This window comes from Magnolia sinica, chromosome 19 (genome assembly GCF_029962835.1).
Source record: "Magnolia sinica isolate HGM2019 chromosome 19, MsV1, whole genome shotgun sequence".
In the NCBI taxonomy this organism is placed as follows: domain Eukaryota; kingdom Viridiplantae; phylum Streptophyta; class Magnoliopsida; order Magnoliales; family Magnoliaceae; genus Magnolia; species Magnolia sinica.
Genome location: NC_080591.1, coordinates 7,213,695 through 7,357,873, shown reverse-complemented (window position 1 = coordinate 7,357,873; position 144,179 = coordinate 7,213,695). Strand labels below are relative to the sequence as shown.

The window sequence follows — 144,179 nt, the reverse complement described above, 5'->3', positions numbered from 1 at the left end:
AGCTCGACTCGACTCGGATTAAATCCAACTCGAACTCAGCTTGACTCGGTGCAAGGGTATATACCCTTCAAAGAAAAAAAATAAAAATAAAAAAAATCCTACACCTTTTACCTTTACTCATTTTTCCTTATCCGCACGGTCGCATGAACCCTAACCTCTTTCCCTTACCCGGCGCCCCTAAACCCTAACCCGAGTTCAAGCTCCCCTCTTCCGGTCTTCCTCCCTTTGATATAAATGTTGCTCACCAAGTGTTTGATGAAATGACCCAACGAAGTGTGGCTGGTGGCAAGGAAGATATGTATATGAAACCAATACCCTTTTTTTTTCTTGATTTTTATGTTGCTTAGAAGGTGTTTGATAAAATACCTGTAAAACCATTGCTGCTGTCTTAAATACAGTGAGATTTTAAAGGTGCAGTTTGAGTGTTTGTGAAAATGTTGCATAGTCAGGCTCGAGGACCGAGCTGAGCTGAGTCGAGTTCAAGCTGAGGTCAGCTAGTGGCCGAGCCGAGTCGAGCTGAGGCCAGCTCAACTCGGTTCAACTCAATGTACAACCCTAATCCCAATATCTAAAGGGTCTCAAACCTATTGATTAGGGGTGATAATTGGGTCGGGTTCGGCCAGGTCGGTGTTAGCTCAAACCTGACCCATGACCCCTTACCTTCTGACTGAACCCTAACCCTTTGATGACTCATTAAGTAGTCCTAATTCATTGATAATCAATGTGGGGCGGACAAGGGCGATCCAGGTCAAGTAACTTTCAATTAACCCATCCGTTTACTTAAATGGGTCACATTTCTAGCCTGAACCAAGCTCGTTATGAATTTGGGTTGGCCCGAACCCACAACAAAGGCGGGTCAAGCCAGTGGACCCATGGACCGACCCATGGTTGGTGGTGAAAGAGGAAAATATATGTTTTGCATGAAAAATGGTGGTGACTCTTCAATATAGAGGTGTGAACATGACATGGTTGTACGGTAATTTAGATTGTCCAAATCTCTTAACTAGCTTTGGATGAGGCATCACAGATGTTACAATGAGAGTTTAGAATCAATCATCAGATTTCCCTTTAAAATTTGACCATTCACTCTTTTTACTCTTAACCATCCATTTGATAGTTGTTGATGTAGTTTTCTAGCAGATCCTCCCTGGCTAACTCGTTCAAACCTGCACAGAAAAGAACGAAAGATAAAGGAGACCCTGGTTTGTACAGGGGACCCTCCAATGCTTAAGTCAGGACTTTGAGTCTTTAGTAGGGTATGATCTCTCTTGGAAAAGAGTCATTAGTCGAATGTTAGAATATAAATGCGCGTACCTTACTTTGGTTGGGGATACTTCCATTTATAGGAGAGGGAAGACGTAGTCTTCGCTGGAGACAAAACCTATTTAGGAATCCATTCAGTATCGATATCAGATCCCGAAGTTCTCGGGGATTCGATCTAATCTTCCAAAGATTTTGGGAGAGATTTTCCGGTCGTTAGAGAGATCTTCGGACTGTTAATCTAAAGGATTGGTCGTTTACCGACCTTTTCCATGGAATAAGCATTTTCCTTCTCTCGAAGGGTATCTCGACCTATAGCTGAGCTTTGGTCAAGCTATGATCGAGCTTTGGTCGAGCTCCAATCGGTGTACAGCCGATCTATAGTCAAGTTATGGCCGAACTATGACCGAGCTATGAATTAGCCTGGCAATTGGCCATTTGAGTAGACTTACGATTGTCTCCTCTTTGAGTGTCCTTACAGTTGTACAATACCTCTGAGGGTCGGCTTGTTTTTGGACATAGACACCTGTAACAACCCATTTTTTTGTAGGAACTAACCTCACCGTCCGTTTGCATGTGGCCCACCTGAGTTTCAGATCAGCCTCATTTTTTGCCTTATATATTCTCTTGGCCAAGCCGAGATGATGGACGGAGTAGATTTAAATTATTGTTAGTGGGACCCACTATATCTTAAAAAATAAAAATAAAATAAAAAATGAAAGTTATATCTTCCACATGACTAAACCACTTTCTCCATTTTCCTTCCATTTTGTACGGTAATGGCCGCCGAACCTCCCACTAAATGAAACCGTTCCATAATTCCCACTCCTCCATTCCATTACGCATCTATTTAAAAAAAAAAAAAAGAGAGAGAAAGAATCGAAGGAATCAATCATAAAAAAAAAAAAAAAAAAAAATAGAGTGGGAGAGAGAGAGAGAGAGAGAGAGAGAGAGAGAGAGAGAGAGCGCTGTAAATCAAGAGAGAGAGATTAAAGCGGGACCGGATCGTCAGACTTTAAGGTAGGTGATCTTAATCTGAAATTTACCATTTTCAGTTATTATTATGTTTATTTAATCCAAATTTTCGTAGAAATATTATTGTCAGTTGAATATATTTTTTTTATGTAGGGAATCTACTCATTTAAGAATTTTTATTTTACTCTTTTTTTAAATATTTAATAATGAAATAAAATAAATTTACAAAATAAAATAAATAGTTTATTTAAAATTATTTTATTAATTCTTAAATTTTTATTAAAAATTTATTAAACTAAATCTCAAATAAATTATAATATCTTACAATATTTTACAGTACCAACAGAATATATAATTAATTATTTAAAGTATTGATGATTCATTATGCAGAATTATGAACATAAGTGATGTAAGATTGATAAGTATATATAAGCAAATATGATTATGAAAATAAAATAAAAATGTATAATAATAATAATAACAAATTATAAATTATATAATTACAATATATAATCAGTATTAATATGATATATAATAAAATAAAATAAAATTAAAAAAGTTTATAAGATCATTAAGGTATAGTAAAATATAAATATTATGTCTCATAATAATATAGTAGTAATACAATATAATTGTAGGTTATAAAAAAAATATTGATAAAATATATAACATAATTAAAGTAAACATGTGTAAGATAATATTATATTACATAATTAATACATAAGTATTTAATAGTATTTATATGATTATGCTATAAGTAACAAAATAGAAAAGTTTTATTTAATAATATATAAAAGTTGTAATAAAAAATAAAAAATAAAAATTATATAAATGATGATATTAACAATTTAACATAAAAGTAATATAATAATTATATTAAATGTATCAAAAAAAAGTAAATTTATTAATTTAGATAGTCAATTATAAAACAAGGTTAATCATACTGACATAATATTGTAACAAATAATTTATATAATAATAATAATATCCAAAGTCTAAATTAATATCTTCCTTAACCTAATTCAATTTAGATATAAAAATAAATAATAATAAAATTCTGAATTTAAATATAAATAGTTAGATAAGAATAATAATAATAATAATAATAAATTTTAAATTATCAAATAATAACTTAATTACATTATTAAAGTTTCAACAAAAATTTAAATCTAGAATTATTAATTAAAATTATATTATTGATATTTTGTTGTGAAATAATTATTAATCTTACATGTATGTCTACCATTCATTGAACATTAAATTTTACTATATTAGATGTAACGTAAGCAAGTAGGACCATCGTGTCCCTTGGGTGAAAAACTCTAAATTAGCAAGTAGGGCAATCGTGTTCCTTGGGTGAGAGACCCTAAAGTCAGTAAGTAGGGCAATCGTGTCCCTTGGGTGAGAGACCCTAGAACCCACTGGATCCTTTAGAGTCTCATTTGTGTACAGCGTATGAGTACAATTGTGTGCGTGGACATACGTCAGGAGTACAACTGGAGCAGTAGTCTGACCAACTAACGTATAAATGGGTCTCTCACCATGAGGTACCAGTGCGTGGGCGTTAATGCAACGTGACCATCCGCTTGGGTACGGTGTTGTAAGAAATAATATAAATATTATGAGTATTTATGAAAATATCACATGCATTGCATTTTCACAATTCTGTTGTTAAATTTCATCATCTGTTTTTTATTGCTTTATTTTTATAAAATTGATATTATTTGAACATGTTAAATTTTGGGTAAGAAATGACCTTACTGGGCTGTTTTGCTCATCCTACTAAAACAAATGCACAGGTGCAAAGCTGGAATACTACGAGCATGCGGGCCTCTACTATTAGCTTCTTCTTTTTTTATTATTATTTTTAATTAGGTTTAGTTTTAATTCAAATCATTTTGTTATTTAAGTTTAGTTTATGTTCAATTTTCGATGTAGAAAGGGAAAACTATGAAAAAGGTTTAATTAAATAAATATTTCAGTTGTATTTTCTTTTAGTTGATGTTGAGTGTTAATTGAATTTAATTAAATCAACTGAATTGTAATTAATGTCATTATATTATAACTCACACCTTGAGATTTGGGTCCCGAAGACCTTATTCGGGTACTCAAATTTCGGGGTGTAACACACCCCTCAAGGCTAGGATGCTAAAAAGGGCCCGTGTTGTTTAGTAGAGTTGGTTCATTCTATAAATTGACCTGTCAAACTTGACTATTTTTTCACCCAACAATAGCCATTAATTGAATAATTAGGATTGCTTTATGAAGATGAATCTCAAGACACGTTTCATCCAGAGTTGGACCCACTGTTGGGATGGTCTGGATATTTTTATATGATCACCACATGTGAGGATGATGAGTAACCACCATTTCAGAAATGTTGCTAAACTAACATGCGAGTCTACTCATGTTCCTAGAACAGATGCCATCGGACCGGTTCTGTCGGTTTTTGGGCAGCGGATTAGGTCCCTGGCCTGACCCAAACGGTGTGGCCCTTACCATGGGGCCCACCTTGATGTATGTAATGTATATCTACTCCGTCCATCCGTTTTCAAAGATCTGTTCAGGGCATGAATCCACAAATCAAGTAGATCCAAATGTCAAGTGGACAGTGGTGATTAACCAATTAAAAAAAAATTTGTGGGCCACATAAGTTTTGGATCAACCTGATATATCTTCTCCTTAATCCAGATATTCTTTTAAACCTCATCAACAGGTTGGATGTAAATTAAACATTAGGGAAACATTACAGTATACCCTAGGAAGTTTTTAATGGTGGTACATTCAATCACCACTGTTTCTTCTAGTACGGTCCACCTCATATTTTTATCCCTGCACTATGCAGTGGATCTTTTTAGAATGACAATGACGGAGTAGGACCTGTTTGGAATCTCTTTTCTAATTCAATAATGGCTTTTAGCGTGACTATGCTTGCTACGGCCACACGTGTTTACAATGAATCGTATGTACATGCCACATATGTGCCATCATGGCACAAAAATATTAGATCCGAACCATCCATCAGGGGGATCCCATCATGTAGTTTCCCTGGCCTAAGAATCAGATCGATTTACTAATCTGATACATCACAATTTACTAAACAAATCTACTGCTGAAGAAACTCAACTGAAGTTTTCTAACCTGTCCACATGTATCTAACATCACGGCACACCTGATAAGCAAACAAATCTGACTTTTTGTTGCTAAGTGCTAACATCTCCAAGCAAGCAAACATATTGCACGTGTCTGCCATGGTGGCACGTGTGGTGGCATGTACATGATATCCATTGCACAGGTGTGGGCTCATCAAAATAGTTTTGTTTTTTCTTCTTCTTCTTCATTTACCTAATTTTAGTTAAAGTCAATGGTTGAGATTCCGCACGTGCAATGTTATCTGAAATGGACACAGTTCATTTTCAATGTGCACCGTCAAAAAGAAAAAGCCAATTTGGAGCTGTCCAGAGCAGAAAAAGCGGTCGGCCTTTACTGTCTATTTCAAGGCATCGAACGGTTGCTTTCTAGAACCTTTTGAAATAAAATTGCAAATCTACCCTTCTGTCTTTTTTACATTATTGCAGACTTGCATTGCCGTGATGTCAATAGCCAATAATAGAAAAGTTGAATACTCGGGCAATATATGCCTCTTTTTGATCTCATTATCACCACCTTTGAGACATGTGGTGTGGCCTCTTTTAGATCTCATTATCACCTCTGATACATGTGGTGTGGCTTTCTTGAGTCGTATATGCTTCTTTTTGATCTCGAACTTAAAAATGTTCGATTAAAATGGACAGCCATCGTGGATAAAATACATATATTAGGAATCTTACTCACTTTGTATACCTCCTTAGGTGCGCAACACACATCATTGACACGAAATCTAAATGGTCCATATGACACATCACTCCTTAAAACCTGCTTACATCAGCCTAATTCAAAACTCTAGTTGGCCATAACAAAAATAGAAACGAATCAACGGATGAAATTGTTTTTGTTTTCCATGCCCAACATAGTTTTGAATGAGCCCCACAAAGACCTAATAAGGGTAAGACAATCTGCATTGATTTAAACCATTTTATAATGGACCACACACCTGGAACCAAGCCACACCAGAAAAAATAAATAAATAAAAAATAAAATAAAATTATTTAATGAAATTATATGAAAGTCTAAAAATAGGATTGGCGCTACCGAGGACAAGTGGAATATTAAAACTCTTACCTGAGATCAACTGGGCAATACTAAAGCAATGGGACAAGGTAGACCCATTAAATATATAAGCCGGTCGGCTTATATTTTAAGGGTCGGCCTTAATTTTAATACGTTTGGTTTTAAAATTCTGGCTCAAGTATTAAATTGGTGTGGACAACCGCAGCATAATCAGGACTACTTAGACTGGGCCTATTTTTGACTCTGACCTATTTGGAACCCTCCAATTTTATAAGAGGATTTTTTACTGTAAAAGAAAATAGGAGTGGGTGGATTTGTGCCCGTCAGATCTGTTTCACTGCAGATTAGAGGTGGGCCAAAAGGAAATCTAATTGGACAATCCTAGTAAGTTGATTATGTGAATACTTACTTGGTGAATGTGGACCGTTGTTTGATATATTCTTTTACAATTGATGGCAAGTCGTTTATTGGACGGTTGGATTGTTCAGTTGGTGAGACTTTTGTCTAGTCTATGGCTGGTCGAGCTAGAGGAACGGTCCAGATCACTAGCCAAAATCTCAAGAGGCACCCATTTTTCATTCCATTTCTTTTTGCTTTTTCTTAATTTTTCTTTCTTCTGAACCGTCCATCTCTGATGGGCACAAGTGGATGACTGGCGCAGATCTCTTGCATATGAGTTGTACGATAAGTTACGTGACTTCACTCCTGGTCCACTGAAATGAAAATGAGAAATAAAAAAGGATGTAGATTGCCTGCAACACACGTCACAGGGATATCCCTCTGGCAGGAAGTGGACCAAGCTCTATGGGGCCTACCATGATGTATTTGTTTTATCCACGCCGTCCATCGATTTTTCCAGATCATTTTAGTAGGTGATGAAAAAATTGAATCAGATAAAAAGATCAAGTGGACCACACCATAGAAAACAGTGGGGATTGAATGCCCACCGTTGAAAACTTGCTAGGGCCCACCTTGATGTTTTAATTTCCATCAAACCTGTTCATAATGTGGCACAGACATGGATGAAAGGAAAAAAAAAAAAATAGTATTGATTAAAAACTTCTGTGGCCCACGAGAAGTTTTCAACGGTAGGCATTAAGTCCCTCTCTTTTCTGCCGTGTGTTCCACTTGAGTTTTGGATCTTTATCATTTCTTGTCTCATGCCCTAAAATAAGATATTAAGACGGATGAACTGAGTAGATAAAATACATACATCACGGTGGGCCCCATATAGCTTGGACCACGCCGTGCCACTGGGATGTCCCTGTGCCGGTTGCGGCAGGCAATCCGCTTCGGTCAACCGGCGGCTCTCTCCAGCTAATTCAAATTCCTACTATTAATTGGATGGTGTTCACATACACCTCAATGGATAGAAAGTGATGAGAATCTACCTTGGCACAGAATCTGACTCTTCCAGAATGTGGACCCCACCATGAAGGTCATCTGCACAGAAAATCAAGCTGATCCACTCGTCAGGTTGGCCGACTGTGTTCATCCGTCCATCACTGGATCAGGATTTTTTTTACCCCAAGTGATATTCACAGTGGGCCTGGATTTTAGACGCTTCTGTGTGTTACACGCGTGACATTCCCACACACTTATTCAAGGTGGATTTACTAATGCAACACGCTCAATAAAAGCTTACAAAAAGACACTCTGATCCATAGCCCAAGTGGTAGATGCCTCGATTTCAACACTGAGGTGTGTGTGTATATATATATATATATATATATATATATATATATATATATATATACACACACACACACCCTCGCCTACCTTGACAAGTTATTATGAAAAGGACAAACATGGCGTTATCAATGGCAAGAAAGATTCCAGTCACTGCCATCCCAGACAGACAAAAACCTCATAGATATTGGGAACCTTTCCTATTATTTTATTTATTTTTTATTTTTTTATTTTTATTTTTTGCCACAACCCAACATACTCACAGATGGGCACTGGATCACAGTTCAGCGTACTTTATTTTAATGTTTATCATTAAAAATTGTTATACATACATCACCTCATTTGGGGATTTTTTTATTTTTTATTTTTTATTTATTTTTATTTTTTGGCAGGGTGGGGGGCTGCTCCATCCACCATACAAATCAATAGATCAATGGTTTGGATTACCTTGTCCATCCACCACTTGGCATGATTGGAAGTCACCTCGACTCATTGAGGAAGACCGGACCCAAGTTTTTTTTTTTTTTTTATTACACCCACACACACCACATGAGTATTTGAACGTATGACTTCAGCATTGAAATATTGCATGTGGCTATTACTGAGCCATGATTAGTGTCTTAATTCATTCGAGTGGTTGAGTGCTAGAATTATGGTAAAAATAGGTTAAACCATTAACTTAATAAATCTTTTCGATGAGCTAGCCTACTTTGGATCGCTTATGATTATGAAAGAATCATATCCGTTAAAAGATATTAAGCATGTCACAAAGTGGGTACATAAATAAGAGGGAAGACATCACCCTTTCTTTTTTAAAATAACCCTTAAATCTAAAAGGGAAGTAATTTCTGAAAATAAGAAATAAATTTTTTTTTTTTATTATTATTGACGAAAAGTGTTGATTACAACACATTTGGTTTGTTTATATAAGCCAAAGAAGCCTAAATTCCTAATTTGATTCCAAATATGATTATTTTTCAAAATTATAAAAATTTTAAAAAATATATATAGTAAAAAATATTTAATCTTATCAAAACTCATAAACAATCCTTAGATGACTAAAATAGAAACTTTATATTGAGCTCTCCAAACATTTTTTAAAAAATTGAAACTTGCTAAATAGTAAATTTTAACTTCAAATCCTAATTTCACACTTAAAATAATTGAATTGTCCATAAACATGTAGAAGCCATAAAGTATAGAGGTCACGAAAAACTTTTCCATGATATATTATATATAGAAAATGATTAACCAGTCACAAAGTTATAGCTATTAAAAGCCATAATAGGCATTTATAAATTTTTTACCCATTGGAGTCCCTTCCGCTTAAATTTATGCAATCCTTGCCCTCAATTATAATGTAGTTAGTGTGTGGATGGAAAGGAAGAAATCACTATCTTCTTCTCACAATAGCTCTTGAATCCTTAAAGATGGAAAATCTTTAAAATAAGTAAGAAAATTAATATTTTTGAATGAAAGGTTGATAACAGTGTTTTTAATGTGTGTACATAAATAAGAGGATTCCCAAATTCTTAGTTTGACTTGAAATACGACAACTTTTCAAAATAATAAAAATTATTAAAAATGGCAAAAAAGATGTCTAATGCTACTAAAACTGGTAAACAACCTTTATATAGCCGAAAAAGACGATGAATTAGAATCGGATTCTTAAAATATATATATTTATTAAAAAATAAAAAAAAAATAAAAAAAATAACTTACTCAAAATAGTAAATTTTAACAAGTCCTAATTTAACCTCTAGAATGATTGAACTTTATTAAGCCATTTGGAAGCCAATCTTTATTTATTGGCAAAGACATATTCAGCAAAGGTGTAGAGCTTGTCCATAGATTTCTAATATAATAGTACATACACAAAATGGATAAACAATCATGGAGTTATTGTCATCCAAAGCTGTAATGCACGTCTAGGCCTTTTTACTCTGGTTTGAGCTCTTATAAACTCAATTTCCTTCAATTCTAGCCATCCATTAAGTTATCTATCACTCGTACTACATCACATTGAGTTACCCTTTACCGATACTACATCACAATGGATTAATATAGCGAACATACAAAATTACAAATAGAGAATGAGATTTGATAAAGTTTTTGTGCAGTGGCCCCTAAAGCACTAGAAGGTAAGGATTTATCCATGTGGCTAACTATATGTCCAAATGCAATTTGAAATGATATAATGCAACCATACACAATGAAGTTGCATGTATTTTTAGGTTACCAAATTTTGGGAACTCTCTTTCTATCGAGCTTCGTGGACATGAGGCATATTAGCTTCCAAAGCTCCCTGATGGCTAATCACAATGTCTAGTGTGATGTTTATATGCCATCCAACCCGTCTATCAAGTGATTCCTATCATATGAATGGAAAACACAAATATTAGCCTAATATAAAACTTTTGTAGCCACAATAAGGTTTTAGTAGAGGCTTTTAATCCTCACAATTTCCTTTAACATAGCTGATTTGAGTTTGGCAATTATTCAAGTCTCTAAATTCACGCGGTTGCCCACGTGATGGTAGGGTCAACTTGGAGTACCCAACTTTAATGTTAGGGCTCACCATAATGTTTATATGCCATCCAGCCCATTCATAAGGTAATTCCCATTGGGATGAATGGAAAATGTTAATATTAGCCTGATCAAAAACTTTTATGGGCCCCCATAAGGTTGTAGTGGTAAGCATTCAATCTCTATTGTTTCCTTTAGTGTCGCTCACTTGGAGTCTTGGCAACTATTAAACCTCCAAGTTCATGTGGTGGCTCACATGATGGTAGGATCAGCTTAGGGTGTCCAATTTTCATGTTATGGAAGACTTGGCAAGTTGAATGCCATACAAGTACACCTCAATGTATCAATCGAGGTTGTCCATCCAATGGGCATTGTCATGGATGGGAAGGGGATTAGGTGTGGCCCTGGCCTCACCCAATATGGTGTAGCCCTTACCATGGGGCCCACCTTGATATATTTATTGTATATCCACGCCATCCATCAGCAGTGATTGACCATTAAAACCTTTTTTTATGGGCGACAAAAGTTTTGGATTAAGTTGATATTTGTTTTCTCCCTTCATCTAGGTTTGTGTGACCTTATCAACAAATGAGAAATAAACATTACAATGTGTCGTATGTAGTTTTTAATGGTGGAACATTCAACCACCACTGTTTCTTATAGGATGGTCCACTTGAGATTTGGATCCACTTTATTTTTAGGCTCATGCCTTAAATGATCTAGCAAAATAGATGGACCGCTTGAATATACAATAAATAAATCAAGGTGGGGCCCACAATAAGGGCACACCACCTTTCTTTTAATGCACACACCCTCACACCTATACACACACCACATCTGGTACTTGAACCCATGACCTCAGTGTTAAAACTCTCATAAGTCTACCACTTAAAGCCATGTGAGTAATGTTGCGCAGCACGTCAACAACGCAATGAGCCTAGATCCAATCTCAGGCCTCACCCATAAACGATAAACAAGAAGAAATATAAACTAAAAACAGATCAAAGCAATCCAAACAAACCACAAGACAAGATATACGTAGAAAAACTCCAAACTAGGGTAAAAAAACCACGGATGCAAACTTCCACTATGAAGACAAACGAAGATTACAAGGTTACTAACCTCTCCCTTGGAAGAACATATAAAATTTCTTGCCCACACCTTAGAAATATTTTTCAATATTCACCTTAACCCTAGAATAGCCCTAGGGACCCCAATTTATAGTTTTGGCAACTTCCCTTTCGCACCCTTGCGAAAGGCGACACAGAAATCTGCAGTCCGCATCAGATTCGGAAATGAATCTGCGTAACTACGATCGGTCGAGTAGACTACACAACCGGTCGAGTGGACCCCACGACCGGTCGAGCACCTAGGACCCAAAAAATTGATGCTCGCTGGAGTTCGAGGGGTGCCAGTCCATGACCGATCGAACAGGCTCCACGACCGGTCGAGTAGGGATCACGATCGATCGTGCGCGGCCCCAGATGTGACTCCACTTCTAAACACTCTCCCACTTAGAGACACATCGCCATAAACCTTTGTCTTCTTCATCCGGAGTGCACCACCTCCCCGTCTTCAAGCCTGAAGACCAATCAAAGTTGAACAAAGCTTCAGCTTGTCTTGTGTGACCGCCTTGGTCAACATGTCTGCAGGATTCTCACTTGTATGAATCTTCTCCAGAGCAATCGATCCATCTTCCAGTAACGAACGTATGAAGTGATATCTGATGGCAATATTCTTGGTCCTTGAATGAAAGGCTGAACTCTTAGCCAAGTGTATTGCACTCTGATTGTCACTGTACAGCTTGCAATCTGTTTCCTTTTTACCTAACTCTTCCATGAAACCTTGCATCCATACCATCTCCTTGTATGCTTCTATAGCCGCAACATATTCTGCTTCTGTCGTACTGATAGATACTATGTTCTGTAACTGAGAGACCCAACTAACTGCAGCACTACCCAGAGTGAAGATATAACCTATAGTGCTTCTTCTGTTGTCGATGTCTCCTACCAAATCCGAATCATTGTAGCCTTGTAGCTTGATTTTCGATCCACCATAGCACAGCCCTACATCCTTAGTACCTACCAGGTATCTAAGGATCCACTTCACAGCTTCCCAATGTTCCTTCCCGGGGTTGTTTATGAACCTGCTAACAACTCCCACTGCTTGAGCAATGTCTGGCCTCGTGCTCACCATAGCATACATGAGACTCCCAATAGCTGACGCGTATGAGACTTTAGCCATATAGTCTCATTCCTCCTGTGTCTTTGCTCCTTGCTCCTTAGATAGCTTGAAGTGATTGGCTAATGGAGTGTTAACCGACTTAGCACCTCCCATATTGAATCGATCAAGTACCTTGGCTATGTACTCTACCTATGACAGAACTAATTTCTTATTTTTCCTGTCACGCTTTATCCTCATGCCTAGGATTTGTTTTGCAGCTCCTAAATCCTTCATGGCAAATTCTCTAGACAGTTGTCTTTTGAGATCTGAGATGTCCTTCATGCTTGAACCGACCATAAGCACATCATCACTTAGAGACACATCATCAAACTTCTTCAAGTAACAATAGTGGTCTGTATGACATCTCTTGAAACCGTTTCTCGACATGAAACTATCGAACTTCTTGTACCACTGCCTTAGGGCCTGCTTCAGGCCATCTAAAATCTTCGTAGTCTGCATGTCACGCCCCAAACTCGAAAAACGGGCTCACAAAATTTTCGATCGCCGAATCCAATGCCGACAGCCTCCGTAGTACCCCATTCTCGGCTCCCAGCGCCCATATTGTCACGCCCCAAACTCCGAAACCGGGCTCACAAAATTTCCGATCGCCGAATCTGGCGCCGACAGCCTCCGTAGAACCCCATTCTCGGCTCCCAGCGCCCATTTGCCAGGTTCCGATCCTGGGATGCCACAAGGAGGATTTTGTACATCAGTTTGATTCGTAATAAGCATAGCCAAAGGCATAACCCATAAACAACAACCAAAAACTCCATCACATTTCCACTATAATCAAAAACTTTACAAGTACAATGAGCATAAGGGAAATACAATGAAGATAGACCAAAACTCCAAAAGAAGATCAGCCACGCGTCCAAGCCTCAGCGCTGCTGCGATCCAACGTCACCTGCACGCAACGGTCGTGCATAAGCTTATAGAAAGCTTAGAAGGTGGTGAAAGTGTATGCTCAAGGTGATAATGTAGCTATGCAGTATCAGAGTAATGTGGAACATGCTGATGAATGCTAAGAATCCCATTAACCGTGCCCAGGCCATGCGGTGCAAGGAATGATGTCGGCCATACCAAGGCCATGCAAGGCGAAATGCAAGTCAAGCATACAAATCCTCATCTAAGTCCACATGTCAATACGGCTCAAATCTGGAATATCACCGGGGTCTAGTACACTCCAAGCCAGATTGCCGCCCCATCGCGCGCAATAAGGTGAGTGGAAAAGACCTCACTATCCGCCTGCCAATATCGGGCTCGGCTCGTCAATAGCGGACCCATTCCTCGAGCTGGTCAGACTCAGCCTAGCATTGCCCCCTACCCTCGGGCGGGTAAGGCCACACCCCCTTCCAACGGACCACGACACAGTGGAAAGCGCAACCGTCTGGTAATCGGCACCCAGCGCTCATGCACCCACTCGGTCTAGACGTTGGAGCAACCTCCTGGTATCATAAGGGTTTAGGGACTTTCACCCAGGGATATCTATCGCACCCCATGTAGAACAAGATTTTCGGTATCCAATCTGTCAACCATGATATGCATGTGGAGGCTACGACCCTGATGTCGCTAGGGCATATAGTAACCATGTCACACAATGCAAAATGCATGAATCACACTATCCAGTCATGCAGCAATCCTGCACATATCGTGCGCTCATGTGGGGCATCACCCCTATCCGGGAGCCCTTAAACAATATGCCCGAAGGCATATGCTATGATCAATCATTTCTCATATCAAGCATACGTATGATGCATATGATCATGAATCATGGAATTAAATATGTTATATGGGGTGGATGATGTTCATAATGAAGATGGGCCTAGACGGCCTACACATAACACGCACGAGCCTAACAATGGGCCTTAGGGAATGTCATAATGCGGACATTTAACCACACTATACTTGCAATGTGGACGTCAAACCACCATTGCTCCCAAGGCATAGCCCTGACGTAAACATCATTACATAAATCATGTTGGGATCGTACATTGCAATGGACCTTAGGCACGTCCCATTGGGCCTTAAATACGTCAAATGGGCCATATCATATGGGCCTTGTATTCATCAAGTGGGCCACATCATTGGACCGCACCAATGGGCCTTATGTGCATTGCAATGGACTATAAACTGTGGGCTTTAGAATGTATCAAATGGGCCTAATCTTATGGGCCTTATGTGTATCAAATGGGCCACACCAATGGGCCCCAAATGCACATCAAATGGGCCTCAACTCATAGGCCCCAATATGTCTTAATGGGCCTTAAACCATGGGCCCATAATACATCAAATGGGCCTCGACCCATGGGCCTTGCATATACATCAAAGTGGGCCTCAATCATGGGCCATAAGTAATTGAAATGGGCCTCCCACCATCAATTGTATATATAATATAATATATATACATATATATATATATATATATGTAACATATAATATTATATATAATATAATATTGTATATATACATATAACATATAACATTATATATAATATAATATTATATATATATATATATACATACCAACACACACGCACCCACACACACGCACACGAGCACCCACCCACACAGTGGGCTCCACGTTCAGTGGGCTCCACATCCACTGTCCAGGGGACGGTGAAACACATACATCATTGTGGACTCTATGTGGGGCCCACCATAATGTTTATATTCCATCCAAACCACTGGTAAGGTCAAGCAGACTTAGATGAAGGGGGACAAAAATTTTCACCCTGATCCAAAACTTCTGTGGACCCAAAAAGGGTTTCAAAGGTAAATGTTCAATTCCACTGTTTCACACGATGTGGGCCACCTGAGTCTTGGAGCAGGCTGATTTTTGAGATGGGCCCACTTCAGAGAGTGGGCCACCTGATGAACGGATTAGATGACATATAAACATCAACGTGGGGCCCACGGCTGCAGCCGTGGGTGGCTGTACGCCCGCCCGGTGAGCGCAGGCAGCGCCTGCTGCGGCTCTGACACAGCAGCTGCTGCTGCTGTGTTCATTTTATTTTATTTTTTGATTTTTGAAAATCCACAGATTTTACAGGTGGGGTCCACATCCAGTGAATCCACACCGTCCAGTGTCCTTCTATGGCTCACTACGAGCAAAACAAGTCCAATATTGGACATATTCCAGTGTACAACCCATCAGGGGAGGTTTCAATGGTGAAAACCACCTTTTGGTATGGCATGGCCCGTCCGAAGGTCTGATTGATCACATCTTTTGGCTCAACGCCTAAAACAAACTTAGGAAAGGAATGGACGGCATGGATTTAATATATACATCAAAGTGGGACCCATATGAGTGGACCATTCCAAGCTTGGGAAAAAGCTCATTTGTGTTTCTTTTCCAGCAAACGTCCAGCGTCCCTGGACGCTGGACTTGGCACAAATGTTGGAGGTGGGCCCTGCTTAGGTGGGCCACCAAGTCATAGGTACTACACATATAAGATGGGCCCCACTTATAAATGGTTTGGATAGTATACCTACCTCATGGTGGGGTCCATTCAAGTGGGCCACACAAACTCATTATCATTACAAAAAAATAAATAAATAAAAGAAAATAAAATAAAAGAGAGAGGGATAGAGAGATAGAGGGTGAGATCCGCGTGATGGAGGGGCCCCGGCACTATGGGCCCTCCCTTGCACTAAATCATACATCAAGTGGGTCTCATTACATGTGGGCCCATTAAAGTTAGATCCAACGGTGGAAATCCCTTCTCCACTAAATTAGATGGTCTAGATGACCCTAAATATGCAAGAAAGTAAACATCATGATGGGGTCCATGGAGAATGGCCCCATCATGGAATGATCATGATGATCCAAGTGGGCCATCGGCCACATCTTAGGGTCCAAAGTGAGATCCAAACCATTGATCGGTTGGCCTCACTTGGTCCATCTTAAAAATATGAAAATCTACCCTATCAAGGCACCCACCACTTGATCTTCTTGCTCCCTTGGCTTCCTTAGCTCCTTGTGCTACTCTTTGATGGAGGAAGATGAAAAATGGATGGTTGAGATGAGAGATGAAGGGGTAGGAAAGGTGGGCCACACAAGTAGCTTGGGAGAAATGGGAGAGGGTCTCATACGTATGGGTTTGTTGCTTTGAAAAAAAAAATGAAGGAATGAAAAAAAAAATAAAGGAGAGAGGGAGAGATAAGAGAGAGGGAGAGTAGCTTAGGTAGGTAATAATGACTTGTAAAAGAGGGTGGCTAGCATTAAATGCTTGTAAGAAAGGATAGGGGTAGGTAGGGTGGCTATAGCTAGGGTAGGGTGGCTATAGCTAGGGTAGGGTGATGTCATCGTTCTCATAATTTCCTAGAGATTAGTGCCACATGGAATAGGTGGGCCCCGCAATACGCGGTCCACGGCCATTATAATGCATAGTCCCCAACTTATGATCTAAGCGTCGGTTTGACGCACAAGACGCGGCGTTGGAACCGCAACGACGGAGCGGTCGCTATGATACAACTTTCAGATCAAGCCATCATTGGTGCGCGGAACCTGGCCTAGGATCGTGTGCAAACACCCGATATGGTACGAAGGTTGACGAAATTTGACCGAAAGGACCGCGGAAGCCAACGGAACAGTAAGGATTAGGACACGGGTCTTACACATATGCCAGATTCCAATCCTAGGATCCTACAAGGAGGATGTTCAGTATGATTTTTTTTTGTAATGGAGCATAACCACAAGCATAACCAAGTCACGAAACAACATCATCATCACATATTTACTAATATAATCATTTGAATACAATGCTGAACGGAAAATACATATATCGAAATCAAAACTCCAGAGGACAGCTACATATTCCAAGCTCAATGTTGCTGCAACCTAACGCCACCTGCACGCATCTATCGTGCATAAGCTTACAAAAGCTTAGAGGGTGGTGAAAGTGTGTGCACAAGATAAGTGCCAAGTATACCATAAAGCCTATAAATCATACATCATCAGAATAAGCAGAAATACTGACAAGATCATGAATCATACAATATCAGAGTAATGTGGAAATATGTGGTAAGTCCATGATGCTATCAGTTGTACCAAAGCTATGTGATGCAAGGCATGAATACTATCGGCCATACCAAGGCCATGCAATGTGAAACATAAAAAGACAATAACAGATGTTGAGGATGCAATGCAATATGCAAGTCCTGACGAGCCATAAATACCATCAACCTCATCTAGGCTATCTAAGTGCAAAAACATAGTAACCAAAAATGTTAAGTACTGCAGATGTAATGTAATATGTAGTGCGAATGAAATGACCATGCTGGAATGTGAAGTCGGGATGATAGTACGTAGTATCGCTGGCTACGGGGTCCACCACAGGGGACTTCTATCCAAACCAATCTCATACCTAAATTTGGATAATCCGACTCAATGTGGTGATCTCAGGTTAGTCGCGCGCCCAACCGAAATCCTGGCCATGCGAAGGTGTACGTGACAAATAGTTACGCACCACCAACCTGAGTAGATAGTGAATGAATGAATGAATATGCAATTCCTGCTCAATAAGTCCACATATCAGTGCGGTTGCTCTCTGGAGAAATCACCAGGGTCTATTACACTCCACTCAGACAGCCTCCTCCCTAGTTGCACAGCCCACTGAGTGGAAGAGACCTGACTATTCGCCTGTCAATATCGGACCCGGCTCGTCGATAGTGGACCCATTTACGAGCTGATCATACTTAGCCTAGCTTATAGCCCCCTCACTCAGGCGGATAAGGCCACACCCTCTTCCAACCAACCACGACACAATGGGAGACACGACCTCATGGTATAGGCACCGGCGCTCATATTCCACTCGGTCTAGATGTTGGAGTATCTCCTGGTACTATGGAGGTTCTGGGATTTTCACCCAAGAACATCCTACGTGCCCACAATACTAGAACCAAGCATTTTCGGTGTCTCATCTGGCCATCCACGGTGTGTCCCTGATGTCGCTAGGGCGTACAATGATCAAGTCACATATACGTAAGATGCATGAGTCACACTATCCAGTCATGCAGTGATCCTGCGCATACGGCGCGATAATGTGGGCAGTCTCATAAGGAGTCCCGTAAATAGTCTGCCCAATGGCGTATGCTATGATAAAACATTCCTTATATCAAGCATACATATGATGCGTATGGGCATGAATCATGGAGTTATACTAAGCATTTCATATGGTGATGAACTATCCTCACAACGAAGATGGGCCTTGATGGCCTACACACAACAAGTATGGGCCAATTAATGGGCCCTAGGGAGAGTTATAATGCGGACATTTAACCAACATTATTCTTACAATGTGGACATCAAACTAATATTGCTCTCAAGGCATGGCCCGCCATAAATGTCATTGCATAACCCATGGTGGAATCACACATTGCAATGGACTTATATACATTTCTTGGGCCTCGACCCATGGGCCTTCAATACATCAATTGGGCCTCAACCCATGGGCCCTAAATACATCACAATGGGCCTCAACCCATGGGCCCTAATACATCACAATGGGCCTCATAACATGGGCCTTACATTCACATCGAGGTAGGCCTCATACACATCAGGTGGGCCTCAACAACGGGCCATAAATATGACAAGATGGGCCTCCGTAGATGGCCACAAATAAACCAAAATGGGCCTCATACATATACCAAGGTGGGCCTCACAGATGGGCCATAAACATATCAAGATGTATATATAACAGATATATTATGTATAAATGAATCATATCAAAAGATCCACTGGACCGCATTCCAAATAATGGTAGTGACAATGATTTCCACCGTTAAAAATCCTACAGGGGCCCATTGTTATGTATTTTTGGGATCCAACCTATTTATAAGTTAACATGGAGGTAGATGAAGTGAAGGCAACACATCATCTTGATCGGAACTGCCATGTCCCTTAGGAAGTTTTAAACAGTGAATGTCACTATTGATCAGGGTCAAATATTGCATATCAGACCCCAGTAATTGCCTAAATTGACGTACATAATGAGGCTTAATGGAGTGTTTTACTCGTGTTTTTATTACAGGATGAAATCAGGAGTGTGTATTGAAAATTGATGTTAAAGGCATGGATTTTATGATCCAAAGTCTCCAGAGCATGGGATGGACTCCAGAAAACCAATAGTGAAGATTTTATACGCCTGGGATCTGAGGAAAGCACGATAAAGAGGCTTGAAAAGGGTTCAGAATGCAAGATCACATGTTTCCCGCCATCCGATCAACTCGAAATTTCATACACGTGATAGGGACCATAAATTAACCGTACATATTAAATTTCAGCCATTGACGATCTCGGGAAGTGGTCTAACGGCCAGATCAGCCCCTTAATTCATTAAGTGGGGCCCGCTGGATATCTGGATATACATCAATTTTGGTCCTGATGGTGGAAATAATATGAGAAAAAGGATGGACGGTGCAGATTTCTCAAAAACATTACAGTGGGCCCTGTGTATGCAGAGTGTGCATCGTGCACACTTGCACCGGCTGCGCACCACACCGCTGGGATGGTCAGCGAGAGCGCTGACCCGTCTCTCTCTCTCGCCGCTGCAGCGTCCGGGGAACCCGACCCACAGTCGTCGGTTGTGGGGCCCACCTAGTGTCCAAATGGACAATCCAAACCGTCCATCCACTTCCTGGGGAGGCCATTAGTATTGCCTAGGTGGCGAAAACTTCAAATGATAGCATAGATCGGTTTTAACCGTACAAACGCAGGATGGACGGCAAGACAGAAAGCCACGTGGGCAGTACCGAATCCACCCCAAAACCAGTCAATTCCTACTGATTTTTCGAGCTGAAACCAATGGACGGCGTGGATTCCTGTGAAAAGTCCAATAATGGACCCAACCATCATCGCAGCGTCGGTTTGGCATCCGCGAAACGCACGGACGCTGCCAGTTTTTGCGGAAATTAGTGGGCCCCACTCGTCAACTTTCCGGAAGATCTGATCCGTCCATCGTGTAGAGGGCTTCGAGAGCTTCAAAACCATGTTGATATTCCTCGCCCATGCGTACACACGTGTGCGGTACAGAGGCCAAAAGTAGACTGCCCCGGGACGTTCAAAACTGAGTTTTTTTGAGATTTCTTCTGTGGGCCGCGCTAATGGACCTTCAAAACCACCCATTCTTGACTGAAATTTCGTTCTGAATCCAATGGACGGGGTGGATTTTCCAGAAAATACCTCTGTGGGGCCCACCGATCACGGTTGCGAAAATTTATACTCCGAGTCCTTCTATGACTCTGCCACCGACCCCAGCCATCCAACAGCTATAAAAGGGGAGTTTTGGACGTGGGAAAGGCATTCAGAACCAGGGGATTCCAGATCTGGAGCAAGGGAGAGAAGAAAGAGAAGAAAGAGAAGAAAGAAGAGAGAGAGAGATTGTTTGGTTTGACGTTTCTTTTATGAATTTTATTTAATATTTTTTATGGATTTTATGGGTCACTAATCTCTCAGCTAGGGCTGAGATGAAGCCCCTAATTTGATTAGCTCTTGTATTGGTTGATTTACTTTGAATTTCAATTAATTTGTTTCTTTCTTTAAGTGGGCTTTATAGGTTTAAATTCTATACTTCTCCATCTATGAACTTGATTAAAGTATATATATGGATGTTGTTTGGATGCTTATTATAGGTGCTTGTGTCTGATCAAGAACAAGTTTCCTATAGAGGAAGAAACAGGGTGCTTTAATGAATGTACATTCCATGTACCCGACCAAGGATATGGGATATGTCATTCATGGCATTGCTTAAAGGAATTAGACAGTTTGTATGCCCGATTAAGGACACAGATTGTGCTTTCTCTGTATAAGTGGTATCAATCTAGATCAAGGTGAATCAACAGACAAAACAAGGGTTAGGATAATTAATTGTTTTTCATAAAATTGTGCTTAGTAATTCATTCCATTATTTGTTGGATTAGTTAAGGAGAATCATAGATTTGAATTGTGACGACCAGTCCTCGTGGGAACGATCTCGTAATACGTACCGCATCTGCATCTGATTCGTATACTTGCGAGTTTAAAAATCATTTAAATCGTGTTGGTTTAAAGAAAACATCAAGTTTTTGGCGCCGTTGCCGGGGACTGTTTCGGTCCAATTGGATTTAAGATTCTCTCTTATCATAATTCAGGTTTTTTACTACCTTTAGGTTAAATTTTTTTAGAAACTAACCTATTTCCTGTTTTGTAGGGACCTGACATACACTACTAATTTGGTAATCTCTTTCCAAATTTTCTATTTTTTTTTCTTTCTAATTTCTATTTTTAGAATTAAGGTTTTATTTTTTAGAAGTTTCTATTTCTAGGCTATTTTATTTTATTTTTAGAAATTTCCTATTTTCTAATTCTAGATTCTGATTCTTCTTTCAAGTAACTTTCTATTTTCTAGTTTTAGAAATTTTTCCCTTTTTAGAAACTAACTTAGTTTTTTTTATTTCTAAAATTACAAACTTTCTTTTTTAGAAATTAACCGTTGCTTAGGATTTTTTTTCTAGCATTATTTTAGGAATTTAATTTATTTTTATTTTCTTTTTGTTTACAGGAATTGAGGAAGGAAGCTGCTAAATAACATTGTCTTCAAAAGGAGGAGCTCCCTATTCTTCATACATCAATCATCTCCTTTTCCGGGTTCTTTCTTCCCATTGTTATTTACATAGTTTTAACTTGTTTTAGAATCTCTTAGTTTCTAGGTCTAGTTTTATTTCTCTTAGGTTGCTTCTTAGTTTAGTTTTCTTTCTTACATTGCAATAACATAGTTTATGCTAGGACGTCTCTGAATATAGAACTAGCACCGTTTGATCCTGAGATTGAAAGAACAATTCGTGAAAGATTGAGAAATAATCCTGTTGAAATGGCGAATGAGACTGAAGTTAAAGCTCTCAAAGATTATTCAGCTCCTGTCCAATTTAATGCGCCTTCATGCATAGTGTTGCCAACCACTACGGCAGCACACTTTGAACTTAAACCTGGAGTCATACAATTGTTGCCATCCTTTTATGGATTGGACAAGGAGGACCCATATCATCATGTGAAAGAATTCTTAAACATTTGCTCCACCTTTAAGTTCCAAAACTTCTCAGACGATTCGATCCGCCTACGCCTGTTTCCTTTTTCTTTGAAGGATAAGGCGAAAGCATGGTTGAATTCTCTAGAAGTTGGATCTATCACTACATGGGACCAACTGTCTAAGAAGTTCTTAAATAAGTTCTTCCCCGTTCACAAAACCAATGCCCTCCGTAGAGAAATTACTAACTTCACACAAAAAGAGGGTGAGCACTTTCATGAATGTTGGGAAAGATGGAAGGACTTGCTTCTTAAATGTCCTCACCATGGTTTTGAGAAGTGGCAACAAGTTCAATACTTCTATGATGGTCTGACACCACAGAACCGTCGCATGGTTGATGCCACCAGTGGAGGGTCATTCATGACCAAAAGTGATGTCGAAGCGTGGAACTTCTTTGAAACCTTGTGCGAAAATTCCCAGCAATGGGATTATTCAAATAGAGGTGACAGAAGTCCCCAACCACAAAAGAGAGGTGGTATATATGAGATAGGAGTCATACCAGAGCTGAGCGCCAAGCTTGATAACCTGACGAAGAAAGTTGATGCTCTGGTATTAAATAATGGACCACCACAAACAGCTCAAGTCGAGGCATATGCCACATGTTCTAGTCCTGCCCATCCTATGCAGTCTTGTCCATCTGGTGCAGCATTCCCAGAACTTCTCTCTGAACAAGTTCATGCTATGAACACTTTTCAAAAATCTGGGAATGATCCTTACTCGAACACATACAACCCAGGGTGGGCTAGACATCCAAATTTCTCTTGGGCAAAAGGACCACAACAAGGAGGATCATCTGGAAATCCTCCCATGCAACCGCACCTCCAAGTTGGCAGTCAACAACCTCAACAGTTTCCACAATATCAACAACTGCCTACACAATCAAGGAAACCATCTCTTGAGGATACACTCCATCTTTTCATGCAGAGTTCTCTCCAATTCCAAAAAGACACCCAACAAACCTTACTGGCCAACCAGCAAAGCTTACATGCAAATGCACAATCCATTGCCAAGCTGGAAGTACAAATGGGTCAACTAGCTGCCTCATTGAGTGAGAGAGAGAAGGGCAAGTTCCCTAGCCAACCTGAGGCTAATCCAAAGGGACAGTATGAGATTGGCTCTAATTCCAACCAAGGGCAATATCATGAACAGGCCAAATCGATCACTACCCTTAGGTCAGGCAAGCAGATTGATAACAGAATAGAGATGCCTGGGGATGACTCAAATTCTAAAACAGAAGATCAAGATGAAGCAGAGAGTCATACGAATGCATCCAAAGTCCAAAAGCTCTCTGACTCTCCAAGAGCCACTAACGTGCCACCTTATGTGCCCAAAGCACCCTTTCCTCAACGTCTGGCACCAATAAAGAAAAGAAATAACTTTGATGAAATCTTGGATGTGTTTCAAAAAGTGCAAGTCAACATCCCGTTGCTTGACGCTATCAAGCAAGTCCCTGCTTACGCTAAGTTTCTTAAAAATTTATGCACTCAAAAGCGTAAGCAGAATGTTCATAAGAAAGTCTTCCTTGCAGAGCAGCTCAGCTCCATGATTCAACATAACACCCCTCCTAAATTTAGGGATCCAGGAGCTCCCACCATTTCTTGCGGCATAGGAGATCATAAGATCGGGAAGGCATTACTTGATTTAGGGGCGAGTGTCAATTTGTTACCATATTCGGTTTATGAGCAGCTAGGACTTGGTGAGTTGAAACCGACTAAGGTAACATTACAACTAGCTGATAGATCTGTCAAGGTGCCCCGGGGTGTTATTGAAGATGTGTTAATCCAGGTTGATAAATTTTATTTTTCAGTGGATTTCATAGTTATAGATACTCAGCCTGTCCAGAATCTTCATAGTCAGATCCCAGTCATTTTGGGTCGTCCATTTTTGGCCACATCTAATGCTATTATCAATTGCAGGAATGGAGTTATGAAATTGTCCTTTGGTAACATGAATATTAAACTCAATGTTTTTAATGAAGGACAACAACCTTCAGATTTGGATGACATATTTGAAGTGGACATGATCGAGAGCCTTGTGCAGGACTCCTTCCGTACATCTTTTGAAGATCCTCTGGAGACCTGCTTAGCACAATCGGGCATGGATTTTGACATTGATAGTCCCATCCATGAAGTCAATGCATTGCTCGACTCTACTCTTATATTGGAGACTGAAAAATGGAGAGCGAAAGTGGAACCTCTTCATCCCTCTGAGACTCTTCCTGACAGCACAGTTTGTAACTCTGAGAAGACAAAGGCGAGCAGGCTGCTTAATGTTCTTAGAGCATATAAGGCAGCAATTGAACGGAAGATAGAAAAAATCCAGGGAGTATGTCCCACTGTATGGATGGATCATGCTGTGGTAATATCGCATAACATGCAAAGGAAGCGTGATCCTAACATAGAAGAAGTCGTTCGAGCAGAAGTCCTTAAATTATTTGACGACAGTGTCAGTTGCCTTATTTCAGATAGCACAGTTCATGGGAACTCACATCACTTGTCTGGGATTGGTTAATGAAAGTGTTGAGGTAATTTCTTTGGCGGACCCTGGTTGTAAAGATTATTTCATTCATTGTCCGTTCTTGTCTGGCTGAAGACGTTAAACTTAGCGCTCATGGGAGGCAACCCAGCCTTTTACTTTATTGTATTGCTTTTTTATTTCATTCATTTTCATTTTTCTTAGTTAGTTACTTCAATGTTTGTGGGTAACATTACTGCAAACCCTCACGAGACTACAACTCGTCCACTAGGGGTAACCTAGGGGTTTAAAGGCTTGTTGCATGCGCTAAATGCAATCGAGAGCACCTGCGAAAGTGGTATAGGTAGGATCTTCTTTTGTTTTTCTTTTTGTTATTTTTGCTTATGTTGATTTCTCTCTTGTGCTAACTCGCTTTTACGTTGAAATTTTTCACAAATTTTGAGAAAGCTTCTTGATTCTCCATCCAAGTATTATCTTTTCATCACTCCTCTTTTATTCTCGTTGTCCCATGTGCATTGCTTGTTTATTTCTTTTACATTGAGGACAATGTAGATTTTAGGTTGGGGGTGGGCGATTAGGGTACCTAATCAGTATTTTCTTGGTCTTGAGCAAAAATTTGTGGAAATTTTAAAATTTTTTTTTGAAATTTCTATTGAATTCAAAGTGATTTTGAAGGATAGTGTGATTTTAACATTATAACATTTGTGATGTTGTTAACTTATGACTCTTGGATTCGGCCATCTGCATGATTTCACAGTCAATTTTGAATTGTTAACCCATGATTAGAAGTTGTAAAACATTGATTGAGCCATGATTTCACATATCACATCTCGCTTACACATTAGGTTTTGGTTCGATAACTGAATGATTAACTTGGTAAAAAGAAGAATTAAAAGGCTAACTCTTCACCATAGGTTTGCTCCCTATAGGTGTAGATTTGATTTTCCATAGTTGACATATAAATAAAAAAAAAATGAATGAAAAGTATGGCGATGAGTTTTCACCATAGGTTTGCTCCCTATAGATGAGGATTTGATTCCCTTCCTTGGCGTACTGTTCATAAAGAAAATCAAAAATATGAAGGCTGAAAGGTTAAGCTACAATGCTAGTGTTGGTTGTCAGGAATTCTATTGTTAATTACCAATTTTAGCATTGGAACTCTTAATGATTGTAAGCTGAGATTATACTATACACCTGTGGAACTCAATGTTTAGGAATGTTCTAATTAATGGATTAATATGTTGAACTTGATTATGAAGTTTACTGTGAGCTTGATTTCAGGAGAAAATTCTACTTACCATTCATGAATCTTAGAATTTTCACATCTCAGCTATCTGTTCACAAGTCACTTGAGTTTACAGGAATCGTCTTTTATTTCTAAAATTATTTTTCGCATGTTTTGCTCGGGACTAGCAAAATGCTGGTTGGGGGTTGTGATCAGGGTCAAATATTGCATATCAGACCCCAGTAATTGCCTAAATTGACGTACATGATGAGGCTTAATGGAGTGTTTTACTCGTGTTTTTATTACAGGATGAAATCAGGAGTGTGCATTGAAAATTGATGTTAAAGGCATGGATTTTATGATCCAAAGTCTCCAGAGCATGGGATGGACTCCAGAAAACCAATAGTGAAGATTTTATACGCCTGGGATCTGAGGAAAGCACGATAAAGAGGCTTGAAAAGGGTTCAGAATGCAAGATCACATGTTTCCCACCATCCGATCAACTCGAAATTTCATACACGTGATAGGGACCATAAATTAACTGTACATATTAAATTTCAGTCATTGACGATCTCGGGAAGTGGTCTAACGGCCAGATCAGCCCCTTAATTCATTAAGTGGGGCCCGCTGGATATCTGGATATACATCAATTTTGGTCCTGACGGTGGAAATAATATGAGAAAAAGGATGGACGGTGCAAATTTCTCAAAAACATTACAGTGGGCCCTGTGTATGCAGAGTGTGCATGTGCACACTTGCACCGGCTGCGCACCGCACCGCTGGGACGGTCAACGAGAGCGCTGACCCGTCTCTCTCTCTCGCCGCTGCAGCGTCCGCGGAACCCGACCCACAGTCGTCGGTTGTCGGGCCCACCTAGTGTCCAAATGGACAATCCAAATCGTCCATCCACTTCCTGGGGCGGCCATTAGCATTGCCTAGGTGGCGAAAACTTCAAATGATAGCATAGATCGGTTTTAACCGTACAAACGCAGGATGGACGGCAAGACAGAAAGCCACGTGGGCAGCACCGAATCCACCCCAAAACCAGTCAATTCCTACTGATTTTTCGAGCTGAAACCAATGGACGGCGTGGATTCCTATGAAAAGTCCAATAATGGACCCAACCATCATCGCAGCGTCGGTTTGGCATCCGCGAAACGCACGAACGCTGCCAGTTTTTGCGAAAATTAGTGGGCCCCACTCGTCAACTTTCCGGAAGATCTGATCCGTCCATCGTGTAGAGGGCTTCGAGAGCTTCAAAACCATGTTGATATTCCTCGCCCATGCGTACACACGTGTGCGGTACAGAGGCCAAAAGTAGACTGCCCCGGGACGTTCAAAACTGAGTTTTTTTGAGATTTCTTCTGTGGGCCGCGCTAATGGACCTTCAAAACCACCCATTCTTGACTGAAATTTCGTTCTGAATCCAATGGACGGGGTGAATTTTCCAGAAAATACCTCTGTGGGGCCCACCGATCACGGTTGTGAAAATTTGTACTCCGAGTCCTTCTACGACTCTGCCACCGCCATCCAGCAGGTATAAAAGGGGAGTTTTGGACGTGGGAAAGGCATTCGAGAACGGGGATTCCAGGATCTGGAGCAATGGAGAGAAGAAAGAGAAGAAATAGAATAAAGAAGAGTGAGAGATATTGTTTGTTTTGTCTTTTCTTTTATGAATTTTATTTAATATTTTTTATGGATTTTATGGGTCACTAATCTCTCAGCTAGGGCTGAGATGAAGCCCCTAATTTGATTAGCTCTTGTATTGGTTGATTTACTTTGAATTTCAATTAATTTGTTTCTTTCTTTAAGTGGGCTTTATGGGTTTAAATTCTATACTTCTCCATCTATGAACTTGATTAAAGTATATATATGGATGTTGTTTGGATGCTTATTATAGGTGCTTGTGTCTGATCAAGAACAAGTTTCCTATAGAGGAAGAAACAGGGTGCTTTAATGAATGTACATTCCATGTACCCGACCAAGGATATGGGATATGTCATTCATGGCATTGCTTAAAGGAATTAGACAGTTTGTATGCCCGATTAAGGACACAAATTGTGCTTTCTCTGTATAAGTGGTATCAATCTAGATCAAGGTGAATCAACAGACAAAACAAGGGTTAGGATAATTAGGGGTGGATTCGAAAGTCCTAGTGCTCTCTCTCTGATTGAATTTTCTTCCCTGTTCTTAATTAATTGTTTTTCATAAAATTGTGCTTAGTAATTCAATCCATTATTTGTTGGATTAGTTAAGGAGAATCATAGATTTGAATTGTGACGACCAGTCCTCGTGGGAACGATCTCGTAATACGTACCGCATCTGCATCTGATTCGTATACTTGCGAGTTTAAAAATCATTTAAATCATGTTGGTTTAAATAAAACATCAACTATCCCCACTATTTTAAATGGTGGGGTCCACTTGAACTTATGGATCTGGCTCATTCTTTAGCTCATGCCATAAATGAGCTTTCAAAGGGGTTGGATGGTTTGGATGCATCACATGCATCATGGTGGGGTCTACAGGCAAGCTTGCCAAATGGTTGGACGGTTAGAATGCAACACATGCATCATGGTGGGGCCCACAAACATGGCCCACCAATTAAATTGACGGTGTGGATGTAACACAGACACCAAATGTGGGGCCTATTGGCCGTCCAGCAAGTGCCTGGACGGCATTGATAAAACACATACGGTGGGTTGTCGTGGACGGTGTGAGCAAAACACATACATCATTGTGGGTCCCACGTGGGGCCCACCATAATGCTTATTTGCCGTCCAACCTGTTGATAAGGTCACGCTGACCTGGATGAAAGGAAAAAAACAAATTTCATATTAATCTAAGACTTCTGTGACACACAAAAAGGTTTCAATGACAGCCGTTCAATCTCACTGTTTCCTATGATGTGGGCCACCTGAGCCATATATAAGGCTAAATTTTGGAGGGGGGCCCACTGCCCTAAGGGGCTATCAAGTGCATGGTGTGGATGTTCAAGACACATCACGGTGGGGCCCACACATGGGACCTTGTCCCGCCTCCAGCGTCCCAGTGCAGCAGGACGCTACTACATGTCAGCAGCGCCTGCTGCCTATATATATATATATCTTGAAAAATTATTTTCCTGTGATTTTTCACAAGTGGGGCCCACATCAATGGAATCCGACCTAGCGGTTAGATTCCAAGGCTCAAGACGGACCAAACAAGTCTAATATACAATGTGTTTTGGCGGGTAAAAAAAATCAAGGTGGATGTCAACGGTAACGACCACTGATTTCAACGCTATGGCCCGCCAGAAAATCAAATTGGCTTCATTTTTCGGCTCAACGCCTAAAATGAAATGGGGAGCGGGATAGATGATGTGGATTAGAATCATACATCAAGGTGGGGCCTACACAAGCGGCCCTCCTCAAGGCTTGTTGAACCAACCTAATATTTGTGTTTTCCATTCAACGTCCAGCATCCCTAGACGCTGGACGGTTGTGCATTTCAAGTGGGCTGCCCACGTGGGCCACCAAATGATGGGTGGTGTAGATACAACACATATATGAAGTAGGCCCTACCTTCAAATGGCTTGGCTAAAATACATGCTTCATGGTGGGGTCCATTCGGGTGGGCCACACGGCCACATCATCACACACAAAAACATAAATAAATAAAAAGAGAGGGAGAGAGAGAGAAAGATAGAGGGACACGCGTGATGGAGGGACCCCGGCACTATGGGCCCTCCGTTTCAAGCATCCAATTATACATCAAGTGGGTCTCATTGCATGTGGGCCCATCAAATCAAAGATTAATGGTGGAGATCCCTTCTCTACCAAGATGTAAGGTCTAGATGATCCCTTTTTAAGCTAGAAAGTAAACATCATGATGGGGTCTATGGAGAATGGCCCCATCATGGAATGATAAAAAAATCAAGGTGGGCCATCGGCCACATCTAGGGTCCCAAGTGAGATCCATACCATCAATCAGTATGCCTCACTTGGTCCATCATCAAAACATGAAAACCTAGCCTAATAAGCACCCACCATTCGATCTTCTTGGTCCGTTGAAAAGCCGGTCTCCTTGTGCTCCACCTTAATGGAGGGTGATGAGAGATGGATGGCTAGGATGAAGGTTCTTTGGGATGGGAAGGTGGGCCACCAAAATCACTTTTTTTTCTCACTTGGGATGGCTTGGACGTCTACCTTTTTCTCTCTTTGGTTGCTTGAAAATTGTGTAGAGAAAGAGAGAGAGAGAGAGAGAGAGGATGTAAGGAGAGAGAGTGATGGGTGATGGAGTGATGGATGTGAGGTGAGTGATGGGTTGACTTTGGTGGTTGCTTAACTTGTGGAGAAGAAAGCATGGGTGCTCTTGTACTTGACATGAGGTGATGGATTGATTGATTGATTGATGGGACATGTTGTAGAGATTCTTTTGAGATTGCAACGCGCGGTGTTTTCTTCAAAATAAACGCTGGCCCACATCTTCCGGCCAGGGTATCGCATCGGTGCGTGAGTCGCGGCGTTGGAACCGCGGCGACGGTGCGGTCGCAATGTTACAAGTCTCGGATTAAGCCGACTCAATTCTATAGGATACGACTTAGGGTCACGTGTAAACGTTGATTATAAGTCGCAGGTTGCCGGAATTCGTCGGGAAGGATCGTGGGAGTCGACGGAACAGTACGGACTAGGATACGGGTCTTACACTGTACACCTTGTTCTCCTTTCTTGGTACCGCGTATCCTGTCAACTGATGCATCTATATCTCTTCTTCAAGGTCTCCATGAAGAAAGGCTGTCTTAACATCTAGCTGCTCTAGATATAAGTCCTCTGTAGCCACTATACTCAAGACCATGCGAATCGTAAACATTTTCAATACAGGTGAAAATATTTCAGTAAAATCGATACCTACCTTTTGTTAAAACCCTTTCACAACCAATCTGGCCTTATACCGTTTTGAACCATCGTGCTCCTCCTTCAGTCTGTAAATCCATTTGTTATGAAGAGCTTTCTTACCCTTGGGTAGAGTGACTAGCTCCTATGTACGATTAGACTCAAGAGAGTACATCTCCTCATTCATGGTCTGCTCCCACTTAACCCGTGGATCCGACTGTAATATCTCTTTAAAACACTCTGGTTCACCATTATCTGTCAGTAGATAATGTAAGGAGGGTGAGTATTGGACCGTGGATCTCCTCTCCCAAGTAGACCTCATACCCGGTGTATGCGGCTCTGCCTTATAGTGCTCCGGTGCATGATCATCTTGTGGCGCTATAACACTCGTGTCTGGTAACTCTTCCAACTCTACGAATTCCTTTTCCTCGGCCTTATTTCCTTACACACTGTCTTTATACATTACTTTTTCATTGAAGATTACGTCCTTGCTTCTGATGATTTTTCTGTTTTCTGTATCCCAAAACCTGTAACCAAAATCATGCTGCCCGTAGCCTATAAACGTGCACCTCCTGGATTTCGCATCCAGCTTGTTTCTGTGCTCTACATCAATGTGAACATATGAAGTGCAACCGAACACTCTGAGATGTGCAAGGTTCACTTCTTTCTCAGTCCACGTTTCTTCTGGTAGCTCACCATCCAATGGTTCTTGTTGAGGGTCAAATATTACATATTAGACCCCAGTTATTGCTTGGATTTACGAACATGATACCGTTTAATGGCCGCTTTAATCATGTTTGTGATGCAGAGTGTATTTACGAACATGGACTGAAAAGGGAGCTTAAAGCATGGATTTAACGCTCTGATGACACTAAAGGCAAGGGACGGACTCCAGAGGACCAAGCTTGAAGAATTTACATGGCAGGGATCTGAGGAAATCAAGCCATTCACATTAAAGAGGCTCAAAATTGGTGAAGAATACAAGATCACATAGTTCCCGCCATCTGATTGGCTCAAAACTGCATGCATGGCTTGAGGGCCATAAATTAACCGTACATATCAAATTTCAGCCCTCAGGTCACTATAAAAGTGGCCCAACAGTTAGATCAGCCCATAGAACAGCGATTTGGGGCCCACCTGATATCTGGATATACTTCAATTTTGGTTTCAACCCCTTAAATGAGATAGAAAAATGGATGGATGGAGCGGATTTTGCATGAACATCATGATGGGCCCCACCTTAGGTTGCATGTGTACACAGTACATGGGAGTGTGATGTGCACCGAACCCATGAAATCGGTCAACAGCACGCTGATTGATCCCTTCTAAAAAAAGATTTCTCTCACCTGCGAACGCAAAACAGAGCTTGCGGACGTGTTTTTGTGGGCCACCATCATGATGCGACGGTCCGATCTGGACCGTCCATTGGAATTCCACGGGTCTACTGGCCAAAACCTAGGTGGCAGTTTTGCTCCAGGTAAACACCGTATGTACATGAAGACTCAAGCGCAAGATGGATGGTAGAAGCACAACTTTAGGTGGACCACACCAAATCCGAGACGAACCGCACCATTTCCGACTTTTTTCACGAGCTGAATCCAATGATCGGAATGGATTTCCTTTTCGGCGATGATCCTGAACCCCACCATTCATCAGCTCAATCAGAGGTTACGCAAACTCTGTTTTGCGTACAGATCTGACGCTCCAGGTGGGCCATCACGGTTGAATGTTGAGGAAATCTAAACCGTTCATATTCTCAGCCATCCATAACTTAACAAAGAGGAGTATATTTCGCATGGTGAGGATCATGGGTGCATGAGCAATCAAAACGGCAAACTTGTTGTTTTCTTTGGTTACGTAAAACATCTTCAACCGCGAAGAAGAGTCGGTTTTGGAAACCGACTTGCTTGTTAAGCACTCCACCGACCCAGCCACGGTCAGTATATGCTATAAGAGAGAAAAGAAAGAGGGAGAAAGGGGATCTCGATTTGGAGCTTCAACGTGGAACGTGAGAGAGAGAGAAAGATAGTAGTTTTTTTTTCTTTTCTTTTCTTTTTCTTTTTGTTTTGTTTTTGTTTTAAAGGATCCAGCCCATTCATGTTGGGCTGAACCTCTTAGCTAGGGCTAAGAGGTGAAGCCTGTAGCGAGATGGGAGATCCTACTTTGTGCCTTTAATTTAAAATTCATAAACTGAATTTGATTTAGTTGATTATTAAAGGAATATTTTTCTTAGTCTTTAATGGTCTGTTGTGACTAAAATTACAATGGGTTTGTAATGGCTTTGAGTATTTCTTTCCCTTTTTTATGTTTATGAAGTCAGGAAGCCCTGTTGTTCATCATTGTTCCATGGGCATGGTAGGATGACAGTACCCTTCCTGATCTTCATACATTGTTGGTTGGTTGGTAATTAGTTTAATTCTGTTGTTTACTTTGCCTCCTGGACATGGTTTGGTGATGGAATCCATTCTAATTCATATACCTTTCATCTCTTGAAAACTATATCAAAGGAAGTCTAGTTGATTTTCATGATTTTTAGAACAGGCATAAGATCTCCCTGATCTCTATAAGTGGATCCTCTGAATCCCTAGTTTTCTTCCTCTAAATTCCTTAAGTTTTAGATAATTATTCTACAATTATTCCTTAAATTCTATTTGGTTTAGATCACATCTTAGTCTAGTTTTAGTTATACTTAGTTTTAGATAACGTACAGGTTTCAGTCCCTGTGGATTCGACCTTGGTCTTACCGAGTTTATTACTACATCACAACCCTGCACTTGGGGTGTGAACAGTTCTGAGGGACTTCTATTAATGAGATATACGGCGGTATTCATAGTATCTGCCCAAAAAATCTTAGACAACCCTACATGTAACCTCATGCTCCTGGCACGCTCAAGGATGGTCCTGTTAATGCGCTCAGCCACACCGTTCTGTTGTGGTGTCCCTGAAATTATTTTCTGATGTTTGATTCCATTTGTCGTACAATACTCCTCAAACCTTTTATCACAGTACTCTCCCCTATTATCAATCTGAGACATTTTACTATTTTACCTGTCTCGTTTTCTACCATAACTTTCCTCTTCTTAAATACATCAAATACATCAGATTTATACTTTAAGAAATAGACCCACAATATTCTACTAGCATCATCAATAAAAGAAACAAAATAACGTTAGCCACCAAGAGATAACACCTGTGCTGGTCCCCACACATCAGTGTGTACAAGCTCCAACAGATGCGTCTTTGGAGCGCGTCCCGTCTTCTTGAAACTTACCATCTTTTACTTACCATACACACAGTCCTCGCAGAATTCCAAGTCAATAGACTTCAGCCCTGGTAGCTTCCTTTTTAACAATGGCACTTTCATCCCTTTCTCACTCATATGTCACAACCTTTGATGTCATAACTGCCCATTCACTCCAGTTGATGCAACTGCGAGTGAATTATACGATCCTAAAGTCATGTACAAAGTACCTTTCTTTTTGCCTCAAGATATCACCAAGGTACCTTTCATGATCTTCCAGGAATCACTGGTGAATGTTGTCACATAACCGGTATCGGCCAACTGCCCTACTGAGATTAGATTCCTTCTCAAACTCGGTACATGTCTAATATTCCGTCTTTCTGATTCATATGAACGTCTCCCTTTCCAACAATACTGCAAGGCTCATCATCACACAGGTAGACTCTCCCGAAGTCACCTGATATATAGTTACGCAGAACTTCCTTACACGAAGTGGCATGAAACGAAGCACCTGAGTCTATAACCCAAGACTCATTCCTCGCATCAAGAGACAAGATCAATGCCTCTGTGTCACTCTCCTCAGATAGATTTATTAAATCTTTCCCGCCTTGAAAGCTTCCTTCTTGTTTCTTGAGCGCCCTGCAATCACGCTTCATATGCCCCTTCTTGCCGCAATGCCAACACCCGTCTTTGTCTTTCGGTCACTTGGACTTCTTCCTCGACTTAGAACGCCCGTGATTATTGCCTCCTTTATTTAGCGATATTTCTCTTCCTTCAACGTTTAGAGCATTTCCTGAATCCCTTGAAACTCCTGATGCCTTTCTTCTAGATTTTTTGCTGAGAATTAAACTGGCCACATCATCAAATTTCAGCTTTGTCGACCCTGAAGAATTGCTTACAGCAATCATCAAACCATCCCAACTGTCTGGCAAATTGGATAAGATCAATAACGTCCTGACCTCATCCTCAAAAACAATGCCAACAGATTCCAACTGGCTCGTGACTATATTGAACTCGTTTAGATGTTCAGCTACGCTCCCACCATCTAACATCTTCATGTTGAATAGCTGTTTCATAAGATGAACCTTGTTGGACACAAAGGATTTTTCATACATGGTGGCTAGGGCTTCCATTAATTCTTTTGTAGTTTTCACCTTAAATATGTTGAAAACGACGACGCTCTTAGACAAAGAGAGTCGAATCGTTCCTAAAGCCTTCCTATCCAGTAAAAACCATTCATCATCTGTCATCTTTTCTGGTTTCTTTTCTTTTCCTCCTAGAGAAATATAGAGGTCCTTCTGATACAGATAATCATCCATCTGCATCTTCCAAAAAGCAAAGTTTGAACCATCAAACTTTTCAATTCTAGTTTTTCCTTCTTCTGTCATCGCTCCCAATAGAACTAAACTAATAGCTCTGATACCAGTTGTTGCGTGAGCCTAGATTCAATCTCAGGCCTCACCCAAAAATGATAAACAAGAAGAAATATAAACTAGAAACAGATCAAAACAATCCAAACAAACCATAAGATAAGATATACGTGAAAAAATTCCAAACCAGGGTAAAAAACCACGGATGCAAACTTCCACTATGAAGACAAACGAAGATTACAAGGCAATATACTAACCTCTCCCTTGGAAGAACATAGAAAATCCCTTACCCACACCATAGAAATATTTTTCAATATTCACCTTAACCCTAGAATAGCCCTAGGGACCCCAATTTATAGTTTTGGAAACTTCCCTTTTGCACCCTTACGAAAGGCGATACAGAAATCCGCAGTCCGCATCAGATTCGCATCAGATTCAGAAACGAATCTGCGTAACCACGACCGGTCGAGAAGACTGCATGACCGATCGTGCATGGCCCACGACCGGTTGAGTACCTTGGACCCAAAAAACTGATGCTCACTGGAGTTCGAGTCGTGCCAGTCCACGACTGATCACGACTGGTTGAGCGGGCTCCACGACCGGTCATGCGCGGCCTCAGATGTGGCTCCACTTCTCAACAAGTAAGGACCCTAAGGGCACCATCTAGGGTGAGCCCTGGCCTCACCTAATCCACTCCCATCATGACTTCTAAACCTATTGGACATTTCAAACCCATAATTTATTTCCAAAATTGCTCTAATGGTAACTATTTTCATATTTACTATTAATTTTAACTATGCTTAGGAATAACATGAATTGTCTATAATTGAACCATTTTCTATCCATAGTAAAGAAAACTTGATCGCTTACCCCAATTTATATTTCACCATGCCAAGCGTCATATGAAGAGAGAACTCTATTACATTTTAATTAAACCGGCCCTACCCTTATCCCGACCAGTCTCTCCCATTGTTTTAACGGCCAAGAATTATTTTATGGATTTTGTAGAAAGATTGAGAGGAATATTTAGGAATTAAAAATGTCAACAATGTTTTTAAAAGCTAGGAAGTTAATCAATCTTCAAATTTATTTAAATAGTTATATATAATTTTATATTTATAGGTAGGTAATCCAGATGACATGAGGCGGCCAATATTAAAAAATAATAACGAACTCTATATTATATTAGAGAGTCTCAAATTGATTTATGGTCCACCCAATAAGTATCTTAAAATAGCTTTTCATGTACAAGTGACATTCAATCTATATATATAAAAGTTGGTACACCATGAGATTGTCTCATGCAAGAATCAACTACATGAGACAAGAATCAACTACATCCATGTATTTTGCTATTTGTCAATGGTTGGACATTGTTTTCCACCGGATGGCCCACCTTACGTTGATGGGTTGATCATTGCAAAAGGTGCTCGTGTTGGGACCAACCTATTGGAAGGAGATGCGGTGGTCGGTGTGCTACGTAGGCTCCACCATGATGTATGTGTTTTATCCACGCCATTCATTCATTATTTAGATTATTTTATGGTATGAACAAAATAATAAGGTAGATTTAAATCTCAAGTGGACCACATCATAGAAAATAGTATTAATTGAATGCCCATCGTTAAAAACCTTTTGGGGCACAAAAGTTTTGGATTAAAGTTATATTTGTTTTTTTCCTTCATCCAGGTCTGTGTGACCTAATCGATAGGTTGGATGTTAAACAAACATTACACTGGGCCGTATGGGGTTTTAAATGATGGACATTTAATTAATGATGTTTTCCTATGGTGTGGTCCACCTGAGATTTAGATTTGCCTCATCTTTTTTGGATCAAGCCCTAAAATGACATGGACAAATGGATAAAAGGCATTGATAAAGCACATACATCACGGCGGGGGACCAAAGATCACCTCAGCATCAATAGCCAAACCGCTTCCTTGGAAGGGTTGGATGTCAGATTTACAATTTACGTAATAGGTCGTAACGGGAGGAGTGGATTAGGTGCAGCTGCCCCAGCCTCACCCAACACGCTGCCTTAACTGTGGGGGCCACATTGATCTATGAAATGTATATTGTATATCTATGCCGATCCATCCGTTTTGCTACCTCATTATTAGGCATGAGCACAAAAAATAATCAGATCCAAATATCGGTGGATCATATCATAAGAAATAGCAGTGATTGAATGCTTACCATTAAAAACTTTCTAAGGCCCACCACAATGCTTATTTGCCATCTAACCTGTTGATAAGGTAACACGGATGAAAGGAAAAAAAAAAAAAAAACAAATATCAGCTTGATCCAAAACTTCTGTAGTCCACAGTAAATTCTAATGGTCAATCATCAGTGTTTGCTGTGGTGTGATCTGCCAGAGATGTGGATGGCTTCATTCTTTGAGCTTGTTGTCTAAAATGATTAAGAAAATCTGATGAATGGTATAGCCTTTTTTCTTTATTATTATTATTATTTTCGGTGGTTAGCTGATTATAGTACATCCACTAGCAGTTCACACTTCACTGTTATCCACCCCTACTAGGGTATCGATACGATGTGATCTGGGCTACACCTAAGCTAGGTCATATTATTGAGTCCCGATATTATGCTTACCACAAACAGTAATGTACTATCATTTGCAATGTGAACGGGCAACATAATCACCAACTACATTTAATATTACATAAAATAACCAGAGGTGATGTGAAAATATTTGTCATAAATGGTGACAATGAAAGCAGTGGAGACATTAATGTCCACAGCTGAAACCTTCTTTGGGCTTACTACGATGATTATTTGACGTTCCAATTGTTTTTAATGTCATACAAACCTAAATGACGAGACTATATAAATATTAGATTAATAAAATTCTTTTGTGTCCTCAAGAAGTTGTCAATGGGGAGCGATCAATCTGCACTACTTTCTGTGGGGTGATTTATTTGAGCTCTTGATCAACTTATATTTTAGCCCAAACCCTAAAATGATCTCTAAAATTGGATGTATTAATGTGAATATAACACAAACATCATTGTTGGTGTTCTAATGGAAAATGTGGTTAGGGAAATTCTCACCGTCAAAAGTGATGTTTACATGCCATCCATGCCATTAATAACTTCATTCCTACTTGGATGAACTGGAATCACAAATATTAGAATGATTCAAAACTTCTATGGCCCATGAATATTCCAACTGTGGACGTACAATTATTATGTTTTTGGCTCACTTGAGCTTGGGACACGGTTCATTTTTGACATCATGTCCTAAAAGATTTCTCAAAAATATTATAGTGGGCCCCACCTGGGTTCCCATGCAGGAACATCCCCGAAAGTCTTTAGCAGGAAATACGGGTCCATGGAAACGTAACCTTTCTTCCTAGTCAAGCTGTATTTTGTCAACTATTTTTTATTTTATTAAGGAAAGAGTTGTACTGATATCAATACAAATGACGTGTACCAATTAAATTACAGGACACAGGGAGCGGGTGCGCTGGAAACGGAGGATCCCCACTCAAGAAAATAAAGGATGAAACCCGTATTTCACGGTGCGGTGTACAGAGACCTTGCCTTGTCACGCAATCCGCTTCCAGTACAAGAGGGACGCGGGATTGCGTGGTGAAACCAACACCATCTAGGGATCATGTGGGGCCCGCCATTATGTATTTATTTCATCCACTCTGTCCATCAGTGTTTTTAGATTATTTTAGATGATTGGATATAAATTGAAGCATATCCAAAGCTGAATGGACCACACCAAAGGAAACCGTGGGGATTGAATTCCAACCGTTGAAAACTTCTCAGGGTAACAGAAGTTTTTGATCAAGCTGGTGTGTGTGTGTTTTCCTTAATCCAGCAATTTGTGACCTTACCAACGGATTGGATGACAAATAAACATCATTGTGGCCCCTAGGAAATATTTGAACGGTTGAAGTCATTTTCCCCACTGTTTCCTGTGGAGTGATCCAATTGATCTTTGTATATACTTAAATTTTTGGCTCATGCCCTAAAATGGGCTGGAAAAACGGATTGACGGCGTGGATAAAACATACAAATCATGGTGGGCTCCACAAATTCCGATTTTGTTCAAGAGCTTTGTGTGGCCCACCATTTTTTTTATTTTTTATTTTTGCTCGACATCCACTTAGTCATCATATGCAGCCGCTTACGTTCATTCATACATCCAAAAAGTCAGACTGATATAAAACTTTGGTGGGCCATGATACGATGAACGATGTCAAGTGAAGAACATTTCAGTTCACGCGCCTCAGCCCATCTGTGTTCTTATATCAATCTGATTTGTTTGAACCTGATTAATAGGTTAGATGGAATATAAACATCACTGTTGGTCCACACACAATCCCATGGTTGTCGTCTCATTCCGATCGTTCACTGTTGTGTGGCCCACCTGAGTTTTCAATTTTTTAGATATTTTGTAACAAGGCTAAGCATCGAAGGGTTCACTTGATGGACGGAGTGGATGTTAGGGAGGGCGGATTAGGTGAGATCCCGGATCCACCAAAGTGGGTGGGACACCTGACTGTGGGGTTCACAGTGATGTATGTGCCTTAAATCCACACCGTCCAACCGTTTTGAAATCTTATTTTAGGGCATAATCCCAAAAAAGTGAAGCTGACTCAAATCTTAGGTGTACTACACCACATGAAACAGTCGTAAAATCGCAATCCAAGCCTTTGATTTGGAACTGCTTCAATTATCATGACATAAAAGTAGCTTTCAATACGGATGGACGGCTTGGATGTAGTCATATATATTACAATGGGCCCCTTAGTAACGGGTCCCACCCACCTTGGTGGATCCGGGTCCCACCTAAACCGCTCCCGATTTTAGGTACATGCACAAAATGGTGGGCCTACCTTGGATCACGTGATGCGTACGATAAGTACAATAGACGATTTTGGTACTCTGGCAGCGTGTGTTGCTTGATACACAGGCATTCAAGAACTGTAGACACGGTACATATTGACTCAATTTAAACCGACTAATTTGTGGATCCCACTGTGGTAAAATCGTAGTTGAAAGATAAGATCGATAGAGCCATCCAAACCTTAGATTGATTACAAGACAACTACTTACTCAAGTAGAGATGGTTATTTTCTATTTTTAACTGTCCAATAATTGTCCACCAATCCGATGGCAAGATAATAAAATAAAATAAAAGCAATTTCTGATTTATGGTAACTCTAAACTGGGACCCACATCTCTCTCCTCGCACCAGACTAGCACGTGAGATATCCCACATCTATAATTATGTAAGAGGGTCGCAGCGGTAGGTTGTTTCATCCAGACTTGTGATATCTGAGAGAGAGAGAGAGAGAGAGAGAGAGAGAGAGAGATGGAAGAAGGGCTGTTGTGTAAAGAGGATGAGAGAGGAGAGAAGAGGGAGGGTGGGGATTTAACATGGAGTGTGGTGAGGAAGGAGATGAAGAAGCTGGGGATGTTAGCTGGGCCCATGGTTACAGTTTCAGTATCCCAATATCTACAGCAGGTGATATCTTTGATGATGGTGGGCCACCTTGGTGCGCTCTCTCTCTCCAGCACTGCCATTGCTACTTCACTCTGTAGTGTCACTGGTTTCAGTCTTATAGTATGCTCTCTCTCTCTCTCTCTCTCTCTCTCTCTCTCTCTCTCTCTCTCTCTCTCTCTCTCTCTCTCTCTCTCTCATTTGGTGTCATTCATGGAAGATCTCTCGCATTTGGTGTCATTCATGGAAGATTTGTGCTTGCCTCACACGCGTCTCTCTCACACACACATACATGGTGTCATTCATGGAGGATTTTTGATTGTCTCACACGTGCCTCTCTCTCTCTCTCTAACACACACACTCACACACACATGGGTGTCGTTCATGGAAGATTTGTGCTTGCCTCACACGCGTCTCTCTCTCTCACATACACAAATGGTGTCATTCATGGAAGATTTTTGCTTGTCTCACACGTGGCTCTCTCTCTCACACACATGGGTGTCATTCATGGAAGATTTGTGCTTGCCTCACACGCGTCTCTCTCTCTCTCTCTCTCTCTCTCTCTCTCACACACACACACACACACACACAAATGGTGTTATTCATGGAAGATTTTTGCTTGTGTCACACGTGTCTCTCTCTCTCACACACATGGGTGTCATTCATGGAAGATTTGTGCTTGCCTCACACGGGCTAAACCCACAAGCGTGTGGGACAGCTGAATCGTGCAGGAGGTGGAACCGCCGCTGGAGGTGGTCGTACCCAAAAATCGGGCCGGACCACTCCTCTCATCAGGCGGGTCTACATGTCTAGATTGATTCAGGGCAGTTGGGTGGCCCACTTGCTTAACGGTCACTTCCACGGTGGGGATCCAACTGCTCCCTTCAAATGAACCTGTCACTGCCAAGTGGCATGCTTAGAGAGGATGCGTGTGGGGCCCACAGTGATATTCATTTGTCATCTCACCTGCTCATAAGGTCACAAAGTCATGGATGAAGTGAAAATACAAATATAAGCTTGATCCTAAACTTCTGTAGCTCCTTAAAGAAGTTTTCAACGGTAGACGTTCAATCCTCACTCTTTCCTGGTGTGGTCCACTAGAGCTTTTGATATGCTTCAGTTTTAAGCTCATGTCATGAACTGATCTGGCAAAACAGATGGACGGCGTGGATAAAACACATATATCTCGATGGGCCCCCAAAGAGTCCTGACATCATAGAGATCGGCGGTGGCAGGGTCACCACGTCCTTATTAGTATGCGGCGCGCGTGCTAAACTATCACACGCGTGGGATTTCGTGGTCATTCATTTGGACGTGGGCTTCAGGGATCATGTCCTGGGCCGGTCGACTCCTCAGGTTGGCCCCACGCATACTGCACAGATGGATGGTTCAGATAATATAAAAACAATCCATCTTACTAAGTATCAACTTGCCTTCAAATATATCAATTTCATCCTATTTAATTATTCAAAAATAAAAAGACAAGCTTAAAAAATAAAATTAAAAATTAAAAGTGACACATCTATGTCACATATGACCTTTGTCATGTGCAATTTTGTACTTTTTAATCAAATAGATGATCATTCGTAATGATAAAATTGCACTCATTTTTATTATATATATAAAAAAAGAGCAAATAAAGGTAAAAACTGAACTACAATTCTCTTATTCATGGACCACGGTTTGCGAAAAAGGGAACCGTGGTGCAGTTTCTAATTTCCTAGGGATGTATGTGGATTGGGTACACTGGTCCGAGTCCCTGCCTAGCAATGACATGAGCGCTTGAGGTGCCAACGTGATGCATGGATTTTATCCCCACCATCTATCCATTTTGCCCTATTCTTTTAAGGCTCTATTTAAAGTTGGGCCGAATTCGACTCGATCCGGTGAATCCGACTCGATCCAATGAATTCGACCTGATCTGAACCGAACCAAAAGCCTGGATCGGTGCAGATCAAGTAGGACCACCACTCAAATCCGATCGTATATCAGATCAAGTTCGGATCGTGGTCAATCCGGACCGATTCGATCCAGTCCTGTATATAAGTTTTTATATATATATTTTTATTTTTTACTACCCATCTCTTTACCTGTTCCGAACCGAACGAACTCTAACCTCTCTCTCTACCCAAAGGAGGCACCGCACCCACCCATCTGTCCTTATTTCTCTCTCAATTTCCCTCCTCTCCTTATTTCTCTCTCGGTTTCCCACATCTCCTTCTTTCTCTCCATATCTTAATTTAGCCCTGTCCAAATTGATTGGACTGACTCAACTCGATTCAACTCGATTTGGTTTCCTAGAACGAATTGGACTCAGTTTGGGTCAAGCCAGCAAGGATTAAGATCGGATTGAGTTAGCCCTACTGGATTTGATCCCGGATCGGATCAAGTTTGGGTCAAATGCATGAAAAATCGGATTGAGTCGAGTTGGACCCAATCCGGTTTGACTCAATTCAATGCCCACCTCTAGCTTTTTCCATTTTTCCTTTTTTTTTTTTAAGGGTTGACTCTAAAATTAGACAGGTCCAAGACACAAGTGTACCACACCATAGGAAGTAGCGGTGACAGGGACAGCTACCGTTGAAACTTTTCTAGGGCACATCTTGATGGTTAATAGCCATCAAACCTATTCATAAGGTCATATATACCATGATGGGAAAACATAAATATTAGCTTAATGTGCCCTTAAAAAGTTGTCAATTGTAAGTATTTAATCCCCGTTGTGTGGTCCATTTGAATCTTGGTGTTGCTTCACTTCTGGACTTATACCTTAAAATGATATGGAAAAATGGATGACCGGTGGGATAAAACCCATACATCATGGTGGCCCCCCATCCAATCCACAGAAGCATATTGTTCAGTGAATAAAGTCTGTGAGGCCCACCATGATGTACCTATCTTATCTACAGCATCCATCCATTTTACCAGCTCAATTATGGTGCCATCTCAAAATTGAAGCATATCTAAAGCTCAAGTGGACCATCCCATTGGGGATAACGACGTCCACCACCATTGAAACCTTCCTAGGGCCCACATTGATATTTATTTGTCATCCAACCTGTTCATAAGGTCAAATAGGCATGGATGACGGGAAAACACAAATATCAGCTTGAACCAAAACTTATGTGGTCCCAGGAAGTTTTCAACCGTAGGCATTGAATTCACTCTGTTTCCTGTTGTGTGGTCCACTTGAGCCATGGATATTCTTCAATTTTGGGCTCATGCCCTAAAATGAACTGTTAAAATGATTGCACGGCCTGGATAAGACACATACATTTAACGGTGGGCCTCTCGTAAAGTTTACTCCGTTGCTGTAGCCTACTTAATACGCAATCTGCCTTACCGCGCCCGGTCCTGGGTACTTCAGTCATTTGGGTCCAAGTGAGGAGCCTTTTCTTCTATCTCATCAGTAAAGGTTAGGTCGTTTACGACTTTCTCAACATCGTGGGGCCCGGCAGGGACAGTTGATCTGATGAGTCCACATCGAATGGAGCCATTTTCCACCACAAAACCGTGTGAAACACGGTATAAGCGTCATTCAGAAGACCAGAAGAACACTCCCGATCCCCAGATAGGATATTGCAACAGTTGTTAGTAGCGTTTCTAGAGGGGATTATTTCTGTCATTTGGAATGCAGACTGTCAAATTGATACTCTGTCAGAGTGGGGTAGATGATACACTGTCACATAGAAATTACTTGAAAGTTGCATGTGTAGACACTGTTTAAATCTCTAAGTTCACGTGGTGGAGGCCTTACTCTCTGCTCGGGTGGTAGACTCTTAAGGAGTTTCAACTCCCTATCAAGGGTTCGAGTACCCATAGGTGGTGAAATTCCACTAGCTTAGGTGTGTAGGGGTGTGTGTGTGCGTGTGTAAAAAGAAAAAATGTTCACGTGGTGGCTCACATGATGTACGATCAAAAACACCTCAATCCTCGATAAATCAATCAAGGTTGTCCATCCAATAAACAATATCATGAATGGCTTTTATGTTTTAAAAACTGAATTTGTTGAATATTTCAAACGCATCATCTATTTCTTGCAAGAATGCTCTAATTGTAACCGTTTTTCCTTTTATACCATTAATTTTAATGTTACTTACAGGATGACGAGAATCATCCATTTATATATTAAACCATTTTCTATCCATAGTAAGACAAACAGTATGCAGATTGTTTGCGTAAGGCTTTGATAGGAACTTATCGCAACGACAAGCTAGGTAGGCCCACCACGATGCTAAATCCACTCTGTCCATTCTTTTTGCTAAATCATGTTAGGAAAAAAACTGAGACATATCCAAAACTCATTTAAGCCGCATGACAGGAGCCAATGAAGATTGGATATACACTGTTGAAACATTCTTGAAACATTCTTGAGATGACAAAAGTTTTGAATCTAACTAATTTTTTTTATGCTTTCAGTCCATTCTAAGTAGGAATGAACTTTATGAATGATATTGATGACAAATAAACATTGCGGTGGACCTTAGGGAGGTTTCAACATAGGTATTTTCCTACCCATTTTTTTCCCATCGTGTAATCCAGTTAAATTTTGAATCTTCCTTGTTTTCATGCCCATGTCATAATTAGTTAAAAAGGTAAACCCTAGACTAATGACATGATAACTCCAATGATCTAATCGCTGAGTCAATTGAAACCTCCTTCTTCTATCAAGGAATATTTGACTCCATGGCAAGTCACTGTGGAGTATAAGTACTCACAACCCACTTCCTCTAAATTATTGAGATGATTTAAAAAATGATAGAGGGGGTGGATTTCTCACAAACATCATAGAGGGACCCACCTAGCTCCTAGTAAAAAGGCTTTGATAGTCACTTTGCCCAAGCTTTACTACGGTATGATTAAGCTAGCTTTGCCCCTACCCCAACCATAGCCTCTACTTTTTATTAGGATCTAAGAATTATGTTACCAATTATTAGCGGGGAAGGGAAGGGGCATTTAGTAATTAAAAATGTTAAAAACGTTTTTAAAAGCCAAAAAGTCAAAGTAATATTTTAAATTTTGTTTAGAGAGTAATATATGATTTTAAATCTATAATGGTGAATTAGGTGCGGCCGTTATTATAAGGCCCACCTTGATGTATATATTCTATATCAATGTTGTCCATCTATTTTTTCGAATTATTTCAGGGCATGCACCCAAAAATGAAATAGAGTAAAGTCTCACGTAGACATTGGTGATTGATCATTAAAAACTTCTCATGGGCCATGAAGGTCTTGGGTCAAGCTGATATTTGTTTTCTCCCTTCATCCAGGTTTTATGATCTTAACAATAGGTTGGATGAGAAATAAACATTATAGAAACATTAAAGTAGACCCCACAAAGTCTTTAATGGTGTGACATTTAATCACCACTTTTTTGTATTGTATGGTCCACCAGAGAATTAGATATGCTTAATTTTGGGCTTGTCTTAAAAGACCTGCCAAAACAGATGAAATGAGTATAGAATACATATATCAAGGTGGGCCCCACCGTTAGGGTCGCACCATTATGGGTGAGTAAAGGCCACACCTAATCCATCAGGAGGCCAATGTAAAAAATAAAAATAAAAATAAAAATGATATATTATATTAAAGAAGGTGTTAATTAAGTCCATTTACAGTCCACCCAATCCACCCAATTGATAATTTCCAACTTTTAATGTGCATGTGGTGTTTGACTATTCAATAGGTTGGCCTCACCATGAGGTTGCCTTGTGAAAAAATAGCCACATTCACCAATTTCGCTATTTATCAATGGCTAAATATTGTTTTCTATAAGATAGCCCACCTGATTAGTGGATGGGATCGGTGATCCTCAAGTTGGGACCAACTTATTGTGAGGTTAGATGTCACATTCATTTACTAGGTTGTGAGTTATCCACTGGTGGACCATAACTTGAGGTCCAACCGGTTGGACCCAAGGCCTTCTCAAAGGACATGGAGTGGATGGGATTGAAGAAAAAGAAAAAGTACATTGCGTGGGGTTGAAGAAGAAAAAAGATATATATATTTGTCATTTTGGGGAGAGACGTTAGGTTGAGATTTGCCTCTTTCCCAAAAAGAAGCAAGATCACGGTTGCGATCTTATTCATATTAAATGCCAAACATGACGCGGTTTAGCTAGTGACCCCGACATATCAAAGCTAGGTGGGCCTCACCATGATATATCTGTTTTATCCCCTCCGTCCAACTATTTTGCCAGCTCATTTTCTGGCATGAGACAAAAAAGAGTAAGATTCAAATCCCGTGAGCGTCGTACCTGGCCCACCTGAGCTCAAGACGGGTAGGAGTTCTAGGGGACCACCATGATGTATGGGTTATATCCTCACCGTTTATCGATTTTTCGGTATCAGATACGAGGCTCAAGAGGACTCATGATGTATGGGTTATGTCCTTTTCGGCATCAGATCGAGGCTCAAGTGGACTACACCAGTGGAAGCAGCAGTGATAGTGACACATACTATTGAAACTTCCCTGGGCCCACCATGATAGATATATGATATCTAACCTGTTCATAAGGTCACATGGACCTGGATGAAGGGTAGACACAAATATCAGCTTGATCCAAAACTTCTGGAGCTCTCCGGAAGTTTTCAACTATGGGAATTTAATCTTTCTGTGTGGTATACTTGGGCTTTGAATCTTCTTCATTTTTGGGCTCACATCCCAAACTGATGAGGAAAAACGTATGGACGGTGAGGATATAACCCAAATATCTTGGTGGCCCTCAGAGCTCTTGTCCGTTAGTAGCTCGAGGTGGGAGAGGTAGGATGCGGATTGCGTGGGATTGCGTGGTGAACCCAACGCTACGCAGCCACTTGGTGAGGTGTGAACACTCAGCGGGGCCTACTGTGATGTATCTGTTCTATACACGCCGTTCATCTAGTTTTTCAGATCATTTTAGGTGATGGGCTCAAAGTTTAAACATACTGAAAATACGTGAAAGATTCCTCGTTTCAACGCTGAGGTCTTGGTATCGATTCTCGGGATTGAATATCTACCGTTTAAAAATTCTCCAGGCTACAGAAGTTTTTAATGAAGATGGTATTTGTGTTTTCCCTTCATCCACTCTAATTTGACCTTATCAACAGGTTGGATGACAAATAACAGTGTCCGATGAATATTTCAACGGTGGAAGTCATTATCCTCACCTTTTCCTTTCGTATGGGCCACTTGAGCTTTTGGATATACTTCAATTACAGGATTGTGCCCTAAAAGGATGGACGGATTGGATAAAACACACATCATGTGGGTCCCACAAAAGCGTTACACCAATTAACCACGTGGGGTTAAGGTTCACCCCGCTATCCACGTCCGGTTGAAGGGCTTGATTTTGCACGAGTGGGTAGGACTGGGATTGCGTACTAACGCTGCCAGTATCTAGGGCCTGCTGGTTGCTGCTCTGTGGGCCTCACCATGATGCCTTTGTTTTATCCACACCGTTCATCCATTTCTCCGGATCATTTTATAGCATGAAACCAAAAATTAGTCAGATCCAAATGTAAGGTAGACCACTCCATTGTAAAAAAGGTCATTGAGCATGCACCATTAAAAACTTCTTTGGGGCCAGAAAAGTTTTGGAGCAGGCTTATGTTTGTGTTTTCCCTTCATCCACGTGAGTGTTATCTAATCAACAGGTTGGATGGCAAATAAACACTACAGTAGGCCTTAAGAAGATTTTAACGGTGGGCGTTCAATTACTACTGTTTTCCTGTGGCCTGGGTCGTCTGATATTTCGATGTGACTCATTTTTCGGGTCATAAAGTTAAATGATTTTGGAAAATGGATGGACGGCACACACATTATGGTGGGGCCCACAGAGCACGGACCACTAGTTCCCCCACCACTTCGTGGTAGGTGCGTGAGCTTTCTGTGGTCTATTTTTTAATACTCTTTTCTTGCTAGATGTCCACTTCGTCGACCATTATTAGAGGTGGGCATTTTTGAACCGATCCGATGGATCCGACCTGATCAGACCCGATCCGACCCGTTCCGAACAAAACCGACGGCCTGGATCGGGTAGGATCGGGTAAGATCATTTAGATCCGAGTAGTTTTCGGATCGAGATCGGATAGTGGTTAATCCGGACCGTTCCGATCCGAAAACCCGATCCGAATAGATCCGGACCGTTCCGATCCGGCCAGATCCGGAGTAAAAAATAATATTTTTACTTTTTCTTATGGTGTGGTCCACTTGAGCTTTGAATATTCGTCAATTTTGGATTCAACAGCTAAAATAATCTGAGAAAACAAATGGACGGCATGAATACACCACATGCATTCATGGTGGGCCCCAGCAGAGTTCACTCAGATATGAGAATGGGTTACTTGCACGGCACGTCAACAGCGGGCAACAGCTGTTTACTTGCTTTACAAGTTAATACGGTAGGTTGTGGGAGTATGTATTAAAGTGGCTTAACCAAGTTACTTGGGCCCCACCATGATGTATGTTATGTATCCAACCTTCCATCCATTTGGAGAGATCATTTCAGGGCAATATCCAAAGAATGAATGAAATCCAAAGCTCCAGCGGACCCCAATATAAAAAGTTTTATGGACAGTGATGCCCACCATTAAAAACTTTTAAAGGCTACAAAAGTTTTAGATTAACGTGGTATTTGTGTTTTCCCTTATTTCTTTATTTTTCAACTTTTGAATAGGTTGGATTTCAAATAAACATTACGGTGGGCCTTAGAATAGTTTCAACGGTGGAAATCATTCTCCCCACTTTTTTCTGTGATGTGGTCTACTACAGATTTTTATCTACATCATTATTTGGCTCATGCCCTAAAATGATATCTCAAAATTGATCGACGGTGTGGATGTAACACATACAGCATAGTGGGGCCCACAGAACTTGGTGACGTTACGTCAGTAGCCTTGAGAGTTGAGGCTGCCTGCCCGATGGGACAACACATGCAGCATGCATTTATAAAAAAATTTTATAGTCATGTGGGGCCCACCTTGATGTATATATGTTATCTAAGCCGTTCATCCATTTTGACATATCAATTTAGGCGTTGAACAAAAAATTATGATACATTGAAGATTAAAGTGGACCACACCATATGAAATGATCCGAATAGTGTCCAACCCGATCCGACTCAATTTCCTTCACCGAGTCAGACTCGGATCGGGTCAAATAAATCAAGTATCGGATCTGTCCGAGTCCAGTGACCTGGACTCGGTCTCGGATCGGATCGATTTCGGGTCCACCTGTTAAAATTTCGGATCTGATCGGGTTAGGCTAAATCCGGTCCGACCCGGACCGTTGCCTAGCTTTATCGACCATAGAGAAATTTACAACTGTGGACCCCACCTTTTATCCAGTGGATTTTATGAAGTAATACAAACTTAACATACGCACACAAACCTCCTCGTCCTCGTACTGAAACTGAATTTGAGCATGAAAATACCCCTGCCCTCCTCTGGCTGGTGTGCAGAGACGAGCGCTGACGGACGGCCCTGCGATGGAAACTCAGGTAGGGCTCACTGTGATGTTTGTGAGAAATCCTCCCCCTTTAAGTTCATTCATAGGGTCAATGACCCAGATGAAGAGGAAAAACAAATTTCATAATGATCCAAAACTTCTGTAACCCTTAAAAGGGTTTCAGTGGTAGACGGTCAATTCCCCACTGCATTTTCCAGTATGGTCCACTTGATAGTTAGATTTGTCTTATTTTTCGTCTCAAGCCTTAATATGAGCTCGCCAAATAGATGGACGGTTTGGATATAGCACAGACCTCATGATGGGACCCACAAAAGCAGCATAGACCGCGGCAGTCTGGCAAATTTTTTTATTTTTATTTTTTGTTACCAGGAGAACTTTTTTCCCCTTACATTTTTCTCTAATACATAATTATATAAATATGTATATATAAGTATATAAAAACATTTTTTTATCTTTTAATTCATTTCTTTGTTTATTTATTTAACAAGCATATCTCCTAAACTAGAATGATTTACTTAACGTACCACATATGATTTTGGGATAGGAGAAGCTAATTTAGCCAACCAACCTAGTTATTTTCCAATATTCCATAAGGTGGATGGTTGAAAATCCATTTCATTCACTTCGTGGTCAATTTCAATCACTTCGCAATTAAACTGGAAATTCAGTGGAGCAAACATGAAATTGAGCAGGGCCAACTAGAAATTGAGCAGGGCAAACATGAAATTTAGCGGGGCAAACATTAAATTGAGTGAGGTAAACTAGAAATTCAGCGGGGCAAACATGAAATTGAGTGGGGCAAACTAGAAATTTAGCTGGGCAAACATGATATTGAGCAGGGTAAATATGAAATTGAACGGGGCAAATTAGAAATTCAGCCGGGCAAACTAGAAATTGAGCAGGGTAAACTAGAAATTGAGCGGGGCAAACATGAAATTGAGCGAGGCAAACATGAATTTCAACGAGGTAAACATGAAATTAAGCAGCGCAAACATGAAATTGAGCGGGGCAAACTACAAATTCAGCGGGGCAAACATGAAATTGAGCGGAGCAAACTAAAAATTGAGCAGGGCAAACATAAGGTTTGTGTTAGGGACCGAATGCATTTTATATAGGAGAGTGACTATGGGAGAGAATTCACCCATTGTAGAAGTCTTTTACTTACCTATGTCTTCTTAATCTCTCACATACAAGGAGATAAGTCATTCTTCAATACAATTCTATCTTGAGTCGTCTATAGTACTTCATGCCTATAAAACCATATATACCCAATGTGATTAATTTAAACCAATCATTGCATTACCAGATGAAAACATGTCATATATGGCCAATGATTCCAACATTCTCTAACTTCGGATAATCATGATATTCTTCAATATGCAATATATTATATGGTAATTCATTAACGATCGAGATTTTATTAGATATTTTAATGGATCCTATAACAGTGATGTTAGTTTGTTATCAAACATGTTCATAAGATCATATAGACATGGATTAATAGAAAACACAATTATAAGCTTGATCCAAAACTTCTGTGGCCCCTAAGAAATGATCAATAGTAGAAGTTCAATTCAAAATTATCATGTGGTGTTGTCCATTTGAACATTGGATATGTTTAAATTATTATGTGGTGTTGTCCATCATGAAATTATCTGTTAAGTTTGCCCCGCTCAATTTCATGTTTACTCCGCTGATTTTCTATTTTGCCCTACTCAATTTCACGTTTGCCCTGTTGAAATTCATGTTTGCCCTACTCAATTTCATGTTTCCCCCGCTGAATTTCATGTTTCTCCCACTCAATTTCATGTTTCCCCTGCTGAAATTCATGTTTGCCCCGCTCAATTTCATGCTTCTCCCGCTTAAATAAAACACACATATTATAGTGAGCTTTATAAAAGCCCTTAGTAGGACTATTCGACTCTAACTAAGTTACTCAAATAGGGAGATTTGAAACTCAATTGAGCCATATGCAAACTAAATTCTCTAAAAGTTATGCAAGTTGCCTGTAACCTAGGGTTATATGAATTCCCTATAATCCAAAGGAATGTAGATTACCCACAACGACTTAGGGTAGAAACTCCTTACTATTGAAAGTTATGTGGGTCTCACGTTAACTCATGTGGTGTGATTCATTTGAACATTGGATACGTTTAGATTTTTAAGCTCAAGTAATGAAATTATCTGTTAAATTTGCCCTGCTGAATTTCATGTTTGTCCCGCTGAATTTTAAGTTTGCCCCGCTCAATTTCATGTTTGCCCCATTGATTGTCTAGTTTGCCTCGCTCAATTTCATGTTTGCCCTGTTGAAATTTAAGTTTGCCCCGCTAAATTTCAAGTTTGCCTCGCTAAATTTTATGTTTGCTCTGCTAAATTTCAAGTTTGCCCCACTCATTTTTCTAGTTTCCCCCCCTCAATTTTATGTTTGCCCCGCTGATTTTCTAGTTTGCCTCAATCAATTTCATGTTTGCCCCGCTCAATATTTAGTTTGCCCAGCTCAATTTCAAGTTTGCCCCGCTCAATTTCAAGTTTGCCTCGCTCAATTTTCATACTTCCCTTGCTTCATCTGTAGTTTGTCTCGTTCAATTTCTAGCGGGTCGATAGTCGAAAATCCATTTCATTCTCTTGTTTGCCCCGCTCAATTTCTAGTTTGCCTCACTCAATTTTCGGTTTGTCCCGCTCAATTTTTAGTTTGCCCCACTCAATTTCTAGTTTGACCACGCAGTGAATGAAATGAATTTTCAACCATCGACTTGATGGAATCTTGAAAATAACTAGGTTAGTTGGCTAAACTAGCTTCTCCTACCCCAAAATCATATGTGGTACGTTAAGTAAATCATTCTAGTTTAGGAGATATGCTTGTTAAATAAATAGACAAATAAATGAATTAAAAGATAGAAAAATATTTTTATATACTTATATATATATATATATATATATATATATATATATATATATATATATATATATATATATATATATATATATATAGATATATATATATATGCATTAGAGAAAAATGTAGGTTGAACACAGTTATCCATGTAAAAAAAAAAAAAAAAACATGCACAGGTGGATGTGGGGCCCACCAAAATCATGAACATTGAGTGTGTTTTATTTTTTATTTTTGACTGTGTTACTTTTTTGAGTCCCATTAGGAGGTCTGTGTTATATCCAAACCATCCATCTATTTGGCGAGCTCATATTAAGGCTTGAGACGAAAAATAAGACAGATCTAACTATCAAGTGGACCATACTGTAAAATGCAATGGGGAATTGAACGTCTACCATTGAAATCCTTTTAGGGGTTCCAGAAGTTTTGGATCATTATGAAATTTATTTTTCCTCTTCATCCAGGTCTTTGTGACCCCATGAATGAACTTAGACGGAGAAGATTTCTCACAAACATCACAGTGGGCTCTACCTGAGTTTCTAATGGTTAACGCTCATTCAACACTGTTTCCTGTAATGTGGTATACTTGAGATTTGGATATACCTCATTTTTGGTCTCATACCATAAAATGATTCCGAAAAATATACGGACAGCATGGATGAAAAGCATACATCATCGTGGGGCCAACAGATCACCGACGATCCGCCATATGCGGGTCGCAGGAGGAGTAGCCAATCCGTTTCCTTGCTAAGGAGGGGTATTTTCGTCCTGGAATTTGTCGTCCGTACAAGGAGGTCTAAGTTCGGAAGTCAGGTCTTAGTTCGGAAGTTAAGTTTGTATTGCTTCCAGTGTTTCTACGAGGCCAACCATCGATGGGCTCACTTGATAGACGGAGTGCATGTCAGGTATATGCAAAAATAAGGGCCCACCATGGATCGCATGTTGTGCGTGTATTCAGTAAGGTTGGGACGTGACCGAGTTCCGTCAGGTTCTGACCACGGGCCCCACCTCAATGTATGTGTTGTATGTCAAGGCCGTCCATCTGTTTTTCCAACTCATTGCGCGGGCATGGGTCCAAAAATGAAGCGGATACAAATCTCAGGTGGACCACACTACAAGAAATAGTGATCATTGAATGCCACCACACCTAAAATGAGATGAAAAACGGATGGATAACGAGGATGTACAACAGATGCATCGAGGTGGCCTCACGGTACTCGGTCAAGCCCCAAACTTCTCAATCCGCGGCCTCGCATGTCATTGGACGCGGATTTCGTGCAAAGGCCTGGGCCCTCGGTGATGTTTGTGAGAAATCCAAACCGTCCATCCATTATTCAGCTCAGTTCATTTTTGAGAATGAGACAGAAAATGATGTGGATCTAAAACTGAAGTGGGCCACACAAGAGGAAACAGTGGGGATTGAACAACTACCGTTCAAACATTCGTATGTCATAGAAGTCATGGTGGACCCAGATACACCTTGGATGCACCTCAGTTTTTGTCTCATGATGTAAAATGATCTGATTTTTCAAAAGCATCACGATGGACCCAGCTAGCTTCCCAGCGCAGGAACTTACTGCGAAAGGCTCTCGCAGGGAATCCGCTGTACTGTAGACGATTTTGATACTCTGGCAGCGTTTGATGCTTGATACATAGGCACTCAAGAATTCTAGACACGGTATGCATTGACTCAAATTAAACCGACGAATAAGATCGATCGAGTAATCCAAACCTCTGATTAAAAGAAAACTACTCACTCAAGCAGAGCTGGTTATTTTCTATTTTTAACCGTCCAATAAATGTCCACCAATACGAAAGTAGGAAATCAAATAAAAAGAGTGCAATTTCTGCTTTTGTGGTACACCGGTACCTAAACTGGAAGTCTGGAACCGATATGTTTCTCTCTCTACTCGTACGTGTGTTGCACGTGCCATAACCCATCCTTATAAATGATACGATGGAAATACTTTCCTCTCGTATCTCAGTGAGAGAGATGGAAGCAGGGCTGTTGGGGAAAGAGGAGAGAGAAGAGAGAAGGGAGGGTGGGGATTTAAGATGGGGTGTGGTGATAGAGGAGGTAAAGAAGCTGGGCCTCTTAGCTGGGCCCATGGTTGCAGTTTCTCTCTCCCAATATCTACAGCCGGTGATATCTTTGATGATGGTGGGCCACCTTGGTGAGCTCTCTCTCTCCAGCGCTGCCATAGCTACTTCACTCTGTAGTGTCACCGGTCTCAGCGTCATGGTATGTCCCCTCTCTCAATTTCTGCATGCCTCACACGTGGCTAACCCCACACCGGACGCGGATTGAGTCCTACCCCTAATCCGTCCGGGCAGGTCTCTGTGGGGCCCACCGTGATGTAAGTGTTTTATCCACGCCGTTAATCGCTTTTCTTAGATCATTTTAAGGTATAAGATTAAAACTGAAGCAGATATAGAGCTCCAGTAGACCACATCAAAGGAAGTTGCGGTGATAATGATACCCACCGTTGAAACGTTTCTAAGGGCCACCGTGATGATTTTTCTTTTTTTTAACCATCCAACCTATTAATAAGGTCATGAAGACATGGATGAAGTGAAAACACGAATGTCAGCTTGATCCGAAACTTCTCCAGCTCCCAACAAGTTTTTAATGGTGTACGTTCAATCCCCACTGTGGTCCACTTAAGACCTAGACCTGTATTATTTTTTGTAACAAACCTTAAAAGGATCTGAGAAAACCGATTAACGGCATGGATAAAACACTTACATCATGGTGGGCCCCACAATCCGCGTCCCCCCCACACCACCGAACTCCGTGATGGCAGGACTCTGTGGGGACCACTGTGATCCATGTGTTTTATCCACGCCGTCCATCCTTTTTCTTGATGATTTTAAGCCAAGGAGCCCAAGGTCATAGCACATGCAAAGCATAAGTGGACCACACTGCAGTAAACGGTGGATATAATGACATCCACCGTTGAAACCTTCCTTATGGCCCATAGTAATGTTTCTTTGTCATCCAATCTCTTCATAAGGTCACTCAGACCGGGATGAAGTTAAAAAACAAGTATCAGCTTGATCCAAGACTTTTGTGGCCCCCAAGAAGTTTTCAACGGTAGACTTCAATCTCCACTGTTTCCTCTGGTGTGGTCTGTTTGAGATTTGTATATGCTTCGATTTTTGGTTCATGGCCTAAAATGATATGTAAAAACAGATGGATGGTGTGGATATAGCACATACCTCACGGTGGCCCCACAGAGTGCTGCCATCACGGAGGTCGGTGGTGGCAGGGTCATCACGCAATCCGCTGGCTATCTTAGCTTTTCTCGCCAAGTCATTGAATGACGAAATCGGATGGATGACGGTTCTGGAACCACGCTGGTCGGCGCGTGTAAAGGGAACAGATTTCCTCGCGCGAGTCGCCTTCACGCTCCACCGCACTTCTGTCATTTGGGCCTAGGGGGGATGTTGGTCTTGTGGGCCCACATTGAAGGGAGCCGTTTTCCACCACATATCAAAAACGTGAGACATACGTTTTAGGAAGACCAAGACGGATGGATGGGCCGTCAAAAAGTCGTTAGCAGCGTTTCTCGAGGGTATTTCTGTAATTTCGAATGCAGATGGTTAAAATTGATACTCTGGCAGTGCGTGGTTGATGATATGCTGCCACTTAGGAATTAGTTGAGAATTGCATACGTGGCACATATGCAATTTAAATTGAACCATCGGATTGGTGGGCATGTTTCAGACGATTAAGCATGTATGATATCCAATAGTCTTCTTTCAACAATCAAGTGTCCCCCAATCAGAGGTTAGGATTATTCCACCTGTCTGGATTTTGCACCGTAAGTAAAAGATAGCGGCTTCCACTGTTTAGTCGGTTTAATTTTAGTTAATATATGCCACATTTATAATTTCGGAGAGCCTGCGTATCAGGCGTCATAGACTGCCAGAGTATTAAATAATCCCACGGGTTTTGAAAAGTCTACCGCGATTCGCGCCGCGATATTCGCGCGCGGTAATTCCTTTTCCTTTGGAAGTACGTGTGCAGCGATCTAAGACCAGCTACTCACACACGCAGCAGTGATGTGCAGCGATCTAGACTGTCCAAATTGTGGGTCCCATGTAGAAGGAGAACAATATGTAAAGTTAGAAATTATGGCCGTCCAATTAATGGGCTTAGATGGATGTTAAAAAGCAAAATAGTGAGTGGTCTAAATGCGTCATCGAGTGCATTCATGAGATGGGACCCACCGTGTATTTGTCATGTTGGGCTCCACCAGGAGGTAAAAATTGATGGTTATGAGAAAGGGTAGATGGAATACGGTGGAGCCCACTTTGCGTTTGTAGGTGTTTGTGCATGAGAACCCTTCCATCTAGGGGACCCTATCATGGATTGTTCACCATTCACAAAATGGGAGCGGAATTGGTGCGGAGATTACCGTGGGGCCCACCTTGATGTATATATTCCATATCCACGCTGTCCATTTGTTTTTTCAGATCATTTTAGGGCAAGTAGATCCAAATCTCAAGTAGACCATACTATAGGAAACAATGATGAATGACCATTAAAAACTTTTTGTGGGGCACAAAATTTTTAGATCAAGATGATTTCTTTTCCCTCCATCCAAGTTTGTATGACCTTATCATCAGGTTGTATGGCAAATAAACATTATGATTGGCCCTAGCAATTTTTTAATGGTGGAGCATTCTATCACCACTATTTCCTATAGTATGGTCCACCTGAGATTTGAATCTGGTCATTTTTCGGCTCAATCACAAATGACCTAGCGAAACGGATGGATGGTAGGGATGTAGAATACATACACCAAGGTGGGCCACGGTAAGGGCCTCACTGTCTTAGGTGAGGCCAGGGTGCACGTAATCGGCTCCCATTACAAAACGCTCTGACTATTCAATATAGCTACATCTACATGTTAAGGGCGAACAACTCAGATCCATCCCATGCATGCCCTTTGTGCGGCATTAGTACCATGTTAGATGTGTGATTGATGATATGCAAGCAGATTACTTGGAAATTGCATACACGCAAACGCAATACAAGTTATTCAAAGTGGCCTATCCAAAACTATGGGCAGTAGTTTAGATCTATCATCAGCCAAATATTACTCTGATTTCAATATCCGAGCACTAGATTGATGGCCATTTATTGGATGGCTAAAAATGAAAATAATCTTTGGTCGATGGGAATTCAATGTGGTCTGTCATCAACAGTGGTAATAAAAATAATCGTTGGGTTGATGAGAATTAAATGTAGACAGGACACGTATCATCAATAGAGAGCGAATTGCTTGTAGCTTTCATTACTCTATTTTTATTTTTATTTTTTAATAAATGGTGAGTTGTTTTTCACAGGCAAACGAAGAAGCACATAGAAATAGATCAAGCAAAGTACTACCAATCTACAACCAAGTCCAAACACAAACAATCCGAATTTTTTGTAGGAAAACTCTTTCGGAAAAAAAAAAAACCACAGCACAAAGCGACAATAATGCACTATGAAAGCAAATATTACAAGAGATAGAGATTACCAATTCGAACAAGCTTCGAATCTACACCACAAGCCTAAGTTATACCCTTGAAACCCTTGAGAACAAATTTAGAAAACCTAGAACACCTCTCTTGCATCCCAAATCCCGATTACACCCGATATGTATAACATCACATAGTATGACAATCGGAATAGGAAATAAATCCCGCACTTATGCAATTCTGCGCACGCTCTCGATGGGACTTCGATGGCATTGATGATCTGTCGATGGCATCGAACACCTTCGATGACATTGAGCAAAACCCCAAAACGTTCCAACAACAAAACATGGATTTTTCGGATTTTTCCGATGGCATTGAGTAAAATCCCAAAACATAGATTTTCTAGATTTTTCCGATGGCATCAACATATATATGCTCGATGGCATTGACATCTGCTTGATGGCATTGAGTGGTCTGTCAATGGCAGCGACAAACCCTGTTGTTTACATATTTAAGACATCAACAACATTATCAATGCCAATAATAAAAATTTCTAGTCTTTTGCAGTCCAATAATACAAAGTCAAGGAGTTATTTGATACTCTAATTGCGTATGACACCTGGTACACAGACACTTAAAATGGTACATGTGACAGAATATTGATTCAAATTCAACCAAATTGTGTAATTCACTGTAGCTAAGTTATGTTCTAAGAATTGGATAGGTTAAATAATCCTAACCTCCGATTCATGGACAAATGTGTTTTGAAATAACACCATTGAATATTTCTCATTTTTAACTGTCCAATATTTATTTATCAATCTAATAGTTGACTCACTAAACAAAAGTACTTCTTGGTTAACCATACAGCTAAACTGATACCTATATTCAAGAAGAGAAGACGCATCTTAAGAAGGCACATTAACATGGCTCAATCAAACAAGGTTGTTGTTTTAGAGTCCATTGAGTTTGAGATCCAAACACATTTAGATCCTTGTGTAGGTCCGTCTCCACTAGTAGTATACATAGGTTCTTGTGTAAGACTACCATCGGACATGGGTGCGTACGTGTTAGTCTCCATGGGAGCCTCCGATGGGAGTATGTGTAAGTTCTTGGATTAGGACCGTAGTGGTTCTTGGTTAGCTGATAGAAAACCAATTAAGTTTCTGTGGGAGCCACCAACATGGGTGCAAACATGTTCCACCAACACGGGTGAGTACGTGTAGGTTTTTGTATAAGACCGTCGCCGACACAGGTGTATATGTGTAGGTTTGCGGCGAACCTGTAAAACCATTGTAAATGTTAAAAGTGAACCTATTGCAAACCTCCACGACAGTGAAATCCAGTACACTTGAGGAGAGTGCGTCAGCCGGGAGTGGAGTAGACAATTAGCCGAACCATTTTATATCCTTGCGTTTGCGATTGTGATTTATGCATATTCTATTTATGCTTGTAAGTTAAATTGTTATATATGAATGCATGAATAGATTGTATACTTAGTGTTTAATTCAATTGCACACACTTGATATATCTATCTCACATAAACTAGTTGCTCATATAATTGTATTATTGTAGGTTATGTAATTGGACCCACTTCGCTTGGAAGCCTAAGTGTTAATTGCTTTTAACTGGCGCATATTTTCAAGTGCGCCCCGACTTAGTCACAAATGACCTAGCGAAACGGATGGATGGTGGGGATGTAGAATACATGCACCAAGGTGGGCCCACAGTAAGGGCCTCACTATCTTGGGTGAGGCCAGGGTGCACCTAATCGGCTCCCATTACAAACCGCTTTGACTATTCAATATAGCTACATGTCAAGGGCGAACAGCTCAGATCCATCCCATGCATGCCCTTTGTGCAGCATTAGTACCATGTTAGATGTGTGGGTAATTTTGCACTGACAAATATTCTAATACTCTGGCATAGTGTGATCGATGATATGCAGGCAGATTACTTGGAAATTGCATACACGCAAACGCAATACAAGTTATTCAAAGTAGCCCATCCATAACTATGGGCAGTAGTTTAGATCTATCATCAACCAAATATTACTCTGATTTCAATATCCGAGCACTAGATTGATGGCCATTTATTGGATGGCTAAAAGTGAAAATAATCTTTGGTCGATGGGAATTCAATGTGGTCTGTCATCAACAAAGGTAATAAAAATAATCGTTGGGTTGATGAGAATTAAATGTGGACAGGACACATGTCATCAATTGAGAGCGAATTGCTTGCAGCTTTCATTACTCTAATTTATTTATTTTTGAATGAATGGTGAGTTGTTTTTCACGGGCAAACGAAGAAGCACACAGAGATCAAGCAAAGTACTCCCAATCATACAACAAAGTCCAAACACAAACAATCCGAATTTTTTGTGAGAAAACTCTTTCGGAAAAAAAAAACTACAGCACAAAGCGACAATAATGCACTATGAAAGCAGATATTACAAGAGATAGAGATTACCAATTCGAACAAGCTTCGAATCTACACCACAAGTCTAAGTTATACCCTTGAAACCCTTGAGAACAAATTTAGAAAACCTAGAACACCTCTCTTGCATCCCAAATCCCGATTACACCCGATATATATAGCATCACATAGTATCACAATTGGAATAGGAAATAAATCCCGCACTTATGCAATTCTGCGCGCGCTCTCGATGAGCCTTCGATGGCATCGATGATCTGTCGATGGCATCGAACACCTTTGATGACATCGAGCAAAACCCCAAAATGTTCCAACAACAAAACATGGATTTTTCGGATTTTTCCGATGGCATCGAGTAAAATCCCAAAACATAGATTTTCCAAATTTTTCCATGGCATCAACATATATATGCTCGATGGCATTGACATCTGCTCAATGGCATCGACAGACCCTGTTGTTTACATATTTAAGACATCAACAACATTATCAATGCCAATAATAAAAATTTCTAGTCTTTTGCAGTCCAGTAATACAAAGTCAAGGAGTTATTTGATACTCTAGTTGCGTATGACGCCTGGTACACAGACACTTAAAATGGTACATGTGATAGAATATTGATTCAAATTCAACCAAATTGTGTAATTCACTGTAGCTAAGTTATGTTCTAAGAATTGGATAGGTTAAATAATCCTAACCTCCGATTCATGGACAAATGTGTTTTGAAATAACACCATTGGATATTTCTCATTTTTAACTGTCCAATATTTATTTATCAATCTAATAGTCGACTCACGAAACAAAAGTACTTCTTGGTTAACCATACAGCTACACTGGTACCTATATTCAAGAAGAAATGATGCATCTTAAGAAGGCACATTAACATGGCTTAATCAAACAAGGTTGTTGTTTTAGAGTCCATTGAGTTTGAGATCCAAACTCAGTTAGATCCTTGTGTATGACCGTCTCCAACGGTAGTATACATAGGTTCTTGTGTAGGACCACCACCGGACATGGGTGCGTACGTGTTAGTCTCCATGAGGGCTTCCGACGGGAGTATGTGTAAGTTCTTGGATTAAGACCGTAGTGGTTCTTGGTTAGCCGATAGAAAACCAATTAAGTCTCTGCGGGAGCCACCAACATGGGTGCAAACGTGTTCCACCAACACGGGTGAGTACGTGTAGGTTTTTGTATAAGACCGTCGCCGACATAGGTGTGTATGTGTAGGTTTGTGACGAACCTGTAAAACCATTGTAAATGTTAAAAGTGAACCTATTGGAAACCTCCACGATAGTGAAATCTAGTACACTCGAGGAGAGTGCGTCAGCCGAGAGTGGAGTAGGCAATTAGCTGAACCATTTTATATCCTTGCGTTTGCGATTGTGATTTATGCATATTCTATTTATGCTTGTGAGTTGAATTGTTCTATATGAATGCATGAATAGATTGTATACTTAGTGTTTAATTCAATTGCACTCACTTGATATATCTATCTCACATAAACTAGTTGCTCATATAATTGTATCATTGTAGGTTATGTACTTGGACCCACTTCGCTTGGAAGCCTAAGTGTTAATTGCCCCCACCCCACCCCGACTTAGCCATAATCGAACATCCATAAGCTTCCGCATAGAGTGGTGTTGTGTTAGACAACCGACGCAATTTCACCCTTGTCCATACACAGCCCATGAAGATGAACATGCACAAGAACCATGTCACTCTGTTCATTAGGTGGGACACATTGTACATTAGTCATGGACCATGCACACATTTTCTTGAAATTTCCATTCTTTCCATATCAGGGTGTTTCACCTGATGATAGACCAGAGGAAAGTCCCACCTTATGCATGGTTCAGATATCCCACATATATCGCATGTAACAGTTAATGTGGAGATAGTGCATATGGGCCTAGAAAACAAATAATCATCATGGTCATCATCTAAGTTTTGTCCTAACTAATTGAGGTCCGCCACGAGAATCCTATAACTCCATTCCTTTGTCAGGATTCATAAGAAGGGTCAGAAAACAAGTTCTAAAAAATATATTTGATCATCGAAATAAAATGCTTTTGTGATCACTGCCTGATTGATTGAAATTTGTACGTTGCGGCAGATGGGAATGGCAAGTGCATTGGAAACTCTATGCGGGCAAGCGTACGGAGCCCAGCAATATCAAAAGCTTGGAATTCACACTCAAAGAGCTGTATTCGCCCTCCTCTTGGTCGCTCTACCGCTCTCTCTCTTATGGGTTTTCATGGGAAAGATCCTAATTTTCATTGGCCAAGATCCTCTAATCTCATACGAAGCAGGGAAGTATGCAATGTGGATGATCCCCGCGCTATACGCTTACGCAGTTCTTCATTCGCTAATAAGATTCCTTCAATCTCAGAGCTTGATTCTTCCAATGCTCCTAACCACTTTGGCAATTCTGTGTTTTCATATTCCTCTATCCTGGGTCTTAGTATTTAAATCTGGGTTGGGAAGTGTCGGGGCTGCATTGGCGATCAGTATATCGTATTGGTTGAATGTGATCATCCTCGGATTGTATGTGAAGTACTCTCCGTCTTGTAAGAAGACCCGCGCCCCACTCTCGAAGGAATTGTTTCGAGGGCTTGATGAGTTCTTCCGACTCGCGATTCCGTCCGCAGTGATGATATGGTAATTTCGTCCGTCTTTCCTCTACCTTTATGGTTTTTGTGATTTGGAAACATTGTTTGTTTTTCGCCTCTTCTTATTGATGTTTTTCTCTGTCGATGATTTTAGTCTTGAATGGTGGTCATTTGAACTGCTTATCTTGTTGTCTGGGCTTCTACCCAATCCAGAGCTAGAAACTTCAGTTCTTTCAATATGGTATGGATATAGCTGCATTTCTATGTTCAATAGTTGGGATTTTTTATTTTATTTCATTTATTTATTTGAGCGTATTTGGTTGCTCCATATTCATGAAATTTCATGGTTAATGAATAACGAGTCTAATTTGGTGTGACCAAACATGCACTTAATAATAGAAAAATGATAAGCTAGTGTGTCAATTTTCCGCCATTTCTTATGTCTGTGGCATACATGTATGTCAGTCGAGATGACCATCCAAACCATGGCCGTCATTATCGATGGGCCTATCTTGAGATTACACTCATTTGATGATCCTAATCATCCAATTGGTGGCCATAAAATGGTCATTTGTCCAAGTTCAAAATAAATATATGAGATGGTTGAGATCATCTGATCAGATGAGTGGGGTATTCTCCACCCACAATGGGACTATGATTTGGACATTGTGGATTCACTTACCTGTATTGGATGGTCGCCTGTAGAATATCAGCCATCGAAAATTATAATGGGGCGGAATTTGATTGAGTCAGATAATGTTATCAAAGGACCTTATAGTCTAGTCTAATCTGTTTCATTCTTCATGAACAGCCTCACCACCATCTCATTGCTCTACACGATACCATACGGGTTCGGTGCTGCTGCCAGGTTTGCTCTAATTCTGAGCCTTTCATGCATCAATGTATGTCTTTTACTGTGCAAGTATTGCATGTGTGTTAATTTGGATCTGTTTGTTGTCTTACAGCACACGAGTTTCTAATGAATTAGGAGCTGGAAAACCGGAGGCAGCCCGCTTAGCCGTGTGTGTTGTGATGTGTGTGGCAGTCCTGGAGACAGCGATAGTCAGCACAACCCTTTTCTCCATCCGCTTCATTCTGGGTTATGCTTACAGCAACGAGAAGGAAGTCATAGATTATGTTAGGAGAATGGTGCCTCTGATCTGCCTGTCGGTCATCACTGATAGCCTACAAGGGGTCCTCTCAGGTTATCATCTCACCATCCATTTCTATTTGCTTTCTCTAATGGCATGTTTGGATGCTCAATCAAACTGAAATACAATTCATTATTCATTATAAGGTTGATCAAAGTATTGGGCTAGGGTGTGCACTTGTTAAATTCAAGGGTGGGTGGCTCCTCTCAGCTTTTTTCTTTTCCTGTGGCCCACTTAGTTTTAGATCAGTACTGAGTATTAGGCCTTGGGGGGTTCTTGAGGTGATGCATCTGATGAACCGAGTATTAGGCCTTGGGGGTTTCTTGAGGTGATGCATCTGATGGATTGGATGGTGTGAATGTAACACGTGGTCCCCATATCTGGCTGGTATCACCGTAAGGCTATGCTGGTACTGGTACCACTGGAGCACGCCCCATTGCAATACCACGCGTTTCAAGTTGGATCTGAAACAAGATTAATTACAATTTGGGAGCCAGTCTCTCATTATTTATGAGTTGGGCTAATTCCATTTACATCGTTTACTCTTCTTTTAAGAAAATTATTGCGATTCAATTCAATTGAACATCCAAACTCGCCTAAACAAGCTATAGGGAACTCAATGTTTCCTAGTGTCTTTCCTTGTTTTTGTCATCTTAGTTACTATTTCTCATCAGACGGTTCTCTTTTACATTTTTCAGGTGTTGCTAGAGGGTGCGGATGGCAGCATATAGGTGCCTACGTAAACCTCGGAGCATTCTATCTTGTTGGAATTCCAGTTGCTAGCATCTTGGGCTTTCTCTTTAATTTGAAAGGAAGGGGCCTTTGGATGGGGATAGTGGGCGGATCAGCTGTACAGTCGGTGCTTCTCTCTTTCATTACAGGCTTTACAAATTGGCAACAACAGGTTTGTGTTCATGCATTGTAGCTCATGTTTTCAGTTCAAGCATACACTACTCAAATTGCGTATCGTTACACAAGGATGAATTAAATAATGCTTGGCTTATCCAAACGGTGTATTATGTTTGGTGCGACTGTTCGGTCAGAGCCTACTTTTGGTGATTAACGTTACAAGTGCATGGATGAAGAGAAGAGATCACCTTGTTCATCTAAAAAATAGCCATGAATTTACAAGGAGAGAGAAATATCTAAAAACAGAATTATAAAAGATATTATTGAATAAAGTGCTGATTACAACATACTTGATGTGCTTATATAACCAAAATAAACCCTAGACCTTAATTTGATTTGAAATAGGATATTTTCCCAAAAATAGTAAAAAGATGCCTAATCCTACCAAAACTCATAAACAACCCTTAGATGACTAGAACGAAGACTCTGGATCACAATCGGACTCTTATATAGAATTCAAGATCAAAACCTGCTTTAAAATTCATTACTAAAATGCATAGACTTGCCGAATCGATTGAAACTCAACTGAGTCAACTTGACTCAGTGAGAATTCGAGCAACTCATCGAGTCCCCACTTGCAGACTCTGTTGAGTTGACATGACTTGTAATGACTCAAACCAACTTACGTGGATAAAAGTTTTTTTTTTGTCTTTTATTTTTTAAATGAAAAATGTGATGTGAAAGGGTGAGGGAGTCAAAACCCTAAACCCCCTCCAGATACCCAAGGCTTTTTTAACCAGTTTGAGTACACATATACAACTATTGTTTTATTTTGGCTTATTTTATTTTATTTATCAGGATTAGAAGCATTGAATATTATCACTATCATCTTCATTTAATTAACAATTATCCAGTTGAGACAAGTAAGACTCGATCGAGTCTTCGAGTCAACCCAGCCTGGCTGGACCTCGAGTTCCTTTGAGCTTTCGAGTTTTGAACTATGGTAAATTGAACTTGATGATTTTACTAGGTGATTTTGCTTTGTATGCATGTTGATTTTTTCGTTGGATATTGCAGGCGGACAAGGCAAGGGCACGAGTATTTGTGCAGAGATTGCAGATAGACAATGGAATACTAAAGTGAGCTTTCTCGGCTCCGAATCTTCGTAAGGAATTCGGTGTAATGGGAGTAGCTTATTTGTTTCAGCTAATATCTTGACACCAATTTTGAGTTTGCGGGTTGGCAATGCAGAAATATATAATGATGTTGTGTATCCGTCCCTGTGGCCGTGTATTCATGACAATGCAAGCCTATGTGCATGTGATATGAAGGGCCCGTTTGGATACCACCGAATAAGTTACTTTTTCTACTTACAGCAATACATAAGCAACTTAATTGAGATAAGTTTGGTTTAAGATCAATTATAAGTAACTTTTTTTTAAAGTTAATCACTTCAGCTTAATAAGTAGAAACCAAGATAAGCTACTTGAAGTATAAGTAGCCTATCTTAAGTAACTTACGATGCAAACGCCCCAAAAAATCAAACACCCTCTTAAGGAAATTTTGATGTATTGGGTAGATTTTTTACCAATAGACTTCTAAAACTTACAGATTCATTGATGAGATTTTCCTCTTTATAACTCTTTGAGCAATATGGGGCCATTTGGTAGCAACAAAGTTCAATCCTACACAGCCTATCTAAGCAAGCTTGTTTGTTTGACAAATGTTGTCCTAGTCTAATTGTTCTCGTGATGTTTGTAAAGCACTTGAAGTAAGGACTATCACATGTGGTACACTTACACATTGAAATTTTAGCAGGTGTGGTAAGTGTCATATGTTGCACATGATGACAGCTTACAGATCTATGATAGCACGTGGCTTACGTGGTGTTTGATGATATATGTTGGCACATGCTACACTTATTGCATGTACTATTTGGCAAATGCGAATTTGAAGGGTTCTCAGCTTACTGAGCCATAGGCAAAGAAAAGAGAATAACAAGAGGAGGAAGGAAAAAAAAAAAAAAAACCTAATAGAATTCAGAAAAACTGAACCACTGGAGAAAATTAGTGAAAAGAAACAAAATTACGCATACAACAACACAACCAACTACAAAGTTGAGGCTAAGACGCCAGAAAAAGATAACCTAAAATGAAGAAAAACCCTATTGAAGACTCCGGCCACCACCGATATGCCTTTGTTGTGGAAGCGTCCGCCGTTTCTTTCTCCCCAGGTAGCCCAAAGGGTGGCTAAGAAGAAATGCCCACATTTCTTCTTCCCAGTCTTCCTCCATCAGGCGCGTGCTGGGAATGGATGAGAACATTGATCGACCTAGGCATCACCCACTGAATATTAGCAAGAGTGAGATGCCACTCCAAACACTTGCTGAAAAGGGGCAATGCAAGAACAAGTGATCGATTGTTTTGGCACTTTGGAGATATAAAAAGCATGCTTTAAGAAGAATGAGGCCTCTCTTGCACAAGTTGCTGACTGTGAGGACTCAACCCCTACCAATGAGCCAAGAGAATGCAATTATTTTAGGGGGACCTTCCTAGAACCAAGCTTCACTTGTTCGAGCCTGTGACCCTCTGGCTCAGTGGTAGACTCACAGGAGTTTCAACATGAGATCATGGGTTCGAGTACCCATTGTGGTGTGAGTGGTAGACTCACAAGAGTTTCAACATGAGGTCATAGGTTCAAGCACCCATTGTGGTGTGAGTGCATTGACATGTGTGGGTGTGTGAATGCCTGTGAAAAAAAAACTTTATTTGTGGGACTATAATCTTCTAAGGCTGTCGATTGAACGAGAAAATTATAGGACTATAGTCTTCTAAGGCTGTCCATTGAATGAGAAAATTATAGGAGCGCACCAAAAAGGTCCCCGAAGCTTATAGTCTCCACGCAGGCGTATAGCCCTCATCAACTGAGGTCGAAATGCCTTGTAATCTAGCCAAAAGATCATTTAGGCTTTCAAGTTTCGACCTTGCTACCCCATAATATTCTCCTAAAATGAGGAGATCACAACTGAGATATCAATATCAATACTTATTGCTGTAAGATCTGGGTAGTCGTTAATAGGACGATTATTCCCAACCCAAGAATAAACCCAAAATCTAATTCTTTGACCATTGCTTAAAGAGAAACTAGATCTTTAAAAGAATGAGACTAATGTGGCACATTTACAATGCTTGAAGATGGACAGTGACACTTATAGTACATGCGTAGCTTGAAGGCATGTTTGGATTAGCTATTATAGCCGTAATGTGTTGTGAATGACTAATGATTATTATTACTACATAGTTGGGAGTAAAATGGGACTTTTGCCTTAGATATGCGTGAATGTAAATTCGTCAATGTGTTATATTGTCCATCCATCAGGTAAATCTAAAACTGAGTGTGATCCCTGACGACCCATTGCCCAAAATTCTTACAGTAATCTGAAATCTGCAGCAGTAGACAAATATGATGGATTATGGTCCAGTTTTTTGGATCATGGTCCACCAAGTGGGGTCCATGATTCAGTGATCGAGACCGTTAATCTAATTGGCCTCTCGACGCATGGATTGTGCCCAATCTGCTCAATGCTCTACGATTAGAGGGCTACAGAAAGGTTATTGGGGAAAAATGCAGCAATGGTCCACATTCAAGGGAAGAGGAGCCGGAGGTTGGATTGCTTGGAACTGCTAAGCCCAGTCCATTTGCCTCTTGGGCTCTGAAATGGGAACCTGCAAACCTAATGCCACAGACCTGATACGCAACCCAAGACCAGCCTCTGTGGGACCAAGGTCCATGACAGTCCTACCCTTAACTGAGGTTGCAAATGGGACAAGTGGTCGATGGCGGCCCACTCATTAGGCGTACTTGTGGTCCGTGTTGGGTGTTCGGTATGGGTCATGAACAATGTGGCAATATCCGGTACTTCAATGTACAAAACTCATTCGTCTATGAGTTAGGCTTGAGACCAGGCATCTAATGGGTCAGGTCTGGACTGAGTCTGGACTGAGTCGATGTCAGCCCAAGACTGACCCATCTATTAAATGGGCCAAAATTTCTTTCTCAAACCTGATCCATGACTCATTTCCTTCTGACCCAACTGACCCACTTAAATTCATCAAGCCTAACCAACCCAACCCAATCCAACTACACTGGCTTCAAATTCATCAAGCGTGATTGAACCTGACGTAACCCATTTAATTGTAAATGCATAAGGCTAGACTACTCCAACCCAACCGTCCATGACCTAACTTAGGTTTAAGAATGGACCATGATGCTAAAGCTATGCACAACCTGGTCCCCCTAAGTATGTGCATAAATAAATAAATAACGTCAGTACTTTTATTCTTGAGCTTCTCCAAGTATAAAGGCACGTAGGTGTGAGATCCAATCCATCCACAACTTGTCTTAACTTTTTGTATGTTTCTCCTAAATAAAATCTAATCCACTCAACACATGAGCCTTAATATAGTGTTAGATAGAAGAGAAATCACCATATTCTTCTTAAAGACCTTTGAATCCACGAGAATTGAAAAATATCTAAAACGAGAGAGAAATTTGATATTATTGGAAGAAGTGCTAAATATTACATATTTGATTTGTCTATATTAGAAAAAGAAGTTTATATTCCTAATTTAACTCGAAATATGACACTTTTTCAAATTAGTAAAAAAATTACTAAAAACAATAAAAAGACAACTGATCCTACTAATAGTCACAAACAACTCTTAGATGACTAAAACAAACACATAGGATTAATCAGATTCTTTAAACCTTAAAAATAAAAGTAATTGAAGTCGGGGGACACCTAGAAACAATCCCGAGTTATAATCAAATCAAGCAATAACGGAACACAAAATTTTATGTAAAAAAAAAAAAAAAAAAACCCTCATAGAAAAAAAACCATGGCATAAGGCGACAATGAGTCCACTATGAAATCAATATTACAAAAGATGAAAGATCTTACTGATCGAGAATATACCTCGAATATTACAAATATCCTAGTTTTGAACTCCATCTGCTCCTCGAAAGCCATAGGCACATTTCTTTCTCCTTAATCCATAATTACAAACCCTTTAATATGTTAAAAACTGACATAAGTAATAAAAACTCGCAATTCCGCAACACTACGCAAGTCGATCAATAGGAGCATCGATCATATCAAGTGCCATCGATGTCCCATCGATATGATCGAAACCACCTTCGATCATATTGATTTGTACCTAAAATTTGTCCAACGAGCAAAGGTAAAAAATCGAGATTTTCTCGAGGAGATTAAGCGAGCTGTTGATGAGATCGACAACTGCTCGATGAGATCAAGTAGTTTATTGATGTTTTCAATACACCAAATTATAGACATATTTAAGACATTAGACAACAATCGAAACTTACTAAAAGCAGAAAGTTTCCACTTAAAACCGCATGTTATAGTGTCCATTTAGGTCATTTTTACCTTAAGTTGAACTTTCCAACTCAAATTCTTTTTATCCTACCTATCCATAAAGTCATCCACCACCTGTATCAAGCCCCAACTATTGGAAACCGGTGAATGAGTCACGAAACTTCAGCCAAGTTTTTCAAAGCCATACATTTATTTGGAAAACGTGGCCCACCTGGGATCAACTTGATTCTTGAACTAGAGCATCAATATAGTGGTTTCTTTTGAATGGATTGATTAGATCTCAAACCCATTGGACCATGTTGGCACATGTGTAGCCTTTATATGAGCTTCGTTAACACATACGTGGATTGGGTACTACCTCCACCAGGACCTAGCTGGACGGTCCTGGCAAGTACTCTTCAGGGCCACTGTGATGATGTGTTTTATCCATGCTGTCCGTTGGTTTTGATAGATAATTTTAGGACATGGACCGAAAATGAACGCATATCGAAGACTCAAGTGGACCACACCATAGAAAGAAGTGGGGATGGAACACCTATCGTTGAAAACTCCCGGGGCCACAGAAGTTTTGGATCAAGCTAACATTTATGTTTTCCCTTCATCCAGGTCCATGTGACCTTATGAACAGGTTGGATGGCAAATATACATCACGGTGGGCCCTACGAAGGTTTTAACGGTAGGCATCATTGTCACCGTTGCTTCTTATGGTGTGGTCCACTTCAGTCTTAGATCAGCCTCCTTTTTAAGCTCATACCCAAAAATGATCTCTTAAAATGGATGGACGGTGTGGATAAAACACCTACCAGGTCGGGTCCTTTGGACCAGGTTGCGTTAGGTAAGGTTCAACCCAAGCCCAAACCATTTACTTAAACGGTTCACATCTCTGGCCGGGCCCGAATCGCTGTCAATTCGCATTGCTTGAACCCGCCTCAGAAGTATGCGGGCCAGTAGATCAGCGGGTCGACCCGATCCATTGCCCGACAGACTCGATGATCTCCATGCATGTTGTCACGTGATAAGTCACGTGATAAGAACCTCACAAAAACGAGCGGACAAAGGGTAGAAGCAGAGAGACAGAAGGACTGAGAAAATGCGAAAAGGCAGCAGAGACAGACCCACTGATTCTCTGAATTCTCACATCCAAATCATCCATGAAACCTTTCAGGTACTTGAAATTCTCTACTTTCCGTACCACCCAAATGCCAAAGTTTGAAAAAACAAATGGCGTGTTTATCAGAAAGTGAGGGTGTAAATATCAGTTTTTTTTTTCGTTTTTTTTTTGGGGGCCTTTGCTTTCTTTCATGGTTTTTGCTTTTGTTGTATAGATGTTGGATCAAAACACAGTTTCTTCTCTTCACAAAGTCGATTGGAGTCAAGTGACAAAATTGGGGGATGAAATATCAAAACAAGCAACCGTAGGTGAGCTGTTTGGGCTTTTTTTTTTCCTTCTTTTTCTTTTTCAATTTTAATGGGATTTTCTTTATTATTTGTATTGAATGTGATGGTGGGTGCTTTTGGTTTCTTGGGTTCGGCGGATTTTCGTTGGGTTTGGATTCTGTGATTGGGATTTGGGCAATTGGGTTGTGAGAAGTTTCTCTACAATTGTATCTGGTGACGGGAATTTTGGGTTTCTTGGGGTCTATGGAGTTGATTTGGATGTTTTGATGATTTGGGTTATAGGAGGGAATTCACTATGTTCAGCTTGAACTAGTGTTTGGCAATCCGGACTGTTCATCTGGCGGGCTTCAACACTGATGGGCGATGCTGTGAAATACATATCTTCTGGACTATCCTAGTCATCCAGCTGTTGGGTTGAAAATGGATGGATAAAAACATAGGGAAGTTATTTGATACTCTGCTGAGTATGATGCTTGATGTGCAGGTGCTTGGGAATTGTATATGTGGCATACTTTCTGAAGTTAAACTGACTAAATTGTACATGCAGCCACATCACAATCTCAAAATAAAATTGGTTGAGCAATCCTGACCTTCGATTTGTGAACACTTTTGTATTGAAATATGTCTGTTGGATATTTATCATCTTTAATGTCCTATAAATGTCTGCCACTCCTATAGTTGGATAATCAAATAAGTGTTATTTTTGGTTCCTGATACATTTGAACCAGGATCCATAATTTCTACAATTTAATTTGAATTACTTGAATTCGATATATGCAATTTGTAAGTAATTTCTAAGTGCCTGTGTATCATCCATCACACTGGCAGAGTATCAAAATGTTTCTCTAAAAAATAAAAAGAGAATAACTGCATGGTCCTATACGTAATGGGAAGAAGTCCATGGATCCAATGGCTGGGACTGTTTTCTGGAGGTGATTTTTGGTGCATCATCCGTCTATGGTGGGTCCACCAAATGAACAGTTTGGACTAGCTGAAAGGTGGGTGTTCCTGTATGGATTGCTGAGTCACTGACGTGAATGAAATGGTGGTTGTTCTGGCTGAATATTGCATAATAGCTCTTTGATTTTGTCTTGTTTTTGAAATTTTTTTTGCTTGATATAAGCATTATTCCACTTTCAGATGTTCCAAAAGAATTATCATTCAAACTATGATTTCTCCGTAGGAAGAGTTCGCAAAACTGGATTGATTTAGCTTCTATGGGATTGGGGTAGATCATTCCCTGCCATGTCATTGATCTATTTCTTTGTGAAGAGAGTAGGTCATTGATCTGTATTTTGGAAGCATGGTTTTAAACATCAGTATGGCCATGCCAATTTCTTATATGATACAGGCTGATATGGCCCCATAGTGGTCCTTATTGGTTCCATATTCCCCATCCCCCACCCACACACACGCGCACATCAGGGTGGGTCAGTACGGATATGATATGGCCAATGTGGCCATGTTGTGATGGATATTTAAAACCATGGTTCGAAGGAGAATGTCTTTTGATTTTCATGAGTGTGTGGTCATCCGTTTTTCCACTTTGGATAAACAGTTGCTGCTGCCACCATTGCAAATAAATTCATTTACCACCTACCTCGGAAACAGCTCTCTATGATTGTCTTTATTTTCCATATCTCATGTCGTTCTACTCACGTAAACACCCTAATATTCCAAATAAAACCAAGACACTGTTTTTGTCTCTTTGGTCACTTGGTGCAATCAGAATTTCTTAAGCTGAAAACTTTCTAACCATATGATGGGAATTGCATGAGCATGAGTAAAATCATAGATGTTGTTTTGAACATTAATTGATTATGCATTAGAAATGTGCTTGAAATGTACCTTGAACATGTAGTGAAAAGCTTCACACAATTTTCTAGAAGTTCCAACTGAAAGCAAGCGCATCGTAACCTCTCTGCTTTGTAACAAAGGCATGCCCCTTTTTTTTTTAAGGAAAAAAGTTGAGCCATGCTGATTTCTGTCTGTTTCTGCATGCCAGATGCCCTTTAAAAGATTTTAGTTAATTATTGTTGTTGTTGTTTTATTTGTTATTGTTGTTGTTGTTGGTGGTGGTGGTGGTGTTGTTTCTTTCTTCTTCTTGTATGTTTTGAAAGAATAGATTTACGTATAAAGAATTGATTTTTTAGGTCTTTTCTTCTTTCATATATAAATAATTACAAAATACTACTACTCAATATGATATATCAGCATCATCATTGCCTTTCTCCCAGCAATATGGGGTTAGCTTCTAAGTGGTAGACTGGCAAAAGGTCTTACAATTGGCCACCCACCATGCATTGATCTGCTTCTTTTATTCCAGCTCTTGGCACTGGCTGTGGCAAATGCTTCCATTGACACCATTCACGTGCAATGGGATCCAACAAAGTTTTGATCCCTAGCCCAACTATTACATGCACACCCCGAAGGGAGAAAAGTAGAATCATGGAGGAGAAATTGGCAAGCGAACCACCAAGAAAGAGTTAAATATAATATATTATTATTTAAAATATTTGTACTAATGCAATGTGTGAATGTTCAATTTACATAGCCTTGCTGAAATCTCTCATTTCTTTCTTTATTATTATTATTATTATTATTGTGTCAGGTTGATGTTATGAACTCGTATATGTTTTGATCCATTAATATGTATTGCTACAGGATTAATTAGGTCATTAACAACCTTGCATGATAATGGGGAATTCCAATTTCATAGAGTTGTTGTTTGAAGTTGTTTGTTGGGCTTTTTTCTTGGTGATGCAGCTGGAATGCTTTGGAGTGGAGAAGCGCCAAAGGCAAGAGAGCTGGATGAGAACATGACATTATACTTCAACCTGCTTCAGGGGCTCATTTTGCTTTGCCATGGGAGTATGGTGGGTGCAGGACCCACGCTTTGTGCCAGTATTCGAGCATCGGCGAAGCAAGTTGTCGATTGCAGCCTTTTGTTGTTCAAAGAGGCTGTCTCCTCCAAAGGTATGCTTGCTCTCTCAACATTGCATATAGCTTCATGCATTATACATATACGTCAGTATTTATGCAAATCTGTTCGTTGACATAAAGATAGGGTTCTTTAAGGTCATGTTTATTTATCTAGAAGTATAAGATGCCCGATCAAGATTTAACTTCTTCTTTTTTCCAATTTGTTCGTCTCAACAATGGCAACATTGGGCTCTGCCTTTTGGTAACCTATGGTGTTGATTTTGTGGACCCCATCATGGGATGAACCCCTGGTATGCGGACACTTCGTGATACCTCTAACAGAAGGTGGCTCCCAGATCTGTAATTAATTTCCTGAAGAGATTTTCTCCATTTTCAAATCTATTGCTTGGAAAAATGAAAATTTCCATGGAAATATTACTTGAAGATGGAGGGCAGCACATGGAGCTCTTGAAGATGGATTGTGGCACATGTCACACTGTCATATGAGGCACATTGTCACTTGTGGCACGTGGGTTTTTTTCAATAAACAGTAAAAAAATTGAAAGATGAAAATCAATTAATGTTTTCAACACTTTTTTGTATCTCGTTATTTTCACTACAAATTTGCAAACGTTTTCAATTATTTTAGTGAAATAACATCATCATCATCTAAGCTTTATCCTTATTATTGGGGGTTGAAAATTTCCATGGTAATATTACTTGAAGAAGGAGGGCAGCACATGGAGCTCTTGAAGATGGATTGTGGCACATGTCACACTGTCATATGAGGCACACTGTCACTTGTGGCACTTTTTAAAATAAACAGTAAAAAAATTTGAAAAATGAATATCAATTAATGTTTTCAACACTTTTTTGTATCTTGTTATTTTCACTAAAAATTTGCAAACGTTTTCAATGATTTTAGTGAAATAACATCATCATCATCTAAGCTTTATCCCTATTATTGGGGGTTGGCTACATGAATCCTGTTCTGTGGATATTAAATCAGTTCCATTAATATTTTTATCTTTATATTTATTCATTTTCCTATTTTTCCTATTATAATTTAAAATTCAGTAGTAGTACAGCTTATGCCTCGTGCTTCAGAGGGGTGAAATGCTAGGCTACACACTGTATTTAAAATACTCTGTGGCAGATTGGTACATGGGTTACTTGAAGATGAGCAGTGGCAAATGTTGCACACGGCTCATTGGCACATGCGAGGTCCTTGAAGACAAGTGGTGGCAAATGTTGCACGCGTGGCACATTGGCCCATGCGGGGTACTTGAAGATGAGCAATGGAAAATGTTGCACAAGCACATTGGCCTGTGGAACTTTGAGATGATTTAGTTTTTGAATTTCAATATAGAGGTGAACTGGAACTTCATGCGGGTGCGATGCCAACTAGGCCCAAGTCGATATCTTACCTTGAAACCATCTAACTCTTTCCCTTTCTATGGGTTCCACACAGAGTCTTGTGATGCAGATCGGAGGCTATCAATTCCACAGCTAGCAGGTTCTGTCTGGGAGGCGTGTTCCGCCCTCAAGAAAACCCCCACCACAAACTACACAGCCATTGGACGAGCAATAACACAGGTTGCAGTGTCTGTGAAGGATGTCCTGAGAGAGATGAATGAACTCAAACCGGGCATGGCCTCATCTACCTCTGACCCTGCCAACGGTACTCCTGATGAGGCTTCCAGTGAGGCACCTGGGCCCCATGATGCCAACGATGATGATGGTTCAACCGAGGATGATGACCTCGGTAATGACCTATCACCCGAAGAGATGGCAATTGCTCAATCAGTTGCTGCTGTAGTGTCAGACACGCTTGTAGCCATCAAGGAGCTTATCCGCTTTCTCACAGGTTTAGTTAAGCAGTCGAGTCACCCCAACAACAGTTTTGATTCTGTGGGGCCCTTGGAAAGATTGTTGGAGATTTGCCGAGAGATTGGAGATCAAGTTGATGAGCTTGGAGTGTGTGTTTACCCACCACAAGAGGTTTCGACAATGAAAGCGGCTGCAGGGAAAATATATGGTGGAGTCAACAGGTTGCAGGCCGAGGTTCAGATCATCGGAGGCTCGATGGAAGGTTTCTTTCATGCTTGTGAAGGTTTGGAAACTTCATTGAGGAAGCTTGAATCCGAAATGGGTTGCTCGGATACTGATCTGGTGCTGGAAATTCAAAGCCTTGCTGTAGGCATATAGGAATTACTTCATAATGCCAATAGCTCTGGACATTTTTGCTCTTGCAATTACTCTTCACAACATTAATTAAGAGGGTAAATTGTCATAAAAATGTAGTTTGGCAGGGAATGGTTGAAATTTTACCATACAAGGGATGGAATAGATTGCACCTGCTTCCTCTTCTTTGTGTCGCCTGTACGAGGAAGCATGGACTATATGACAAGGCTCAGTGGGACCCACCTTGATGGCCGTGCAACATTCAATCCATTCATCTGTTGGGTGGGCTGATTTCAGGATTTTAATAAAAAGTTAAGGTGATTGGGGACTCCAGTGGGCCACAACAAGGGAACTAATGAGGATGGGTAGCCTGTCTTTATAGAATGCACCTGCATGTAGCCTCCACCACTCCTTTTCTCTCTCCCTCTCTCCATGGCCCCTCACCCCACCCGCATCTTGAGTGCCATACTACCTAGTTAGAATTGTCCATTTCAACCAAACTAGACATTTCCTGAATGCAAACCCCCTTCCCTTGGACTTTGTTTGTGTGCATGTAGCTGAAAGTTGGTTGACTGTGTGAAAGGCCCAGCTCTCAAAACGATATGCAAGACCCAAGATACAGGTGAGAGATGTTTGGGGCCTTCTTGTATATACCTCACTTACAATTTGGGATGGATAAACATGAAAAAATGGAAGCCCACCCAATCCAGGTTCTGTTTCTCACACTGTCACAAGAATGGATAGCAGAACCCTGTTGGTTCATAAGGTCTTGTGAACTCCCCCATCCAAACACATCATGTGAATAGGCATGTTGCTCTACCAACCCTAGCCCGTTCAGCTGTTCCTGCAGTATAAAGATCCCTTTTGCAATTTGGGGCAGCGCAGGAAATGAAAACTGCATCAGGTGGAATTCTGTTTTCCAGCATTTTAAATCCCGAACACAATGGTGAGTCAGCTTCCAGGTCTGACCTGAAACAAACCAATAAACCTTCATGATCCACCAAAAGATCACAGGGCACCAAGTATTCAGTCTGTTTAAAATTATCTTGGCGAATGATCACCTACGTGAATATGTATTCCAGCTGTGTGAGGTCCACCGTGATGTCTGAGTGCTCCCCTAATGTTGGGCTTAGATCCCAAAATCCAGCTTGACCATAGCTCAGGTGGGTCACACCAAACAGAAAGCAGGGATTGGGCGTGGTACATCCACCATGAGACGTGTAATCCACCTGTTACGCATATGCCATCCAACCCTGATCAGGATGAAGGGACAGACCAAAAAGCCATTACAAAACTTAGGCAAGCAACAAGTGAATAAACAGGTCTTCGACAATCAGTAGGCGACAAGTGAATAAACATGCGTTCAGCGTGATTGTACATTGCTCCCGGTGCATGTCCCACCTGACTTTTGTAAAGGGATGATTATTGGGATTGCACCAGATTCCCAGTTTGGATTCCAAATACCACAGGTAGGCCCCACACAGCTCCAACCTATGATAATTACCATACATTCCTTCCAAGCCATCTTAGGAATCCGATCAAATAACAAAGATATTTTCCAAAACCTCCCACTTGAATGCAGCGCAATGCCCCAGTCAAGGTTTTATATAAACGCATTGGGTATCATATTGTTCATTACTGCCCATATGGCCCCGTATCATCCTGTATCACCCATGCATCAAGCTGTTTGGGACTGAGATTGGGCCAATACAGCTGTACCGTTCACGAGAATACCGATACATAGGGCAATATGTAAAGGATTTTGGACAATACTTCAAAGCATGGTGCTCCATTCCTTGCCTTAAAGGGCAACCCAATCACCTGTTCCAAGCACCTGGACCTCACCTAAAAAATGCAACTGATTCACCTGCCCAAACCACCTAGCTAATCCATATAATTACCAAATTATTACAAATTGGAGATACACCATTACATGAATTAACAATGATAATCATCATATCCAATCCAAATGTTCACTCTCTTTTATCAGCAGCATGAATCGATGCCCAGGAAGATAATCAAATGCAGTAGAGAGGGGGGTGGAATTCAGTACAAAAAGGATAACATTTCTTACATAAGATTTAAGGGGCGATTACTTCTTTCTTGATGAAAAAAAAAAAAGTATAACAATCTTCGACTCAGCTCTTTCTTGTGTATATGGTACATCATCATTGTATTTGTAACAGGCTGTGCAAAAAGACCATGCAATATGTGGTTGGTCAAGGACATTCATGGTATACAAAAAAAATGCATGATATTAACCACATAACTGGCCCATGAAATCCGACCATGCATGTTGTGCATTGCTCAACGGCCTAGTAGCTTCACCGTCCACGCCCCACCTAAGTACAGACCCAGCAGAGGCCCCGCCAACAGTACCTGGGTCAGAGGGTCAGTTGATGGTGTAAGGATCGCTGCTGCCACGACAGCACCAACCACGACATATCTCCAGATCGACAGCATTTGGTCTCCAGACACTAAACCGACTTGTCCCAATAGAAGTTGTATGACTGGAACCTGCAAAGAATAAAGATAATCCCTCACGAGTAAACGGAAGTAACAAGCCCGATACAGCAATTTCACCAATTTAACGAGATTTAATATAATCAACATTTTCTTTTTCCAATCTCATTCCGAGATGCAAAATTGTGTGATCCTCGGCTGAGGATATCTATCATATCCTGGGGCCCTGAGTAACTACAAAAAGGGCCCACTTTTCAGTGATCCAGATTCCAGACCACCAATCTTAGGGCCCGTTTGGTCCGTGGAATTAAATGGTATGGAATTGTATTAGATGGGATTAACACCATTATTGCACAATGGTTGCATGTCTGGAAATACTATGGTATTTGGGCCATCCAATCCCCATGTTGGGATAAAATTCTTGCTATGGGAAAAACACCGGATTAAGCAAAATCCGGTTTGATGGACCATGGAATTGTAATCAACGAACCAAATTCACAATGAATGTTGGTCACATGTACACGAATATAACTAGAATGTCACAGTGTAAAGGGTGTATATGGATGGACGGCATGGATAAAACACATGCATCAATGTGGGGCCCATGTGTGTAGTGGATTTCAAAATCCACCGGAAATCCCGCATGGGACCAAATGCAATTCTATCCCACCTAATCCCAACCCTTCCCGTACTCCCCAAATGCCGGATGGAATTTGCACGGGACCAAATGCAATTCCATCCCACCTAATCCCATCTAAGCCCATGCACCAAACAAGCCTTTATGGCACCCCACAGTGGATGGACTACGCCCCAAAGCTCTCCTAAGTTGGAAGATCCTGAGCATCCATTTTCATCAACATAGGTGCCATGATGAAAAGGTTCCAATCTTTGGCCTTCTCCCCATCATGGACTATCACTCATTTTTCTTCACCATCTATTTTCATGCCACCAATTGAAGGTTTAAGATTTCTTTGTTGGGGAGATTTTTGGGTTCACAGTCAATTGATGCAGGACCATCCAATCATCGAAATAGAGGCCATGCTTGACCCATTGCTGGTGACTAAAGTGAAGATACAATCTCTCCAAGCTATTTGAATATGGAAATTTATGAAAAGGTTTTTCCCATATAACATTCTTGGAATGGAATAGAGCTAGATTACTTTTTAGGTTGGATCCCCATCACCTCTCCAACATGGGCCTATCATATCTAATGTTTTAAATAATGAATAGCAAGTAGCATAGCATTCACCCCTCTGAAAAATGTGGCGTAAGCTATGTAGTGTGTAGTGTAATCTACATGATACTTCTAGCTTTTTAATTAAGGGTGCGCTTGGTTGCACCAAATATCATGAAATTTCATTAAATAATCAGAATAATAGGCCAATGATTGAGTATAAAGATAATGAAATAGCAATGGAACTGATTTAATATTGTTAGTTTTTTTTTTTTGGAAAGATAACAATTGTATTAAAGAGAAAAGGCCAGAAACATGTTCCATAGTTCCTCACTTTGGGAATTTTGAGTGGCACTAATGACATAGAGCACTATCATTATGGAATGATTAAAAAAAACTAAAAAACAGATGACATATACCATGTGAATAATCATTACCTGGAATGACAAGCCAGTGCTGAACATTAGCACAAGTACAAATTCAAAGTACTGATCAATTGACCATAACGATTCCACAGCCCCTTCTGCATAGCTAACAAAGAAACTCAAGGCCGCCGGAGTGAGAACTGAATACGAGAAGAAGATACCAGTATAAAAGAGCACTGAAGAGCCCAAGACGATTGGCCCTAGGAACCTTCTTTCATCTCTTGTTAGACCAGGGACAACAAAGGCTATGATCTCGTAAAGAATGACTGGGCTCCCCAGAAGAAGCCCACAGTATCCAGATACCTGCATCGCAGCAAAACATTGCTATAGTCACTCAAAGAATCTCTTTAAAACACATTCCCACACGTACGGAGACTGGATGTTTAAATAAGGAAACTGCTTCATTTCCACTATTACTAATAGGAAGAAAAAAAAAAAACCAACTATCACCATCCTAAATTAACATGTACCCTTGTGGCATATGTGCGTGAGATCTGTGCCTTTCATTAGTTGGGCCCTGCTATGTATGTATCATGGCCTGGAAACCCAGGGGAGGGTCCATATTTTTTCCACATGGGTCATCCACCTGATGACTGGAAAGGACTGGTTTTCAGGACATAGAACATACAGAGCAGGGCCCCACATGATAAACAGCCTCAACCTTTCACACGAGAGTAGGATTCAGAATCCTCCTGTTGCAAGTATAATGCAGGGGCATTTTCACACCAGGTTCAAGTGGGGTGGCTTGTGGGATGCACGGCACACTAGGGGTGGGCGGCCCGTGTGAGGCGGGTGACTCGTGTGAGGTGAGACCCATGTGCTATGGGGCCCACGAGGAGGATTCAGCCCACTACCTAACCCATGGGAAGTGGGGCCTAGGCTATAAGATAAAGGGAAAGATTTGTCACGCTCTATCAGTTCAAGCTTTTAGAGCAAGTGGTCAGCTGTCCTGCATCAATGTAAGCTTCAAAGTTTCTCATTTGAATCCCAGCCTCTTCCTCCCTCGCCAAAAACGTTTAGCAAGCTGGGGGGTCAGCAAACCAGAAATGGTAAAACAGTTTACAGTGCCAATCAGACTGCTGGACCTCCCACTTCCACTTGAACCATTTCGAACTAGCCAATCTGATCTAGCTTTTAAAACAATGGTACATATGAAGAGAATAATATGAAGCCATAAAGTACGATGAGGTAGTTGCGGTACAGAGATTTTCTACAAAAATACAAGACAGGCATTCCAGTATTTTTACCTTCAAAGTTGTAAAGAAGAACTCCCCAGGGGATAATTGTAGAAAGCGAACCCCCTGTGAGCTAACAGGAGCTTCGAGGAGAATAACCAATTCTTTAGAAAAAGCAAAGCAGCCCAACATGGTTGCTCCCACTGCCAAAACTGACACGAATAATCTCTGGCGCAGCTCCTCTAAATGATCAAATATGCTCATCTCCTTATCGTCCGGGAGAAGTTCTTTACTTGGATAAAGGAAATTATAGACAGGACTCTCTCCTAACTGTTCTTCACCATTCTGCAAAGCCACTTCTTGCAACTTATCTGCAACGCCTTCTTGTGAGTTATCTGCCGTGCCTAATAGTATTGACAAAAAAACGTATGGAGTTCTTTGGCAGTCAGTGAGGTCATAATAACAGAGGTAAGGAACTATGGAAATGAAATCTCATCAACTCGAGTTCTTTGGCAGTCAGTATGGTCGTAATAACAGAAGGTAAGGAACTACGGAAATGAAATCTACATCAACTCGAGTTCTTTGGCAGTCAGTATGGTCCTAAAAACATAGGTAGGGAAGCATGGAAATGAAATATCCCTTCCTCCCTCCCTCTACAAGTTGAAATCTTCGTCAAGTTAACTTTATAAGTTATGCATTCAGTTATGTGAGAAGGCGGCAAGTAGAGATTAAGCTCAGAAACATAGTTCCAAAATCCAAAAACTCAACTCCACTCAATGTCCAGCCGGTCAAGTTGACTCAAAGATTCAAATGGGTCATAAATTAACTTGGTATATTATACAAATGAAGAATATTCTAGAAGTGGAAGTAAATATTTACAATCATTAGAGAATTTAAATATGTAAAATATCAAAGTAGAAGCACAACTTCAGCTTGTGGAATGCTGGTAACAGGGTTGCCCTTTCGACAGCAGTGTTGTGGGTTTGAATCCCATGGGCTGCGTTTTACTTTTGTAACTAAAAGGTTGGCGACTGGGTGACTGACTCAGTTTGCATCACACCAAGCTGTACAGAGTCAGCTGAGTTGTCAAGTTTTGACCAAGTCAAGCTGGTGATCAAGTTTACTAGAGACAGCTCAAAATCTCGCCGAGTAAATTTGACTCTGCCCAGTTTCAAGTCGAGTAAGCGAGTTTTAGAACTATGTTCATAACTGCTATATGTCCAAGGTCCAGTACTGAAAACATTTCAAAAGATTTTCTTCTGTCGGTGTCAACCAACAATTCAAAAATCGAAATGGCTCGACATTTTCAGAACAACTACAAATTGAATGGTCTGATTCAAAGTAATTCTCTTGACATCATTTCAGAAACCTGAAGGATTCATTCTTATGGATATCATAAATATAGGATTTATTTATTTATTTATTTTTTTTGCCAGGAAGAGTATAGGAAGTTCAGCCCAGGCAGGAAGAGAAGTAGGCATTCCATTTAAAATGAGTACACAGGATACCTGATGCACCGGAATGTTCCTATCCTTAATCCACTTCAAGCCTAAATTTGAATGTCTTCAATTACATCTGAATCTGATTTAAAGAAGGGAAAAAAAAAAAAACACTAGTGAACAAGATATAGATCAAGATATAGATGGGTAGCATTGCTCTACCACTGCCATGGCATCACACCAATGGCCTTAAAAGTCACAACACTGGTTTGGGAATAGGCTTGAGGCTAAGGTTAGGGACTGTTTGTGTGCGCTGATTTGGACAAGTTATAGGTCTCGCAAGAGACTGAAAGGGAAATTTTATGGACTGGCATTAGACAGATTTGAACCTGTTTGTGAGTAGGTTTCATGGACAACTGTGGTTACACAGTGGACACATCTGGGTCTTAAGAATGGGCTAAATTTGGGGAAGTTTGAGGGACAGTTCTGCGGATGAATTAAGAATGAAGAAAAAGAAGTGAATTAAAACACCTCCAAATTGTGAAGGAACTTCCCAAAATCAATGCTGCCATATATATAGGATGCTAGATGCTGTTCACATGTGTATTCTTTTGAGATCTAGACCTCGTGATTGTCTTGGCTGTCTATGGCTATAAATCTTTCCAAAAATAACATCCAGGTCCTCAGGTCCAGCTGAGGTTTTCTGTTGGAAATAGAACATCTAATCTTGAAAATGGTTCTCAATTGTATCTGAGAAACTGACAGTCCGATCACCCAGCAATCTGGACCATCCAGACCACGGAGCCCAAAACAGTCTGGACCATTTGGGAACAATCTAGTAGCATGTGGTATCCACCCTTTGCACCCTTTAACACAGTGAAGAATTAAGATCGATATACTATCATCACATACAGCATTACACGTTACGGGCAAAATGACTCGTAACGACCCATTAAGTGGAAACCATTACACATTACGGGCAAAATGACTCGTAACGGCCCATTATGCCCCCCGTAAAGGCTGTAACGGCCCCATAAGTGTCCATTATGGGGCCGATACAGGTTTAGCCCATATCATAAAGGTAATGGTGGTGGCCATAAGGTAATGGCGGTGGCCATAAGCAATACCTTGCTCAAACTTATGGATGAAAAAGATAAAATAAGTGATTCTCTTTTAACCATTACAAAAGGAATATTGATTCTTGAACCTCTTTCACATTCATGAAAACCCGTAATGGACGAATGTCAAGCCACATCCTATGTATGAGAAAGCAAAGGACAGTAAGACTATCGCTTCCTATTGCTACCAAAAGAGGACCAAATTCCGGAGATCCGATGCCATAATTGCAGAAGACAGTGAATCCAAACTCTCATAGGCATCTGTAAGGACCTTCTAGAACTTAAGATTCATGTCGACAAAATGATTGGTACCACAAAAAGGAAACTGCCCCCATAGCAACAATAAAAAATAAAAAAAATAAAATAATTTGTTTTTTTTTTTAAAAGGCCAATCTAGTCTCTCTATCCATCTACATTCTATCTAGAAACCATGCCACACAAACACCGAGATGAAAGAATTTAACCATTCAATTGGGGATGTGTCACCGTCAGAACCTACCTCCACTTACCTTAGCTTCCAGCCATCAAATAGAAACCCATCTAAAGCTTCTATCTCAACTCAACATCAATATTTATTCATCGTCATCTTAGCCTTATACCAACAAGTGGGGTCAGCTTTTAAAAGGTGGATTGGCAAAAGTTCTATGATCAGCTGCCCACAGAACATCAATCTTCCTCTTTTACTGGGGCTCTTGGAAATCAGGGCTCTTGGAAATCAGCCATGTCAGACTCAAATTGACACAAGCGGCATACCAACATGGTCCCAAACCATGGGGCTCTTCAAAATCAGCCATGTGAGAGACTCAAATTGACACAATTTGCATGCCAGCATGATAAACAGTGGGGCTCTAGGAAATCAGCCAAGTTAGAGACTCAAATTGACACAATTTGCATGCCAACATGATCCCAAACAGTGGGGCTCTTGAAAATTAGCAGTGTTAGAGACTCAAACTGAGAAAATGTGAATGCCAACATGTTCCCAACCAGTACTAACACCAACCCACCTATTATACATGCTGCCAGAGGACAACCAAGCAAAGTTGGGCCATGGCAAGGCAGTTGCCCAGAAATAACATCGAGCACAAGTCACCCACATAAATGGGGGGCCAGTTCAAGTACATGTTAAAGTGGATGGTTGCACAAAACAGAAAGGAGTCCACCAACCCATGTTTACAAACACCGATTACACATCAACACACTCATGCTCCTACATGCATGCTAGCCCAACTAATATGTACTACCCACAAAGTGGAATTTTCAAACAATTAGAATCCTCACATGGAATCATCCTTTGCCCTAGAATGGTGTACTCTAATCCCTTCTGATTGTGCAATTCTTTGTGATTACTTTCATTTAATCTAGATCATTGAGTTCTTCACCCCTTCTTTTTTTTCTAAGAAACTTCCTCACCCCTTCAATCCTCCACCTTTTTAAAAAAAGAGGATAGGAAATGGGAAATTTAGAATATCGAAGCTTTGAATCACAAGATAACCTTGCACCCTCTACAGTCGAATCCGTAGATTACCAATGGGCCATAACAATTGTCTCCAGAATAAATTAAAGCTGCAATGCTGCACAATAACTCCATTATTAAAGACAAAACCTAACAGGTCGAAATAGGTGTGCCCAAATCTTAATGAATAAAAGCATGCAACTCATATGCATGGTAGTCTTGCTTGAGCATGCCACTCTAAAGTATTAACCTCACTTGATTGTATGAATGCTCTCTAGAGTCTTCGGAATTAAGGCTGGAGAAATGAATTTACAATAGAAATTTCCTCTCTATTTATAAGAGAGGAAGTGCCTTTTAGACATCCCTTTACACCTCATCAAGGCACCTTTTGGACATGAAGTGACACATCAAACCTTCTGTACTAAACATTATGTCTATTCATTTGAATTCAGAATTACTTCTTTTTTTTCTGTTGCTTTCATTTGAATTCAAATGAAAATCTTATAACATCTAATCACCTAGTGTCACATGGCATTCAATCATTTGTAGCTAAGTGTAGTAGCTGCCACTTGCACCAATTGTGAACGCCACATGGGCACACCAAACAGGACACACATAAGAGATGTACATGTGTCAAGACGAATGCCACATGGCACACACGTGCCATCCATATAAGTGTCAAGTAGCCCACAGCAAGGTGTAGAAGATGCATTTGTCAAGATTTTCTAACCCTAGTTCTATGCGAGAAAACCAAGCATGTTAACCACTAAACCAACCAACCCATTTATGATCAAAATCATACTATTTTTATAAAAGATCAGATAACATTTTGGAAATTATTTCGTTTTGAAAAATCCTTGTTAAAGTCCAACCCATTGCCACACTTCTATAGGTAAGCCTTCTCATAAAGCTATTCTCAATTCCTCACTTATTTTTCCTTAAAAAATTCATTAAGATTCGGCACATGAACTACTTACATTTAAGATGGATTTCAGAGCATAGATTTCTCCTCTTTGTACTATGTGCATGTTCACAATCACTGCACATGACTTGTTTTTACCACCTTGAACCTAAAATTCAAAGACTATGCAAATTTAGGTTCATTTCCTATCATGGGTGATCTTTTCAATAGGCTTTAACTGCATCCCTCTTGATGTTTTCCACACCATATCCATTGCAAGGTCTTTCGTCAAAGGATTGGCAACATTGACATAAATCAAAACTATTACACCGTTGGTAAGCAACTATCTTGCACGGCTATTTCTTATACTTGTATGCATGGATTTACCTACATATATTTTGTTGTATGCTCTTGATAGTGTTGCCTCACTATCACGATGAATGCGAGTAGCATGCATAGGTTGATCGCATAATGGAATTTCGATTAAAAGATCCATTACCCATTTTGCTCTGTTCCTGCATGTCGTTAAAGCTAGAGCTGTACACGAGTCAAGTTAGCTCGGTCAGCTCGCTCGACTCGACTCAGAAAAGCTTGACTCGCCTCGGCTCGAAATTGGATTCGGACCTAGTCGAGCTGGTTTTTGGAGCTCGAAAAAAATTTCGAGCCAAGTTCGAGCTTGCCCGAGCTCAACTCAACTCAGATCAAACCTCAACTTGAATTGACTCGGATCAAATCAGCTCGGTGACTTGGTTATTTTGATATTGATGCTGCGTGTAGAGTGTTTGATGAAATGACTCAACGAAGTGTTGCTTCGGGGTGCGTACATTCTCCGCGAGATCAATTAGTGGCGAGGAGGGAATGGATACAAAACAAATCACAACAAAAAAAAAAAAAAAAAACTTTACATTATAAAACCGTGCTCATATCTTGATTTTGATTTTGCTCGCCGAGTGTTTGATGAAATACCTGTAAAGAGTTATTACTGTTTTGCATTCTGTGTTTGAGAAAATGTCGCACAGGCTTGAACTCGACTCGAATTGGCCCGAGCTACTGACCGAACCGAGCCAAGCTGGCCAGGCAGGCTCAAGGACTGAGCCAAGCTGAGTTCGAGCTGAGGTTAGCTACTGGCCGAGCCAAGCTGAGCTATGCAAGTTCGACTCGATTCGACTCGTGTACAACTCTAGTTAAAGCCATAAACTTAGACTTAATGGTGGAATGTAAGATGCATTTCCGCTTCTTAGAAGCCCATGATAGTGCAACACCTCTAAGAGTGAAAATCCATCACTTATAGACATGGATCCATCATCCTCTATATTCCAGCCTACAACAATTTATCTTTCCAATACAACAGATTCCCTCACATAATGCAAAGAATAGTATAGCATCCTTTTTGGATACTCTATCCTTCCAATACAACAAATTCCCTCACATAATGCTAAAAATAGTCTAGAGTCCTCTGTAGATACCTAAAGGCTCTAGAACATTCCAGTGGTCTTGACTAGGGTTGCTAGTGTATCTACTTAATCTACTTGATGAATTTATCATATCTAGTAAAGTATAAAATATAGCACACATAAGTCTCCCTATATCAATGGCATACTCTAATTGGCTTGCGCACCTTCATACTTACCTAGTTTTACACTAGAATCATAACATAAAGTTAATGGTTTACCATTGTAGTGATTAAATTTTTTTTAAGACCTCTCCTAAAATTCCTCATTTCATAGAAATTTTCAATTCCAAGGGTTACAACTATGTTATCAATGTCTTTCATATAGAAGTTTGAGGATATGATGTTTTTAACTTCTCTAATAACATTTATGTATGTAGCCAATGTTTTCCGTATTGTTATCGCATAATGTATTGCACCCTTGAGATACGGATACATATCGGTTATCGCACGGGATATATCAGTTGTATCGGGTAATTTATCTCTGTTGTTGAGAAACATGGGGAAACATTGAGAAATTGGTCGAATTTTTCGATGAAACTTCAGGAGTTGTTAAAAAAGACACCAATACACAATTACAAATTTTTAAAAATCACAAAAAAAAAAAAAAAAAAAAAAAAAAAACTGTGTACATAATATAATAGGTTTCCTATGTATAGGGTCTTAATCTATGCGTTGTCTAACTGAACTCATGCAACTATATTTAAAGTAAATTCATAAAATTTATAAATGTAAGCAGACATGTATGGAAACACAAGCATTACATTCAAAAAAAAAAAAAAAAATAGAGAGTAGAAAACTAGAAATACACTTGTGGATTTAGAAAAAAAATTATTTTTTAACTTTTTAATAATTATTTAATTAAAAAATTAATATTTTCTGAAATTGCAAGAATGTATAGATCAGGTTATATACATGTTTGATTTTGTTTTGGGTCACTAAGATTGCAACCAATTTGGAAAAAAAAAATATCGAATTTTCAAAATTTCCCCAATTTTCTACAACTAGGCCCATCTCCCCCAAATCTCGAAATCAAAGCTCCAAATCCATAATTTTTCATACAAAACATAAAGAATCATGGATTACTTACCATTTGACACTATTTACAACATATAAAAACCAAGGGGGCGTTTGGCGCATGGTATTAGATGGGATTAGGTGGGATGGAATTGCATTTGGTCCCGTGCCAATTCCACTCCATGTTTGGGAAGAATGGAAAAGCTTGGAATTAGATTAGATGGAATTGCACTAGGTCTCGTGCCAATTCCACTCAATGTTAGCAAGTTGTGTAGGTCCCACCATGATGTATGGGCTATATCCACACCGTCCACCCATTTTTCGAGATCATTTTAGAGCATGGGCCAAAAAATCAGGTGAATCTAAAGCTCAAGTGGACCCCACCATAGAAAGCAGCAGGGATTGAATACCTACCATTGAAAACTTATTTGAGGCCACACAAGTTTTGGATATGCCTCATTTTTAGGCCCATGCCATAAAATGAGATTACAAAACAGATGAACGGTTTGGATATAACACGTGTTATTCTCAATAGTTTCAAACGATGGTGAGTATATCCATTCAATGTACCACCGTGTTACAAACATAGCATGGAATTAAGCTTATCCCATGGTACCAGGGGTCAACCCCTGCCATATGTAATAATTATGTTTTTTTTTTATCCCATCCCACCTAATCCTTCCCAATACCATGCGCCAAACACCCCCCAAAAGAAAAGAAAACAAATCCAAAAAAAAATAGAAAAAAATGCACCTTTTAGAATATGGCCCCAAGAAGCTTCTGATCGCAATTTCAAAGAAATTTCAAAGATTGTCTTCCAATAAACTAGATTGGACTAGTCAACATCACCTTAGAATGTGCTGGGAGGTTTTTTTTCAAAAACAAATTGGTTTTCGTGAAATTTTTAGGATTTTCCAAACAAAACAGCGTCGGTTTCCTTTTATCCATTTCGATATCACACTCGATATCGATGAAGGTGTTCCAAAACGGTAACGATGGCCATAACGGCCGCCACCATTACCGATATGATACGGGCCGTAACAGCCCCCATATCGGCCATTACGGCCATTTTTTATTTTTTGAAAAAAACTGTTACGAGGCTGTTACGGACCATTATGGGGCCATTACGGTCCATTTTGCTGTAACGGCCGTTTCGACCTCGTAACGTGTAACGGTTATGACCGTTACCGTTAAGTAATAGCCGTTACGTAACCGATTTTGAATACCTTGATATCGATATATACATTAAGAATTTATAAAGGGGGAGTGGATATATCACATATATAGTGATATCCGCGACATATCGTGATATCATGGGATATATTGCACTATATCATGAAAAATGAAGATTAAACATGGGTTTCATATCGCCCAGCTGAGATAACAGATATATCGTGGGATATATCAGTGATATCGCAAGATACTGGAAACATTGTCTGTAGCAGACATATGACTACACCTTTTTACCTATGAACTTATAATAGATGCATGTATATGATTCATTAACTTTAAACACATAAGATATATTACATCATTGACTTTTTCGTGTCATACCTTAGGAGCTTGTTTTAATCCATAAAATGACTTAATGAGTTTAAATACTTTTTGTTCTTACCCTAATAAGACAAAGCTCTTAGGTTGTTCCATGTAAATTTCCTCATCTAAGTTTTATTATTTAAAAAGGCAGTTTTTACATACATTTGGTGGCACTTCTATATCATAAATGGATGTTAAGGCTATTAACACTCTAACAGTAGAGATCCTAGTCCCAAGTGCACAAGTGTCAAAGAAATCTATCCATTCTTTCTGATTGACCCTTTAGGAACGAATTTTACCTTAAATGTATCTAACATCCCATATACTTTTAGCTTCCTTTTAAATATCCATTTACAATTAATTGGTCTATATTCTATTAGTAGATCAAGTAAGTTACATGTTGCTAGAAGATTAAATCCACTTCCTTATTAGCAATTTCCTTCTAAAATGCAACATCTCTTGAAGATATAGCTCCTTAAAACGAAATAGGATACCTTCTATATTCATTATTAACATGAGTTTATTGGCCAAGGCTTCTCTCATACCTTCCACTATGTAGAGATACATATAAGTTGTTGTTAGTTTCCTTTTTTCTTTTCCTTTCACTCCTTAGAATCTTCTATAGGTTATACATTAGTTCCTCCTACAAACCAAAAGTTTGAATGGTCAGGTCGATCTTCAAGAAGAACTCGAAGCTACGACAAGTTTTAAAGAGAAGGTATTCTCATAAAAGTCTGTATTCCTAAATTCTATAATGGTGTTTTTATCAACAATTTTCTTCTACGACTAGGAACCTATAGGCTTTACCATTTAAGGCATATCCTACAAAGACATATTCTATGGACGTATTTTCTATTTCAGGATCCTAGGGCCAAGAACCTTAACATAGGCTCTACAACCCTATACCTTAAAGTAGTTGATGTTAGGTTTCTTATTTCTCCATAATTCATAAGGACATTTATCTGATTTTATATGAGGTATTCTATTTAATATATAAAAATGCAATCATAAGGGCTTCGCCCCACTATGTAATTGTTTCCATCCAAATTAATTAATATGGCATCAACGGTTGTTAATAAGGCCCAAATATTCCTTTCAGCTACACCATTTTGTTTAGTATAGGTATTGGTGTTTGATGTATTATGCCTATGTTCTCACAAAATTTACTAAATTCATTTGGCAGATATTCTCCTCCTCTGACCTACGTATTTTTATTTTCTTATCATAGAATTTAAACTTTTCTAAGGCTTCATCCTTATGTCTTAGTAGATATACATAAGTATATCTAGAATAACCATATATAAAGCTAACAAAATAGCTTTTATCCCCTCTAGCAATTATACCGTATAACTTGCATATATCTTTCCTTTTTTGAAACGATGCGACTTGCATATATCACTATAAACTAGTCCTAAAGTCTCATCCTTCCTGTCATAGGAAGAGGCTCACAAGTTATTTTAGATTTGGAACATTCCATCATAGGCTTATAAATGCCTATGAATGCCCCTTTTTGGTTATTACAACTTTGTCAGATTTGAAGATGATCTTGAAGACCCGTTTGATGATTATTACAGGTGAAAGTAAGTTTTTTTTTAATGTTAGGGCATGGAGTACATCCATTAGGGTGAGGAATTTGTTGGATGTGAGTTTGAGACTCGCAGTCCCATTTCCTTCAACTTTAACAGAGAATGAATTAACCATAAAGAGTTCATGTCCACTCCCCCCCATTTTTGTATCTAGCGAATGTGCTTTGATCATGTGCAATGTGTTTAGTTCTACTCATTGTTGATCCACCCTTATTGTTCTTCGCCATGTGAACCTCCGAAACAACACCTACGAACTTCTCTTCGGCTATATTAACCAGTGCCCTTTTTTCCTTGTAGTGCGACATTCCTTTTTACAGTGGCCAGGAACCCCACAAAAGAAGCATATTCCTTTCTTTGGCTTGTTTTTCTCATCCTTCTTAATTTTATTCTTTAGTTTAAGTTGTCAACTCACCCTAGGCCAACTATGGTTATTGTGACACAATTAAACATTGTGGCCTTTTGAAACCATCTCCAATTGCTCCTTCTATCTCTAAAGTGAGATTAGTTTTTAATACGGAGGTTGGTTTTGAATTTCACTAAACCCATCTCATATTCCTTATGCTTTAGCTTTTTACGATACTCTTTCTTTGATGGTGGCAATTTTATGATTATTGCACCAACTTGGAAAGATTTGTCGATGTTAGCCCCTTCAACTATTAGGTTAGGTATAACTATTTATATGTAACACCCCGTGCTTTTCAATAGTGCCGGGTGTTACCATGTAACCTAACATAGTATAAATACTGACCTAGCTTTTGTGAACATTCACCCACATCTGTCCTAAGTCTAATAATGGTAAGTAATCTCCATCCATTGGTCAAGCCATCCACCCATTACTCTTCAAGATGAATTATCAATCCATCAGATCGACTGTTCATCGGGTTTACATCGGTCTATCCTTTGAAAACACACATCAGATTATTTGGCTTCATATTCAACTCACATATCTCACTTAAACATTCTTAAAATCCCTAGGATTATTGATAGCTAAATACAAGTCAATCCAACTGTTGGGTCATTTAAACGATTAAGAAGTCGAGATTGGTAATTAGACGTTCATGTGTTGTGGGCCACTAAACAGTTAAAATACTTTAAGAATTAAGCACACAACTCATAGGTGTTAATCTAATACAAGAATAGCTCTGTTTAAAAGTAAACTCAATAATTTTAAAACTTTAAATAATAATAATAATAATAATACTAATGATAATGAGATTGTAATAATGATAATTAATATAATGAACGCGTATTGAACCATCTAAACCCAAATCCAACAGTTGATTCCTAACTAAGTGGACCCTTGGACTTTTTAACCGTTGATATGAAAATTGAGAACGATCTGACCCTCAGAACTTCGAGAATCGTTAAATGGTGTCATTTAGGCACATAAATCAAGTATTATGGTCCACCTAATCACTTGATTGACCCCACTCTTCCTCTAGTACCCTAGCAAGACCCGACAAAACTTATGAATGGACTAGATCCCATTCATATACATCAGGGTGGGTCCCACTGTGTCTGCATGTGTACACGGTGCACATACGCATGCAGCGCACTGAAACTGTCAACACGGTCAAACCATGTTGACCGGAGAATTTCTGAATTATCTGCTTCAAATCCCGCACGTCTGTAATTTGAATGGGAAACTGTCGTTTGGGTTCGAGCGTGACCCACCATCACGGCTATTGTGCCGATCCGAACCGTTCATCACGTTCACGACTCAGATATAACCAAAATCCCATGCGTCCCACCCATGGTGGACCGCGTGTATACACACAAACACAAACGTAGGAAGAGCTACGCGTGCGAATATCCCGAAAACAGAAGTCGTTTTCTCTCGTTAGTTGGCATCGCACGTGCCTCCTCATCCTTAAATCCTACCCGCACACGTAAGTCAATCCTAGCCCTCCATTCACCCCGCATTCTAGGGCTCCCTTGGCAACTAAAGAGCCATCGCAACTAAAAACTAAAGAACCCACGAGTTTTCGTGGTTGTTCATCCAAATGGTGGGTCCCACAGCGTTTTGGGATAAAATCCACACCATCTATATGTATTAGATCAGGGTCATTTATACGTATTAGATCATAGTTCCCATCTAAAACATCTCAAGATTAATCAAATCCATGCCAGGGCAAAAGATTACCTGATGAGTTGAAGTGGAGTATTGATTCCGCACAGACCATGCCTTAGCTGAGTTGCAGGCGAGCCACTAACTTGGCTCCCCAATCTCCCTATCTTTTCTTTCTTTTCCATCTCTTCCTTTTTCCACTTCTTCCTTTCCTTTCTTCCAAGTTGATCAGGAAGCAACAGTAATTGGGCCATCCCAATCACCACTCGCTCAATAAGCAACAATTGCTCTACAATGACTCAGATTCAAGTTGGACCCGATGGACCCAACCGAGTCAACTCAGTGGGACTGAAACAGCCACCGCCTCCTTCTCTTTCTTCTTCTTCCCTCATCCTCTCTACTTCTCTTCTCTCCCTTTTCTCAACCTGAACAAGTCTGGGATCGGCCCAGACTTGGCCCGGATTCGGCCCAAACTCGGACCGTGACTCAACTGAGTCGAGGCAGCCTGACTCGGCATCAGCCCAACCCGACTCGACTTCCATTCTCTCTCCATTTCCTTCTCCTTCATTCTTCCTTCCCTTATTCGGCCTGACAAACCCGACCAATGCCAAAGCACAACGGGTCAACTCAGCTAGAGCAATGCCTCAACAGCGAGTCGCCCACAATAGCAACTTGACCCGCAGCGACTCAACCCGCCCCTACTTGACTCGATGCGGCAATGGAGAATGGCGCACGAGCCCTCTCTCTCTTTCTTCTCTTTCTTTTTTCTCTCTCTTTCTTCTTTCCTTTTCATTCTGCTTCTCTTTTGAAGGATAAGGACCGAGTTGGGACCCAGCCCAACTCGCTGTGGTACGGCGAGGAGGCAACAACACTCGCTCTCCCTCTCCCTATGATTTTTCCTGATTTTTTTTAACACGCCCATGACCTAACGAAAGAGAGCTTATATAGCTCCTTTAATCCTCATTTCTAGAACAATCCGTAACTAATCTCCGGATTAGTTACAGCCCAGACTCTAATCCGCACGTGAGCTCGATGCCTCCATTGTCATTAAACGCTAACCCCACTAAACTCTCGCATGGTCATGATCTAATGTTAAGATTGGACCTTTGACACGATGGCCCATCAAATGGACGATCTTGATTGTGAAATGGGATCCATTGTAAGATGGTGGGTATCCATGGTTAACGGGGAAGATGACCTCTTTGACAATGGCAGATTCTCTACGGTCGGTTGATCTGCTGATCTGATACGTATAGATGGTGTGGATTTTATCCCAAAACGCAAATGAACAGCCACGAAAACTCATGGGTTCTTTAGTTTTTAGTTGCGGCGGATCTTTGGTTGTTAAGGGAGCCCTAGAGTGCGGGGTGAATGAAGGGCTAAGATTGACTTACGTGTGCGGGTAGGATTTAAGGATGAGGAGGCACGTGCGATGCCAGCTAACGAGAGAAAATGGCTTCCATTTTCAGGATATTCACACGCACAGCTCTTCCTGCGTCCGTGTGTGTATGTATACACGCGGTCCACCACATGTGGGACGCATGAGATTTTGGTTATATTTGAGTCGTGAACGTGATGGACGGTTCGGATCGGCACAATAGCCGTGATAGTGGGCCACGCTCGAACCCAAACCGCAGTTTCCCATTCAAGTTATAGACGCGCCGGATTTGAAGCAGAGAATTCAAAAATTCTCGGGTCAACACGGTTTGACCGTGTTAACAGTTTTAGTGCACTGCATGCACATGTGCACCATGTACACACGCAGACACAGTGGGACCCACCTTGATGTATATGAATGGGATCTAGTCCATTTATCAGTTTTGTCGGGTCCTGCTAGGGTACTAGAAGAATAGTGGGGTCAATCAGGTGATTAGGTGGACCATAATGCTTGATTTATGTGCCTAAATGGCACCATTTGACGATTCTCGAAGTTCTGACGGTCAGATCGTTCTCAATTTTCATATCAATGGTTAAAAAGTTCAAGGGTCCACTTAGCTAGGAATCAACTGTTGGATTTGGGTTTAGATGACTCAATACGCGTTCATTATATTAATTATCATTATTACAATCTCATTGTCATTATCATTACCATTATTATTATTATTATTATTATTATTATTATTTAAAGTTTTAAAATTGTTGAATCTACTTTTAAACAGAGCTATTCTTGTAGTAGATTAACACCTATGAATTGTGTGCTTAATTCTTAAAATATTTTTTAACAGTTTGGTGGCCCACAACACATGAACATCTAATTACCAATCTCGACTTCTTAACCGTTCAAATGACCCAACGGTTGGATTGACCTATATTTAGCTATCAATAACCCTAGGGATTTTGAGAATGTTTAAGTGAGATATGTGAGTTGAATATGAAGCCAAATAATCTGATGTGTGTTTTCAAAGGATAGACTGATGTAAACCCGATGAAAAGTGGATCTGATGGATTGATAATTCATCTTGAAGAGTTATGGGTGGATAGTTTGACCAATGGATGGAGATTACTTACCATTATTAGACTTAGGACAGATGTGGGTGAACGTTCACAAAAGCTAGGTCAGTATCTATACTATGTTAAGTTACATGGTAACACCCGGCACTACTGAAAAGTAGTGGGTGTTACAATCTACCCCCCTTAAAGAAAATCTCGTCCTGAGATTTAGTACTTCAAATAGGATTAGGGACAATGACAACATACTTTGTGGTGATTCTAAGCATCCATGATTTTCTTATAAAGGTTGTTTATGTGTACAAACACATATCACTATCTATCAGAACTGGAGTCATTACATTATATTTCATGTACCTAATCTAATATTGCTTTGTCGTCCGTCGTCTTCAAATCAAAATACTCACAAGGCTTTTTTCTTTTCTTTTGCCCTCATCTTCTATTTTATACTTCTTTTCAAGCGCATCCCAAAGCTCCTTTGCAGTCTTTGTAATCTTTAAGCATGTACTGAAGAATTGTTTTGAAAGCATGTGGAAGATGTTACAAGTAGGATGATGGATCCAAGTCCATGAGCATATAGGTTTTCACTCTTTGAGGAGTTGTGGTATCATGGGCTTTTAAGAAGTGGAATCTCACATTCTACAATGGAATCTGAGTTTGTGGTTTTTATCACAAATAAGTTGGTTTAATGATTAACAAGCCTAACTACTCTTATAAAACTAGGATCACATTCTACAATGGAATCTCCATATATGTTTTTCTTTTTCGTTTTCTTTTTTTTTGCAACTTGCCCATGAGCCACTTGGCGCTTGTATGGGTGACACATGTGCATGCATGCATTTTTTACACATGCCTTAAGCCACTTGGCACTTGTATTGATTGCATGCATGTCACAAATGGCATTCACCTTGACACATCACATGCGCACGTCGCTTATACATGACCCATAGCATGCCATGTGATGCAAGTTGCAGTACACTTGGCTACAAAGTAATTGAATGCCATGTGACACTTTTTTATTGGATTTCATGAGATTTTGCATGCTAATTCAAACAGAAGCAATGAAAAGCAACAAAAAGATGATTTTAAATTCAAAATGACTAAACATAAAAGTTGGGAAATTTCTGGCCAAAGCTCTTACCCAACGTTTTTGAAGTGTCCTTTCAAGCATAATCTCCAAAAATCAAGGCGCTTTTGTTCAAGGCAAACGGATTCTCAATAGTGCTCTCATTGCTCATGAGTGTATCAACTCAAAACAAAAAGGCGGCAAGGGAAGCATAGTATGCAAGTTGGATATGGAGAAGGCCACGATCATGTGGATTGGGCTTTTCTCAATTACATGTTGGAAAGATTTGGTTGTGGCCAGAAATGGAGGGGTTGGATGCAAGTGTGCGCTGGTTCAGTGGCTTTCTCTGTTTTGGTTAATGGATCTCCTAAAGGATTCTTCAAATCTTCCAGGGGCTTGAGACAAGGAGATCCCCTTTTTCCTTATCTTTTCGTGATGGTAGCCAAGGCTCTTAGCAAGATGTTAATAAAAGGAGAGGAGTTAGGTCTAATATCTAGATTTGCAGTCAAACAAGCTAGAGTGAAGATCGGCCATTTGCAATATGTGGACGGCACTTTACTTTTTTACGATGTGGTGGAAGAAGAGGTCAATAATCTTTATAAGATAATTTCTTGCTTTGAGTTGGTGTCCAGCATGAAGATCAACCTTGAAAAAAGCAAAATCCTCGATGTCAGGTTATGTAATCAGGGGGTGGGGGATTTGGCTCGTGTGTTTGGTTGCAAAGTGGAATTGTTCCCTCCCAAGTATATGGGGCTTCCTTTGTGCATTAGGAAACCGCCAAAGCATCTTTGGGATAAGGTAGTGGAGAGAATTGAAAGAATGTTGTCAAGTTGGAGGAACTGGCATATGTCCTTAGGAGGTCGGATACTCGGATCACGCTCATTAAAACAGCCTTCTCCAACATGCCACTTTATTTCTTGTCTCTCTTCAAATGTTTGAAGTCGGTTTTGGAAAAGCTAGAAAGATTAAGAAGGGATTTTCTTTGGAGGGGAGCTGAGAATAAGCACAAGTTTCATCTTCTCAAGTGGTTTGACATCTGAAAGCCGGTAAACAATGGCAGAGTGGGAATTAGGGCTTTGGAGTTAATGAATTTGGCTTTTTTGGGGAAATGGCTATGGTGGTTTGCCACAGAAGAAGGAAGGTTATGGAGAGAGCTGATCGCAAGCAAATATGGCACTGATTTAGGGGGATGGAAGATTAAGAGGTCGTCGATTTATCATACTTCTTCGATTTGGAAAGCGGTGGAATCCGTTGCTAACTCCTTTTTTTAGGAGGTTTCTTTTGCTCTAGGAGATGGGTCTCATATTCTCTTTTGGAAAGATATTTGGTGGGGGAAATGCTCTTATCACCACTTTCTCAAGGGTGGCCCATGTAGCTATAGATAGGGATATCACGGTGGATAGGTGTTATTCTTCCTCCGGCTCTTCCGGTGTGTGGCTTCCTCCTTGTAGAAGGGATCTCTCGGATGAGGAAATTGGGGAGTTAAGAGGAGTTGTTGCATAGCCTTCGGCTTTTTTCCCCGTCCACTGGGGAAAGTGATTCCATAGTGGGACATGTGCACAAGTCAGGTCGCTTCTCGGTGAAATCCTTTTATTCCTTGCTATATGAATCGGTCTCTATTTGCATCAAGTGTATGGCAGATGCGGAATTTGTCAATCACCTCTTTGTTCATTGCTCTTTTGATGGAAAGGTATGGGACTTCTTTCTAAAGATTTTTGGTATGGCTTGGGTCATGCCTCTTTCGATGGAAAGGTTGATTTGGGCTTGGCATGGAGGGGCTCCTCCTAAAGATGTCAAAGTGTTGTGGCATTTAGTGTCAATTCTGATTCTTTGGGGCATTTGAGGCGAAAGGAATGACTGTTGCTTTCTCAATAGACGCAAGTCTAAGGTCATTGTGATTAGGAGAATATCCATGATAGTTCGGGATTGGGTTTGTAATGTTCCGGAGGCGAGATTTGCCCCCCTTTTTGCTTGTTTGGCCTAGCAATGGGCGTCGTGTATTCTTTTTGTTGCCTAGTTGTTTAGATGGCGGCTTTTAATAAAAATTCTTGTTACCACTCAAAAAAAAAAAAAAAAAGGAGTTTGGAAAAAAAAGAAGGTATAATGATGTGTCACTCATGCCCAAAAGATGCATTAATGAGATGTAAAGGAATATTAAAAGGGCACTTTCTCACTTAAAAATGTAGAGAGCGCTCATACTCTAAATTCAATTCTCCAGCATTCATTCTGGAGAGGCTAGAGAGCATTCCATACTCACACAGATTCTAGAGAGCATTCAGATACCCACGTAAGAGGACTTTAGAGTATCATTCTCAAGTGAGAATATTAATCATCAATGTTGCATACTTCCATTCATTCATTTTTAACACACATGTTTCTGTGTTCGGCCGAAGTTATTATGCAACATTATGACATTAATTTATCCTACAGGTAGAATTGTTGCAACCCATTTGCAATTAACAGACTAGACGGTAGATTGTACAATTACTGTCTTAAAGATAGCAACTCTCATGTGACTTAAAGCCCATATGACCTAAATTCTCTCCCATTTCCCATCCCCTTTTCCAACAATTTTAATATAGAAATTGCAATTGTGCAACCATCAGTGACGATCATGAATCAAGACCTTGCCCACCTTGACCAGTTTGGTGGAAACAACTATACTAAATGGCAATAGAGGAAATGGACAAAACAACATCCTCTTTTTCTAATATCACCTCTATCCCTTGGCACTTTTTATCTTGATACACCGCATGCGCATCCACATTCGTCATGTTCTACATTGCTCACCATGCAACAAAACCCTCACATGTTGATACTTCAACCCCTTTCTCATGTGTCTATGTGTGTCATCATCATCATATTGTTGTCCCAACCATTTGGGGTCAACATTAAGAATTTTTCTTCACCAATCATTCTAATTCTCTATCCACATCAAATGAAAAGGCCTTCATATCCCTTCTCATCACCTCAATTCTAGTCCTTTCAGGGCTTTTTCCGATTCACTTTTCTGGCCTTCAACCATAATCAATATTCGTACATAAGAGACACCACCAACCTTCATTGCACACAATCAAACAATCTCAACCTTCCTCTCAATCATTTTGTCTCTTATTGGTAATTCTCTACATTCAAGCATCACAAAATCCATGGAATCATCATCCAAAACAAACGAATAAACAAATGCAAGAAATCATTGAAAACAAAAAGAATAGAGTTCTACAGCAATCAAACAACAACGCAACCAATAACAAAATCTCCAAAACAGAAAATTATGTATCAAAAGCTCCTAAACAAGCAAAACCCACTTCACAGAATAACCCAAAAACATCAATAACAAAAAATCCCAAAAAAAAGGTAAGTAGAATTTTGACAGAAACCCTAACCAGGCGGCCTCTCTTCAACAGCTGATGCAACAGCGCCCAAAATCTGCTGCTGCTGATTCTGCTCTTTTTCACCCTCGACAGCTGCAAAGCACACGATACTCTTCTTCTTCCTCCTCCTCGTCTTCGTCTCTAGTTCCGAAACCCGAAAAACCGGTCTGTTACCGAAATTTAGAGAGTTCCGGATTCGGCTTTGGGAATGGAGAGGACGAAAGCAGCAGCAGTTGAGCTGCAGATGGTGATGGGACGCGAGAGCCGCTGATGTTCCGGCCATCTCCCAAGATCTCTGCTCTCCTCCGTTGGATGAATCTTGGTCGTGATGATGATGATGATGATGATTGGGAGAGTTTTGTTTACTAGAAGATATGGGAAGGGAAGCTCGTGGCGCACGTTATTACTAGTGACCAGTGAGGGAGATACGGTGCATTTTAGCACATAGCGGGTCGAGATTTTTGTGGAAGTAAGTGTACGGCGATTCCCTGGACGGACGCGGATTGGGTACTAACCCCACCTGTCCCGATTTCGGCACACGCAGGGGCTCTGAGGGGGCCACTGTGATGTATGGGTTTTATCCAAACCATCCATAAAATTTTCCATATCATTTTAGGATATAATCTCGAAAATGTGGCAGATACAAGCTCGAGTGAACCACACTATGTACAGGTACACGAAGGCCTAGGGAAGACTAACCACATTTTTGCATCAACACTGACTATATAATATACACTAGTATTTCTAATGACATCCTCTAATGACATCCCCACCTTTATACGATGCTTTTTAAATGTCACACAGGGCGACCATTTCTCAATCCAAACCATTCATTCATTCGTACAACTAGCCAAGCAGGTTTAAAATTCATGCAAATTTGGTGATTTTAGACTTTCAATCCATGTCATAAAAACGGATAATGAAAATTGACTAGAAAAAAACAAAATAAGACTAATCAGCATCTTGAAACATCTATGGGATAGATTTCACTTTATATTTCTTATTATTCTAAGGTAATACTTTAACTGGATGATTCTAAGAATGTGATTTATTGCTTGTAAACATTGAACTGCTATAATAAATTAGCCCCATTCATTCAAAGGTTAAGATCATTTGATTGGTATGATTCTTGGATTGTAACTTAGACATAATTGTATGAATGAATTGCTTAAATCTATGGTGACTCACCCCGTGTGCTATTGAAAAGGTTTGGGGGTATTATAACATTCCCATGAAAGTGAGAATGTTAACAAAACCATACAAAGAGTTTTAAAAAAATTTAAATTTAGTTATGATAGTGTGGACACTGAGATCCTTGGCCAAAATTGACTTGAGACGACTTTTCCACGGGTTGCCTCTTTTGAGGGCTTTGAGTTGTGATTGATTATGTTTTACTAGAATCACCACTAATCAATTTCTTTGCCTCTATAGTTGGCTTGACCCTATAAAAACGTTAGAATAGAAAATTCGAACATTTTCTACCCTAAAATAACTCTTTGGTTTTGTGATAAGAGATTCTAAATAATGACATGTGGTTACAGAGAAGTAATGTGTTAGGCACCCATTATGCTCACACAAATATATGGTCTCTACTTCACAGGATATTACTTTTCTCAAGGGTTGGATTTAGTTATCAAAAATGAAATAGATAAGGAATAAAGTATATGCAATGCTCATGACAAAAGGTGAAGTAATTGGTAGGTTTTCTGTTGGGCAGGATCTGATCAAATCAGCAAGTCTTAGAGCATATTTTCGAGCCAATTTGATACAAAGTGTGTTGAATGATGAAATAAATGTTACGCTATCCAAATGTTATGGCTAAATGAAACTTGATGGAAAACAGTTGGGTAAATGATAATGTCACAATGATCGTATCAAGTAACTTGGATTGAACTTGGGTCGACTCAAGAGGCTAGTGTTAGGGTTGGATATAGGGTAAGCTCTCTTCCTCATTCTCACTTTCCTTGGGTGGGGTGGATGGGTAAGGGGGTTTAGAATGCATGAAAGAAGCTTATGGATGTGAGGGATGGTTGACGAAGGATAATAAATGGGAAGGGATGCTTGAAATGTGAATGGGATGGGGGATAAAACAATCGAGCACCTAATGATATTGGCAGTCGATACAGAGTAGCGATAAATCAATAATATTATTGCTCATACTAAGAAATGTTGCAGCTTTAGGGATTTCTACGTCATTGAGTTGGTGATGTTGTTAATATGGCTAGCATTCAGAACACCGACAGCAATAAAAGTATACCTTACACAAAATGCTGATGCCAATGATGTCAATAATGCGGATGCAATGAGAGGCAGCTTTTTATGTGTGAATGCTGTCCCCACACAAGCGCGGTTGATGCCCTTACTTCCTTTGCTTTTTTTGCTTTTCGTTTTGCTCAAGTTTTAGTTTAATTTGAATGTAGAGTTAACTCAGATGTAAAAATACATTTAATTTGGAGTTGCTATTAGCTAAATGAAGCTTTTAGAATTTATAACCAGTTAAAAGATGTAAAATCGCTTCAAGGTCAAGAAATCGTAAGATTCCTCAACTTAAGTGACTCTTACGGTTACTCTACGACCATAAATTCTGAGTAAGGGCCTCAATTATGAAAAATAAAGGGTTTAGGCATACTTTTCCGCCCACATGATGTGGTCTCTACTTTATGAGATTTTACGATTTTTATGGAGATTTAAAAGAATTTCAACATCGGTACATTTAATCATGCTTCGTAGAGTTAGAGACTCTAATCAGCAAAAATTAAAGAGGGGAAAAAAAAAAAACAACACCTAGCCTCATTGCATAGGGTTTAAGATCCCGGGTAGGCAAAGTAAAGTAAAAAATGAAAATTGATAAAAGAGAGAGTTGCTAAAGAAAAAATCAAAGAAAGTGAGTGTGTATTTTTTATGTATTTAAGATGTGTGAACTGGAATACAAGTTGATTTGAAATATGAGAAGGAAAATGGGAGATCCAATACTCCTTTATGTAAAATGGATGGTTGGATATCCCCGATTCTAACCCTACTCTTTGAATTCAATAGCTTCTTTTGTAGACTGTTTTTTCCCCGAAGTTGGTCTCCTTAATCAAGCAGGACCTCAACCTCAGTCAGGAAATATTTGAAGTCTTCGGATGACTTAGCTCTCTCTCTCTCTCTCTCTCTCAGCCTCTCTCTATCTCTCTCTATCTTGGTGTTACCTATTGGAATTTGGTCTGCGGAATCACACAGATATAGATCTAGGATAGCAATCCAATGACACCAAGCACACACAAGAGAACATAAAGATTTAACGTGGAAAACCCTTTTGAAAAAAAAAACCACGGCACAAAGCGACAGAAATCCATTATGAAAGCATAAATTACAAAGAGAGATGACTTACCTAATTCGAACAATCTCAAATCTCACTCTTGCTACACCCTTTAATAACCCTAGAACTCTTTAGAATACCTTTAAGAAGCCATAGAATACCTTAGAATAGTCCTACGGACCCCTATTTATAGTTTAGGAAACTCCACTTACGCACCTCCTTTGGAAAAGTCTTGAAACCGCCTCAAATTTACGTAGTCTACGCAAGATCTGCATAACCTTGACTAGTCGAAGGAGGGCCTCGACTGGTCAAGCAACCCGCTCGATCGATCGAGTCATCCCCTCGATTGGTCGAGCAGCCCGAACACCAAAAAACATAGGTCGCTGGACTTTGAGTCAAATAGGCCTCGACTAGTCGAGCGGCCCGCTCGACCGGTCGAGTAGCGCAGTGAAGAGAAAAAAGAATCAGAAGATTTAAGACTTCTGACAACAATCTCCACCATGTCTTCAATCTTCAATCTTGTAGCTTCTTGACCTCTTCTCTTATCTCTGCATCGCATCATAACTTCAATCAACGCTTCTCGTGTACACTCCATCCTTCTTTTACGCCATCGCCAGGCCCAGAGAAGTTGCACAGAACTTGAACTTCTCTGTAGGAACGACCTTGGTGAGCAGTCTGCAGGATTCATACTGGTGTAAATCTTTTTCAATGTTACGCCTCCTTCCTCAAGCACCTATCGGATAAAGTAGTAATGAACATCAATGTGTTTAGTACGTGAGTGATAAATAGAATTTTTAATCAAATTGATAGCACTCTCGCTATCACAGTTAACCGACATGGCCTCCTACTGAAGTCTCAACTAATTTATCATGCCCTTGAGGCAGACACCTTCTTTAAACACTTCTGTCACTACCATATATTTTGTCTCGGTCATGGAAAGAGCCACCACGGACTAAAGCTTTGACATTCAACCGATTGCTCCACCTGGTAAACTTTCTGGAATCCACAGTCTGCGTAGTTTGAATCCACATACCCTACCAACTTTGTCCCTGTCTTCACAAAAGTTAAGACGTAGTCTTTCGTACCTCGAATGTATCGAAGTAGTCATTTCACCGCTTCCCAATGTTGCTTGCCGGGGTTTGACATGTATCTGCTCACAACACCGACTGCCTGTGAAATATCTGGTCTCGTACAAACTATGAAATACATTAAATTGTCAATTGCATTCAAATAAGGCACATGAGACATAACCTACTTTTTCTCATTGAATTTAGGATATTGTTCTGAGGAAAGCTTGAAGTGAGTTGCATGGGGAACGCTCACCGGCTTTGCCTGATCCATCCCATACTTAATCAATACTTTTTCAAAGTATTCTGCCTGTAATAACCAAAACCCGCTCCTCTTCCTGTCTTTATGAATATCTATGCCGAGAACCCTCTTTGCAGCCCCCAGATCTTTCATCTCGAATGTCCCTGATAACCGATTCTTCAGTGTGTTGATTTCAGACATATTATGACAGGCGATCAACATATCATGAACATACAGTACTAGGATGATGAATCTGCCATCACTCAGTGTTTTATAATAAACACAGTAATCGTATTCACTCTGAGTAAATTTCTAACTCACCATGAAAGAATCAAATTTCTTATACCATCCCCTAGGCGACTATTTCAGGCCGTACAATGACCTCATTAACCTATAAACTTTTTTCTTTGCCCCTTTAACTTTGTAGCCCTCTAGTTGCTTCATGTAGATCTATTCTTCCAACTCCCCATGCAGGAATGCAGTCTTGACATCTATTTGTTCCAGCTCGAGATCGTATTGAGCAACCAGTGCCAACACGAATCTGATAGACACCTGCTTAACCACCGATGCAAATATCTCTGTCAAGTCGATTCCTTCTCTCTGAGCGTAACCTTTTGCTACCAATCTAACTTTGTATCTATCATGTTTCCTTTTAAATAACCACTTGCATCCGAAAGTTTTTCTACCTATAAGAAGCTCCACCAGTTCCCATGCGTGATTTTTGTGTAACGAGTCCATCTATCGTCCATAGCCGCCTTCCACTTTTCTGCATCAGACTCATCAAAAGCCTCCTGAATAGTAGACATGTCCCTCTCATCTGTAATGAGGGCATATACAATATTAGAGTCATCCATGTATCTTGCCGGTAACCTGCGATCACGCGGTGGATTCCTTCTCAAGTGTGGCTGCTCCACCTGATCATGTACCTCTGTCTTCACATCTGTCTCTACCTGAGTATCATCTGTGTTAATCTGGACGTCTACGATCACCCTTTCTGGTTCCTCTTACTCCTCTTGATTATTCTTGCGAAATAGAGAGATTTTATCGAATCTGACGTCACGGCTAGTGATGACCTTGCGTGTGACCATGTCGAATAACCTGTAACCTTTCACACCAATGTCATAGACAACAAAGATGTAATTTTTGGCTTTAAGGTCTAGTTTATCTCTCTCAATTGATGGTACTTGAGAGTAAGCCTCACAACCAAATATGTGTAGATCTGAGTAGTCGATTTTCTGACCACTCCATACTTCCTCCGGAATTTTACATTCAATTGTCGTTGAAGGAGATCGGTTCACCAAATAACAAGTCATGTTAATGGCATCTGTCCATAGGTCCTTGCACAATACAGCATAACTTAACATTCATCTGGCCCTCTCCAGGAAAGTTCGATTCATTCGCTCAGCCACACCGTTTTGCTCGGGCGTGTGACGCACTGTGTTATGTCTGATGATTCCTTTATCCTTACAATAATCATTAAACTCCGTAGAAGTAAATTATCCACCATTGTCAGTTATTAAAACCTTTATTTTTCACTTTAACTATTTTTCCATCATTGTCTTCCATTGCTTGAATATGGTGCATACTTCGTATTTACATTTCATGAAGTAAGCCCAAACTTTCTTGGAGTAGTCGTTAATGAATGAAACAAACCATGACGACCCCCCAATGGAAACTTCTGGTGATGGCCCCCATACGTCAGAGTGCACATAATCAAGCACTCCCTTATAAACATGTTTTTCAGATTTAAAAGATAATATAGATTGTTTACCATATATACAATGCTCGCATATATATAAATTAGAATTTTTAAAAGCTGGAATCAAACATCGATCAGAAAGTATCTTCATGCCCCGCTCGCTCATATGGCCTAGACGAGCATGCCACATTCGTAGAGACGTGGAGTCTACAATAACTGTTGTCGCTCCACCTACTAAAGTGCGTCCAATCAATCTGTAAAGGTTTCCATACCTTTGCGCTCTCATAACCATGAGTACCCCTTTTGAAACTTTAAGGACACCATCAATACCGGTGAACTTGCACCTTATAACCTCGAGTGCACCAAGAGAAATCAAAATTTTCTTCATATCAGGAACATGCCTGATGTTAGTCAAGGTACGCTCCATCCCATCAAACATCTTGATGCTCACCGTACCAATAGTCACAACATTACAAGCATTATCATTGCTCATAAAAACATGTCCACCATCGCATTCCTTATAACTGGCGAACCAACTCCGATGAGAAGTCATGTAATAAGATGTTCTTTTCTCAAGTATCTACTCGTCTTTATGATTGTCGTGTAAGTGACCAATCATGGAAACAGATAGAACATTACCACTACTTAATTCTTCATCAGATGTGACCACATTGGCCTCTTTGGAAGAAACCGCTGAATTTTCTTTTTTCACTTTAGGATTGGTACAATCCTTCTTCATGTGTCTAGACATCCCACAGTTCCAGCACTTTAGTTTTCCTTTGCCCTTGCCCTTGGATTTGAATCTAGGTCTTAAGGATCCTGTATCTCACTCAGAATTCTTTCCTCTCGTAATTAGTGCAACAGAAGATGTCTTTGTGTCACCGTTAACCTTTCTCATGGCTTTTTCTTAAAGGGCTGAGATAACGGTGTCGACACTAAGGGTTTTATTTGTTGAGCACATTGTGTCTTTAAATGACTTATTTAATGTCAGAAGAGAATTCGGTAACATACATGCTTGTTCCTCATCTTTCATCACCTCCTCCATATTTAGCAATTTGCAAATCAATTTATTAAAGTTACTGATGTGGGCGTCTAGATCTCCACCCTCTGCCATTTTAAAGTTATACCACTGTCGCTTCAAGTGTAGGCGATTTTCTGAGGATTTTTTTGCATAGATATCCTCCAACTTCGCCCATAAACTAGCCATAGTTTTCTCCCTCAAAACATTATAGAGAACCTCATCCGTAAGACATAAGCGGATTGAGGATAAGGCCTTGTTATCAAGAGTAGTATTCCATTCATCATCAGTCATACTAGACTTTCTTGCCTCAAGAGCATCATCATCGCCTTGCTTGGTTAAGGAACTGATCATCTTGATCTTCAATAACTCAAAATTATTTTCCCCTGAGTATTTCTTAATATCATACCTAGTACTTCCCACTATTACTAGTCCTGTAGGTTCGGATCTGTGCCCTAACGATTGCTCTGATACCACTTATTGGGATTTGGTTTGCGGAATCACACAGATCTAAATCTAAGATAGCAATCCAATGGCACTAAGCACACACAAGAGAACACAAAGATTTAACGTGGAAAACCCTTTCGAGAAAAAACCACGACACAAAGCGACAGAAATCCACTATGAAAGCATAAATTACAAAGAGAGAGGACTTACCCGATTCGAACAATCTCAAATATCACCCTTTCTACACCCTTTGATAACCCTAGAACCCTTTAGAATACCTTTAGGAAGCCTTAGAATACCTTAGAATAGCCCTAGGGACCCCTATTTATAGTTTAGAAAACTCCACTTACGCACCTCCTTTGGAAAAGTCTGGAAACCGCCTCAAATTTATGTAGTCCGCGCAGGATCTACGTAACATCGACTAGTCGAAGGAGGGCCTCGACTGGTTGAGCAACCCGTTCGACCGGTTAAGTCATCCCCTCGACTGGTCGAGCAGCCTGGACACTAAAAAAATAGGCTGCTGGATTTTGAGTCAAGCAGGCCTCGACTAGTCGAGCGGCTCACTTGACTGGTTGAGCAGCCCCAGAATGTTGAAGGTTTAAACATCTGACAACATTACCGTCCTTGGAATAGCAGCACGATTCTAATTTTATAGATTGAGACCGTTAGCTCATGAGCCAACAGTACACATTGTCCCTTTCTTGCGAACTTAGTGTCTGGGAGAGGGGATCAAGATCTTTGGTAGGTAAAAAGGGTGCAAGGTGGTCATCAGCTTGTGGCAAACCGACAGTCCACATGCATCATTTTTTTTATTAAAATAAGTTCTTTAACACCTATTGGCTCGAAAAACGAAAGCAAGGATGATAATGCCGCCATCGGCTCGCCGCGAGTCTGGAGTTTTATTTTATCAATCTAGCTGATTAGTTGTATCTGAGAGGTGTTGGGAACCTTTAACATGCGAACCATTTAGATTTGTGATGTTTTGCGGTTCGAATAGAGATGATTTTAGGATGCTAATTAGGGTTTTTAAAGCATTTGGATGATTGACCAAGATTTGATTTGTCAAGTTCTAGATTTGCCAATCAGGTTCATTGGTTGTTCCTGCAAAGTGACGAGAGTCGTGCCAACTTGAATGGTCATTGAATTGTGATGATTTTATCGGGTCATTGAATTGTGATGATTTTATCGAAGCTCAACCAAAGTCAAAAGAGTAGTTTAGTATTATTTTGGGTGGAGTGTCTACAATGTGCATGATAGCTTTTAAAGATTGTTGATGTCCTCTGTGTCATTTTCACCGGTAATATATCCCATGAGACCATTGAAACGGATGAAAGTCACATTTGTATGTTGCTTAGTTTAAAAGGTGATTATAGTTACTTGTTGTCAAAAATTATGTTCTTATTGTGGGAGTGTGCAATGGATCATGTGACACCAGCAACACCCTACGTCGCGATAAGCTTTGCTAATAGGGTTTGATTTTTTATTGTTTATGATGACGGGTGTCCCCACCCCATTTTAAGGCAAGTCCCTATGTATACGGGAAAGGGGAATCAAACTCTTAAGTTTACGGGGAGCAAACCCACAACGCTAGTCATTTGCCCAAACTCCTTATAAGTTACAGGGTTTGATTTGGTGGAATAATGCTCAAAATACTAAATTATTTTGTCTTCCTTCACGTGCACTTCATTACAATACCTCCTACGTATCCTTTTTAGACTTCTGGATGGACCTTAGATGCGGCCTAAGAGGGTAAATAGCTCTTTCTTTCTTTTATTTTTTCTTTTTATTTTTATTTTTTCTGCTGGAACTGCTTTAATATGTCACTGAAGATTTAACCTTTATCAGGATTCTATAAGCCTTGTGCAATGACAATCGTTGGATTGCACATCACCATGTTTTGATCAATATTGATAGAATACGAGCACTTCATGCATACTAGAAATCTTCAAAGCTTGGCTGTTCTGGCACAAATACTTTCAAATAAGCGAAAGATGATGAGGACACTAGGAAAGGTCCTACTCATGGGCCAGGAATATTCTACATGCAGACAACCTTCGGGCTAAAAGAAAAGAATGACTTATTGTCTATATTCGACGTGCATGATTTGACCAACTTGAGGAGTGGACTTTCAAATTGATTTAGATTAGGCCAGCAAATGAGAACCTCTCATTGGTGCTTCCCCAAAACATCACGTGAACGTGATATTCATGCACCAAAATGACATGCTATGCGGATTGCGTCGTGAGTCAACTGTGGGGCCCACCTTGATGTATGTCTTATCCAAGCTGTCCATCCGTCTTACCATCTCATTTTAGAGCGTGAGCCGAAAATTGAGCATAACAAAGTTTCAAGTGGACCACACCACAGTAACCAGTGGGGATAATGATGTCCACCGTTGAAACCTTCCCAGAGTGCACCGTGATGTTTACGTGTCATCCAACCTGTTCGTAAGATCATATAGACATGGATAAAGGGAAAATACAAATACCAGCTTGATACAAAACTTCTGTGGCCCCCAAGAAGTTTTCAACAGTAGACATTCAATTCCCACTGTTTTCTGTGGTGTGGTCCACTTGATCTTTAGATATGCTTCAATTTTGGATTCATGCCCTAAAATGAGCTGGAAAAACAGATGGGCGGTATGGATAAGACACATACATCATGATGGGCCCCACAGAGTTTATTCAGTACGTTATCCACTCCAATGACATCAAGAATAAGATGAGAAGTGATTCACGGTGCATATGCCTACACGGCAAGGTTGTGCGAGTTATGGGCCATTCATGGGGTGAGCACCACGAAAATGCCTATCCCCGAAAAATCAGGCCAATTCACTTATCAGGTGTTGCCACGTGTGACAGCTGGCACAATGATTCAGCTACCTATGTTGCTCATCTGATTGGTGGACTTTGATTATTGTCCCCACCACATGATGCTGGTGGGCTCCACCCGACAAACGGCCGTATTCTGCAGCTGTCATCCTGCCGGGATTATTTGCTCTCCTATAATTCGACTTTTTGAAGAGTGAAAATGACCAAAGCATGGTGAGGCCCATGCCGTGTGCATATGAACCCAACCCATCTATCAGGTGCACCCAAAAATACCCAATTATCAAATGAGTGAGTGGTGGACCACACATATTTCAGTGGGTGTTGGGTGGCTTACATTGTTTTCTATAGTGCGGTCCCTGATGAGTGGACCATTCTGATTTTCGAGCCATCATCCAATCCTCATCTTAGTCCACCTGTTCAGATTAGAATTCAACACACACACCGCATTGAATTTTGGTCATTTAAGACTTTATAGCTTCTTCTTTGTTTGGATAAAAAATCTGAAAACCATAGATAATCACACATCCTCATTTATTTTCATCTGCCAGGACTAAAAAGTTGATTCACTGCCTCTCATGCATTAGAATGCATGCCACGTTTGTGAGATCTGAACCGTTTATCAAAGTCTATATCACAACAAAAGTGCCTCTCCCACTTTTAAGGCCATTGGATTACCTTGTGGACAGCAACCTCGTGTACACTTCCAACAGGCACTTTATCAGAAGGGGAAAAATGCATTTGAGTGGCACCCAAACATGCCTTAAGAATTGATATAATCTGTTGCACGCAAATTGATGAATAAAATCAAGAAATGATACTCAAACAAGAACTAATCGACATGCAACAATCCTGAAATTCTTCTGATGATGAAAACTTGCTACCCTGATCTAGCATTCACAGAATTCCAATGATTTTTGCCAAACACTACTTATCGCAGATTCGATTCTCAGTCACCGTCATATAAAGGCAAACTCAAAATTTTCAATTTGGGGTTTGATCTGCTCTCAGCCAGTCGTGTACAAAACATCATCCAGTCGATGGGCCACATCACAGAATCCATACTGAACAAGTGATCATGTCCATCCACCAATGGATTTCTCATGGACCATCACCTGTAACTGTTGCAATGGATCAGACAGACCGGAACCATGTCCCATATGTAAAGTGATCCATCAATCGGTAGGGTTTGGTGGCATGATTACGAATGGGAAGGAAGATGGTTTCTCAACAACAATGATGACCACTTGCAAAAATGTACAAAAACCATTAGAAAGGTACACACCATTAAAATGGGGGGAAAAAGATACAGAGATTATCATTACCTAGAAAAAATGCATGTGAAATCAAAATACATCCATATCTACTCACATTCCAAAATCCTTCTATGTTGAATCCCACTCTAAACTCTCACACAGGAAACCATAAGCAGGCATCGCAAGCTCAGTGGAAAATTCCAGCTACATGTATTCTAGAATGGGCCCAGGATCATCCAAACAAGGGAAGATTTACACAAATTCGAAGAGCAGTCATAGCTCTCACTTCAAGGTGACACTGATGATTCCTATGGGGGACTTTGGGCGGTAGTGTTCATCGGTATCAACCTCTTCAATTTCCTGAAAAATAATGGAGGCAATATGGGTTCAAGGCGGCAAAAACCATGGTTTGAGAAAATTGAAACTCCAGTAGACTCGATCAGATTTCAAATTGAGTCAACCAAAAGCTCTGTTTCCAGTCGCACCGGTTTCCTTTTTGTAGAAAATCATTGTGGTTGTCATCATCTTTTTCTGAAATGCACCATCATTATCAAAGGTTTTGCCATGTCCAAAGTTACAAAAGGGGGTTTCTTGTGGGGGGGGAAAAAAAAAAAAAACTTTACCAATAATGGTTTCCTATTTTTTCATGATTTTGACTAATTATTCTAATTTTTACATTTTCATTAGGCAAATGATCACATACAATCCATGCATGTGAACTTCACATACAGCCCGGTCATAAGTGCCAACATGTCATGAGTGAACCAAAAACATCAGAGCCATGCAAAAGGTGCTTCCCACCACAAAGAACACCCGGTGCAAAAATCAGGCCATCCCATCCATGGCATTCATGGATTTATGTAGCGACCATGGAGTTCAACTCACCTGGGGACTGAAACCAGTACAACTCTTCCGACTCAAGTCCCACATCAATGAGGTCACTCGTTTCATTTTGGACCGAAACCGATACAACTCAGAAAATAACGACTTGTATTGCATGCCTTTTTTTTCAAACCATGTTGGCAGTGAATAGCAACTGATCACTATTGATAGGTACGATTCGCTGTCCATTATTTTCATGCAGGGTGGCCTGTAAATGAGGGGATTGAGCAGATTTTTATCCGGGTGATCTTCATGGCGAGATCCACCTCTTGCATGATGTCTGACACACATGACAGGTTGACACGTGTGACGAGGCTGGATGTGAAGTTTGCATGTGTGGGTTGTATGCGATCATTTCTCCTTTTATTGGTCACTATAGAGAACATTTCTCCTTTTATTGGTCACTATAGAGAAAGCCCCATCACACCAATGCACACAATAATATGTATTTGGGGCTTTTGCAGATTCCCACGTCTATAATAACATATTTGCAAATACCCACAAAAACACACATGGTTTGCGAATAACCACATTGTTGATTCACGATTACTGCAAATAACCACATTCCGTTAGTCTTCGTAACTTCCATCAGCAACAATTAGAAAATGGCAAAATTGCCCATGGGAAAAAAATTCCTTCAATTTTCCTCCGTACGGAACAAACCACGGAATAATTTTAACTGGCGGCTTTTTGAGTTGTAGAGAGAGGTTTTAGGGTAGGGGCAGTTTCATCATTTTTTTAAAAAATATGCTCAAAAAGCTAACATCCGTTAGAAAAAACTAAAGGAAAGTGAGAATTTGCAAAAACCATGAATTAATGATGTGGTTATTTGCAAACGTATTATTTTTATGTAGGCACTTGCAAACATCCTAATTATTTAGGCAGTTATTTGCAAAAAAAAAAAAACCACATGCATTCACCATTTTCTTATTACCTGAACAACATCCTCCCCCTTGATGACCCGCCCAAACACAGTAATCTTATCGTTCAAATCTGGAATCGGTGCAGTTGTAATGAAGATGTCGAATGCTTTGCCATCCCCCCTAGCCTTTGAAGTTCCAAGCATAAATGCCTCATGTTTTGGGCTGGATATATAATAAAGAAGAGTAAAGATATCAGCAAACAAGTACAACCAAATATCAACCATTTAGAATTGTTGGCATTGCACAGGTGCCATGAAATGAGCACCAAAATACCTCCACTGTAATGTGGAGCTTGTGTATGGTGGTTAGGAATGTTGATTTCCATTTGTGCCATCATCTGGATGGACAATAACCCAAAATTTCATCAAGGCTATCTGATTATGGCAGAAGTCTGATAAGGTTAACATCAATGGGAAAAAAAAAACCCCGCATTCAAATAAATCTCAGAAAAATCATATTTTTGGGATTGTCAAATCACTGAATATATATTTTTTTATGTGATGTCACATCCACGTGGTGGCCCACCAGAGCTACCAGATCAACCATCCCCATCACCAAACACATTCCCACTTGTATTGTGTGGATCACTTTTCATAGTAGTTTTGACTGTACTACAAGTGAACGTGGAAATCAAAAAATAATATGAAAAGACAAGCAAGCAACCTTATCGCCAGTTCACTGTGGGGTTTTCCTTTCAATATCCAGTCTTCTGCAGATCCAAGCCCATGAAGATCGCCTCCTTGAATTACATAGTTCTTTATCACAAAATGAAATGGCATCCCCTTGAAGTATCCCTTTTGACTGCGAAAACAGTGTGCTGTCAGTTGGGTTCTTCAAGAAAATTGAAGATTACAGCCATGTAGAGGAAAAGGGAACCGCATTGATATCTACACCCACCCTGATTGATTTGCATGCACCCTTGGGTTGGGCACAGGCCCGGCCCGACCCGACCCGGCCTGAAAATTGATAAAATCCCTATTACCCACTTGAATGTTCCTAATCTATCCATCGATCAAGTGGGCCACAAATGCACGAAGAAATAGACATTTTAGAGAATGAAACCAACAGTCAACATTCAAGATGTATGGATTGCCTAACCGGGGTTTGGAATGGCATACATGAGGGATATAACAAAATGTATAAAGTTGGGTTGGGTTGGGATGGGTCAGGCTAAAATGACTTGAGATCAAGCCCGACCCAAAATTTGATCAGGCCATGCATGTGAGGCCCAAGCCCAGCTGGCCAAGCTAAATGGTCCAAGCCAGCCTAAAGCCAGGTTGGGTGGGCTGCCCGGCCCCATTGTCACCCTTACTTTCATTGTATATTCATGGAGGAACGTAGCTATGCACCCATCCCACCACCTTTACGCACCACCATGTACAATACGGCATGTGTGGGACTCGAGCTTTCTCATCAGGTGGGCCCCATATTGTTGATGCCTGTGCCCAAAACCAGGCTGGTAAACTCGTCAGGCAGGCCAACTTTTTTTCTTTCTTTTTTTCAGTTAGCTTGTTAGTACACACCCATTGTCAGCACACACTCCACTGGCAGGCCACAACTTTTAATAGCTGTGGATATTTTTTTCATACACTGGTCCACCTGATGAGTGGACCGGCCAGGGCATCTACATGGTAGGCCCCCAGGATCGACAGTCAGATGTTCAACATAAGTGGCAATATGTAGAGGGGCTGAGATCTACATGCATGTTGATCAACAAACTTCTATTTCAAACTTACACAGAAAACTGTTGAGATGTAAGTTCAATATTTCTATGATTTTTCTTACTTTAATGTTTCATTACAGAGTAGAAATCTTCCTAGCAACACAATTATAGATCACAACATAAATCAACATTCAGAACACCTGCGTGTGAATGCATGACGCGCATGCATGCATGCACACACAACACACAGGTGCACATAGGCAAACACACTACCACATACAGCCAAGAAAGACATCAACAAAGTTTGGACACTTGGATGCTGGCAAAATCATGTGTTCAAATCATAGTTGTCATTCCATTTATATGGGCATTTTCTATTTTCTTTTCTTTCTTTCTTTTGGTCATTATGGACCGACATTCAGTTTCAGAAAACGCAGGTTAAAAAATATATTAAAAACAGAAAAAATAGGACAACCCATTTCCCTAAAGAGAGGGCTCTGGCATATTTTAATGCTCCCATTTGAGTGGATGAATTTCATGACTAAAATGCCAAGAGAGGCATTAAAAAGTACCTGACAAAATATCTGGAAAAAAAAAAATGTTAAAATAAAAGGTTGGTGAGAATAATCTAGCCAAAACAGATAAGACATGGCCAACATGGACAGAAACAAGCTAGAATAGAGACCAGTACACTCCAGTACCCATACCAGCAAAAAAAAAAAGAAAAAAGAAGAAGAACAAGAAGAAAGAATTGATCAGGTGCTGTTGTGCCGTTTCAGACTGTTGTGCCGTTTCGGAAGGGAAAAAGACAAGAGGTTGACAACATTTTGGTAGCCTTATTTGATCAACAGAATCTTGTTTTCAGCTAATTACCAAAAAAAAAAAAAAAGTTGTTTTGAGGACACAAAAGCTAGAGAAGTCAATGGGCTGGTCACAGTAAATGGTCTGCTCAAGCCCCAACTGTTTATTCTTTGGGACTGACAATCAGATCCTAGCCCAGGCCGCGAGCCTACCCAAAGCCTGGCCAATGAAAGCCCAAGCACAAAATCCCAACAAGCCAGACTGACCTGCTGAAACAAAACATGCGGAGAATAGTAAGCAATGCAAAAAGACTAGTTTGACAAGTGGCAATATGTTTTAACTAATAAAAAGATCCCATGATTATAAGTTTTTCCATGTGCACAAGGGGAATCTACTTTAAGAAAAGGATGTGAGGGAATTGAAAGCTACAAATATCAAGTGGCATTCGTAAGTTAAATACTCACCACAAGTCAATGAATTTATCCACAATCTCAGGAGACGCTTCCTTATTAAGTTCCACAGTTATCATGCCTTTGGCAGTATTTAAAATCTAGTATGACATTAAGACATAGAAGTTAAAAACACCAAGGATAAAGCTGCAAAGAGATGAAATATATAAACAGAAAAACATCCAACAAAATAAGCTAAAAATGAAGAAACCTTCAATTTTATCATGCCCTCAGAAACCAGCATTTGCATGTCCAAGAAAATAAGCATAGATTAAAAAATTTAAATTTTTTTTTTTTTTTTTTAAAGCATGTGTCACTTGCTAAATTTAATTTCATAAACTGCAAAATCACAATGTAATGTTTGCGATTTAAAAATAAAATAAAATAAAATAAAATTTTATCAGTATAAGAACTTAAAGTTTAGAAACAAAAGTAGATGATAGCTGAATAATATCAAAGCAAAATTTCATCATTCATCACTTGTATTAACATCTCATCTCACAAAGATTGAGAATCAGCATCCCAAGATATCCACTCTCCACCTGATTCAAATGGATTAGTAATGGTTTTAAGAGTTCAACATTTCAAAGGGAGGATTATGATGATCTGTTTCAACGAAGCATTAAAGACCTACCAACCAAATGATATGAGAGGTGTGCTCCAGTGCTACCACTAGGCACTAACACCATAAACTTACAGTTAGGGGTGTAAATGGGCCGGGCCAAGCTCTGTCCACACCCCGCCCACATTATTTAGCCTAAGCCCAAATCCGACCCAGGTCTGTGATGGGCCCAAATAGTCCAGCCCGGAATCCTCATATAGGGCCCGAGCCCGAGGAATGCTCGAAAAATGGGATGCAGATTGACTATTGACGCTACCAGTAGCATGGTGGCTACTGGACGGCGCTTTGTGGGCCCCACCATGATGTATTTGTTTTGTCTATGCTGTCCATCTATTTTTTCATATTATTTTAGGGTGAACCCTAAAATGAGGCAGATCCAAATTGCAAGTGGACCACACCACAAGAAAACAATGGTGACTCAATGCCTACCATTAAAAACTTCCTAAGGCCCACTATAATGTTTATTTGCCATCAAACCTGTTGATTAGGTGACACATACCTGGTTGAAGGGAAAACACAAATATTAGCTTCATCCGAAACTTTTGTCACCCCCAAGAAGTTTTTAATGGTGGGCGCTCAATCACCACTGTTTCCTGTGGTGTGGCCCACATGCAAGGTGTACCAAATCAGTTACATATCGACCATAATACCTAATACGTAACAGTAACGGCCAAGTCCATTATGCGATACAGGGGTCGAAACGGTGACCCCCCAGTTTTTGGCTCAAATCAACCGTCACAGGAGCCGTAATGGCCGTTACGCCCCATAACGGCCATTACTGCCCCATGCAAATCAAGGGTGGACATCCCCTCTCAACTTGTTCCCTGTGTTGCAGCCCACTTGAGTTTCCGTGTGGGCTGATTTTTGGGCCCCGGGGGTACCCAGCGGTGACAGCTCCGATGGACAGGTTGGATGTCGTGAATACATCATGTAGGACCCACTTCTGCCCAGTGTCACTGTAGCTTACGGTGGTACCAGTACTACAGGAGCACACCCCATAATTCTGACTTATTGTACCTTACAGTGGTACCAGTACTACAGGAGCACACCCCATAATTCTGACTTATTGTACCTTACAGTGGTACCAGTACTACAGGAGCACACCCCATAAAAAACGAAAAAAAAAAAAAAAAAAGACAAATGCATAAATTAATGCCACAAATAGGATTGGTTCATCTCCAGTTTGCATTTTGTAGTTTGGCAGATTTTCAGTGGATAAAATTCGTTTAGTTCATTATTCATTAAGCATCAAGTCTTCAATCAGTGGCCTCAGTGTGCAAGGTCTGCAGTCTGGATTCATTCATTTCATCGATTTGCCTTACTTCAAACATGCCTCAAGTCTTGCTCCAGGCCTCTTGTTAAAATTTTCTCAGGCAAGGATTATTATCATCATGTTTGGCAAGCTCTGAATTGCATGGAAATTTTCTGGTCAAGAATTCCTGAACTTTGCGATAGGGCCGCAGCTTGGGTTTAAGTTGACCAGAAGCTGACTAACCCAACCTGAGTTTGGGTCGGGTTGTCAAGGTCCTTGGGTTTGGTTCGGGTTGAAAATCACCAACCCAATTTGAATTAGGTTGGGTTTGGGTTAAGCAAATTCAGGTTGGACTAGGTCAGGTTGGGAATAATCTTATGTATTCGGGCCAAGTTGGGCAGGTCTGGACAGGTTGGGTCTAGTATAGAGGACTTCAGGTTCGGTTCGGGTTGGGCACCTTGTGTTGGAATTTGGGTCGGGTCCTCTCGAGGTTGGGTTGCTAATGTGTGAAGAATTTGTCGCAATGGTGAATCAATGCACCACAAATTGCACCACAACTCAATTTAGGTTTGTACCACACAAGCAATCAACAGAATACGTGCCATGAGAATGACCCTTAATAAGAAAGATTGCATCTATAAACAAAGGAACAGCCAATGCCCACAGAGGCCTGCGAAGTTGACAAGGTTGCATAAAAAATACAGAAAAATTATTGTATAGTAGTTGCATTAGTGGCCTGCAAATTAGCAGTAAAGAGAGTTCAGGAATATGAGGCAAAAATTGAACCAATTGTATGGTTAGGATTTGTCGAATCAACAGGATATTTGGGCTATGGTTCAGATTGCATGCCAGAATCTCGATCATGGAATGAATGGCTCAGTAACGTGGGGTAAAGGCCATCATGGCTTCCTATGGTTAAACAGTTCATTTAACCAGGAAGTCTGGGTTTTCTCTATTAGTCTTGTTTGGTTGTTTTCCTGTTTCAGCTTTGTATTTCTGCTTGGTGCTTATTTTGGGTGAACAAATTTGTAGTTGTTTGTTCCCAAAAAAAAAAAAAGAGTATGCCTGCCATGTGTATGGTGAAGTTGCTTGAGACAAATGAGCCTCCCTCTCCAAAGAGCCTTGGACAAGTCTCTCTAGAAAACCTCAGCTTAAAAAAAATATTGATCCCTATTATGTATTAAATCTTGCTTCTTGAACAATAACATTCCATTGTATTGGTAAACAAATAACAAATAACAATTGTCATTTATACGGAGAAATGAATCAAATCAAACAAATGACAATATCCTACACATCCATCTCTAACAAGATATATTTATCACTAGGCCAAAAAGTTTTTTTTTTTTAAAAAAAAAAAAAAAAACAGTGCCCACAAATATGGGAAGGAACTTACAGCATAACTAGGAACATCGAATTTCTTAATGTCTCCAGAGACTTCAATGTCCTATAGCAGAGCAAAGAATGAAAATGATCAAAAGCATGTGTTGAAGTGAAAAAGATTCTGAAAAGAAAAAAATATACGAAGGAAACATATATATCAACTTATACTCTTAGCAAAAGTATGCTCACTGTACACATGGCATACATGTACCTCAATCCAAACTGTCTAAATCATGGGGGGCCCACTGCAGATGGGTCATCATTGCCCAAAATCACACTAAGCAGACGATCCCATGTCCACTGCAAATTCAATGAGCAAATGAGACGATCCCATGTCCACTGCAAATTCAATGAGCAAATGCCCACTAATCAGAGGTAAGTATCATACAATTAATCCAATTCTTTCTTCCGAGGGCATGCCCCATCTGTAAGGGGCAACGATTTGGGCGGTTGAGATGCAAGCATGCCACATGTACTGTGGTTGTGTGATGAGTAATGATTGTTATACACTGCTAGCTTATCAACGCCTCTAAAGGATATCAGCAACGCAAAAATTTAACAGATACATTTAACTATGAAAAGAAGGCTACACAATCAATCTAGTCATGTGAAAATATAGACAATATATACTGCTGAAAAATATCTAAAATATGGTATCCAAGAAGGTTGAAGAAAAGGCAATGTCATACTATACGTACCTCAAACTTGAGTAAGGCATCACCAGCTAGGTTTGTTGACCTACAAATAGGTGGGCCATGATCGTAGATACACATTAAAAAAAGCACTAACCAACAGAATAAACTAATATCCAATAAAGATTCAATTAAAAAAGAAAGAAAAAATAATAATTTACAAAGATTATTTTGATCTCTGAAGTTCTTGGTACTGACGCACAATTTTAATTCCGCTAAAACTGATTAGATATGAATGCAAGAGTTACAATGCATTTGGATGCTTAATAAGCCTGACTTCCAATCATGATTTAAAATAATAGTCTAATACTGACTCGACTAGGTATCAGCCCTATACGAGACACTTTAGGGCCACATACCGTACCAGCAATATGACTCGTCCTTATCAGCGAGATGCCCATTGTGACTCATCTGTATTGGCCAATTGCACTGGAATCATGCAAATTGAATCTCGGACAAATCAGTCGACACAACCAAGACGATTGGTGTCAACGATACAACACACTCGCCAAGGACCAAGGAGCACGCTGAAACCGATATTTTAATCCATGGTTTTAGTTTACTCAATGAATTATAGAACTACTAAAGTGGGATGGTGACAGTTTAACTCGTAGTGAAAATAAAATAAAATAAGAGGGCAAATCTAATACAACCTTTTGGTATAGTAAAAAAAAGTGCATCTAAGTGCGTCTAAGTGTTTCTAAAATCAGTTTGTGATTGTGCTTATGTTCATCTAAGTGCAATATGCTTAGATGCAATTTGATGCACTTAGACACACTTTTCTTTTCTTTCTCAGCTTCTTCTGTTTTTCTAATTTTTGATGCGCCACTTCGATGCACTCAAGCACCAGTTTGATGCACTTGGACGCACATACAAAGCTGTCTTGGATCCGGACTAAAAAAATCTAACTGCAATTCAGTGTGTTTCATTAGTAAGGCAGGCAATGGGCCAGGCCTGCGCCCTGAAAAATCAAAATTTTGAATAGACCCTCCCTGAAGACCCGGCCTGACCAGTTCAACATTCAGGTCCAGGGCCTGGCCCAATGGCAGGCCCATTCATTGGAGTTGAAATGATAGTATTTGCAAATTGGAGGATGGCACTCATTATGAATAAAGAAAGCTAGCCCTGCCTTGGTCATTTAATATTTTCATCAAACTCTATTATTGCAACCGGAATACTGGATTCAATTGAACATCCAAATGAAGCCTAATTGACATGATTAACACTATGGTAACAAATAAAAATCCACCAACCTTGGAGACCAATATCGGTACGTAGCAACTAGGGAAAACACAACCAAGACCACAACTAAGTTGCAAATGATGATGGTAGTAATGCTGATACGAGTAGGGCCCTTCTTCTTCTTGCTTTGAAGTAGTAGCGTTTGAGGTTTGATTCTCCCCATGAGGTGCCCCTTCTAGTATAATCTCTATGAACTCCCTCTATGCAGACAAAGCCTGAACAGCCATAAATAACATTCAGGTCAAAAAAGGAATGACAGATCTGAAACATCAAGATTCAACTTGCTCAACGCCTAACCATAGTTGAGATGATCAAATAGGGTAAACCGAAAACCCATGAATGTGAACAAATGTATATTAAAAAATTACAAATTCTCACAAATAGAGTTAAATCTATAGAGAAAATATTTCCAAAAAAAAAAATTTTAATTAATTACATAGAAAGTCATAGCTCAAGAACTTCTGAAAATTTTCAAATATCAAACAAGATGTTATCTAAGCATGTGTGTGTGTAATAGACGTGCTACATAAAGAGCAATTCTGGTTAGAAGGGAAGGATAAGAGGCCCAAAACAGCATAAGCTAATAAAAGACAAGCAGCTTTTCTTAGTAGCAAGTGATATAAAAAATGCTGAAAATGGAATGATCGGAGTCTAATTCGTGTTAAGAGTGTTCTCAAATTATCTTGAAGATCTAATCTTTAAGTCCTATGCAGAGTGCAAACCCTGCGCAAACTCATGTGAAAATATTTGAGGATCACACTCAGAGAAGATACAAAACTCTCTAGGTTTCTCAAATTAGTTATCGACGATATGTAATTAAGGGCTAAAGGTGGGTTGTCCATTAGGCCTCGGGTCTTTACATATTTTATGCATTTAGCATAGGGGCTTTTTTGTGAAAATTGGGGACTGGACTCATCATTGTCCTAATTAGATGATTCCTTATCATCGAAGCTTTAGTTGTGGCTCTTTACCCCTATTGTTCTTTCTTCTTCTTCTTCTGCTTTTTTTGTTGCCTTTTTTTTTTTTTTTTGAGAGAGAGATAACGTAAATAATTATATTACTAATAGAAAAAAAACACAAGAAAACAAAGGCAACGCAGCTCAGCTGAGATAGCAGAACAGCTAAGCAGCAGAACAGCTAAGCAGCTAGGAAATCAAAGTTACAATCTAAAGTCTTAGTCGAGTAAGAGGCCCATTCGACCAGAAAATTGATCGCCCTGAGAGTAATGAACTCCGCCGAGTTAATTTTGTCATTGAAGCACCAATCGTTCCTTTCGACCCAGACAGCCCACCATACCGTAAGAAGGGCCATGCGCCATAAAGGGATCTGATGTTTCCCACATTTGACCCCATGCTAGAAAGTAAGGAAGTTGTTTGTCGACGCCGGAAAACAACATTGCACGTTGAAGCATAAGAGAAATACTGACCAGATCTTGTAGGTGAAAGGACAGTGAATAAACAGATGATTCACCGTCTCTTCATCGGCCATGCAGCAGACGCAAATATTGGTAATTGTCATACCCCACTTCCGCAGATGATCGACAATGAGAACCCTCTGTTTACCCACCAGACAGCCAAAAACTGCAATTTTGGGAGGGACAAGGTATTTCCATCCATGATAACGCAACAGACCAGCGAGAGGGGATGTTTTTTTCCAAGCAGAAACCCATAGAGGGATTTAACGGAGAACCTGCCTTGATTATCCGGACGCCAAAACAGACTATCAGGCACCTCCAACTCCAAATTAGGCGTTAGGCTGTGAATGCAATTGAGGAGGGTGGCAAGCTCGTCGATTTCCCGATCCCGAAGGTTCCTTCTACATTTGATGTTCCAAACAAGAGATCCTCCAACTGAAGAAATGCAACCGGCGACCTTGCTAAGAGGGAATTTGGCGATGCGAAATATATTTGGGAAGGTTGTGCCAAGCGTATCAGTCCCCAACCAAGGATCCAGCCAAAATCGAATACAGGAGCCGTTTCCGGTCACCATCGAGATACCACTAAGGACTTCTGACTTGGTTAGGAGGATGTCCCTCCATATTGCCGACATCTTGTGATTTCGGCTGCTATTGGTCCACCAACCCCCATCAGACCTACCGCATTTGCTCTTTATTAGGTCGTTCCATAAGGAACCATCTTCATTCCCGAGTCTCCACAACCACTTACCAAGAAGGGCCCGATTCATAAGTTTTAGATCCTTGATACCTGCCCAACCATCTTGTGTCGGGCTGCATACAACCTTCCAATTGACCAAATTAAAATTTTCCTTTTCAGTCTTTCCTTGCTAGAGAAAATCTCTTCTTAGCTTATCCAGGGCATTCACTACCGACACCAGGCACTTAAACAACGACATATAGTAAATCGGCAGGTTTGATAGCGCTGAGTTTATGAGGGTTATCCAACCCCCCAATGATAGGTACCTGCTCTTCCAGCTGGCTAGAAAGGAGCTGACTCTGTCGATGATCTTGTCCCAAGATTTCTTTGGCAGCTTCCCGACACACAAAGGGAGGCCCATGAAAGTAGGGAGGGAGTCGATCGCACAGCAGAAGAAATCAACGTGCTTCTTAACTTCTGCTTCCTCCATATTCACCCCCATCATTGTGGACTTGGACATGTTTACCCGCAGCCCCAAGACAACTTCAAAACAGCGAATGATAGTGTGTAAGTTGCTAACTTTAGCTTGCTCGGCATCGCTGAAGAGGAAAATGTCATCGGCGAACTATATGTGAGATATTGAAGTGGGCATCCCCTGCACTTTGAAACCTCTGATAATGCCAGCTTCTTGGCCCCTACTAAGCATGCAGGACAGGGCCTTGCCCACTATCAGGAACAGAAATGGGGAGAGCGGGTCGCCTTGACGAAGGCCCTTAGAGCTAGAGAAGAACCCTTTAGGCGATCCGTTGACGAGGACAGAGAAGACTGCCGAACCCACACATTCTTTGATCCAGTTGCACCACCTCTCACCGAAGCCCATCCTGTGTAGCATGTACGAGAGAAAATCCCAGTCGACATGGTCGTACGCCTTCTGGATGTCCAACTTGCATATGAGGCCCTTGCTTTTGGATATGAATCTGGAGTGCAGACATTCATTGGCTATAAGGGCACAATCGGTGATCTGCCAGCCAAGAATGAAGGCGCTTTGATGATGAGAGATAACAGAGCCAATGACCCCGACCAGACAAGAAGCCAAAACCTTAGCTAAAATCTTGTATGGACCCCCGATCAAACTAATCGGTCTGCAATCAGTCAACACATTGGCGCCCTGACACTTGGGAATGAGGGCTATGAAAGAGGCCCCAATCCCTCTTGACAGCCTGCCTCTCGAGTAGAACTCAAAGAAAAAGTCCATTACATCTCCTTTTATAAGCTCCCAGAAACGTTGAAAGAACCTAATTGGGAAGCCATCAGGGCCTGGAGACTTATCCCCTACTAGATCGTCAATAGCCTTCTTCACCTGGATAATGAAGAATGGAGCTTCCGGAGATGCAACTTCTTCTTCGGGAATTTTGTCGAAATGAATATTGTCGAGGTTGGGTCTGTTCCACCCTTCTTTCCTCAAGATATTCCTGTAGAACCGAACGACTTCTTCTGATATGCGATCCTTATCGTCCATATGAGAGCCCTCTATCATTAGGCTGGTTACCGCATTCGCTCTATGTCTTTCACTAGCCATGCAATGAAAGACCTTGGCGTTTTTGCCACCTTCACGGATCCACTTATATCTGGATTTCTGCCGCCAAGAAATTTCTTCCTCCTTTAGCCTAGCAGGGAGAGATTGGATCAACTGAATCCTCCTTAGAAAGGACTGGGGAGGATTTTGACCAGCCTCAACATCCTAGTCAATCTTCTCCAAATCAGCGATGATACCCGCATGCTTAGCTGCCCTTTTTCTCGCCTCAGCCTCCTTCCAATCCTTCAATTTGCATTTCAACATATGCAGCTTGCTGCTTAACTTAAATCCAGCGTAACCGGAACTCGAGGATCCTTCCCACCAGTCTTGTATCATCTAACGAAAACCATCTAGCTGCAGCTAGGCGATCTCAAATTTGAATGGCTTGGGTCCCCAGTTGCGATCATCAACTACCAGAAGAATTGGGGTGTGATCCGACGCGGTTCTAGGGGGAGCCAATTGCATGACTTAGGGAAAATGTTCCAGCCACTCGAATGGAACCAGGAAATGGTCGATCCTGGTTAGGGTGGGGCTCGCTCTATTATCGGTCCAGGTGAATTTGGCACCCAGCAAGGGGAGATCAACTAGAGCTTCATCTTCAATCCATTGAGAGAACCAGCGCATACCCGTCGAAACTCTGCTACCCCTTGATTTTTCTTCGACCCTTCTGGTTATGTTGAAGACGCCCCCGATGCACCAAGGGCCTCTGAATTTCACTCTGGCAGCATGCAACTCCTCCCAGAAAGCCTCCCTTAGAGATTCCTGATTTGGGCCATAGACAGAAGAGATTAGGCATGAAAAATCAGAAGAATTATCTTTTAGGATCCGATAGGGAGAAGGGTCCGCTCCAGCTATCGATCAACTTCCAGAAGGATGCCTTCTATGCCACCATGATCCCACTTGAGGAACCAACCGTGTCCCGGGTAACCCATTGCACCTTGGATTGATTCCAAATAGATCCTAACAATCTGTCACTGAAGCGCTGGACTTTGGTTTCTTGAAAGCAAATCACATCTACTTTGCTTCTACTGCAGATGTCCTTTATTAGTCTTCGTTTACGTCTGGACCCCACTCCTCTTATGTTCCACGATAGGATTTTCATTTGGGAACCGAGCTGCCCCGAACTGAGATTGCCTGAGAAGGAGCATTGGGATGATTGGGAATGGGAGGGTTGAGAATCAGGCTTTGAAGCTCCCTGTTACTGTGCGATCTAGTTGGGGCTTTCCTCGGGGATCTGCTAAGATCGAGCGGCCGGCCACGCTCCTCAATACAGTGGAAGAGGGAGAAGAAATCTTCCGGATGATCCCCAAATGACACTCCGATAACACGTCCGACGAGGCCCATCGCGTCCCTTATCCATTTCTTTCTCTGAATGGTATAGATCAGTTTGGTTCTCTCCTCCTCGGATCCCTTCAAGAGTAGAATGTCGGGGGGTTTCTCCACCACGCTACTGTCTTCCCTGATTTGCAGAGGTTCAGCCTCTAGAACGACGTCTTCACTGTCTTCCCTAAACATCTCAATCAGTGCTTGCCCAGGAAAAAGGTCGAGGGCAACTGTAGATACAGGAGAGGGTGCGGCAGATGGGGACGCTTGATCTAAGCATCCAGGCATGAGCTCTGCTTCCAGGCCCGAGAGGGCTTCCTCACTGCGAGGGGTGGAAGGTTCCCCTGGAGAAGAGAAGAGGTAGGGAGGAAAGTGGGTCGAGTCCGTAGGACCACTTGGACCGTTGCTAGGAAGAGAGGGAGGTCTTGGCTGCATACAATCGCAGGCACGTGGAGGTTGGGCTAGCACTAGGTAAGTCGGATCGTCCTAAAGAAGAGCCTTCTGCTTTGGGAAAGCTTCCGATGCTGAGGTTCGGATTCTAACCTCACTAACGAGATCGAACAACCGGCCCAGGCTGCCATTTGTAGCGTCGGGGAGATGATCGGAACACGCGTCACACTCAGAGACAACTCTCTGATGCGAGGAGCACGCGTCGTGCTTAGCCGCATCCCGCGAGGGGACATCGTTTCGAGAGAGAGGACACGCATCACCAAGAGACGGATGCGTGGGAGAAAAAGTGTCCACGTCTGGCCCAAACATCGAACGCGTGGCGTCGGATTTAAAGAGAACGAGACGTGTCCTCGGTTGCCGTCTCGCGGTGGCGTGCGGCGCACGCCATACCCCTTTTGATGAAAACTCTGCTCAGGCCAGTCGACTAGAGACAGGTAGCTGCAACCGGGATAGGTGCTCTGCGGGGCACGAGAGGGACTACACCAGCAGCAACATTTGGTGCTCCACAAGGCACTGGAGGGGGAACTCCTCCATCCACCGGTCCGGTTACCCCTTTTGATGAAAACTCTGCTCAGGCCAGTCGACTAGAGACAGGTAGCTGCGACCGGGATAGGTGCTCCGCGGGGCACGAGAGGGACTACACCAGCAGCAACATTTGGTGCTCCGCAAGGCACTGGAGGGGGAACTCCTCCATCCACCGGTCCGGCAGGGAGATGATTTTTCTCCAAAGCTACAGTTGTCTGCACAAGCTGTCGGAACCTCCAGATCTCACCCCATCGAGGTATAGTCGACGAATCTTCCCTTTGGACTGGTAGAAGGAAATCTCTGCCCGCTGCCCTGACCTGAATATGAGAAGGAATAGGGTCTCCCTTCTTCCTCCTGATTCTGGCCCTAATGACCCCCATTTCTTCACCTTTAAGCGTTTTAATGTCGATTTCGATCAAAGTTCCAAGGCGTGAGGCTGCCATGTTGAAGAAGTCAGTGTACCAAAACTCCAAGGGAACAAACCAGATCAATACCCAGGTCTCTTCCATCCCGAAGCATGAAAATTCGTCCCACTTCATCATCTTAGCAACCGGGCCATTTTTGTGTATGGCTCCCGCCACTATAAGCATGTCCGGGTTTACTTTAGGGCGGACATCGATCCACAGTTCGTTGAAACCAATGGGCTTGATGTTGTTTAGTTCTGGCGGGTAGCGACAGCTTTCATCCAGCCACTGCTTGACTGCTTCTATGGTAGCGTCGGGTTTTGTTATCGCCATTAGCGACCTTCTAAGATAGCTACTGTATGTAGCCTGATTATCTTCATTGATGGATATCCAGGGTTCTCTTGCGTCTGATTCCCTAACAGCTTTGTCACCCTTCTCGGGCAACTTCTCTGTTTCTGGTATTCCTTCCTACTGCTTCGAGCTGGAGTTTGGGTCTCTTGGATTGAGAAGGACCTCCTTAAAAGATGCACCGGCAGAGGAGGATGCGATGGGTTTGTCCCTGCGAACGTGAGTTGTGCTCTTGGTCTGGGGGATCCTTTCTGTCCTGGAACTAAGAATCCTCCCATCTTTGTTCCTTCTGTTGAGCTCAGGGCCAAATCTGGCCCGTTGGACCAGGAGTTTCTACCCCCCGAACCCTTCCCCATAGAGCATCTCCACCGCCCTGCTCAGTTCCTCCTCCAAGCTCATACGGATTAGGGCAAAGCCTCTGAGAGATCCGTCATCCCTGTTTTTGGGGAGGATGATGTCCATCACCGCTCCTGCTCTCCCGAAGATTGGCGCAAAGTTTATAGGCAACCATCCTGCCGGGAAGCCTTTAACGAATAGGGTTGGGAGGTTCGAAGTGTTAGACCTAGGTAGGTGGGTGTGTCTTCTATTTCTGTGTTTCCTGGATACTTGTCTCCATAGGGTTGAGCTATCCCTTTCAACTAAGGACCCCAGGGGGTTGGACGTTTCTTCTTCGCGATTTCCTCTCTCTGTGGAACCCGCTACCTCCGTGTACTGGGGCGGAGCCTATGAGGATTGCAATACTTCCTTATCCGGCCCTACGTCACTAGACGTCTCCATCTCCGTCGTCGGCATTCTTCTGACTATCTTCCTCTTCTTCTTCTTCTTCGCATGTAAATGTCGATGCATGATAGTTTTCAATAAATTGCTATTTATAAAGCTCCCAAAGAATAATCCTAGATTTCAGGTTTCTTAGAATTTCATGTTTTCAATGATATCCAACGAATTCAGTCCATTCAGACAAACACCGAATTGGCCAAGCCAAATTGTCTCTCCCAATCCCCTCTCGGTGATCTCTGAGTTGAAAGAAAAATTTTGAATGTTGCCTTTCACACACAAGTTGTGCTTACTTTCCTAAATTTTCATGATGCGGAAGTAACCCGGAAATTGCAACAATGTTCCTCCCAAGTCCAACGTAAAAGCAACATAGCTATTGAAACCTCCCTGGGGCTCACCATGATGTTTTTTTTTTTTTTTTTTGAAAAGTCACATATTATATTATAATAAAGAAGGAAGGGAACAACAAAAGAAGAAAGCCTGCACCACCAAGGGAGCTACACAGGCTACTAAGACCCTAAAAACAGCAAATTATAGCCCTTTAAATTTTCTGCGTTAAAAGCCCATTCAGCGACTAGAAATCTAGCTCTGAAAGCGACAAAATCAGCTGATTTGGATATCCCGTTGAAACACCTGTCATTTCTTTTCTCCCAAACAGCCCACCAGACAGCGAGAATCGCCATTCTCCAAAGAGAACTTCTTCTTGTCAAAAGAAATGTCATGCCAAGCCTTAAGAAAAGTACCAGTCGAGACAGGGGCTGTCCAGTTCATTTCAAAGCGAGAAAGGATATCTTTCCAGATGTGACTAATGAAGGAACACTGAATAAATAGGTGATTCGCCGTTTCCTCATTAGACATACAATAAAGTCATACGTTAGGGAGGATCATCCCTCTTTTTCTCAAGTTATCAATCGTGAGGACTCTATTCTTGCCCACTAACCAAGAAAACCCTATATCTTTGGAGGAGCTTTGTACTTCCACATCTTATTGGTGTAGGTCTCTTCTTTGTTATCCACCCCTTTATCGATACACCTGTAGAACGATTTTACAGAGAACTTTTCTGATTTGTGATTGATCCAAACTAACTTGTCTTCATTTTCCTAATCTATCTTGACATTTTGAATACAATTTAAAAGTGCCACATAGTCTTCAACCTCGTTGTCCTTTTGCACTTCACATTCCAAACTACCACTCCCCCAGTTAGAGAATAACTGGCTGCTACTGAAGTTTCCTGATTAGTTGCCGTGCGAAAGATGCGTGGAAACTTTTCTTTTAACATTCCGTCTCCTACCCAAGAGTCACACCAGAAACTGATCCTATCTCCTCTCCCTATTGAGAAGCCGAGATGTTTAGAGACTTCCACCTGAGTAGATAAGATCCCTTTCCACACCGCTGAAGATCTGTGCAAGGATGAAGGGTTAGTCCACCAGCCCCCATTAGAAGAGCCACACTTAAGCTTTATTAGGGAGTTCCACAAATTACCATCTTCAGATCCCAACCTCCAAATCCACTTTCCTAGGAGGGCCCTATTCATTGTTTTAAGATCTTTTATTCCGGCCCCTCCATCTTGGATATGCTTACACACCTCTTTCCAGTTCAGGAGATGAAACTTCTTTTTATCTTCCTTACCGTGCCATAAGAAATTTCTCCTTAGCTTCTCCAATTTCTGCAAGATTACACACAGGCATGAAAACAAAGACATAAAGTACAAAGCTTTATTAGGGGCTTGCTATGATGTTTATATGCCATCCAACCCGTTCATAAGGTGATTCTCTTAGGATGAAGGGAAGATACCTTATCCAAAACTTTTGCAGGCCCCAAAAAGGTTTTAATGGTGGTGTTCAATCCCCACAAATTTAGTAGTTGGCTAGATCACCTGAAGTTGGGAATGATTCGGCCCATCCAAGTAAATGGGGTTCGTACTCAATGATCAGAAGTATTTACCCAATAGGACACACCATTGGTGGCCCACACTCAAAGCATCGTACAAGTTGGACGATCTTGCCATCCATCATAAACTGTATTTGCTTGAAGAATGTCAAACCAATGTTTTTTTTTTTTTTTAATTTTGTTTTTTTAATTACTAGGGGGGTGGCCATTGGACTACCATCATGAGGTTCACAAGCAGCAAATTGCAGATGTGGCTTATGTGCAAATCAAATTAAGCTGTCCAAGTTGTGGGCCCCTCCGTACAGAGATTTATAGTCCAGAAATCTCATTAGTTCTGTGAGACCCATCGGAATATTTGTGTAGCATCCACTCTTAGGATGAGTAATGCAGGAGCATTTTCACACTGAGCTTGAGTGGGGTGGCTTGTGGGATGCGAGGGTACACTCAAGGTGGGCAGCCTGCAGAACCCAAGTGATTTGGGGCCCGTGTGATGCGGTGGCTCGTGTGACGCGAAACCCATGTGATTTGGGGCCCACGAGAGGGGGGGTTCGGTCGAGAATCTAACCCATGGATGTGGGGCCTAGGCTATGAGATAAAGAGATTAATTCACCATGCTTTATCAGTTCGAGCTTTTAGAGCAAGTGGTTAGTTGTCCTGCATCAAAGTGATATCAGAGCGGGAGGTCTAGTGTTCAAGACTCCTCACCGAGGGTGATTAATACAGGGGCATTTTTACACCAGACTCGAGTGGGGTGGCCTCTAAGATGCGGGGGCACACTCGGGGTAGGCAGCCCGCGGAACCCATGTGATTTGGGGACCGTGTGAGGCGGGTGGCTGGTATGAATCATACTAGTTGGATGATCCCACCATCCATCATAAACCATATTTGCTTGAAGAATGTGAACTAATGGTTCATTTTATTATTATTATTATTATTATTATTATTATTATTATTATTATTATTTATTTATTTATTTATTTTTGTGGGGGGATATTCCCAAGGAAGTTTACCTAGATTGTGTGTCACGTTGGTATGTGGTATAGGAAGGGGTACACGGCACACTACTTCCTCCAATATGTGGTACGTTGGGGGTAGGATCATGTGTATCACTCCAATACATACATTGTGTATCCAATATAGTTTTATATATGAAATGATGAATGTTAACCACGCAGGCTTAGTTCTATAATACAAATTAAAAAGTGTATATATATATATATATATATATATATATATATATATATATATATATATATATATATATATATATTTGAAAGATAGTATAAATCTCTATATTGCAAACATAAATTTGTAGTAACTTAATCAGTAGCATTAATAAAGAGCCATAATTTTGGGTCACTAAACATAGTGATGTGGATCACAAATGACCCATAATCTGGAACAATCAATCTAGAATGGAAAACGTGGGGGTTTTGTGTTTTAGATAACATTGTTCCCAAGTATAGATACGGTATTGAGTACAACAAGGATCAGCCTCGGCAAATCTGCAATATCCAAATTCTCCAGGTAAGGTTCTAGGTTGGTTGCTACTCATAAGTATAATCATGTTAAACTACTTATCGAACAATATCATGAGTTGAATTTGTTGTAACCAACAAGTTTAGTGTTCAAAACCCAGTGGTTATAGATTTCAATTCTTTGTGAAGGAGGATGCCTTATGCTCACCCTAACCCCAGGGCCCAACCAAGATACTCCATTGTTTTGAAGGATCCAAGTATCATAGCAAAATTTGTTAAAAGATAGATTCATCTGAGCCGTATCTCAAACATATCCCTCATTCTAATCAAAGCATGAAAAAACAGAAACTAAATTTCTCTAACAGATCTGTAACCTTGTGTCCTTCCGTACATAAACACGACTCGAACAAGGCGTGTTTGGGCACATGACTGAATAGAATTGATATTATTAGATTCATAAATTGGAGATAACCAAATCATAACTTGTTTAGTTCACATTGGCCGTCCGGAATAGGTATATGAATACTAGAAACATCATTGATGTTCCCATTCCCTCCCAATCAAAATGGATGACTGCAATTCAATTCACTCACACAACAAAATGCGGTTCTTGTGGACGGTAAGAAATTGCAATTGAATCAACCGACAGAATACACCAACCAATAATTGATCTTCGAGTTTCAACATGAAAAGGAAAATTCTGAATAAAACTGCTCTGATGGAGATGGAGAGTGAATGACGGAGACAGAGACGAAGCGCGGATGATGGAGACGGAGCGCGAATGACGGAGAAGATGACAGATTCAGGCGAAGAAATTGGGGGTGCGAGAAGAGCAGGAGAAATCTGCTCTGATGATCTGACCCGGGGGAAGCTTTCCGATAATAAGGAAAAATGGAGATTGGACGTTGATTCCTGTGAGGCAGACGCGGGTTTCTCATTCAAGTAGGGGAAAAGATGTGGCAAGCTACCCGACGCTCTTTGTTAAAGGTTTTCCTGGAGGCTGGCTACCCATCAACTTCTCCAGAGTCTTGGAGTAGTGATGGATGTAGTGTTACCTAGAAACAAGGAGACGGGATCTATTCGGGGTTTTGCGTTGGTTAGGATGAGCTCGGAAAAGGAGTTATTTCAGGCAATTCAAAGCCTTCATGGCGAAAGCTTCAGGGGGCAAAAAGTGTTGGTCCAGCGGGCGAGATTCGGCCCGGAACTCAAACGCAAACATATCGGTGCTTCAAATCCAAAATCGAAACCGATTCAAGCTGCGCAGAGCTTCCCTTCATCGAAATATCAGTCAGGAACATCCTCCTTTAAAGAGGTGTTACTCAGATCATTAGGGGTATCTAATCCTGATAGGGCAGCTACTCGCAAGGTTGAAAATGGTATAACGAAGGAGAGAGGAAGTAAAGAGGCGCAATCAATACAGGTGGATGATGTATCAATCCAGATTAACCAGGACTCCTACAACAACTCCAAGGAGTTACGAGATTCGGTGGTGGTCATGACCAAAGAGGGAGCTTCCATATCTTCAGTAATGATTGCTCCTGGATGAAGACATCGGAGAGATGACAGCGAAATTTCCAATATGGAAGCTCCCTCTTTGGTCTCCCTCTTTGGTGATCATGACCAAAGAGGGAGCTTCCATATCTTGGTGGTTAGAGGACATCGGAGGGATGACAGCGAAATCTTATTCCATTAGACCAATTGGTTTTAACGAGCTCTGGATGAAGATGCCTCCCGATTTCAACACAGATTTCCTGATGATGATAGGGGTGCTACACACCGATGGCCCGGTCTAAAAAATCCTGAGATGGGAGGAATTTTCGGCTTTCGGATACGAAGAGATCTGGGTTTTGATTTGGTCGATCCAATTAGAAATGTGGAATGAAGATTTCTTCCACATCCTGTTATCTCGTTTGGGAGATCTCATCGAGATAGATCCCAAAACAAACTCAGGCGAAGAGCTGGGGGTCATCAGAGCTCGGATTAGGAGAAAGAAAGGGACGCCGCTACCGCCATACATCAAGATATCTGTGGAGGAGAGGCATTTGATCCTTCTGATTCAACCGGAGGAAAAAAACGTTCCCATCCCTAGATGAGGCGACCTTTAGAGCTCCAGAGAGAAGAATTCATCTAGTTCGGGAGCTCGGCAACAGAAGGCTATGGAAGAAGGCAAACATCCTCGGAATTCCACAGGACCACCTTACAACCGAGAGGTATCGCTCCTATACTCCACCAGTCTACCGAATTCTCCATCTCGCATGCGTAGTTATCGTAGCCCCACTCACGGACACGTGGCGACGATCGAGAGTGAGGAGCAGAATCAGGATCAGTCACTTCTTGACACGCGTCCAGTGGACGAAGCTGGTACTCCGCCCTTGTATCAGAAAAGGATGATGAGTAAATGCCCTCGAGAACGCTGCGCTTCCTTTGATCGTGATGCTACATGTGGCAGCCCAAGTAGAGACGTTGGCGATGATCGGGAGATGCCACATAGCCTTCTCCGGCGCGATGTTGCTTCCAAGACACATTGCTCCCTCGGACGCTACGCTGGCAATGCCCAAGAGGCTCGGACTAACTCCTTCAGTCTCGGATACAGCTTAGGGTGTAATGATGGCGACCAGCGACAGGGTCGGGCTAACAAGGCGTGTCTCGGACCTTATCTTGAGAACTTTTCGGATGGCTCGTATTCAACGCTTTCTAAGGCATTAAATCTCAGCTTTTCTTTACGAGCAGACCCTCTGTCCGAACTTCTTTTGATGCCCAAGGAAACTACGTCGGCTTCATCGGACCGTTCTTCGTCTTTGAAAGTTCCTACGGAGAGAGAGGATCTCATAGAACCGAACATGGAATATATTTCGCATTCTTCGGAATGGGGAGACTCCTCATATGCTGGCTCTCTCCCTTCTTCTCACTGTTCGGACGAGGCTCGAGATCAGGCCATTGTCTCCCTATTTCAAGAGGATGTTGGGAATGGTACCCTTGAAGACAAGTCTCAGGGAATCCTTGAAGCGGAGCCTCTACAAATGCGGGTGGGGTCTGTAACAGTTAATATGGGGTCAAAGCTGGCAGCTGAAGATTAGAAAGCTCAACTTGCCAATTGCGTACAGAAGAAACGATGGATAAGGGATGCTCTTGGACATTGGAAGGTCGTTCGGCCTTTCTTAGGAGACAACCCGAAAGACTTCATAGCCTTATTCCAGTGCATCGAGGCGCGTGGTTGGCCCCTTTCAACGTCAATATCTCCGAGAAAATTCCACACCAGGACGAGCTATAATAGGGAACTTCACAGTCTCTTATCCAGCCCAAATTCAATTATCGATAGCGAAAAGGGGAAGGCCAAAGGAGGCCGAAGGGGTAGATCAGTCTCCTAATGATTATTCTTCATGGAATATTAGAGGGGTGGGATCCAAGCAGAAGAGAAGCCTGATTAAAGACATTTGTGCCAGAAGCAAAGCGGACATTATTTGTCTGCAGGAAACCAAAGTTCAGTCCTTCAGCGATAATCTCCTCAGATCTCTGTGGAAGGTGAAAGATGGATCTTTGGAGGCTTTGAATGCTAAACGTAGTGCGGGAGGTGTGCTATTGGCGTGGAACTCAGCAGTCTGGTCCCTGGATCAGAGTTGGGTAGGAGAATTTTCGATGTCGGCTATTCTCAAAGAGGTTAGCTCTAATCGCTGCTTCCTTATCACTTATGTGTATGGCCCTAATCATGCAGATAGAAGGGAAGCTTTCTGGGAGGAGCTGAATGGTGCAAGGCAGAAATTTAATGGGTCGTGGTGCATAGGCAGAGACTTCAACATTACTCGTAACTCGGAGGAGAAATCAAATGGGGGCAGGGTGAAAGCGAGTATGCGATCCTTTTCGCAATGGATAGACGCTCAGGCGCTGATTGACCTTCCTCTGTTGGGAGCAAGATTTACATAGTCGAATGGTAGAGCTAGCCCAATTCTTGCGAGATTGGACAGATTCCTTGTTTCAACGGAATGGATCGAAGCCCTCCCTCACACTACTCAATCTTCTCTTCCAAGACCCACATCCGATCACTAGCCGATTAAACTTTCCATGTCAAAAGAAAACCGGGGTCCTAAACCATTCATGTTTGAGATCTCCTGGCTGAAGATTGAAGGGTTTCAGCAACTGATAAAAGGTTGGTGGGCAGGGTTTGAAGTTGAAGGTTTTGCTGGTTTCAGAATTTTCAAGAAGTTAAAACTCCTCAAAGACAAGATTAAAGAGTGGAAGTCCACTCATCTTCATGCTAGAGACCGGGAAACGGAAACCATGCTAGCAGAATTGCAGGCGTTCAATTCTACTTCTAAAGCTGCTCCTATGACTGCTGAATCATGGAACAAAAGGGCTCAATTAATTCACAATTACTCATCGAGGGTGAGCGAAGACAAGATATCGTGAAGGCAAAAATCACGGTATAGATGGATTTTAGAAGGGGATAAAAAATAAAAATAAAAATAAAAAGAACACACTTCATGGCCAGTGCGCGTGTAAGAGTTAATAGGATTAGTTGTTTACAGATCAATGGTGCTCGAACTGAGGACCAACAGCGCATATCTGAAGAGGTTATTAGATACTTCAGCAACTTATTTTGCAAAGAAGGATGGCACAGACCTAAGCTTGATCTCATCCCCTTTGATCAAATCTCAACAGAAGAAGCGCACTCTTTGGAAGCCAAGTTCTCTGCTGAGGAAGTTCTCGAAGCAGTGAACGCCATGGAAGGAGACAAAGCTCCTGGTCCTGATGGGTTCCCAGTTGCATTTTTTCAGTTCTTTTGGGATTCAGTGCAAGGAGATGTTATGGATTTCAGCTCAGAATTTTATGAAAGGGGTCAGCTCTCCAAGGCACTCGAAACTTCCTTCATTGCCCTCATTCCAAAAATTCCGGGTGTTGTTTCTCTGAAGGACTTTAGGCCAATAAGCCTTCTAGGTAGCCCGTACAGGATTCTGGCTAAAGTTCTAGCGTCAAGGTTGAAAAAGGTTGTGGGCAAGATCATATCTAACAATCAAAGTGCATTTATTTCAGGAAGACAGATAATCAATAGTGTGTTGATAGCTAATAAATGCCTTCATTCCATTCAAAAATTGGGCTCCAAATCTCTGTTATGTAAGTTAGATCTTGAAAAGGCCTATGACCACGTCGATTGGGACTCTCTTTAATACATGCTTCAAAGGATGGGCTTTGGGGCTAAATGGCGACACTGGATTAAGGAATGTAGCTCAGCCATGTTCTCAATCATTCTCAATGGCTCCCCCAAAAGATTTTTTGGAAGCTTCAGGGGCCTATGCCAAGGGGATCCTCTATCTCCCTTCCTTTTCCTAATTGTGGGGGAGGCCCTTTCCAGAATGTTGAAAAGAGGCCAAGAAGTAAGAATCATAGGGGGGGTGCTTAATCAAAGGGATGGATACTCCAATTTCTCACATTCAATTTGCAGATGATACACTTCTCTTTTGCGAAGCCAACCAGGAAAAAATCAGTAACTTGCGCACGATCATTCGATGCTTCGAGGCGGTGTCAGGTCTCAAAGTTAATCTCTCCAAGTCCAAGATGTTCGGTGTAAATATGGAAGAAGCAGAGACTTCTCTTTTTGCGGATCCCTTTGATTGCCCGATGGGAATTCTTCCAACCACCTTTGTTGGCCTTCCTTTATGTTTAGGAAAGCCTCCAAAGTTTTTGTGGGATAAAGTCATTGACAAATTTAAGCATTTTCTTGCTAGATGGAAATGCAAGTATTTATCAATGGGGGGGCGCCTCACCACGATCAAAGTGGTCCTCTCAAACCTGCCCTTATACTTCACGTCTTTGTTCAAATGCCCGAATGCGATCTTGGGCAAGCTTGAAAAACTTACACGGGACTTTCTTAGGCATGGCAAGGAAGATAGGAAGAAATTTCATTTGGTGAACTGGAAGACGGTATGTCAGAATATTCATAAGGGTGGTGCAGGTGTTAGAGATCTCAGGAGCATGAACCAGGCTCTTTTAGGCAAGTGGATTTGGAGGCTTGGTACTGAATCAGGAACTCTCTGGAATTGTTTGATAAAGAGTAAATATGGTCAATCAAAAGGTGGGTGGTGGTCAAGAGAAAGCACAACTTATAGAGCTTCGACCCTATGGAAAGATGTCTTAGGCATGAAGGAGGAGATTCATAAAGACATTCGGTTCTCCATTGGTAAAGGAGACAAAATTCTGCTTTGGAAGACATATGGATAGGTGATCAAGCTCTCAAACATGCTTTTGCTAACATTTATTGCCTAGCCCCAAACAGGTCCATATCGGTGGCTGACAGCTATTATATTCAAGGAAATGATATTGTTTGGAACCCGCCCATAAGAAGAAATCTCCAAGATTGGGAGATCGAAGAGTATGCGACCCTCCTTTCGTGCATTAGCTCTGGCAAACCAAATCAGACAGACATGGACAAGCTGGTGTGGATTCCAGATAAATCGGGCTCTTTCTCGGTCAAATCCCTATACAACTTCACCACCAGGCTCCCACAGGTTTTAGAAGTGCTGACAGATAAAATGTGGAAATACAAGCTCCCCCTGAAAATTGCGATATTTGTGTGGTTGGTAGGCAAGAGTAAAGTTTTGATGGTGGATAACTTGAGGAAAAAAGGTATGATTATTACCAATATTTGCCTATGTTGCATGGCGGATGCAGAATCAGTCGATCACCCGTTTATCCACTGTCCTTTTGTAGCTCAGATTTGGTCTTCTATTTTCTCCTGGTTTCATGTCTCCTGGGTTCTTCCAAATTTGACGGGGCGATTGCTAAAAGCCTGACATGGCGTCTCTTTTGGAAAGAAAAAAACTATAATTTGGAGAATCTCCCTTGCGGCAATTTGGTGGGCGGTGTGGGAAGAGAGGAATGGGAGATGCTTTAGAGGAGAATCAAAAGGGTTGGGTTCCATTGTGAAAAGGGTTCAGTTTTATATTTTTGAATGGGCCTCCAATGTAATCCCTCTAAAAGATTGTAATTTCCTTTTGTATGGAGCTAACTAACTCACTGCCTCAGCGGGTTGGTTCCTCCCCTGTTTCCTTTTCGCTTTAATGAAAGTCTCTGTTATCTCTCAAAAAAAAAATAATAATAATAATAATAATAATAAATAAATAATTCTGAATAACACAAACAAAAGGGTATTGTCTAAACTAAGTAATTTCCTCAAATACTTATGATCTCTCGAATTAAATGGGTATTGTCTAAACCACCACTCGAATTAAAACTTTCTCACAGACCAAGAAAAATCAAAGATACATCTAACCCGAAACTGGATCGAAGTGGGCGATTAGATCTATCTTCATAACCGTTCGATCGAGAATAGAAACACCCAAATAAATTTCCTTTAAATACCAAAATCAGCAAAATTAAAACTGAGAAACAACCACTTTTTGTTTAGAAAGCTGAGAAACAGCCACTTATTTTCCAAAATATAAAATGAAGTCTCAACTCTCGACAAAAATACAGCAAAGAATTTATGGGTTTTGATTGGAATTCAGCAATGAAAAGGACCCAAAAAGGATTAAATCAGATAACCCATCTTTTCTAATCTACCAAAAAAAAAAAAAAAATAGAAAGAGCAAGAAAGAGAATAGAAAGGCAAAAAGAAAAAGAAAAAGAAAAAGAAAAACTATGTTGAAGTAGACCCTGCATCTCTTCTAAAACACGATTTGTTTGAAAAGAAAAGCAGAATCTATTGCAGAAATTTTTAGATAGTGAAAAGGAAAGAAACAGAGGGTACCTGAATTTGGGAGAAATGCAGGAATTTCTCAGCCTTCATTCCTCAGAGAAAGGGGTATCGGGTCCTCCCCGCTGCATAAATACATTTACCACTTTTAAGTAGTCCGCGGGACTACTTGAAATTTTTAGCTGGTGGGCCCCACATGGACGGTCACGAAGTTCGGGCTGGTCGAGCAATCCTAACCATCCAATTATCTGGTGAGTCTTTGACCTTTTAAATTCAGACCTTCCAATTTGGTTGCTATGTTGTGGCTTGAGCCAAGGAAAAACGATGGCTTGAGAAGTGGACCACCGCAACACAGAATTCACCACCTGTGATCTGAACCGTTCAGCAAGTGGACCCAGTATTGATACTCTGGCTGAGTGTGATGGTTCACACTCATGCGCTCAGAAATTGTGAAATTAGCGTGCATAAAACTCAAATATTATCCAAAAAATTAATCACTTTTAATTCCCAAAGATGATAAGATTCCACTCTAATGTCTATTAAGGATTTTCTAAATAATTCCTTACGATCACCAGACCAAAGTGATTTTTGAGGCGGATGGACATTTAAACATGTGAGCCCACACAATGAAAATTTTAAATTAATGGTGAAACCATTGATACCGGCCATTTCCTTCACTTGCTATCTATGGAAGTCTGCTATCGCTTGTCTCAGCTTATATTTTTTAAAATCATCTAGCAATCGCAAGTGGGAAAGACATGATGGATGTTTATATCAATGATCCAAGTACTTCTAGCCTAAGTAATATAGGCTATTTATTTTCCTAAGATCAGGTGTTTTTTTGAGAGGGAAGGACGA

At 40.8% G+C, this 144,179-nt stretch overlaps 5 protein-coding genes, 1 long non-coding RNA gene and 1 other non-coding gene across 12 annotated transcripts; 3 read left to right on the top strand and 4 right to left on the bottom strand.

The window, feature by feature from the left end:
- Positions 1–23,069: 23,069 nt before the first annotated feature.
- Positions 23,070–23,176, bottom strand: LOC131235941 (small nucleolar RNA R71). Its single transcript, XR_009166452.1, has one exon. It is a non-coding gene; the product is annotated as a small nucleolar RNA R71 (small nucleolar RNA).
- An 18,240-nt stretch (positions 23,177–41,416) lies between these two features.
- Positions 41,417–67,820, top strand: LOC131235029 (protein DETOXIFICATION 14-like). 3 transcript variants are annotated; one of them, XM_058232108.1, is made up of 7 exons: positions 41,417–41,686; positions 63,921–64,465; positions 64,571–64,657; positions 65,228–65,284; positions 65,382–65,620; positions 66,266–66,471; positions 67,494–67,820. In XM_058232108.1, the coding sequence occupies exons 1-7, from the start codon at positions 41,435–41,437 to the stop codon at positions 67,557–67,559; spliced, it is 1,452 nt and encodes a 483-aa protein (XP_058088091.1). In that variant the 5' UTR covers positions 41,417–41,434; the 3' UTR covers positions 67,560–67,820. The 3 variants fall into 3 exon arrangements, with proteins under 3 accessions (XP_058088091.1, XP_058088090.1, XP_058088092.1); XM_058232107.1 differs by lacking the exon at positions 41,417–41,686 and adding an exon at positions 55,848–56,147; XM_058232109.1 differs by lacking the exon at positions 41,417–41,686 and adding an exon at positions 61,108–61,539.
- Positions 67,821–72,770: 4,950 nt separating this feature from the next.
- Positions 72,771–78,471, top strand: LOC131234954 (uncharacterized). 3 transcript variants are annotated; one of them, XM_058231964.1, is made up of 4 exons: positions 72,771–72,976; positions 73,137–73,230; positions 75,976–76,185; positions 77,603–78,409. In XM_058231964.1, exons 1-4 carry the CDS (start codon positions 72,902–72,904, stop codon positions 78,337–78,339), a joined length of 1,116 nt encoding a protein of 371 aa, XP_058087947.1. In that variant the 5' UTR covers positions 72,771–72,901; the 3' UTR covers positions 78,340–78,409. The 3 variants fall into 3 exon arrangements, with proteins under 3 accessions (XP_058087947.1, XP_058087948.1, XP_058087949.1); XM_058231965.1 differs by lacking the exon at positions 73,137–73,230 and having other exon boundaries at positions 72,844–72,976; positions 77,603–78,471; XM_058231966.1 differs by lacking the exons at positions 72,771–72,976; positions 73,137–73,230 and adding an exon at positions 73,350–73,693 and having other exon boundaries at positions 77,603–78,471.
- Positions 78,472–80,177: 1,706 nt separating this feature from the next.
- LOC131235613 (sec-independent protein translocase protein TATC, chloroplastic) lies at positions 80,178–103,437 on the bottom strand. 2 transcript variants are annotated; one of them, XM_058232867.1, is made up of 4 exons: positions 103,021–103,437; positions 83,625–83,923; positions 82,390–82,680; positions 80,178–80,832 (listed from the first exon to the last, which is right to left on the bottom strand). In XM_058232867.1, the coding sequence occupies exons 1-4, from the start codon at positions 103,289–103,291 to the stop codon at positions 80,623–80,625; spliced, it is 1,071 nt and encodes a 356-aa protein (XP_058088850.1). In that variant the 5' UTR covers positions 103,292–103,437; the 3' UTR covers positions 80,178–80,622. The 2 variants fall into 2 exon arrangements, with proteins under 2 accessions (XP_058088850.1, XP_058088849.1); XM_058232866.1 differs by having other exon boundaries at positions 83,625–83,956; positions 103,021–103,434.
- Positions 103,438–114,867: 11,430 nt separating this feature from the next.
- Positions 114,868–143,531, bottom strand: LOC131234398 (peptidyl-prolyl cis-trans isomerase CYP21-4). The gene is made up of 8 exons (XM_058231246.1): positions 143,376–143,531; positions 124,786–124,989; positions 123,539–123,578; positions 122,854–122,904; positions 119,599–119,684; positions 117,334–117,471; positions 116,682–116,832; positions 114,868–115,225 (listed from the first exon to the last, which is right to left on the bottom strand). The coding sequence occupies exons 2-8, from the start codon at positions 124,935–124,937 to the stop codon at positions 115,148–115,150; spliced, it is 696 nt and encodes a 231-aa protein (XP_058087229.1). The 5' UTR covers positions 124,938–124,989; positions 143,376–143,531; the 3' UTR covers positions 114,868–115,147.
- On the bottom strand, positions 119,979–121,361 carry LOC131234399 (uncharacterized). The gene is made up of 2 exons (XR_009165701.1): positions 121,278–121,361; positions 119,979–121,222 (listed from the first exon to the last, which is right to left on the bottom strand). It is a non-coding gene; the product is annotated as an uncharacterized LOC131234399 (long non-coding RNA).
- LOC131235654 (uncharacterized) lies at positions 136,674–137,180 on the top strand. The gene has a single exon (XM_058232926.1). The coding sequence runs from the start codon at positions 136,674–136,676 to the stop codon at positions 137,178–137,180; it is 507 nt and encodes a 168-aa protein (XP_058088909.1).
- Positions 143,532–144,179: the final 648 nt, after the last annotated feature.

Bases quoted from the DNA above. Each gene is read 5' to 3' on its own strand.
- LOC131234398 (XM_058231246.1), bottom strand. From the start codon at position 124,937: ATGGGGAGAATCAAACCTCAAACGCTACTACTTCAAAGCAAGAAGAAG. The intron at 117,472-119,598 runs GTGAGTATTTAA...CTGTTTTCGCAG, and splicing joins GATAAATTCATTGACTTGTG to TCAAAAGGGATACTTCAAGG. The intron at 116,833-117,333 runs GTTGCTTGCTTG...TTATATATCCAG, and splicing joins CACAGTGAACTGGCGATAAG to CCCAAAACATGAGGCATTTA.
- LOC131235654 (XM_058232926.1), top strand. From the start codon at position 136,674: ATGGATGTAGTGTTACCTAGAAACAAGGAGACGGGATCTATTCGGGGT.
- LOC131235613 (XM_058232866.1), bottom strand. From the start codon at position 103,291: ATGGCCGGAACATCAGCGGCTCTCGCGTCCCATCACCATCTGCAGCTC. The intron at 83,957-103,020 runs GTTAGGGTTTCT...CAATACTATTAG, and splicing joins TGTTGAAGAGAGGCCGCCTG to GCACGGCAGATAACTCACAA. The intron at 82,681-83,624 runs GTAAAAATACTG...GCTGCGATGCAG, and splicing joins TCTTCTTTACAACTTTGAAG to GTATCTGGATACTGTGGGCT.
- LOC131235029 (XM_058232107.1), top strand. From the start codon at position 55,863: ATGGAAATACTTTCCTCTCGTATCTCAGTGAGAGAGATGGAAGCAGGG. The intron at 56,148-63,920 runs GTATGTCCCCTC...ACGTTGCGGCAG, and splicing joins TCACCGGTCTCAGCGTCATG to ATGGGAATGGCAAGTGCATT. The intron at 64,466-64,570 runs GTAATTTCGTCC...CGATGATTTTAG, and splicing joins CCGTCCGCAGTGATGATATG to TCTTGAATGGTGGTCATTTG.
- LOC131234954 (XM_058231964.1), top strand. From the start codon at position 72,902: ATGCGAAAAGGCAGCAGAGACAGACCCACTGATTCTCTGAATTCTCAC. The intron at 72,977-73,136 runs GTACTTGAAATT...TTTGTTGTATAG, and splicing joins TCATCCATGAAACCTTTCAG to ATGTTGGATCAAAACACAGT. The intron at 73,231-75,975 runs GTGAGCTGTTTG...TTGGTGATGCAG, and splicing joins ATCAAAACAAGCAACCGTAG to CTGGAATGCTTTGGAGTGGA.